This window comes from Camelus dromedarius, chromosome 28, assembly GCF_036321535.1.
Source record: "Camelus dromedarius isolate mCamDro1 chromosome 28, mCamDro1.pat, whole genome shotgun sequence".
In the NCBI taxonomy this organism is placed as follows: Eukaryota; Metazoa; Chordata; class Mammalia; order Artiodactyla; family Camelidae; genus Camelus; species Camelus dromedarius.
The window spans coordinates 25,817,532-25,961,710 of NC_087463.1; the positions used below are offsets into that span (position 1 = coordinate 25,817,532).

General features: G+C 51.1%; 1 protein-coding gene across 4 annotated transcripts; it reads right to left on the reverse strand.

The window, feature by feature from the left end:
• Positions 1–14,956: 14,956 nt before the first annotated feature.
• On the reverse strand, positions 14,957–112,168 carry ZNF516 (zinc finger protein 516). 4 transcript variants are annotated; one of them, XM_064480446.1, is made up of 6 exons: positions 112,132–112,168; positions 67,597–69,513; positions 34,571–36,001; positions 28,823–28,927; positions 27,942–28,009; positions 14,957–19,077 (listed from the first exon to the last, which is right to left on the reverse strand). In XM_064480446.1, the coding sequence occupies exons 2-6, from the start codon at positions 69,341–69,343 to the stop codon at positions 19,018–19,020; spliced, it is 3,411 nt and encodes a 1,136-aa protein (XP_064336516.1). In that variant the 5' UTR covers positions 69,344–69,513; positions 112,132–112,168; the 3' UTR covers positions 14,957–19,017. The 4 variants fall into 4 exon arrangements, with proteins under 4 accessions (XP_064336516.1, XP_064336514.1, XP_064336515.1 ...); XM_064480444.1 differs by lacking the exon at positions 112,132–112,168 and adding an exon at positions 111,530–111,616; XM_064480445.1 differs by lacking the exon at positions 112,132–112,168 and adding an exon at positions 111,122–111,220.
• Between the last annotated feature and the right edge of the window lie 32,011 nt (positions 112,169–144,179).

Here is a 144,179-nt window from a genome sequence, read left to right on the forward strand (position 1 = left end):
GTAAAAAAAATTTCCAACCAAAGCTAGAATGGTCAAGAAATATGACAAATAATGACTCTTCAAGCAGAAGAAATGAGTAGAAATACTAGTGAGGGTGTCCCTTAGATCTAAATCCAAGTCTGAGCCGAGAGATGGAGGGTGTGGAGCTTCGAAGTCTTCCCCCAAGAGCGTCCCATGAGGCAGAATCCATCCCCTGACTCGTTACCCAAGGATGATGGCTTCAGAGGGACACTCCTTCATCCCAACCCACCGCTGTCTCTGCGGACTTCCTGCCTCAGCTTGCCGGGCGTCCCCACCCACTGCTGCTCCTGACAGACGGATACGGATGGTTTGCCTTGGCCCCTGCCCCCATCAAAACCAAAGAAACGCCGTCTCATATACGAGGGCTATTATAGGGAGCACTTTGGTTGAGTAGCAAATTGTCAAAAATTATAAAGCAGCCATTTGCTAAGTCATCGTACCACCAAGCTAATTGCAGGGACTGTTTTATATTATGACACGTTCATGGAACAACACAAGGGTGGCACGTGGACTTGTCAAAACAAATAAACCTTTTTTTTTTTTTTTAACGAAATCTATCGCACAAAGAGCTAAACAAATTACGGGGTAGAGGCAAGTGTCTACGCCACCATCAGCCTTTACTACCTGGAGGAAAATGGCAGAAACTGTCCGGAATTGACTGAAACATGAACTGAGCTCAGGGGAGGTATGAGCGGGAGTGCAGCCCGGACCACTCGCTACTTTGTAACTCACACACCCAGGGTGCCGCCCCGCCGGTCTCACCACTTACACTGCAGGGGGCTCAGTACAGAGGCTCAGAGGAGGTGTCAAGGCCTTGGGCAGCCAAGGAGAAGCGAAAGGAGATACTTCTCAGGTCATGGGACTGGATTCATTCCTGGTCACCAAAAAGCAGAGGGTGGTTGAGCATCCAAATTGCTCCCTTCTTGTTTTTAACCAGAGATGAGAGAACTGGCCCCGAACCAGAATGGCGAATAGATAGGAATTAGGTGGTCAATAAAAACAAAGTTAAGAAGAAGGGGCCTGCTTTAAAAGGAAATGAATGAAGATGTTTAGGGCGCCGAGAAATGGGTCAGGACAGAGGTGAACTGGGCAAGCCCATTGGGACGGTCACTGACAAGTCAATGGTTGTTTCAGATCAGGGTATGTACCCAGGACAGACTGCAGTGGCGCCCAGGTGTGGGTGAGCAAGGGATGCTTATCTTTTATAAGACATTTGGTTCTATTAATTTTTTTTAATAGAAAGTAACTTAGAGGCCCATCAAAACAGAACTGGTTAAGTAAATATTACATCCACAAAACAGATTGCCTTGCAACCACTAAAAAGGGTATTGTAGGAGCAAATTCATCAGCACAGAAGACGCTCATGTAATAGATGAAATCACCAGGTTACAGAACAGCATGTAAAATACACGCATTTTGGAGACCGTACGATATTACGCCCTGTTATATTAGCTAACGTATCATATATAAAAGCTCTTTGGAGTCGCATCGACAAGATGCTAACAGCACTGCTCTCTTCATTGTGGGATTTCAGATAGTTACTTTTTCTTTTTTATTTGTCTTTTTTCTTTAATGGAGATTCCAGGGATTGAACTCAGGACCTTGTGCATGCTAAGCACACGCTCAACCACGACCCGCCTCCTCTTTTTTTTTTTTTTTTTTTTTTTGAGAACCAGTCTTTCCTAATTTTTTTTTAATGAACATGTTTAGTCTAACATTAAAGGGAAACTATTTGGAACTTAAAAGATAAAGTGAAAAGGAAGAAATAGCCAATAATAGGGCATACTAAAAAAATAAGGAAAAGAAAAACCCCACCAGCACGTAGCAGAGGAAGGAGGAGGGTGACACACTACTGCTGCTACAAACAAGCCTCCTTCCTTCAGTCTGTGGTCAGCCTGGTCCATTTATTTCCAAAGTAGGAGACGGACCACCAGTCACAGCCTCTTTCTCTGTTTCAGAATGCAATAGAAAAAAAAAAAAAAAGCAACAACAAAAACCCCGAAAAAACCAGCCTACGGGTGATGGCAGAAGAGACGTGACCTTCTGAGGCACATTCCAAGGTTTTAACAGTCCATCTTCAGCACGCATGATGCTCACCCATTGTTTTTTTTCCCCAGACAATTCATTTAAAAGAAGGTGTTACTAAATCCAAAATCAGGCAAGACCGCCCGGACAATAGTCCTTCCTTAGGCAGGTGACGTATCTTTAAAATAAACACGGTGTGAGATTCAGAAAAGGACACACGCAGAGATCTATCCTGAGACCTTCGCCACCGCGGGATGGGGGAGACGTTTGGGTAAGGATGGAGGCTGGATGCTTCGGCCACCGAGAGACAGCAAAGGGCTCTCCAGCGTCGCTGCACGTGCGGTGGGGAGGTGCCCGGAGATGGTGGCCCCTCTGAGTAGAAAGGCTTCCCCGCTCCTGGAAAAGCCCCCAGGCTGCAGCGGAGGCAGAGCGGAGGTCCGGACCACGTGGGCCCTGGACACAGCCCTGCACGGAGAACGCAGCGGCCAGCGGGCTGTCCCTCGTCACTCCGCCCTCATCAGCCCTGAGGCTGTTCTGATGACCGTCCTCCTTGTGAAAGCTTTTCTGGCATTAACCTCACTTCCCTGTGGAAGCTGAGTGAACTGCAAGCCAGCCGGGCCTCACGTCGCTTTCTCCAGACCCTGTTACTGAAATGCCCACGTCCTTTTTTCCCCTAAATCCTTGGCACGGTTTTGGTGTGGCTGCCAAAACAACCTTCTAAAAGGGCAATTTTTCAGGAGAGACAGGGTGTGGGTGAATGTAACTGACATAGGTTTGCTTCCAGCTCCGCCGGTGGTGAGCCCTCCCCTCGGCCCTGTGTGCGGGGCTGCTGCCCTTCCTGGCTGCTCCCTGCACCACCTGAGTACTCACGCGCGTTCTCCTGCGTGTCAGCCCAGGACCCGCACGACAGCCCTGAAAGAATCAGCCCGGTTTCGCCTGAGCCTGAGATCAGAGTGATTTCCTGCTACAGATGTGACATCAAGTCATTTTCACACGGAGAACAGGGCCGAGCAACTTAGGGCGACACGTGAGGGGCGGGCGTCCTTTCCCTACAAAGCGCAGAGAGGCTGCGGCAGCTCCTTTACTTCGACCCTTCCTTTTGGCTTATGTGGGACTGTGTTCGGGTGAGCGCCTCCCAGGGACACGCTGTCTCTGAACAGCCCCAGATGTCCTCCAGGCGTGCCGTCCACACCACTTTCCAGGCTGCGCTGTTTCCGTCTCTGCCGGTGCAGGACGCCCGGGAGCACACCTGACCTGCGCGGGGGCGGGGCGGGGGGGGGGGCGCGGACAGTAAACAGCGCCAGCCCGGGACGGGGCCGTTTCAGGTGAGGGGGGCAGACAACGTGCCACCTTCTTTATGGAGTCTCGCTTGCTCGCACATCCCCAGGAAACCTGCAGGGCCTACAGTTCATTCCAGAACCCCAGGGACCACGGCATGTTTGAGGTTTCAAGCAGACACGCACAGTAAAGGGGGAAAGAGCGGGAGCCTGAGGGGGGTCCCGGAGTCTCGCTCCAGGTCATGACAAGGGCCCCCCTCCACGGTCCAGGGTTCCAGACTATGAAACAGCGGTAAAAACGCTGTACCGACCCGCCTCCCAGAGGCCTCGACAATCAATGCGGAGGTGGTCTTCAAACCTCTTTTTAAAGAGGAATTAAATAGCTCATGAAGAAGTCTTTTCAACTGTACTGATGTTCGGGTCCGATTTCTCACTTTCCGGCAAGAACAGCTGGTCAAACACTTTGCTTGCAGTCCAGCTACATCCTTTCTCTCTTATTTATTTATTTACGATTTTTTAATGGAGGGACTGGGGATTGAATCCGGGACCTCATGCGTGCTAAGCACGCCCTCTCACACTGAGCTGCACCCCCACTCCCTCATTTCTCTCTTAATAAGGAAAGGAAGAAATGCAGTTAGACCCGTATGATTGTTTCAGTAATTTTTCTTTATTCAGTAACCATTTCTAGAATATGATGACACACCAGCCCTGGGCTGGGGGGTGTGGAGGGGGAGATGGAGGGGCCACTGACACGGCTTTCAGTGAATTGTTCCTCTTCCGGGCGCTCTCAGACCATCTCCTTAATGACGTCTTCCAGAAGACTGCTCAAGCAAACCGGTAACGGGCTGTGTGAATCTACCATCTTATTATTTTTAAAAACTAGAGCGACATTTGTCTATTTCTTGGCACTGCCTCAATTTTCACACTGCCTCTAAGGTCACCGACAGTGCTTTCATCTGCGATTCCCTCCATGTCTTCAGACGGAATTGATCTAGTCCAGTACATTTAAAAGAATTTCAAATAGCCTCCAAACACCGCCACAAATTCTTTCCAACCTCCCCCATCACAGCGTAAGGTATTCGGCACAGAAAGACGGCCCTGACCTTGAGAAGCGCTCTACAACATACCAGCTCATGGTGCCACAATCTAGAACTTATCAGAAAATCATAAACAGGCCTTATCGATGCCACGTAGTTTCTGTTATGGTCACTTATCTATTTGCCTTGCAAATTATTTTAATGAGAAGACATTTCAGTGACATTATAAGCTCATCACTGTAGCTCCTGCAGGGAGGTCTCCATTTTTCTCCCCTGCAGTCTTACATCATAACAACGCTCCCTGGTGGTTCCCTGAAGTGGTAACGCAGTAAAAGAACTAGTCAGAGCATCTCCAATGACAAGGTTCTTCCAAGAGCCCATATAATAATTATGTAACTGATTTAAGTGGCTTCAAAATGTTTTCTATGAATATTGCAAGTTTAAGTTCCAGTTCTCCTAGCAGACATGTCAGAAGCGGCTCCTTACTGCGGTAAATTACAGACCTAGCCGGTGTCCAGCACAGGGCCAGATGGGTACGGCTTCCACCGAGGGGCAGAGGCTTGGAGGGGCAGACGTTCCACGTCTGGTGCTGTGACTGGTGAGCCCTGCACGCTGAGTTGCAGCGCTCCAGCCTCCCTGGAAACCCCACCCTCCCCACCCACAAAGGCGGCCTCTTTCAAAGCACAGCCGCCTCATCGTGGTCCACATTTGCCTTGATCTCACTGCGGCATTGAATTCTCCCCTTCCCAGCAGCTCCAAGTCTGAACCTTAACCAGCTACCCTCCTCCTCCTTCATTTCTGCAGAAGCATTAACACCTAATGATACTTTGACCTCTTTTTCCTTTTTATTTTTTCCTTAAAGAGTGCACTTATTTTCCTGGCTTTAGCCATGAGTGACCAGTCGCACACAAATTTTTGTTTTCAATCTTATCTCTTCCCTAAATCTTAGGTCTATGTTTCCAGCTATTTTATTTTGTTTTAGGACACCATCATTTACATATGAGGATAATGGTAATGGTGAGGATGATGGTGGTGATGGTGGTGGTGATGATGGTGGTGGTGGTAATGGTGGTTGTGATGATGGTGGTCGTGATGATGATGGTGATGATGGTGGTGGTAATGGTGGTTGTAATGGTGGTTGTGATGATGGTGATGATGGTGGTGGTAATGATGGTGATGGTGGTGGTGATGGTGATGGTGGTGGTGATGATGGTGGTGGTAATGGTGCTGGTGGTAATGGCGGTGGTTGTAATGGCAGTGGTGGTAATGGTGGTCGTGATGATGATGGTGATGGTGGTGGTGGTGATGGTGAAAGTGGTGATGATGATGTGCTGGTGGTGACGATGATAGTGGTGATGTGTTGATGGTGATGGTGGCAGTGGTTGCCTGGCGGTGGTATGATACCATCAGAACCTCACTCTTGTCCTAGATATAATCCTTTCTGAAAAGATGGTCATGGAGAAGACAATATGGAGGGAGAGGAAGGATAAACCTACTCTAATAAGCCTGCAGATCCCTGAAAGATAAAGACACTTTAGCTTGGGACACAAACAACAACAAACGCACGCATATATATGTATACGAATGTAAGACACACGATGCTAAGTACCAGGAAGGAAACCAGAGCAGAAAGTGACTGGAGAAAGGAGCACGTCCCATTTCGACAAGACAGTGGGGAAGGTGGTCTGAGAAGGGGCGCTGGAGCTGAGGGTGAGCGGGGGAGGGAAGCAGCCGGGCAGAATGTAGGGAAGGGCGCCCCCAGAAGCCCGAGGGTTTCATCGAGGGGGGAGGACCCCACCACAACGAGCAGCCCCTCCCGGGCGCAGACAGCACCGCAGACGTGTGACTAGAATGTGGAAAGCAAACGTTACAGTGGGCTTTAGCACCATTTCCAAGCGGTGCCCAAAAATATTAGATATGAGTCTATCCCTGGACCAGAAATGGTTCCAGCTTGAGTGAAATGAACTGTATGTATAGGTGGACTCACTGTCCAGCTTTTATCTGGAAAAGTACTTGAATCTGAGGATCTGGAAAGACCTTATAAGTCAATCACCTACATTTGACACGTTAAGCGGTTTTCCAGAATCTTCCAATTGGTTTTAGTAAAGTAGGAAACCCCTTGGTGGTTTGGAGTCATTCCTGACAGACGTATGAGCGGGATCAGGGGAGGGGGCTGTATCCCTCGCCCTTTGCCCCGGGGAAACATGGCATCCAGAGCCCTGGCTACCCACCCTACCCACCCCAGGCTCGGCCCCACCTCCTGACTCCCCTGCCCGGGGCTCTGACCTGTCCTCCAGGCCTTGCACAGCCACACTGCCCTGTCCTCTCTCCACGGGGCTTCCGGCCTCTTCCCTCATCCTATGAGAATGGATGAACTCTGGGCCTGGCCACCCCAGTCCCCCTTCCCTCACTTGGCTCTCCCCTGCTCCCCAGAGAGAGCCCCCGAGCTCAGGGCCAGAGATGCTGTGTGACGTTGAGGACTCACTTTCCATCCCCAGCCCCGTTCCCATGTCCCACGCAGACCACACGGACAGCCGCTGTCTGGTGCTCCTGAAACTCTGAGGATGCAAGGTCCCGGCCCCAGCCCCACCGTTTCAGTCAGCAGCACGCCCCACCCCCCTCCAAGCCCCCTGATATCCCCCAGGGCCCTGCACCTCGGAGGCCCCAGGCCTGGCTCTGCTCTGCTCAGGCCCCGAGAGGCAGGAAGTCCCCACAGCCCGGGTGTGTCCCCCTGCACCTGTCTGTCCTTCCTCCACACTCGGGACCGGGGCCCCCTGCCCGAGCTGCCCCGAGGCCCGAGGACAAGGTCTCTCATTTCCTCACCCCAAACGCTTCCCGGAGGCACCGTAATCCACTCCGCCAACAGCAAACCCAACGGCCTTTGGCAGCGAAAGTGAGGTCCCGCCTGCTCTGCACGACGCGGAGGCGGCCTTCGGGGACCCGCAGGCTCTGCCCCCTCCCTGCCGCCCGGCGGGCTGGGCCCCTCCAGCCCTTGTCCCCCTGCCCTTGGCCTGGATGTGCTGGTCACCCTCTGGCTGAGAGAATGTCCCCCAGAGGCCCTGCCGGCCTCCACAGCCTCTTCTTCACGTCTTGGCCTTTCTCTGTCTGCTGCACTCAGCTCCTGAGATTTGTGTATTTGTCCTCTGACCCTGGGGCGCACCCCAGAACGTAAAAGCCCTCGCGGGACGGCGCCCCGCATCCCGGGCGCCCGGACCCCGCGGGACCCCCACCCAGCAGGCGCTCACGTCTGGAACTGGGAAGGAGCGCCATCGCCGCCCGCCCCTGGCGCCGTCATTCGTCTTCACCTCGGCAGCCCCCTGGCCAGGCGGCGAGTCCAGTGCGGCATGCAGTAGGTGCTCAATACTTGTTTGCTGACGGACATAATGAATGGAGTGAGTGTGAAATCGGGTCGTTTTACATTTAAGTACGACCCCTCTCTGCCATCTAGTGGTGGGAGCGGGCAACTGCACGGGGACAGGCTTTGGAGAAGCAGTCGGGGACCCTGAACCTGGGAGGGTGCATGGGTCCTGGACAGTGGCACGTTCCCCTCCTCGCCTCCATCGTCCCGTCCTGTGGTAGAAGCCCTGACAATCCCTCTGTGGAGCCAAATCTTGCACGTTATTGGGAAAGGTGGGGGAAAAAGGGTGAAACCCCAGCAAAGCAAATGGTGCAAAGGAAAAGAAGTCCCAGTTAAAATGCGCGTTAAGCTCGCGGTGTCCCCCCCACCCCCGACCCCGGGGAAGACGATGCCAATATTCGTGGCTGCGTTTGATGCCCCAGGGGAAAATCTGCTTTGCTCTCGACTTGGCAGGGGTCAGCTCCGCAGAGAGCTTTGCAGGAAGAGAACCAGGGTCCACGTGTCCTTCGGAACCCTGCGCACAGCCGGGGGACGTACACGTGAACCGAGGCGCAGCGAGAGCGAGGAAGCGTGGAGCAGGAACGACCGAGGTGCGCAAGGCGGAACCCGAACGACAGTCACACTTCCGACCCGACGCTGTCACAGTGCAGCGGGACCAGGACGCTCCGTGAGCCCTGCGCGCGCCGGGCTCCCGCGCCGCCTGGCCCTCAGCTTCCCCCGCACACAGCAGGACGGCGGGCGCGTGGTCGCCGCGGGTTTTCCAGCCTCCAGGGCTGTGACGGTCTGACGTGAAGGTGAACTGAAGGCGGAGTCCTCGCCGAAGCCTGCGGGCGACTCCGGGTTGCGCTCGTGCTCCCCGGGGGCTTTCGGGGCCCGCGGGGCAGGAAGGTGGCCCGTGTCCTCCTGCCCGGCAGGCTCCGCACCACCGCCCGGGGCAGCCGTCAGGCGCTGCGCCGAGCGTGTGGGAGGGGGAGCAAAGCCCACGGCTTCCTGCGAATTTCCCCCCAAATAAGAGTGTCTCCTGTCCTCCGCAGCCTGACGTCAAAGGACGCCTGGCGTTTATGAAAACGCCGCTGGCGGATCATCACGGGAAGCGCCCGGCCCCGAGCAGAGTGCGTCCAGGAAACACCCACCCCTCCCACCATAGCAGGGAGCCCCCTGAGCCCCAATTCCCTCTCCCCTGGAACCGTGACTCCACTTTCCCGCCCCAGATAAAGAAAGAACGAAAGCTGTGTCTTTGGAGTTGTCCCCATTGCAGAATGACCAGGAGACACTGGAAGCGGCTCCCTTAACTAACAAGCCCCAGCCAGAGCCGGATCACTTGCCGGGTGAAACGCTTAGAACCCAGTTAACGGCCTCCCTCAACAGGTCTGTCAGGAGCAGGTGGCAGACGGCATCCCAGCAGACGCACCTGAAAGCCGGCTGGAGGACTCTCACCGGATCTGGACCCTGGCTTGTTCGCCTGATTTTATTAAATGATTCCTGCCTGCAGAGAATACAGCTAGCTCTTCTTTAATCACTGTTGGATAAGGCTAATAATTTAAAAAAAAAAAAAACCATTCTATTTCATCACGAGTATGATGAGCTTGTTTTGCAGAAACACAGCATCTCTGCCTACAGACAACTCAGAGCTCAGTGGGAGAAGCAGGGGGTTGGTTTACTTACAGACACTGTGCTCAGTGCCCAGCAGGGATGCCCAAGGCGCTGGGGAATTTAGAGAAGAGGCAGGTGCCCACCTGGGGTCGGGTGGGAGGTGCAGGTAGGGCCAGCAAAGGTTTTTGGGGGTGAGGGGAGAGGTCTCCTTGACTAGAGTCTTGAAGGAAGACAAAGCAGTTAAGCCAGAGCAAGACCCCTTCAGAAATACACTTGTTTGCGGAGTGTGACGATTCGCACGGCATGGGAAGGAAGTCAGCATTTTTCAAAAAATAACAGAAAATTCCGAAGACTCCAATCAAGGGAGTGGAAAGATCTGACATGTAATCCAGAAAACTCCTGTGGCCACAGAAGGGCAGTGCGTTGGAAGGGGTGTCGTCCGAGGCAGAACGACCACTGTGGACATCCCAGGGCTCAAAGGGGACGCGGAGGCGGGAGCGGTGGGTGAGGGGAGGGGCCAGATCCTGACCGTGGAATGGACAGGTGTGTGACTGAGAGAAGGAGAGGGCAGGACGACCTCCTTGTTTGTGGCCTGGATCACTCAACCAGTGGTTGGTTGTGACGCCATTTACTGAGACAGTCTCTGGAGCAAGACGGTGCAGGAAAACGCTCTCCAGGTGGGGTGCTCTCGCGGTGTTTCCCGCAGACCAGTCCAGCGCGCCGGGCGGAGCCTGTGGTCAAGGCTCCCGGAGTGTGAAGCCCACTTACTGCGGAGGGAGGGGACCCCTTGGTCCAGCCTTCTGTGGACATGCAAAGGAGAACGGAAGACCAAGAGACCCAGGGATGGAAAACATGCCAGGAGGGAGGCTGGGGGGGGGGGAGATTCCAGCGAAGGACCAAGGAACATAAGGAATGTGACATTCCTGTTATTGTGGTTTTTAAAACTACGTGACCCAGAGACGCGTACTGAAGCAGTCACTGTTGAAATGTCATGACGTCCAGGAAGCCCTTAAGTTACTCCACGTCAGAACAATCATGACAACAAAGTGAAACAGATCGACAATACTTGGCAAAATGCTGTCACTGTTGAATTTGGATGATGAATATGAGTGAGCGTGTATGTGAGTGTGGTTTTCCATTTTAAAAAGTTAGAATAAAATGTAGACTAGGTCCCACTATATACAACAAAGATAAACAACGCTTCCGCTGTAGAGCACAGGGAGCTATATTCAATGTCTTGCAGTGACTTACAACGAAAAAGAGTGTGAAAGGAATATGTGTGTGTAAACGTATGACTGAAACAGGATGCTGTGCACCAGAAATGGACACGACATTGTCAACTGACTATGCTTTAATAAAAAATAGGAAAAGAAAAAAAGATAGGAACCTTAGAAGAGAGAGAGAAAAATGTAGAATAGAAGGAGAAAATAATCGCAATCTGCAACTCTAAGGTCCTTGACAACCTCACCGTGAGATGGTTCGGTGAAGCAGGCGGTGGTCTTCAAAGCCGGGATGGGGGAATTGATCACGGACTACAGTTTTAGGAAGACTGACGCTAACAGACAGCTAGGATACGATAGGCAGAGAGGGACCGGACGACCGAAGGAAGGGTTTTACTGGCGGTGGTTTCAGGGAGGAGGATGTGTGGAGCACGAAGGGAAAAGTCAACAGAGAAGGAAAGACGGAATCTGGGCAAGACTGGCTAGCAGATGCGCGCACTCGGCATCCGACATCTGGGAGCTCACACGCAGGTCCGCAGAAATCGCAGTCAGTGTCTTTATCTCCGTGTGTGTTAGTTAAGTTACCTGAGGTCAACCAAGAGATGGTTTGATGCCTCTGAAACATGAGCTCAGAAACCCCAAACGCCTTGTTCTGACCTGGCGATGGCCCTCCGCCCACCTCTTGAAGATGAGCCATGGCACCTACACCATCTATCTTGCAGGTGGCTTCGGTGACCCCGGGAGGATGGAGGTCCCAGCGCTTTGGAAAGCAGTACCACATCCCATGAAGATGATCACTCGTCACTGAGCTACATGCAGGCCATCAAAGCAGGACAGAGCGGGGGGCTGGCGAGCCCCACACCCCCGGACACCAGTGGTGTGGCCACAAGTTACTGGCTGTGTCACTGTGGCTGTAGGCTCTGCCACCTTCTCTGATCTTCTAGTTTTTCACCTGCAACATGGAGCTAACTGTGCCTGCTGTGAAGAGTGCCGTGGGGCTTGAAGGAGATAAAACAGAGGAAAACGTCTCCGGCACGAGACTGTTGTCACTGCTGTTCTGGACTGACCCCAAGACTGGCAGGTGTGCCACCTACATCTAGACTAAGACACTTCACAGGACAAAACTGTGTGTCTGTCTTTCTTAACGCAAAGGTCTCACCTTTTCTGTCTCATGTTCAAGCCTCTCCTTGACCACCGACTGCCCACCGCTGGCTTTTCCCTCGTTCTTGAACTTAAGGGTGACAGACGCACACGGTAACTCAGGACGGATGCACAAAACCTACACAAAGCCAGCAGGATGGCTACTTTGTTGAGGCCACTGACACTAACGTCGTGGACCTCTTTGCCTGAAGCCTCACTTTGAGTTAACGTCACTGAGGAGTAATCAGCAGTGATCTCGGCCCCTATCCTCTGTCAGATCTGACAACTCAGAGCACGTTCTGAGTGCACCGGGGGGCAGCTCGCAGAACGCACTTCCTCAGGCTCTTCCTCCCTGAAACTCACGTGTCACTTTTCTCTCTCCTATCAAGATCTTCTCACAGATTATCCAAGTCAACTAAGGTTTGAGATCAGATGCAAATTTTGTTTTAAATCCAAAGTAATTATCCCCATCATTTTATCAAATAAAATTGTTTCCAAAATCTCAGGCAGGTGCCACCCGGCCCTGGTGACACTGGGCATTAGGTTGCTGTTATCAGCTCCTGGACCTCCCCCCACAGGTGGACCCCATCTGCCCTCCATCCACACCCCCAGAGCGTGTGTCCCTCTGACTTAGAACTTGAGTCAGCGTCCACCTTCCTCCTCCACCGGGACAGCACCAAGGGCTGGTTCTGTTTCCTTCTCTTTCTATCCCAGAACCAGGGCTGGATTTACCCGCGGCAGGCACCCGGAATTCGTGAAATGTATTTGTAATGGCAAAAACTTTCTGTGCAATTTCTACAATTTCAGAGACACCTGAAATCTTCTGGTCAGATGAGACTCACGTGTTCATCCGGCTCCAGCTTGCCTCTCGGTGCAAGGACCCAGGTACCAGTTCCCTCCGACGTCAACATCAAGCTTCTGCTCAACCTCTGCAGGGTCAGGGGCTATAAGGTCAAGGGCAGGTCCCTGTACTGCGGAACAGCCTGAGCCCCAGGGCAGGTCACCCTGCCTGGCAAGCCCTCCCCTGACTAGTCGCAGTTCTGTAATGCAAAACATCCAGAAGTTTCGACTTGCTGTTCCTCACAGCAGACCTCCAAATATCCCACGACTGCTCTCCCGTCTCGTGTGACAGTCTCCTTCTCTGAAAGAAACCCCCCCTTTCCATTTCTGTGACCTTGTCCTGGAAATGTTCTAGTCTGTCTTCACCACCCCTTAAATGTAATTCCCGGGACTGAACAGGACGCGAGGAGACTGGTGAGGCACAGAGTCACGTGGGAATGACATTGCCTGTGACCGCAGCACTGCCCCTCTGTGGACAAATCCCAGGACGATGAAAGGCGAGGTCCTGCCTGCTGTTACAAAGTGGGAACTGTTGGCAACCAAGTTAAGGGTTTACTCTGATGCCCTTCTCAGCAGATCTGACGTCCCATTAAGAGCGGACGTGGGATGGGATTCTTATGTCTTCTTTAGTTGAAAAGACAGAGAGCGAGCTAGTGTAGAGCACAGGGAACTACATTCAACACCTTGTAGTAGCTTATAATGAAAAAGAACATGAACAGGTGTGTATCTGCATAACTGAGTCACTATGCTGCCCACCAGGAATTAACACAATGTTGCCAACCGACTAGACTTTGGTGAAACAGAAAAGCCTGAAGTAATGAAATGTAACTTTTGTTTAGACATACTGACTTCTCTAAAAGAGAGAGCGCGCGTTCTCATTGCAATCTTCCCTGCCCTGCATCGCTCCTCTTCCCCAGAGGAGACACATGCTTCCCGCGCCCTGCAGGGCTCCCCGGCCTCGGAGTCGGCGCCGGCTGGTGCGTCAGTCAGTCAGCAGGGAGGAAGTCGGACACCCCGGGAACTCCTCACGCAGGCACAGGCCAGAGCACGTCACCTCTCCTTTCGATAACCGTGCTAATCTCCCGGAGGACACCTCACCTTGTACGGAGGTAAGATCGAGAACGTGGGCAGCACGATCAGAAATGCACCCGGTGTTTCCCAACAGCAAGATAGCGAGGGGGGAACAAAGGCGCCGACGTAAATGGACTGACTCGTGTGTGTGTGTGTGTGTGTGTGTGTGTGTGCACGCGCATGCGCGCGGCGTGGCCATGCCCAGTTCCCGCACCAGCAAGGTGCGTGGCCAGTCACAGACACAGCCAGTGTGGGGTCACCATCCGCTTCCCAGTCACCAAGGAGGACATCGGCACGTGGCAGGACAGCACATGCTCGGTCCTCGGTGACCGATGGGTGGACAGAGAGAAAGGACCGCTGCTCCCCGGAGGAATGCGCACGTTTAGCCGTAGCCCCCCCACACACCCACCCACCAGGACTAGGGAGGGTGTCTCTCTGGGGCTTGAACCTATGACCATCACATGCCCGTCACCTGGAGGGAGCTCCCCATGCCAGGCTGACACACACAGTGCACCACACCAAGGGTGCTATCAGCGTCTCAGAGGCTGGTGCTGTCACCTCCCCACGTCGGGCAGGATCAGCATCCTTCTTGTGCAAACCAGCCGCCCAGGAGGACAGAGGCTCCCAATAAATAAACCTTCCCCTGAGAAGCAAGCCACGATCACGTACGACCCTGCTTCCGCTTCCTGCCAATTGAGACACAATCATATCTTTTTCTTTGTTTGGGGAGGGGGCGTAATTTGGTTAGTTTGTTTGTTTACTTTCTCATGGAGGGACTGGGGACTGAACCCAGGACCTCGTGCACGCTAAGCACGCGCCCTGCGCCTGAGCTGTACCCTCCCCCCTCAGTTATATCCTTTAACTTTGAAACACATTATGGTTTAAAATTAAAATGTTGTTGGTGCCCCTGGGCCCCAAGCCTTGCCTCTGCTGTCCGCGCAGTAAACCACAGCGAATCTCAGCGCCGTCCCTCTGCAGGCTTTGATGCAATTATTTCATCTGATTCAAGATTCTTTTTACGTCCCTTCCTGGATGTCCCGTGTGACTTAACGTCGCAAGGGGAAGAACAGTGTGTGTGTCTGGCGCAGGGAAACGGGAAAGGTGCCGGGGAGGGGGGGGGATATGAGAAACACAAAGTCACCTTAAAAAAAAAAACAGTGTGTCTATCCTGGAGTCCATAAAACATCTGAAAAAGTACTCTGGCCATTTCAGCATCTTTTTCAATGTACTATGTTGTGAATCATCCAAAAACGCTTCTGTTACACAGAGCACTGACACTCGGGTTTGTGTTCAGCCAACAAAAATTTTAAAACCAGAGACCCCGACAGGCTGCCGAAGGACGTAAGCCACCTCCTGAAGCAGGGGACGAAGGTCTTACAAAGCGGAGAACTCCAAGACGTTTTTATTGATTTCAAATTCCAATAGAATGAGTATGTTTTATCTAAATAGTTTTATCACACAACTGAAACACTGAATTATTTTTTCAGAAATAGAGTTAAATACATCAATCTAGTTACAAATTCTAATATAAAGAGTACAAAATATAATGTTATAAATTGTATTTTAAAAAAGAAATACAAATTCTATGGTCTCTCGCATCTTACTGCCTCGAAGCATCGTTAGCAAGTTGAAGAATGAACATTTCCCCACGTGTGGGCCTCACACACACGCGCCACCGGGCACCTAAACTGTCACTCCCAGTCCTGGCCTGTGGTTTTTTCCTCTCCTTTTGCTTAGTGTATAGAATGTTCTGTGATTAGAACTCACTCAAGTTAAAAGCAGTAAAACCACATATGCCGCTTCAGACTCGTGGACGTTTTGCCAGTGGAAAAATGAAGTCAAACAAATGCAGTCCTGGTTCGTGATCCTTGGAACCTCTCGGGGCGGTAATTTGCCTGTTTTACAGATAGAAGATAAGGAAGGAGGATCTGGCCACGAAACCCCAGGGGTGCACAGTCCTGCCGGCAGGCAGAGAACCGCAGTCACTTCCTGTGGCCCAGGAGACAGACACCCATCCCGTGAGCTACACTTGAACTCTGGGCAGGTCCCCTGGGACCTGCCGCATCCCAGGCTACGTCCCAGAGGCGTGCCGAATTATTAGAGCTGTGTGCACACGGGCAGCACTGTGCAGCCTGTGACAGAGGGGCCGAATGTGACCCACAGGGCACAGTCGATGCCCCCTGACCTCACCCAAGGGCCACGTGTAACCCCCAAGCTGGCCCCGGAGGCACTTCAAGAAACGAGTGCCTTCCTTGGTTTAAAAAATAAGTCAGTCAGTGTTGGGGTAATCTCTTCAAGCCTTTAATACTTTCCAAAACCCAAAAGGTAAAATCCACTTGACATGAACACCTGCACTGCGTTGTGCCCCAGGTGAACCCCGCCCAGGGCAACGGCCCGCAGGCCGTCTAGGAACCAGGCAGGAGGGTGACGGGGCCGCTGCCGGCCGCCCAGGAAAGATGCCAAAAGTGGACTTTTCAGAGAACTGAAATGTTCATTCTTCAAGTTAAGGAACACGAGTGAGTGGTAACCTGAGGGACTCCTGTGAGCGCGTCGCTTGTGTTATCTGAGTTCAGCCACGAGGAAGAGGTGCGAGCGGGGGAGGAGGAGCGAGACCAGCAGCAGGAGAAAGTGCGGGAGCCGCGCGGAGGGGCCGCGGGGTGGACAACCAGACCCTTTACTGTCTAAGTGGCGTCTGACGCCAACACTGTAACGTCCTGTTACGAAACGAGGAAACAGCAGATCGGTAGAGGTAGTAGAGAGCGTAACAGTCAGGAGGCGACTCAGGAGAGGCCATGCGGAAGTCGTCACTGGGCGGGGAGAGAGCGGATCAGAACACATTGGCTAAATAAATAAGAAAACACAAATCATATTAAATACGATGGTCGAACTGACACCCACAAACCCATACAACACTGGCGCCCAGGGGAAGACAGGGGCCGGTCGGACCCCGAACGGCCCGTCTCGGAGGGCGCCGTTCCCGGGGGGCCCCGCCCCCGGCTGCTGGATTCAGGGAAAGCCTGGCTCTGCCCCCCGCGCGGCCTACGCAGGTCAGGTGTCCCCGCCGAGTCGGGCTGCTGCCCGGCCAGCCGGACCCCAGGAACACGTCCCCGTGCCCACGGGCCCCCGGGAAGGGGTCTCCCGGGATGACACCTGCACCCCCGCAGGCCAGCGGGCTCCTGCTGCCGCGTCTGAGACGGCAAAAATGCACAGGACTCCTCCGTGTCCCTCTGGGCACAGAATTCCTTTTAATAACTAAAACACAGAGAAACAGACAGACCGAACCACTGGCCCTCGTGCGTTCCCAAACCGTCTCCTTTCACATTCAGCCGAGAAAATAAAAGCCGGAAACCGCAGAAACAGTCACCGTGGGGAGACTCTCAAAATGATCGAACAGACGCCGACAGAACGGCGTTCTGACTTCTAAGGTGAACAGAGGAATGTGTCTCTGCAGCTTTGCTCAAAGCAACCTCACAGGCCAGTAAGTCGCAGCCACTGAGCAGTATCCACCGGACATTCCTAGATACACCGAGACAGCATCGCTCTGGAACACATCTGGCGTCGGAGTACCAGGAAAAAGTAAGTAAAAATTGTATATATACACACGCACGTATATGGATAAGTGCGTGTGTGTGTGTGTGTGTGTGTGTGTAAGCTAGACAGGTACATTGCATTGTTTGCATTTGTTGCAAGGTAACCTGAACAGTCAAGTAATTTAAATTCAGGAACAAGTAAAATCCAGAACCAAATATTAACTAAAAACAACAACAAAACAGTAACAACAATAATAATAATATAATTCAACAAATCATTAGAACAGGAAAACCACACTTTAGGGGGTGTGTGTGTGTGTATTTAAACAAGTCTTTGTATCAGAAGCCCATTTTCTACAAAAACTGCACTAATCTGTTATGGTATTAAGTAAACTGTCCCTCTCACCGGTATTAAAGGTTAGGATAATTTCTGTACATGTAAAATTATTGCTTCTTTGAAAAATATATCTCGCATGCTCGTTTTAATCCACTTCCTGCCTTTACAAAACTTCACAATTAAAAAAAACCTAGTAAAGCTTTTGCAAAAAATTTCACAGAACATCTTCATTCAAGGCAGCAGTAACTTTTTGATAATGCATAAAATCATATGTGCAAAAATCTGAAACTCTCAGAAACATTACCATCACACATAGTGTCACGGTAACAGGAAAAGAAAATATCTCTATCTGTGGAATACAATTTTAACTGCATACACTGCAAGGCTGAAGATCCTTTGTGACGGGCCTTAAGCCACCCCTCCACCACTAAAACTTGCACCTGTGTGACTGACGAAGAGGTATATGAAGCCGCCCCCACCCACGGGCCGGGGGGGCTCCATGCTCTGGGGACAAAGGGACTCGTCCCAGTGGAGGCCCCGGACCAAGACGACAAGACATTAACTTGCTGGGACTGATGGGGGTGGCAGGGAGGGAGGGAGGGAGCACAGGTGGCCCTGGAGCAGCAGGACCCTGGTGACCTGGCCCCCATCTGCTCCAGGATTCTCCTGCCGGGACCAAAGAGGGGGTCCAATGGGGGGCGGAATCAGTGGCTAGATAATTTGTTAAGACGGGCAGTCTTCCGTTGTAAGCAGTTTGCAGAATATAGCCCTGTTACCAAAAGGTCCTGAGAATAAACAAAGAAGCCTGCTTTTCTTAGTGTTCTGCTAGCTCTCTTTTCTGAAACAGAACCGAAGGCTCCCCTGGATGTGTCTCCGCTGCCGGACTCACCGCGCACACTCGGAGGGAGGTGCGGCGCATGGGAAATGCAACCAGCCCCAAGGGGACACGGACGTGGTGGGACCACGGGGCCCTGAGGGTCCCCCCACCCACCCTCTCCATCCAGCCCTCTTCCCCAGCGCCCCAGCGGCCGTCTTCGCGAGTGGGGCGCTCCTCAGCACCCACCGGCCAAGGAGGGGCTGCGCGCGAGGGCGCTGTCAACCTGACCCTCCACTCTGTGTGCTGATGTCACCCCCCGTCCTCTGAGCACTGGTGGCTTCTGTTACAGTGCTAAGCGGCTTCACTCTGTCCCATGCGCACGGGAACCTTTTCCAGTGTCTCAAACTTGTCTTGAACAAGATAGATGCCTTGTGCCCCTACCATGCCTGCCAATACCACTGTTCATTGTAAGAGAACACGGGACTGCAGTGGGTGAGCACGGGTGTGCATACAGACCACCTGCACGTAATTCTAGAGCAGAGCGTCTTCGTTGGGTTTTAAACGTGTGACAAGGACAGGCTCCCCCTCCAGTTTCCGCTCCAGCCCAGCGGCTCTCGGATCCGAGGTGTCTGGTGGGGAGTCCTCCAGGGGTTTCCACGGGGCGGTCAGGGTCGCGGTCGGGAGGCTGCCAGGGCGTCCATGGGGGGTCTGCTGACGCTGCCACAGGGCACGGGTACTTGCAAGTGTGTCTTTAGCTTCCCTTTCTGAGAGGCACTGTCTGGACGGTATCTGCATTAGAATGGTCTCTCCCCTGGGGGGGAAAAGAGAAAAAAAACCAGAAAAGCTCATTTCTGCCTTTGGGTTTCCAAGTGCAGTTTTCCAATTAATTTTCTTAGCAACAACCAAGAACAAAAACAATGACCTTCACAGAGCAACCAAGTCAGGTCGGCAGAGGCCCCTGACTGCTGTAACTCGCTGCACGCAAGCGGGGAGCAGGGCAGGTTTTAGGCGTGCCTTCCCACCTTCCCAAGGCAGCTTCAGAAAGTCACCCTGCTGATCTAGGGGATTATCAGTCTTCTCTGTTTCGCATATAAGAACGGCAAATAACTGTCTGAAGCAGCTCCGGAGAAAAGGTTAAAAAGATGCCAAGATGGGACCAGGCAAGGATTCAAAAAAGCGATGCTCTGTGGCACAAAGCGGGCTCACACGTGAACGACAGTTCCAGAACAGGCTGAACTGGGGGCCGCACAACCGAACAGTGCAGCCCTCACAGAGGTCTGCCAGAGCCCGAGAGCACCCCCACCGACTTCCACGAATAACCACCATGCGGGAAAAACAGAAGGAGTATTCTAAAATCAAGGGAACCGCAAGATTAAAATCAGAACAAACGTGAGCCGGCAGCTTTCAGAGAAGGCTCTCCGATGGCATTTGAAGCATCACTGTTTGAACAATGGAGTTTACCATCTGAGGACAAAACACCAGGGCAAGATTAATCTTACTTAACTGCATTAACCTTCAACTAAAGTCGCGACGAAGGAAAACCAACAGCTTGAAATTAACATGCGCACATGAAACGCAGCGAGCACGAGCACGTCAAATCCTAACTGGTTTCCAGTTCCGCCCGCAGGAACCCTAGGAATAAGTAGGGGGGAGGACTGGTTGACATAATGAATTAAGCGCTTCTCTTTAGTTAATAGTTTCAGAAACGCCTCTTTAATACAAGCGCGGCATTCACGCCGCCCACCAGCCGACACCCGGAGGAAATCAGGAAGACATTCAACACGTTTGACGCGGGGCTGGGGGGCGGGCGCAGTGGTGCCAACAGGCGTTTATTTCAAATGTAGGAAACAGGAACGGAATGAGAGGTGATAAAACTTCCTGAAGTAGATGGTGAATTTCCTGCAGTGAACGGTGAAGGATGTTTTGCATTTCTGCACGGTGACGTCATGCTGTGGAGAGCGTCATCGGCGTCGGGGCTCGTTCCGAACTGGTTCCAGATACAGGAGAGGCAAGAAAACAGCCTTTGTGTTGACGGACAGGGAGCCAGCAGTCACTGCAGCTGTCAGGTGAGCGGCCTTGAAAGTCTCCCGAACGTAACTGTGTGTAGCAAACAGACTTGCTGGGTGGGATTCCACAAATGGGCAAAGCACGTGTATGAACATGTGTGCTGAGTGTCTCTAGATCCCGCACACACGACGCAGACGCCAACCTCAGGGATCCCCCTGGATTCCCCTTCCTTTGGATTGAAAAACACAAACCAGGACTGGGAGGAGGAAAAAGGACCCTTCGAGAGGGCACAGGGTGATGGCCCTCTCCCCACAAAGGACTGAAGTCTCACACTGCAGGCTCAGAAAGTTTGAAGACTATTTATTTCAGAAGGACTGCAAAATCTGGCAAGCTGACTAACTCAGTGGTTAAATTTAGTCCATAAATCTGGAGGGGTAAATGTCTACTTCTTTATAAATGAAGAGGTGTGCTCAAATAGTATCTCATGTTGTTCTCACTCACTGATGCACTGGGACCAACCTCTTACTGCTCAACACTGCAGAACTACAGGGCTTTCAAGAAATGAATGAACCGACAACATAATGCCATTTGCAGCAACATGGATGTTCCTGGAGAATGTCATTCTAAGTGAAGTAAGCCAGAAAGAGAAAGAAAAATACCATATGAGATCGCTTATATGTGGAATCTAAAAAAAAAAGCTTAAATACAGAACAGAAACAGACTCATAGACATAGAATACAAACTTGTGGTTGCCAAGGGGGCAGTGGGCGGGAAGGGATAGACTGGGATTTCAAAATTGTGGAATAGATAAACAAGATTATACCGTACAGCACAGCGAAATATATACAAGATCTTATGGCAGCTCACAGAGAAAAAAATGTGACAATGAACATATGTATGCTCATGTAGAACTGAAAAATTGTGCTCTACACTGGAATTTGACACAACATTGTAAAATGATTACAAATCAATAAAAAATGTTAAAAAAAAAAAAAAGAAATGAATGAAATTCACCTGAGAAATCAGGCACCAGGGAAAGGCAGCTATGGAAGAAGGGAGTCACCGAAATACTTAAATTAAGTGGACGCGTGGTGTTCTGAGCACACAAGTGGTTTTCATTCTCCAACAAAGAAACAGTCGTCAGAGAACGAAGAGCTTTCGGAAAACCTGGCTTACCGTCTCCCCTGCCCTGCAACCTGTGGGCTTCTCGGTGAGGCCGAAAGAAGTACCGTCTTTAAGGCATTTCACGTTTCGGGGATGCACACTGACTTCGGGTGCCTGCCGAGGTCTACTTCTCCGCCTTCTGACTTCACAAGGGAAGGGAAGGCCTGGGCGCTCACGTGTGGGGGTCAGTGACACGCACACACAGACAGCCGCACCCCCGGGACACATGCGAGGCTCGGCCTCCAGAGGGAGGCCACCTGTGGAACGGCTGGTGTGACGCCGCACGCGCCAGGACAGACACGTGACGCCCGCCGACTAGGACCGCCCCAGCAAGCCCTCAGGGCTCACGTTATTACAGGTCATTCTGGATGAATCCCTAGTCAAATTCACGACTTTTCATGTTACGTTCTATGTAATGGAAACAGGGATACTGTGTTTCAAGATTTTGGTTTCAAGAGCATGAAATCGCTGAATTTTGGAATGTGGTCTGTGATACTGAGAATCTCAAAGTGATTCTGAAAACAGCTTACACACATACTCAAATACACCACCCCGGGATTTCTCCATCATCTGCATCAGTCTCTGCAGCTCAAAATGAGACAAATTAGGTCGCCATTTATTTTCTCATTTCCTGTTATTTTGATTAATGGAATTATTTCTGCAGCTGAACTATTTTAAAATAACACTTAGAATAATAAGAAATAAACTATTAATCACAGTCTAAATTTTGGCAAGGAAGCCAAACAAGTCTAAACACCAGATTTCACATTTCAGCACCAAGTCGGTCCGGTCTCTTAAATCCCTAAGCCAGGGGAATGGAGGCGGGGGGTTAATTTTCTTCTGGTTTCAGACATTATTTTATTTTCTAGCATTTAATAACAATGTGATGGAGGGGGGAGAAAAGCACAATTTCTCTACAACACTGAAGAAACCCGCTTATTTCTCTAACATACACAGCATACTGATACCCATCTTTGAGCATGCTGTTTTCAAAAAAATGTTCTTTCTAATGATGAATTTTGGTGATGACTTGAAATGAAACATTCAGGTGCGTGAAATCTGTGACAAAGCCCCTTGAGAACGACATACACATGAATTCCTCCTCTCCCCTGGAATTTTGCTGGGAATATTAGCTCCTCTGATGGTCAGAATTATCTTCCTAATACAGCCAGCAAGCAGTGGGGGGCCTTTACGCCCCAGGGCTGGAAGACGGAGCCCACAGCCAGAGAAACTGAGCTCGTGAAGGGGGTTCCTCACCCCCAGGGCTCAAACCCTTTTACGATAAATGCAAGAGAATGAGATGCCCACAGAGGAGACACCGTGCCCACGGACCACTGGATACCCTACGGTTTAGTCCAGGTCTTCACCATCCAATGACTCAGTGGGCTTTTCCGCTCAACCTACCAGAGGAAGAGTCGATAAAGAAACGGCTGCTCTGGGATCGCCTACCTCAATCACAATCCTGTAACACAGACAGGACTTAACCAGCCTTATGTATAGAAAAGAGACCGCAACCAAAAACACACTGAAAGGAGACACTCTGACTTCTCCTCAAGCAGGTCATTCTTTTTTTTTTAAAAAACAGCTTTATTGGTGTATGGTTCCTGCACAGTAAACTACACATATTTCAGATGTATAGTTTGGTGAATGTTGATAGATGTCTACACCCATGAAACCACCACCACAATCAAGATAGCTAACATTTCCATTACTCCCCAACAGGTGCAACTTCCAAACTCCCAATGTAGCCCTTCCCACTCCCTTGACCCCCTGGTAACCATACGTGTGTTCTCTGTGTCTGTGAGTCTGTTTCTGTTTTGTAGGTAAGTTCATTTGTGTCCTTTTTTTTAGATTTCACATACAAGTAATATCATATGGTATTTTTCTTTCTCTTTCTGGCTTACTTCACTTAGAATGATGATCTACAGGTCCATCCATATTGCTGCAAATGGCATGATTTTATCCTTTTTTATGGCTGAGTAGTATTCCACTCTACAAATACACCACAACCTCTTTATCCAGTCATCTGTCCATGGACACTCAGGTTGTTTCCATGTCTTGGCTGTTGTAAACAGTGCTGCTGTGAACATTGGGGTACGCGTGTCTTTTCGATTGTATTTTTCTCTGGGTATACGCCCGGGAGTGGGATAGCTGGATCATACGGTAAGTCTATTTTTAGTTTTTTGAGGAATTTCCATACTGTTTTCCATAATGGCTACACCAAACTGCATTCCCACCAGCAGTGCAGGAGGGTCCCCTTTTCTCCACACCCTTTCCAGCATTTTTCGTTTGTGGACTTTTGAATGATGGCCATTCTGACTGGTGTGAGGTGATACCTCATTGTCGTTTTGATTTGCATTTCTCTGACAATTAGTGGTGTTAGGTCATTGTGACCTAACTGAATTAAACCCGTTTCCGTGCACGTTCACAGGCCTCATGCCTGCTCAACTGTTCCACTGTGATATGGTATATTATAACGTCAGGATTATCCAACAGAAAATTCAGACATTAATACGGCAAAGTCAGGGCAGCGGCCAGGTGGCTGTGTGTGCCCACCGGCTCGGGGTCTTCTGAACGAGGGCAGCCAGCCAGGGAACGGCGTCTAGGCTGACACCACTGTCCTCAAACCAGCGGCTTTCCCGCCCGTCCTTGAAGGCACAACTAGACAACACCAGAGCGTTGACAAGCACACCACAGGTTCCAACAGGGCGGGAAGATACCGAGGAGGGGACGTGGCCACAACACTGGGTCCCCGAGCTCATCAACCACGAGCAGGTCCACACAGACATATACGTGGGTGTCCTGTGTTTACACACGTGTCCCCACACATACCGAGTCTCCCCCCGTTACTAAGGACAACTCCTCACTCTTAGAATAACTGACCACGGCCCGAATGGGCTCGGGCTCCAGGCTTGGTCCAACCCCCACCTGACTTTCCAGAGCAAGCATGGAAGGCGGTGAGGCTACTGTCATCACTGCACAGGTGAAGAAACCCAGGGAAGTTAACCTGCCGATGCTGAGGTCTAGGTCAGAGCCTTTCTTCTCAGGAACACAGCATCTTAATAATTCGCACCAGTGTCATCTCTCGGAGCAGAACAAGCTGATCTTGACTGAACTTCAATGTTGACAGCTATTAAATATGCATGTGTTCTTCTCCACTTCAAACCTACATATTCACCTGCCAAGAGGCATCTCCAACTTGACTTGAAGGTCACTTGGAACTGGTTTTGTCCAGGTCCTCCAGCCACGTTCCAGGTTCCAGGAACGGCTCCTCCCAAGACCTGGAGCCTTAAGCCAGAACCTGGGGTCCACCAGATTCTTTCCCTCCCTCACACCCTGAATCCAATACCCAAGTTTCGCCTCCTCCTGAACATCCCCACACCCGCCTGCTTGCCCCAGCCCCACCCCAGCTCCAGCCACCTCCAGCTCTCGCCGGGATTACCCCAGGCACCTCCAAAGTGGTGCTCAAGCAGCTGTCCAGGACCCTGCGATCCATCCCGACACAGTCTGACCTGACTCTTACACACACACACACACACACACACACACACACACACCCCAGGCTGGTGACGTCATTGCTGGCTCAGGGTCCCCACTGCCCTTGGGATGAAATTCACACATCTCAGCACCGGCACCGGACACCCAGGTCTCCCAGGCTTGTGTCCTGAGCTTCTGCCCACCTGCCTGGCTCTGCCTCCTCCAGCCTTGAACTTCCTACGGTTCTGCCCATGGAACAGCCTCCTTCCTCTCCGGGACAGGGCGGGGCTCTCTGCAGGGGGCTCTGCCCTCTGCCCCCCAGGCCCCGCCCAAGCGTGGGCTCCAACACAGCGCTGCACCTCTGCCCTGTTTCCTTGCCTAAACCACCCACTGGACCTCAAGAACCAGAAAAGCAAGGAAAATATTTACCTCGTCTCTCAATATCTTGATTATCTCCCCAGTATGACAGAGCCTGGCTCACAGGAGGCGCTCAGAAAAATACTGTTAGTAAGTTCATAAACGATTACTGGGAAAGTGAATTCCCAAATACTATTTCAGTTAGACAACTGAACGTGTGTTAGGTACATCTACAGAAGCCCATAAGCTTTAAGTGTTACATCAAATAATCTCTTCATGAATACCCAGTATTGCATGATTAAAAAAACACCCTTGATCCACAGCATCGAAGGCCCTCACAAAAAGAATGTGATTCAAATATTAACTAGTCAATGTTTTAAAGCACGTTAAACACGGAAAAGCATGTGGCTGCTAAGTAGGAGCCCCACCCCAGACACGAGCAGCCAGAGCCGTGCCGGGAGCCCACGCTGCGGCCTCCGTCTGCGGCAGCGGCTGTGAGCTCGGAGCCCAGCGCGGCCCGCGGGCCGAGCGCGACTCACCGCGACCGCACTGCTGCGGCTCCCGGTTACCCCGGCGGATGCGACTCTGTGGGACCCCTTCGACTCCCAGGTACATTAAAGGAAACAGAATTTCCTTCGAGAACCAGGACGCTCAGGGATTAATCAGCAAAGGCCACTTTCAATTCAGGAACTAAGACAAAAAGCGCTTCCCGAGGCCACAACCTCAAATTTGAACTTCAGCCAACGAGGTGCCATCGCAGCGGCGTGTAATTCAAATTCAGCTCAGTTCTGATGTCGCAGGTCCAACCACTGTCAGGCGACTCCAGGGAAGGACAGCTGGGCCACCGAGGCCCGGCCCCGGGAGCACATGGTGACGAGCCCGCCGTGCGGGGTCACCACGAGCTGAGACCAAGAGCCAGCTGGTAACAAGCATAAAAGAGCAGAACTTGGGTTTCGAGAGGCAGAGACTAAAGTATAAACACAGCTTTTCTCTTCCGGAATCAAGGGCGAGTAGCAACTGCGCTGCACTCCCCACACAGCTGTGAGCAACGCAGGAATCATTTCACACACAGCCTGAGCGACCTGCTTGGTTTCTCCATTAATGTGCAGCAAATGAACTGGTGTGTGTTCCTGAAGACCCTCACCGAGTTCTTCCCAGACCTGCCTGGGGCTTCCTGCCCCGTCAGCCACGCGTCCAGGAAAGCCACGTCCTGGGTGGCTGTGATGGGTGGCCTGTGTCTGCAGGACCACCCTGGACTGATCCCACCTGTAATCTCAGGAAGCAATTCTCCAATTACGGCCCGACCTGGCTGCTGATACGTCCCGCAAACACATCACAGTGACTCCGGCGAAGGGGGTTTATTCCTGTTCAGAAGGAGGGTGCAGCCTATTTGGAGTGGAGGCTACACGTGCTGGGAAATCTTTCCATTCAGCACTCAGTGAGATGTTCTTTCTTTCATACACTGTCACAGCATCATGAGACAACGTCACTCTGTCCTGAGAGGAAGGACTTCATTAAGGGAGAGACGTCACTCACCGAGGCCGGAACACAGGGCGGGGCGTCCTGCCGCGACCTATGAAGAGAAGGCTTTTCACAACAGGGAGAGTCTGAAAACTCGATGAAAAACAAAAACGAAGTCTCTCCGATCAGTTGGTGTCAGTCCCAAGGCCAGCTCAGCCAGGAGCTGGCAGCGGGCTCCGGGCAGAGCCTCTCAACTCTCCCAGAGACGCAGGCTGGCATTTCCGCAGGGACCTCCGTCACCGTCCTTGCCGCCAACAGCCGTGACTCCCACGCCCGTCCAGGCAAGATGTGCTGACGTGGCCCAGCCACCCAGAGGGGACCTGGGGTGTTGACCCCGGCGGCACAGACACCCCTCTTCATTTACGAAGTGGGGAGGCTGCAGGTACAGAACCTCCAGGGCGACCGGTTAGAGAACAAGAACGTTGTGCAGAAAACGCCCATGGAGAATGAGAGGACGGGCGGTGGGGGACAGAAAGGAAGAGGAGCTCTAAATCCACGTGCTCTCAGCCCAGGAGAACAGGGAGACCACCAGGGGGGGCTCCCGACCTCCGAGCAGGACCCTGACTCCAGCATCCCCGGGCCAGGAGCCCGCCCCACGCTGCGGACTGAACGTTTACACTCTAAGGCCCCATGTCCGCGGTGCGCTGTGCGCTATGTCCCTGCACATGGCTGTCCTTAGGCATCAGGGCTGAGCGGCGGTGTGAGTCCTACGGGAATCAAATCAAGAAGAGGGTGCGGCCAGGAGGCACCAAACTCAGCAGGACACTGCCTGCGGAGTAATTCAAAACACCGTTCGGAAGACAGGAGGCAAAACGTAGCTTGTTCTCAAGCAAAATCCCCCGCAAGGCGTCTTGAGTGGAAAAGTATGAATTTCTAGTGTTTAACGTTCCCACCGGTCCCTACCAATTCCCTCGCACCCCGCCAGACCCAGCGCAGTGGCACGGACCGCCTCCATGGAGCCCTTGGCCCGGGCGACCCTCCGTGTTCATCGGTCACCCAGAGACGGTCCCGAAGGACGGGGTTCTCATTCACAGCAACAAGAAGTCACTTCCGCCTCCGGTAAGACACGCCGCGGTGCCTCCATGGCGGCCATCAGGACGCCCTTCTCCCAGCTCCCAAACCCAAACATCCACCCGTCAGGAGACCTACTTGTTTGGGGGTGTCTGCAGAGGTGGCGTGGATGTCAGCACCTCGGAGGCCATTAGACTCAAAGAGCACTGTGGGGACAAGGAGGTGCGTTAGCAGGAGGACCGGGCCACATGCGTCCCTTACAGATGAAGCATTACCCGCCCCTCCTCCCCGCCCCCCCAAAAAAAACCAGCGGGGCTCAGCCTGTGGCCGGAAAACACCCGTTTACCGTGACACTTACTGTAAGAGGCTGGAAAGGCTGCCTGGGGCCAGTGCCCTTTTTAATTCAGAATTCACCACCGAAGAAACCCAGCAGTGACAAGAGTAATTAGCAGGGCGCGTGCAGAGGGACCCTCCTCCTGCATCACTTACCGTCAGGCCCCTGTCACTCTGCATCAGTCCCACTCAGGATGCACCCTTCGCACTTGGGACCAAGTGCCCTCCAGCCCCGCCTCGCCCCGCTGTGTGGCGTCTGCACACACACGTCCACCCGGTCCCGTTTACAGAGAGGCCGAGGGATTCCGCCTCTCAGCCCTGACCGGGCCACGGAGGCCGGCGGTGCCAGGAGGGGAACAGCCCGCGGGCGTCCGGCGGACGGGGCTGGGCTTCCAGCGTGCGCGGGGCCGGCCCGCTCGTCAGCGCGGGCGCGCCTCAGGCGTCTGCTCTCTACAGCAGAAGGCTCGCAGACAGGCTTATCTCAACTAAACCCCACAGCGCTCGGACGCGAAGGAAAAACCATTTCAGGTGCTGGGTGGGAGAGTCTGGAGGATAACCGTAGAAGAGGACGCCTTACCCCTCACCTCGCGGGGCCAGACCTAAGTATGTCACCCACTGACCCCGGGAGATAAAGCGACGTGGGAGAGGCCACACTCCCAGGGCCCCCGGGGTTGGCGGGTGGGTACCTGTGTGAGCCCGCATGTGGGCCCTGAGGTGGCTGGGCTGGTGGAAGGACTTCCCACACTCCACGCAGACGAAGTCTCCCTGGTGGGCCTGTGTCCGGAGCGTCCCTGGTGGCGGTGCAGGTGCGGGGGGTGGGGGGGGAGAGGAAAACATCGTTAGTCTGTCGGCTGGGCAGTGATGGGCGGTGCCTCCAGGCCCCCTGACATCCCCCACACTCAGGACCTCCAGGGAGCACGGATCACAGCGAATTAAATCACGCTCAGTGACGTATCCGCACCAGGAGCTCCTCAGATGTGCGGACGCGGGGCCGCTGGGTGCCTGACATCCGGCCAACGGAGGGGTGCTCGGGACCAGGAAGCAGGGCCAGGCCCAGGCCCTGCCCCGTGGCAATGCCGGTGCTGGACCACATGCAGGGAGCCGAGCATCTGCCCCCTTCACCTGTGCGCATCCCGGGCAGGGCACAGACGGGACACCTGGAAGGAGGCTGGGCTTGGAGCGCTGGCCTCCTGTGCCCTCCTGATTCTAAAAGATGCCCAGCTCTTGTCAGAAAGGGGTGCAGACGATGCTGACTCATCTGCCTTTTCTGTCTGAGGGCACCTCTCTGCAGAAAAGGCTAATTTTTCTTGTAATCGTAGCTCCGAAGAGACTTTCCAGGGTCTGACCTTCCCTGTTAGGCTTCATGGCAATGCAACTCAGTGGAAAAACAAGAACCAAAAATGCCAACTAGAAAAAGTGATGCCTGTAACAACAGATTTTTTAAAATGATGTTCCCTGAGCTGAGCATCGATGTACCTGAAATCTGACCTTCGAGTGTAGAAGGTGAGTGAGGGGATGACCAAGGGTCTTTGCCAAATCAGCCGAAACCAAGTCCTTCTTCCTGCCCTGATTCAGAAGCCGCAGCACGTAAAAAGAACACGCAGTCGCTGCTGCGTTGCAGGTGACGTCTACGCAGGTTACAGCCACAGAAATGTAGGCATTGCAGGGCAGACCTGGTCAGATTTCCCCTTGGACAAGTCAGGACCGTGAGTCTTGGAGAAACAGAAGAACTTGCCCACAAAGTACTCAGCCTCCGCTGCCTCACTCAGGAGCTCGAGACGAACGACAAGACTCCCCCTGTCGCTAGTGGACGCCGCTTACTAACCATGACAAGGGCGCCCAGTCCTCAGTGACGACCTGGACAGTGGCACCCGGCCAGGGGACTCCAAGAGCGGCAGGCTCGTGTGTGGAGACTGTCCGCCGCCTCTTCCTTGGAGTTTGGACCAATTCAGGTGGTGGGGGGAGAACTGAGGAGGGCGTCCCTGGGTGACCCACCGATGGGCCCGAGGGCCGGCCTGGGGTCCTTATGGTCAGACGCAGGCAGTGTGAAGTCACCTTCTGCCAACAGCTAACACACTACTGTCGCTGCCTCCTCTTATCCTGGTCCAGGAAAATCTCAGCTCTAAGAGCACCTCTGTTCCTTTTCTCTGTAAGCACCACCCAGCTGGGCTCCTACGAAGACACCCTCGGATGACTGCTCTGGGCGCCTGGATTTCCCCAAGTATAATCGGGCCGCGTCTAAACGTAGGTTCTAACTGTGCCTCCAGGACTCCCAGTGGTGATGGTGACCACGCGGCCTTTGCACCTAGCATTCACAGCATTCAAAATGAAGCCATGACAGCGCTTTTCTCCTGCGTCATCCTCTTAGCAGCTGATTCCTATCCAAACTAGCAGGAGAAAACACAGCACCTGTAGCCGCTCACGCACTCCTCCCTCCTTGAATGAGGTGTGCACCTGCCAGCGCACACGCGCACACACGCACTGTCTTCCCACACGGATCCCATCACGTCACTTTCTCTCCACTTTCTAAAGACAAGACACTTTTGCCCTTTGTGGTCAATAATGTTATGCCCGAGCTACTGCAAAACTCTGAGCTCATGAGAAAGGTTATAAACTTCATTTGAACGGAAGACCTCCCGGGGAGCAAGCAGCTCTGACACTCCGACCTCGAAAGCAAAGCTGTGGACACAAAGCGGGCTTAAAAAGGAAAGAGAGAGGCCTGGCGGGTCTCCCGGGGGCACCTGCCTGCTTTCCCTCCAAAGCCTGCAGCCTTCACTGAGCTCCACTTCGCTGCAAGATGCCCCTCCGTCTGCAGGGGAAGAAGGAGGCCGAAGGCGCCCACCAGGCCCCACACAAAGGAGGGCAGAGCTCCCGCCACCACGCCACGAATGCGTCCTGGGCACAAGTGATTTTTCAAAAGTCCCAACAAGAAAGACCTTATATATTATCCTACGCAGATTTATCCCGTTCTTTTCTTTTCAACATTTATATCCTAAAATCCATGGTACCCTACGCTACAGGCCGGGCACAAAGTCTGGGAACACCGCCATCAGTTGCTATTTTATTACTATTCTGTCAGCACACCGTTCGTGTGAGATTCACACGTGTTTCCAGGCTTGGGAGCTGCACTGCAGAACGATTACAGAAAATGTAGCTGTTTTCATCTTTAAAGGATTCGGCCTCGAGACCCTAAGGGAAGTGACGATGGCCGTTTCCATGTAGCGTCTTCCCCCGTCTGGCAGAGTTTCCAGACTGCTCATTTCTACCTAAACCTCATTCCGTCCAAACACAGGTGGGGAGAAGCTTTCTGAGAACTCTCTCTCAACCTCAGAAAAACCTGAGGTCTCAGAGGCGACGTTCTCTGTGGAAACACAAGACAGCCCTCGAAGCAGCACAGAATCGCACTCCAGCGCCACAGCAACCGTGTGTCCACGACAGAAGACGTCCTCTTCGTGCACCAGACCCCTGTCTGCGTGCTTCTGCCTCCTCCACCACCGGGGATGGCACATGACACATGGACCCCACAGCCCGCGTGGAGAGGCTGTGACCTTCACCCTGCAGATGACACTCGTGGGGAGAGACACAGGACAACGGGGGACCCGCAAAGTGCGGACAGACTTGCAGAACCGGACAGTCAACAAGGAGCATCTGGAACGGAGACGAATTAGCTCAGGTTCTCGATTCACGGCTCCAAGTCAGCCGCCCACGCCCGCGAGGGGAAATGAGAGTGGAAAACAGGACCTCACAAGCCTGGCCACCGCGCCTTCGGTCACGGGCGGAGAACGCAGGTTTGGGAGGGGCCACAAGCGGGCCTGGCCGCAGCAGCGGGCGCACAGGAGCACCGCGGCTCTGACGGCCTCTCGACGGTCAGACCCGCCACGCCTGCTGGACTTCCCCGCGGCTACGATGCTTGAGAAGTGTCATAAACAGACACTCAGAGGAGAAAGGAACCAGCGAAGGCTGACAAGGCGGGGCGCTGGACCAGGGCAGGGTCCAGGACAGACAGAAGACTCAAAGGACTGTGGACCAGAAGAGCCCTGGGCTGCTCTGAACGGCCCCAAGTCCAGGCCAGGAGCCACATGGAGTCGGGAGAGAGAAGGGGCCAGTGGGGGGGGGGGGGGGCGGGTTTCAAGTCCCTCCTGCAGGGCAGCCGACATAAACCGAGGCATGTCGACCAGGGTTTGCACAGCTGACCTGAGTCCTCCCCTAAGCCAGAGGGCTACGGTTCTCAAACCGCACCGATCACCTGGTGCGTTAAAGCCAAACGTCTGTAGGCACATCCCCTAAGAAACCCAAACCAGAGTGGCCTACCCCTGACACAGTTCAGCGTGCACCTGGGAAGAGGACCCCATCTGGGAAGAACACACATGTTCTGCGGGCGAGTTGGCACTTTTCACACTTAAAAGATAAATATTTAGCCTCTGTTCGAGAAAAATATAAAAGCCCCCGAACTGTTTATTTAAAAAATCTGAAAGAAAAGGAAAACATTTCGGGCTACTTGTACTTTCAATCTTGTCACCTGAAATTCACTGAATCTTAACTTGAAACTCACTTCTGCTTCTCACGGGAGGAAGAAAAGCAACAAGAAAGACCCACCAGGAGCACAAGGGCCTCTCAGGAGCCGGCCTGTCCGCCACTTACTAGGTGCGACAGCTGGTTAGAACCGTGTGATTTGAGCAGGTCACTAGGGTGTAAGGAATTAAGTCGCAAGTCCAGTTTACTAGGTGGAAATCATTAAAACAAAAACCAAAAACAAACCACTGGTGCAGACGCCCCACTCACTCCCCGGGAGGGTGCCGTCTGGGGGCAGCACTGACAGAGGGGGCACCAGAATGCGGCCCCCAAAACTCACCATCATCTTGTGCCTAAATCTCCCCTGCTTTAGGGTCCACCTGGAGCACTGAGCTTGGCGTGAGATCCAAAAAGCCAGCTCATTTTTACGTTTATTCCATCGCAGAGCAAATAATGCGCCTGACTGGAAAACACTGCTGAGAACACGGAGCACTCGCTAAATTTCACAAACATCCGTAACCTTGGAGACGCCGAGCTACGCACGCAGAGGAGCCTTCCATTGCCTACCAAGGGGCCGAGCACCGCAATCAAGCCCCGGGGCGGGGAGGAAGCCTTAACCAGGACACACCTGTGTGCACTGCATCTCGTGAACTCCTCCAGAGAGGCCTCTCCACCACCTCCGGGCAGCCAGGTTCCACTTCCTTCTAGGAATTCTCAACAAGCACTGATCTGAGCCGGAGCCCCCAGGCCTCCAGGGTAAGGACTCCACTGACAAAACCTTAAGACCAAGGAATGCCTGAGTTTTCTCCTAGTGGAAAAAGTCTCCGTTTTTCCCTAAGGGTAGACTGGGACCGAAGCATCCTGGTCACGTGGACATGGCTCCAGGCATGGAGCTAAGCAGGTACCAAGCCACAGGAGAAAACCAGGAGCTCACAGATGCACATCCGTCCACTCGGAACCACAGCCACCGGACATTCGCACGACGGATGGGGGTGCTCCCTGTTTATACAACCTCCCCAGACCCCGAACTACGTCCCCCACGGGTGCTTCCAAGTTCCTGGAATTTGAGAAACCAGATCTCAACTCATCATAAATGGTCACCTACTTTGACAAATGATAGATGCATGATGTGAAGTTCTGTCCAAAAGTGAGGCCCACCCAGGTAATGAACTGAGAGCCGGAGCCCCAGTGGGGGTTTTGGTCTGTGTTGGTTTTTTTTTATAGGAAATACTTGGATTTCCCGGTGTTCAGGATGTTAACTGAGAGCAACCTTCAGTTTACATTCAAGAAAAAGGGCACCATGTCCAGTGCAGGTGTTCAATGCACACAGGGACATTCGCTGACAATTTGTAATTATTATCACTCTTAGGGATCAACACCAAGATATTGGGAGGAAAGGAAGATAATGATTTGAGGTCTAATTTTTTCCAGAATTTGAGCATAAGTTAATTCTCCAAACCTACGGCACACTTATGCTCTGCAAAGGCTCTGCTCACGATGCTGGAGCACTGACGAGCATTTTAAACATCATGTACAAGTGAAAATAAAGCAGTCTCTTCAAACGAACATCCTGCCTTTGGAGACACAAGGCACAGTGAGCACCCACCGACTCCTGGTTTAGCACAGCGAAGTGCGACGCGCCCTGGAGGCCGCCTGCCCGGTGTGGAGGAGATGGAGACAGACCCGGGAGGTGTGCAGGTGACCGCCCCCAGGAGGCCGCGACGCCTCCAACACCAGGCACCTGCTCCCCAGCGGGAGTCCGGGAGGGGGAAGGTGTACACCTGCGTGCAGGGCGGGCGGGCTGCACGCAGACGCAGCGGGCGGGCACACTGGGCCCTTCTAAGCAGAGGCTCCCCGGTGAGGTCCCTGAGGACCTGGTGCCCGCGCTCCCAGGGCGGGTGGGGGGGGCCCGCAGGTCTTACCTCTGTGCTCGAGCGCTGGGCCGCTGGCACCCCAGCCCTGGTAGAGGGCAGCGAAGTCCTTTGGAATGTACGTCTTAAAGACATTGAGGAAGTCCAGGCGCTTCTCGGGGCCCTCGGACGGCGGCTCCGGCTTGATGGTGTGCAGGACGGCCGCGTTCCCTCTGGGGCCCGCTCCGCAGCCAGCCTTGGAGGGGGGTTCTCGGGGAGGTAGAGGGGGGCCCCCGTCGCCCTTCCCTTGTGGCTGACCCTGAGGCTGGGGGCTGAACTTGGCTCTCGGGGGGTCTGGGGCACTGTGCTTACTGGGGGGGCCAAGGCCGGCTCCGGCCGGGGGGGTGAGGTACTTGTCCCCCAGCCTGCTGTTGGCCGGGGGCTGGGAGCCCGCGCGGGTGATGACGGTGGGCGTCGGGGGGGCACTTCTGCTGAAGCCACCGCCGCCCGCCACGGGCCCGGGTCTGGGGCCAGCTTCCGGCTTGCTGGGCTTGGGCGGGGGTAGCTGGGCCGGAGCTCCGGGCAGCTCGGGGCCCAGGCCGGGCTTGGTCTGCCGATGCCCGTCGGGGCCGGGCGCCCAGAGCGCACAGGGGCCCCCGGGGGCAGGGCTCTCCTTGCTCCGAGGCAGGCTGGCGGCTTTCGTGGTCGCGCCCAGGGGCGAGGGGCTGCCTTTGGGCCCCGGCGCCCCGCCCGGCACCTGAGTGCGCGTGAACCGAGAGATGGGCAGAGGCTGGCACTCTTTGCCCCCAAGGGCAGGCGGGGGGCCGGTGCGCCCGCTCCGGGAAAGGAAAACCAAGTTGTTTCTGATGCTTTTGTAACCGTTGGGCTGAATCCACTGGGGGGCCATGGAGTTGCAGCTGACCCTGTGCCAGATTCGCTTGTGCATCCACAGGACCTCGGGGTAGTAGGTCTTGTGGTTGCAGTAAGGACACGGGTGGACGGCCAGGGCGGCCTGCAGGGAGGAGGCCAGCTCCTTACGGCTGGGGTCGTCCCGCGTCGACCGCTCACTCAGGTCCAGCGGGATCAGGTCCGGGGCCGGCGCCCTTCTCCCTCCCCCGGCAGGCTCCTTGTTGTGCAAATCGGACAGTTTCTCTTCCTTCGCGGGGTTGGCCTGGCTCTCGGAGGAGAGCTGTGGGTCTGCTCGTTCCGGAAAAGTCTGATGGGAGCTGGAAGAGAAGCCTGCAGCATGCCTGGGGCCAGGGGCCTCCTGCCTGGGGTGGAACGCTGGCATCTGCAAGTCCCTAGAGAACCGAGGCTGCTCTGGTCTCGTGGAAGCCCCTCTGCTGCCGTTTTCAAGTGCGGACACAGAAGCTGCGATCCCGGCGCGGGGCTCGCCCGCGTCTTTTCCTGATGGGTTATTTCCAAGTGTGAGACTCTGGGCCCCGTTGGTGAGCACAGTCGATGCTACCTCCTCAGAAAAGCAGCAGCGGCGTGGCTTTGCCCCTGGAGGATCAAAACGCAAAACGCCAAGTTACCATTTCTCACCAGGACAGAACAGGAGACGGAGGAGCACCCCCCAACCGCCGAGTGCCTGGCGGGGAGGGACACGCTGGTCTTAGGCCACAGCGCGATCCGGGCCCGGGAGCGGCAGGTTCGGTTAAGGGCAGCCCAAACCTGAGGGCACGATGGCGGTATCTGGGGTGGGGCTTCTTTTTTCAGTTAAATGACTCAGTAGGCTGTACGGGAACGACAGAGCCTCCTGTCCAGCGACAGGTTACTAGTTAACAGAGGGTGACGAGATGCATCAAAAACCAGGAGAGGGTGGAGGCAGAGCTTAGAGGTAGAGCATGTGCTCAGCTCGCGTGAAGTCCTGGGTTCAAAGCCCAGCGCCTCCATTAAAAATACATATAAACGTAAATAAGTAAATCTAATGACCTCCCCCCCCCCAAGAAGGGGGGTATAGAACCTGGAATTAAATTCAAGGGACCGTCTCGTCCTTTGCTTAATTCGGATTCAGGCTCAGTCTGTCAACTTCACTTTTACGTTTTCAGAGTCACGCCTGCAGCTGGGGACCTGGCTCCTTCCGGCGTTAAAGGGACGCAGATGTGTGGGGCCCCATGCCAGACACGATGAGAGGAACGGGCGTGTTGAAGCAGCGGGGCCAGTGTGAGCGGACACTCCGCACCTGCAGGTGCTCCGAGCACGTCTGTCAGAGCCCCCAGACGCGATGCTCCCACAAGAGCCCCGCGAGAACCTGCGCGCCTATGACCAAGACGCTAAGCAAGAAACTGAAGCAGGGAAGTTACCCGCGTCACCGATGGGGGCGGGGCCGTGTTATCAGGGGAAACAGTGACAAAAGCAAAGGCCCCACCGCTGGCCGGCGGCCTCCCAGCTCCGGAGGACCAGTGAGAACGGGGAATGTCAACAGCCTGAGATCAAGAGGGGGCGACAGGAGGGCAGCTGAGGAGCAGGTGCTTCTCCAAACCAGACCCCCTTCCAGCTGAGGCTCTCGGTTAACAGGGCTGGGGAACCCAACTGCCAGCAGCAGGTCAACTCAGGGAGGCCAGGCCCGCCGTCCTGCCCTCGGCCTCCCTCCCCAGCTCCTCCCCACGAGAATCGCACTACAAAGCGCAGCCCTGGATGCCGTCAGGCTTCAGTCAAAGCGGCAGACAGGTGCCCACGCAGCCCCAAGGGGAGGGGCTGCAGGGATGGAGGAACCAGCAGGTGGGCCCAAGGATGCTCAGGACCTGCATCCCCGGGGGAGGTGGGGGAGCAGAGACCGGCTGGGAGGGCACTGCGTTTAGAGTGGCCCTTCACAGGTGGCCCGGCGGCCAGGTGGGACCACCCAGGACAGCGTCGTCCCCTCCCCTCCAGCCTCGACCCCTCGCCCCTGGCAAGGCCGCACTTGAGCTGGGCCCCGACGGCCACTATTCTGACAGACAGACAGACAGACAGACAGACCCCAAAGGCAGGAGGAGGTCAGCCCAGGGCCAGCCACAGGCAAGAAAGGCTCAGCACACAGGGCCGACGTCCAGTGTGGCCAACAGAAAAGGCAAGAGGAGGGGCAGTGGCAGTGGCTGATTCCACGTCCCCCACCCCAGCTCTCTCTCCACTCCCAGCTGGACTGCCCCCCCGAAAAGGCCAGTAAGGGAGCAAGTGTGGTGCTGCTTCCCCAGGGAAGGGCCTGGCAACAAGGTTCGGTGAACCCTCTGCTCTCTGTCCCCGTGGACATGAGGAGACTGGACAGAAAAGGAAAGGAGGTGGGACACAGGATCCAGGACTCCAGCTTCCGGAGGAGGCAGAAGAGCTGACGGGATGCGCTGTCCGTGGATCACGGTCGACAAGCCCCTGGGGTCGGCACCCAGGACGTGCGCTCCAGGTAACACAAGAGGCTCACCTGGGAGGAGGGGGTTGTGGGAAGACCCTGTGGGTCCCAGGGGACAAAAAGGGCACCTTGGGAGGAGGCCGGGAGAGTGAGCATGGACCCTCCATGGCCACTGTCCGTTACGCCTTCCTTCCAGCTGAACTGCGGACAGTTTGGGGAACAAAGACTACATTCCAGGTTTGTGTATTTCAAACCGATCCTTGGAAACCCCTCTGCTCTAACTAAACACGTGAATATATAAGGCACGGCGGGAGTATTTCATGTTATGGAACAAAGTCACTGAAAAGGTGTCCGCATGACACCTTATCAGGTGCTAATGGAGCAAACATTCAACCAGGAGGGCGGGAGTTCCTGCCCTCGTCCCACATTGCCACCATTCATGGGAACGCGCGTCCAACAACCAGTCACGGTCCTGCCTCAGGGCCTATGCACCTGGTGTTCTTCAGAAACACTCTGCTGCTGGGGGCCCCCAAGGCCTCGCACCCCCACGAGGAAGCATATTCCAGACCTCCCTGCATAACAACCCCCCTGCACACCCCTTCCCAGTTACCCAGCGCAGTCCTGCCCTTCCTGGGCCCTGTGCATATGTAATTGTTTCTTCTCTGCCTCCCTCGAAAAGGATCTGAGCTCCAAGAGGGCAAGCCATGTTGTATTCACTTCTTTACTGCCAGCACCTCGTGCATCTGGTCCTCCGTAAATAATCCATGAACATACATTGAATCAATGATCAATGAGTGAGTAAGGCACTTAATGTCCAAGATTAACACGTAAGCAGACAGCACACAACTAACGCACTCCAGAGGGCACGCGGTGCGGCATGAAGTGCGGCGTTCAGCGAGCCGTTCTTAAGGGCCTGCAGAGACCAAAAGTAAAGACTTCATTAAAAAAAAAAAAATGCAAATTTTTCTTAGGGGAGGGCACAGCTCAGAAGTAGAGCGTGCACTCAGCACACACAAGATCCTGGGTTCAATCCCCAGCGCCTCCACTTAAAAAAAAAAAAAAAAAACCTATGCAGAAGTAAAGAGCATGCAGGTGATCTCAGGGGTGAAAGGGGTCCAGAGACACAGAGCAAAGACTCACAGGGTCACCAGCCTAGCGTCACGTGCTGGGTGGGGTCCTAGAAACACAACAAACGCGGCTCATGACCATTTACGGGAGCTGAGGGTGGCCGTCAGGGACCCAGCCTCGGCCTGATGAGTCCTCCCCTATTTACAGTGACCAGAGTCCTGGAGTATTCAGACTTGCCAAGTCCTAAAGTGACCCTACCCACCCTCTGGAATTCCTTGGTCCACGAATGCCATCAGACACCTGCTCTGACTTCTGAAGAAAGGTTTGGCTGGGGCCATATCCTCTGCCTCATTCTAAGGAATAAAGACCTTCTACCATTAAGGCCAAGATGCTGCCAAACTCCCACAGATCTGAAAACTGAACTTTGATTTCATCATGGGCCACACACAGTTCAGGCTGAGTTCTACCAGCATCATCCTCTGGGCCATGAAAAGGCCACTGATAACCAGTCAAACCAGTCCTTAAGGCAAGCTAGTGCACTGACTGCCATCGCAGTCTCTGGGTTTCCTGCAGACTGGGTCTTTAAAAACTAAACAAGATGTCTGTAATGAATGTTTCAATGTGGGCTGAATCTGGAAAAGAAAAATACGATTTTCTTTTTTTATTTCCCAATCAAGACAGGGCGCTCTACAGACACACAGGCACCCGGATGGTGATCTAGGAGACGGAAGACCTGCTCGGACCACAAGGACGTGCATCGCTGTCCCTCAGGAGGACGTCCAAGGGCCACGTCTTTCGTAAGTGACCCTGTCGAGTAATTGCCTGGAGGAGAATCAGAGGCTAAGGGGAAACCTGGCTTGACTTTTCCAAAAACTTGGTTATATTTGAACTGGATGCTCATAAGGTGAAGCATTGAGCCTCACATGTGCAGCAAATTTCTAGAACTTTTCATACCGAACCCCAAATGACTTCAGGTCATGCAATTCTAGAAGACAATCTTGTCTCCAAAGTAGGCTGCACACCAGCCCACGGTCATGTCAAAATGGCCAGACAGAGCGCTTCACAAAGTCAGATCTACCCTGGTTGATACGGAGGACCTGGAGAGGACCACCCGGCTGCCTTCCAGGCCCAGAGACACGCCTCCCTGCTCCCGCGCTTGGCCCCGTGGCGTGTGCAAAGCTGAGATGTAAGGAGAGATGCCTTCTCCTGAGGCCCCTCTCCGGACTCAGAAGGTGATGCGGTCACAACCGGAGTATGAGATGCGATTAGCAGCCGCGGTCTCTTAATTAAAACCCAGACGTAAGATCTGGAGGGCTGACCTCAAACGGCAGCTGGTGCTCTGGGCTGACAGCAAACTGCATGTGCAGGTAACCGGTTCTCCCAACCCTGGCGGCTGCGATTACAAGATCGTCTCCAAGCCCTGCTTGCCATTGCTCTTTATTAAGAACGAAATATCCACCCAGCTAATTCTACATGCAAGTGTATTGGGGGGGGGGATCGGGGAGGGCACGGGGCTGAGTAGATAGAAAATAGCCTCAATTCAAATTATACCAGGGATTCAAGCCTTAGATGGCGTATAATAACCCTCCTCCAAAGACAAAACAGCCCAAGCACTAGAAGCCTTAAGAACTCTCCCAGTTAAGAACCCCTATACTGAAGCAGACTCACAGAAAACAAGCTGATGGTTACCAAAGGGGAAAGGGAGTGGGGAGGGATTAACTAGGAGCCTGGAATTAGCAGATACACATTAATCTGTATAAAACAGATAAACAACAAGTCCTACACTGTGTAGCACAGGGAACTACATTCAATATCCTATAATAAACCATAATGGAAAAAAAATATGGAAAAGAATGTATGCACACACACACATATGGTAACTGAATCACTCTGCTGTCTACCAGAAACTAACGCAACACGGTAAACCAATTACACTTCAAGAAAAAATTTAAAAAGAACTCCTGTATTAAAAGTAACTGCGATTCCAGCAGTTATTGTTAATATTTGTGAGTTCCTAATAACTTTTATAATACGTGTTTACCAGTTACCAAAAATTTATGACAGCAAGAACGTCAGTTTTTAAATAGTGTTTCTCAGAAGATCCTTCTTTGATCATTTTTTTACCTTGTCTGAAAAAGGAACAACTGGGAACAAAAACAGATACACGGCAGAATAAAAAGTAAAATGCTTTGAAAGAAATGAGAGCCATTATGCATCGAGATTTAGTTGGAAGTTACTCAGACAACTGACATGCAAGAAGTTAGTAACAAAGAGAAAAAGATGTATGTGTCTGGGGGCAAGAAGAGTCCCCGGAAAGACGTTCTAGCTCCAAGAATCTCAGAAACACTGATTCTCGATGACACGTGGTGAAGACCTCTCAGTTAGCTTTAAGTGGGTGCAGAAGTGTTATTATCACGGGAGGTCTTGGATGCAATGTAGGAACGACTTAAGAAAAACTTCTAGCTGCAACATCCAGGAGGCTTTTGAATCAACAAATATGATTTAGGAAGCTTTCTGTGCTAGTGAAATGCTGAAAAACACTGCCACGGGCTGGTCTGATCCGGAAGTTCTCCTTCTGGAAGAATCAAGGGGAAAAAACCAAGGAGCAGACACACTTAGTATCTGTCCTGCACAGCGGGGCGCCCGGGACAGCACACAACCACGTGACCTGCTTGAGAGGCCGCGTGAAGGGCGGTCCCAGCAAACGAGGGGGTCACTATGGGTTCCAGGCCCTGGAGCAGCCCCAGCCCCCGAGTGGGAGTCCCGGCTCGGCCCTACTTCACCCTCCACGAAGAGAGCAGCCTTTGTTTCACTGCACACGATGCTTCCCAGTGGCCCGGGGTCCGTCAAGGCCGATTCGGCTCTACGGTCAGAAAAGTCCCTTTAGGAGTGTTTTAAAGCCGCCTCACTCCACATGCAGTGTAAACTAGAACAATCATCATCATAACGTCTCCGTGAGAAGGAAATCGGAACCGGAACAATGTGTGACAACGGAATGATCGTGTCTTAAACGTTCATAAATGAATCAATATTACATTCCCCAAGTCACTGTTGCCGCCTTTTCTGTCTGACTGAGCACAGTATACAAGTTTTCATTTTAAGTAACTAATCTATTAACATAAATAACTTGCAAAACTAACTTATTTGTGTTAATGGAAAATTATGTAAATCTCTTAGCACTTTGGAAGCTGGATTTGGATTTCTAAAGAAAAACAGCTACAAATTATACAGAACTTCTGACTAAACAGATTAACCACGTTCCACAAGGAAAAGCTTAAAGTCTGGGGAATGATTTTTTTTTCCATGAACGTTTCAATTAAAAGAGTACAAAACCAACATTTTAAAGGTTAATTGAATACTTCTTGTTTCCACCCAAGTTTCTAGTTACTAAAAAGGAGTCTTGCCATAAAACGTAATCACATTCAAGAAATCTAGAACTTACTGTTTCCTCATAGATGCAACCATAAAAATGTGTCACTCGAGGAGTATTTTTAAATCAAATTCATGCTGAAGGGAACAGAGTTCAAGTCTATTTTCACAGCTGTTGTACATTTTACACACCCTCCTTCACCCCCAAATCCTAACAGTAAACTGTAAATTGTCTGTTGGGCAAAATGCAAACAAATGTAAAAATAAAAAGAAATCATTTAACAAAGCTTCCCAAACTTGGCTCTAAAGAGTAATGAACATTCCCGTTTTACAAAGGCAAAAAACAAAGTAAGTCAAATGCAATTGTTGAAAAGAAGGTATTTCTATCACTTTCCGATTTTAAAACGTCATTAAGGAAATACAGAGTAAGAACCAGGGCAGGGAAAGCTCAGCACGTAAAACGTTTGTTTTGCAACGTCTTCCAATCTTTTGGCTTCCCCGAGGAACAGGAGGCAGAACCCTAAGGAACGTGCTTCACTTCAGCCACTTTGGTTTCTTCTCTCACAAGATGTGTTTCAGGAGACCAGTAACGGAGTAAGAGAAGAGAAGCAGCCCCGTAAACCCACACCGTCGAAGAAGTACCGCAGACACAAACCAGCGTTCACGTGGGTTAGCAGGTTTTCTAGGGCTAAAACGCAAAGCCCCAGTTCAGTGTGTTTACCAGCAAGTTATAATTATCCTTTATTTAAAAAAAAAAAGAAAAGAAAAGAAAAAAAAGCTGGGGTTATCTATCAGCGCAGTCTTCAGACTGAACAGCGGGCTCGGGCTGACCTGCGGAACAAAGGCCCCGTGGGAGCACGGGGCCCCGGGCTGGAGGAGGGGCCAGGCTGTCCCCGGGGCCGCGGCTTCCGGCGTCGTGTGCGGACACCGCCGCCAGATGGCGCCGCATCACAAGGGAAGAGCCTGCGTCCCGCTCCCGGCCGCGCGTGGTCCCTGATTTCGGGAGGGGGGGGTGGCGCGGGGGCTGCAGACATTTGCTTCAAGCAGCAGGTATCTGCCAGCCAGAGCAACACCCAGACCTGGCCTTAAAACGGCCAGGACAGTCGTGCGTGCGTCTGCATCCGCTCCGTCCGTGCAGACGAAACGTACTCTAAATGATGCAAGCAAGCAGCTCATCAAAAGGTCTTCCGACCTCTTACGTTGCGACATGCCCCTTTGTTCATCAGGGTTTCCAGCGGTTAAAACGCCGGGGGCTTTAAACTAGGAATATACTTGAATTATTTGTCAGAGGTGAACTTAGATGAAATAATGGATTTACAGGCAACAGACTTTGGAGGTTGGATTATAAGCACCTCCAAATGTGCAATTTTTGGAGAGAAACACACAGAAACGGGGGTGCTTCGAAGGGGAAAGGGCCCACGGTGTGTGGGACGTGGTCTCATTATCCATGTTCATCCACACACAGAATTCCGTCCACGTCAAAATCAAAATTCTCGAGTTCCTGGAGTAGCGTCCTAGGCGTCTTCAGATCAGGGGGACTGCCTGTTCCAGGGACCTATTCCTGGGTGTCTGGCAGGATCTGCCAGCTCCGTGCCCACAAAGTTAAAACTTGATCATTTCATGAAGCTAACTATACACAGTAAACATCCCACCCGGCCTCATCCAACATCCCTTCTCCTCTGGTCTCGACTGATGGGCACCACGGACCTCGCACGGAGTTAACCGGGAGCCACGAAGCCGTGACCACGGGGAGGCAACCACAGAGAACGTTAACTGAGTGGCACCAGCCTGTGCGGCCTGGAATCTCACCCACGCCAGAAGCGGGCCCAGTAATCTTGTAGACTTTTATGGTTATAAATGTATAAATGAGAATAAAACAGAGATTTTTCTGTATTGCTCACATGAAGAGTTCAGTCTTAAATAAATTTTAAATCTCAGAGGTTTCGCTCCACCAGAGACACTGTGTGGAAAGAATCTCTTTATATTTTACTTAATAATTTAAGCAAATCTTCCCAAGTCTCATCACGAAGCTGTTTCAGGGACCTCAGACGAGCTGCCCAGGCCCGCTGTAATTATTCTGTTCTTCATTAAAATGTGAGGGAAAAAAAGCACATATACATTTGTTCATGAACTTCTTGATTCCTTAGTTTTCTTTTTCTCTCCTTTTTTTTTTAAATCAAGAGGAAATAACTGTATTCCCCTCTCTTGTATAGCTTTAATTTTTTCTCCTGATTTATAGCTTACCTTCAATTTATCCAGTTTTTTTTTTTTTTTTTTACGTCAAGACAAAGAATTACAAGCCCCACTGGAGCAACATCGCCCGGGAAAGCCCCAGCTACTAACGTTTATTTTCTCAACCCTTTAGTCAGATTTCTGTTTTGAGAGGGCGCTGCCGTGACCGTGTTCCACGGCTTGCTGGCTGCGCAGGAGCTCTGAACCTACGAATTTAAAATGTTTACAGCTAAGTAAAGGGTTTTCTGTCAAATTCTATTAGCTGGACTCAAAAGGAAGGGCCCCCCCAGCCCGGCCCACTGGCCTGGCATCCCGTCTGAGACCTAAGGGGACCCGCGGCTGCAGGCTCGCGGCTGACCAGCCTAAAATAACTCGCCCACCCGCGCGGACGAGACACCCGGGGCAAGGGGGAGGGGCCGGGAAACATCGCTGGTCACACTTGCATTCAGCCCACGACGCCTCTGCCACCGTCCTCCTGACTTCAGGACGCGGTCAGCTCTGAAGCGCGTGCAGGAAGGCGGGTTTCTCCGTGCACCTGCTGAGTGCGCGCCGCCGTTCCTGGACTGCGCGTGTGCGCGTGCCTGGCTGCCTGCACGCGCGGGAGGGGAGGGGCCGCGCCGGGGGGTGGGGACAGCGCTCTCAGGACGTATTTTGAGGACACCAGTCAACGTCGCGGCCCCACGTCTTCTACTTGTTAAAGACATCGCCTTGGTCAATATTAATCAATTTACTCTGTACCCGGAGCCCAGGAGGCTCTGTGATTGCGCTCCCCGATTCCGTGGTGAGCAGAGCACACACGTGGTCCCCACCAAGCTCCTCCCCGGAAGGGAGATCCCCGCTGATCAGCCAGCCAGCCAACCACGTGAACTCGTGGTGATGAGGCCGGCAGCCCGGCCACGTCCCAGAGCCGGAAGGCCCCCCACCTCCCCCGCTCTGCCCGTCCTGCGACCTCCGGGACCTGGGACCTGTGTTGTCCCTCGGCACCCACGTGAGGGGAGGCCCTCGGGACAGGGAACCCAGATCCCCAGGACAGAGTGAGGCCTGGACAATCAGGATGCAGGATGTAAAGTGGGAAGTGATCTGAAAGTCACAACCAGTCCCCACACACGTTCTGCTACCTAAACCCACTTTTTAAGGAAAACAGCCACTGCCTCTGTTTCTTCCCTCTGATCTAAGGAGTCTCTTTACCAGCTGCTGTGTCTCCATCACCCTTAACTGACAACCTCCACTCCTCTGAAAGCCCTGGCAGTTCACACGGGACTGAGGCCCACCGACGGTGGTGGCGGAGCCGAAATAAAGCACCTTCAAAGAGAGAGTGTGTCCGCGTCCCTTACTCGTCTCAGAGCTGCCGAGCCGTCCCCTCGCCACCCTGGAGGTCCCCGGGCCGAACCTGCACCCTCTCCTGTCGGCGTCCGTCCGTCCATCTTGACCCTTCCCGCCTCCTGGGCACAGACACAAGGCCACACGCCATCACAGTCATGTGTGTGCAGAAGCAGGCCAGCCACACACGTGTACACAGGGCACACACAGGCCCCCACATGCACAGGCCCCATGCACACACGGTCTCACACACACAGTTTCCCACAAGGGCCTCGCAGTGTTTGGGTTGGGAGGCTGGCCGGGGTCAGCTAGTGTCCAACCAGATCGTCTCACACGTGACCCCGAGTCCTGAGAATCACTCCTTTCCCATAGCCAGACAATTACAAAGTCCAGAAATCAAAACCCAGCAAAGGCACCGTTCTTTAAAAGGAGAAAACGTGTGCCTCTGTCGGGGTATATTTAAAAGCGGAGCGCAGCAGTCCACACCCTCAAAACTCAGGGCGCCCAAGCTCACGGCCCAGGTGAGCTAAGCCAGCAGGAAACGCAGGGCCCTCTACTCACAGGCCGCTGTCAGTCACGGTTCCTGCAAAACGCTCACCAAGACAAACATGTAACTGCAAAAAATGAAGTGTCTGTTATTCTTAGAATCTGGGAAAAATATACAGTCACACGGCATAGTTCCGCGTCTTCAGAACCACAGGTCCTCCCTCAAGCATCCCCGAGGACCACTGCCGCCCTCTGCTCCACGGTCAAGGCCACCAAGCAGCTGCCTGCGACGCACGCTCCTGAGGCCCCAGGCAGCCCGGGCGCCGGCCCTGGGGCTGAACTTGGGCATCTCCACTCCACCGGGCATCGGGGCTCGGGGTGGGGCTCTCAGCCTTTCACCCCGCTAACTGCTTTCCCAAAGCACCCAGTGGGCACAGGTCGAGTGTGGGGCCTGAACTTGACCGAGACGCAGCTCAGCAGATGCAGTGAGCCAAGGACGGACCACAGAAGCCAGTCGCCCCTCCTCCACCACTGCCAGCTGGGCTGGTGACACCCGTGTGTGGCCTCATCACCGGTCCTACGTGGGACCCCGGCCACTGGCCCTACTGCCCCTCCAGCCCCAACGACCCTGTGATCACCACTGTGGGCACGCACGTGTGTGCCCGGGGGCACGTGCATGAGCTGGCGGTCCCCCATCGTCTGTAGAGTCCGCTAGGCCACGGGAGATGCTACAGCCACCCTCCCGGTCCTGGCAGCAAACGCAGGTGACACATACCCGGTCCCCTGCTTCCTGCGAACATCCCACACATGTGGCTCCGGCGGGCACCGGGTGGGAAGGCCCCTGGAAAGCGCCCGGTGCAAGTGACTGGAGATGAGTACACACACATCTATCTCCAGTGTAAACGCGCACGAGACACAGACACACGCACACTGCCCAGCCGCTGCCGCCCATTATTCCCAGAGTGAATGACACAGAAGTCCCCCGTTTCCTGACTGGGCCCCTCCCCAGGTGCGGACCAAGGCAGCCAAGGTCCTCACACGTGCTGCTTCCGTGCAGGGCAGGGGAGCTGGGGGGTGGGGGCCCGGGGAGGGGGCGGTGCACCTGCAGGGCCACCCCAATGGGACAGGAGGAGGGCCACCACGCCCGGCCTTCATCCACACTCCTTGCCCTGCACGTGTGTGGCCTGGAAGCACCGCCTTGGGCTTCAGGGACTAGAGGGAGTCCATACAGACCCTGCCCTCTGGCCTGGTGACCCGGAAGCTCGGCCCCAGCAAGAAAGTGGCCACAGATTTCAAACTCGTGCTGCTGGGACCGCTGACCGATGGGTTAACGAGGAGACGAAAGAGGAGGACGGGCCGGCAACAGGAAGGGTGCGGTGCTCGTCGGAGAAGGTGGGAGGTCAGCCCGCTGCCAAGATGTGGCCCCGATGACCCAAGTGACAGTGGCACCTTGGTGACTCTTGACGCTTCCACCTCAACACCTTCTGAACACAGTTTCGGGCCATCACGGAGGCCTGAGTCACATTTGCTTCCCTCATGTTCCCGTGAACCCTGGGCTTCTTTCTGAGTCCTCCTTCTCACGGTGTCTTGAAAATTCGAATGAATCCAATGCCGTCCCCCCAGTCCCCATGCAGCCCAACCCTGAGTGTCATCCCACCAATGACACCAGTGGTCGAGCCCAAGGCCGCGCCGGTGGTCCCAGCTGTGCCCTTCCCGGTGGGGCCCCAGGAGGATGTGCCCCTCCTGACAGCAGATCCCACATCTGGGAAGAAGGAACGTGGAAACCCAGGTCCTACGTGAGGAAGAAGAAAGCGTGTCTGAAGGCAGAAACCAAGTGCTGTGCTGTGGAGACGCGACCACAGGGCTCAGCAGACTCAGAAGAACGGCTTTTCTGCCTCTGAAGTGGGCCCCCTCCCCCTCCCCCCTCCCGACCCCAACCACGCCAACCTTGCCAAGACATCTTAAAGCTGTTTCCCAAGTACTTTGGGAAGAATTTCGTAGCTGAAACTTACTACCCCAGGACTTTGAAATTACATAACACACGCCACGTGTTTACATGTGCACACGCACACACACCACGTGTGTCCCTGTGCTAAGCCTGCAGGCAAACACTGACACAGCCCTCGGTTCTGAACTGCCGAGCAGAAATGCACTGAATGTCCTTCTCAGTGAGACCGTGACCTTCTCAACACTAACAAGCCCCAGGTGGCATGTCTCTCTAGTTCCCTGAAGCCCCACAGCCAGTCAAGGTCTCCGTGGATTACAGAACCAGTCAGCCGATGGGCAGGTATCAGGACTAAAGCAACCACAGGACCCGTGTGTTCGATGCAACCAGGTACGAACCAGTCCACTAAGCCCACTTTTTAACACTGAATAAGATACAGTGCAGATTTCTAAAAAATTAAATGAATTGTGTAACGACTGGGATTTCTAATTGCCTAGATTTTTCCTATATTTTCTACTGTTTTTGAGGCATTCTCACATCACTTATTCTATTCTATAACTAAGATTTGATTTTATTCTTTCAAATAATCCTCCCCACACATGCCCCACCCTCTGGCTCCCCTCAGTCTCACCCCACAGAGACTGATTTTATGCTAACAGCAAAAATGCTTTCTTCATCTAACCCACTTCTGGCATGGGTTACACATGACTCGATAAAACCAAAACGGAAACAAACGAGCTTTAAAAAACGGCACAGGCAAGTAATATTAGTGAGCAAGTAAAGTTCTGCACAAAACCCTGTGAACAAAAATGTTCCAACATGATGTTTATGTTTCTGAGAAGAGGGGATATCTGCTTATTTAAGAGGTTTTGTTAAATTTTTCTCAAGTTGATACAATATTGAAACAGCTTATATAACCACCCAAATAGCTCAAGGAATTTTATGAATTGTTTATTTTTTTAAAAAAAATTAAATACCTGAAACAAAAGGTTTTTTGGAGAAACTCTGATGCCACCAAAAGCACATGATCTTCTGCCGTTACTCTGCACAAATTCACTGTAAGACTGCACTTCTAACAGAACGGTGAAGACGTGCGTGTACACAGACACATGTACCCCTAAGCGCTTAGATAAACTGCATCACCCACTACTGCCGGCTCTCGGTGTTACTCCTTGACTGTTCACCATCCCACCTTGGGGAAAAAAAACACCACCCTCTTTATTCTGAAACAAGGCATTTCCCTTTCTTCTCGACTAGTGCCCTAGCATGTACTTAAGTAAGACAAGACGTCCTTGAAAGCATGCTCTTCTGCAAAGCTGGCGTACTGGGGAGACTGCACTATGTCCCCATCCGAGTCTGGCTTTTAATCTTTTTCCAAATGACGTGACACATGGACACACCCACACACACACATTACCACCCCATACACACACCACACATACACACACATCCTAAATGAACTGTCTCCCTGCAGTGGCTCAACCACGTGGTCCAGGATGGAGAGCAACCATCTTGAGCTCTTAGGAGGACCTCTTAGGGAGCAAGGCTGATAAAGAAGTCGGAGGGTGTGACGACTTGAAATGCAATGAAATCTGAATCCGAGCTGACATCTGTCCGCACATGATGATCACTGCACTCTGATGACGGTTACAGCAAACCTGTCTGGGCTCAGGTCCCTAACTCACTGCACCATGCGCCCGTTTCTCTCTTCCTTGTCGCCCCTGGCCCTGCGGGCGGCGGCGTCTCCCCAGCATCGCGCCAGGGCTCTGCTGACGGGGTGGCTGGGGGTCCGAGGCGGCCGGCAGGGGCTCCGTGGAGCTACCAGGAACTACAGGCCTCTGGTTTCACCTGCAGAGAGACACCAGCTGAACGATCCTGTCCTGGAGACAAAGCTGGTTTCAGAGCTTCTTGTGCAAATCCCTCCACAGAGCAAGGCTCGAAAAAGCATCACTCGGACTCGTAAAAGGGATGGTTTTCATCAGTCACTTTGATTCCAGCCCCCCGTGAGCTGTCTGCAAAGGAGTCCGTGTGCTCTCGGCCACCTTCCCCACACCTGGGAGTACCTCACTGACCTACGCTAACGGAGTGAGCTGTTCAGTGACACTCCCTCCGCACCAAACGCTCGGTGACGGGAAGAGAAGGTCAGCCTCCAGCACCGCACACTCAATCACCACATCTTACTGGCAGGGAAGGCAGGCGAGGCTCAGAGAAAAGACAGACGAAACTTTGGGATGAAAACCCAGCACAGAAAGGCATCCTTGGAAAGGGATGAAAGCACCCTAGTTGGAAGATACCCTGGTCCTGCTGGAGGGGGCGGCTCCCCGGGGGCAAGGAGCCCCGGGTGTCGCCCACAGACGGAGAGGATGCGCTGTCTCTCTTCCAGGCAGAGCCGGGAAGCACCCGATTCCAGCTCTGCGCCCCGTGTGCACTGGGCCGGGCACAGCCGGCCAGGGAAGGCGGCACGTGCTCAGACCACGTCAGAGGCCATGGATTTTCCCATCAGTGACCAAAGACAAGATCTGCAAGTTTCCCAAACTTACTGTTTTGGGGTTTGTTTGGTTTTTTTTTTTTTTTTTTTTTTTTTTTGGTCTTCAAAGATTTAATCCTGTTTCAAATCATAAAAATGTAACCCAAGTCCAAAAGCCAGATCAGGAAACTACAGCATAAATGGCACATTCTCTGTCGGCTTCAAGAAACAAGCCGCAGCCCTGAGACTCCTTCCCACTGGACTCCATCCGAAGCATCTCTCAGCAGTAAGCGTGGAGCCCCTTCAATGAGAAGTAACGGCACGCCAAACCTCCGGGCAGCGGAGACCAGGCTCACGGCGCACACACTTCGAAAGTAAAACCCAGAGTGTCTTCATTGTTGGCAAAAAAGTGTTTTTGAAAATATCCATTTCCTTCCATCTGAAATACTGCCTCCTTCCCAAGTTGACTCTAGATAAAAGAACACGCACCTCCTTCAAGTCCCTCCCCCAAATTCATCTCCAGTTACAGCTGTTGTTAATAAGCAAACAAAGAGCGACGAAGGACGAAGGCAGGGTTCTCACACGTGGCCAGCGTTGCCCCCAAGACCTCCATAAACGACCTGGCAAACACGGGGTCAGGACGGGCTGGGACCCGGAGAAATAAACAGATTTTCACAGTGCTTCTCAGCTTGCAGCCATTTGATGGTTGCTGTAAAGTTTTGAAATGAGACTTGGCAAAGGGTTTCCGTGAGATGCCTTTGAACTCTGAATCCTTCCACTCTGTAACAGCTACCCAGTGGTGCATCTGGTCCCTGACTTCAAAGAGCAGGCTGGCCCTGTCCCCGGCAAGGGCAGAGGGCTGGGAGCGCGGCTTCAGCCTTCAATGTTTCACTCCACACTCCCTCGGCTCTTCTGGCATTTTATTAACCCACGAAAACATGGAGACAAATTTTCATCAGGACAACTCCAGGAGTCCCAAGAAACTTTTAAAATCTGAAAACCCTCTGCCTTCACTCAGTCTGAACACATTCACGACTTTTTGTCTTTACCAAGGATATTTGCAAACAATGCATCAATATTTCCAACACATGCTTTGTTAAAATATTTAAATAGGGGCATAATCCAAGGACAAATTTTTTATTACTTTAACCGATCCCCTTAAGTAGCTCTCAATAAAAACCTGTTATCTCAGAATTCACATCTGACATTTCTTTGCTATTTAAAGCCAAGAAGTAATAAAACTTGAAAGGGTTTTTTTTATCCCTTTTTTGATGTAATTAATTATATTAACTTGGTAGCTTTCAATTAGAGAAAATACTGCATTGAACATTTTATTTTCTGGGAAAAAGAAACGTAGAGTCCCTTTTATGGAACTTGATGGAAGTTCCTAAGTCAATATTTACATCATCTCAGCCTCTGAAGAGAAATGATACTTAAATTCTCAAAGGACAGAAGAGTAGCCACCCACTAAACATGGATCCTACAAGTTTGCTAGTTTTCAAGCTGCAAAGGTTTCTCAGCCTAGTGGTCAAAGACAACTGCGAATTTTTATAATTCAATTATAAGCAGTTTGTTGGTAAAATAAATGTGTCAGTAAAACACAGTACTTTTGAATTTCTCTTTCCCAATCCTTTTGGGATCCCCAAAATGTCATTTCACCACTGAGAACAGTATTGTTCATTAACAGTAACTCACTCAGATCACTGCCTGAAATAAACTGGCCTAAAATATGAAAAAACAGGGGGGGAAGAAAAGACTCTGTTCCTTGGGTTAGCCTTACATGTGAAAAAAGAATTAAGGTGGAAACAAAAATTCTTTAGCAATAACTTCATTCAAAATGTAACCAGTTTCTGTTTTCTCTTTGACAACCTGTGACACAGTGCTAAGCAAGAGAAAAGCAATCACTTTAAAATATATAATGAATTTAGAAGTGAAGTCAAAAACTGAACAAACAATGACTGACCCAGTTTGCTAGTAAGTGAAGATAAAAATGCCTTTCTGAAGTTAACCACTGTACCTAGAAATAGATTTTTTGTAAGTTTCTACTGTACAGCACAGGGAACTATATTCAGTATCTTGTAGTAACCTTTAATGAAAAAGAATATGAAAACACATGTATGCACATGCATGACTGGGGCACTGTACTGGACACCAGAAATTGACACATTGTAACTGACTACACTTACAAAAAATACCTTTCTGCTTGATGGAACTATAGAAACAACACAAGGGCGCAGAGAGGGGATCTGGGTGGAACCCGGGCCTGGCTCCCAGGTGGGAAATGAGACACAAGAAGTCCACAATGTGTCGGGGTCCAGGCAGGGCTGGGCCTCCCACAGGGAGCCCATCAGCTGGGAGGGGACACTAAGTCACCGCCGCCCCCACGCCGTCACAGCCCCTGAAAAGCCAGGAATGAGTTACACCTCCGGCCTCTGAGACCCAGGGGGCACCCACTCTCCAGAACAGAACATTAACCTGCACACAAAAGCTCATAATACATTAAGCTTAAAAAAACGGGCCACAGTGGGGGAGGGACAGCTCAGGGGTAGAGCTTAGCACGCACGAGATCCTGGGTTCCATCCGCTGTGCCTCCATTTAAAACTAAATCAACAAACCTAATTATGCGCCCTCCCCAAAAAAATTGGGCCACAGAGCTATCATTTGTCAGCTGAGTGCGAGTGCACGTGGATACACGCTAATATAAGGTACAAGTGTGTCAAGTGTGCACATGGATACACGCTAATGTAAGACACAAGTGTGTCACGCATGCACGTGGATACATTAATGTAAGACACAAGTATGTGCGCACGTGCGTGTGGATACACGCTAATATGACACAAGTGTGTGTGCGTGCACTTGCACAAACAGCACACCCAAAGAGCTGCACAGAAGGCACGGCGGGACCAAAACTCAACCATCGCCGTCTCTAAGGACATTACTTTTTTCCTTTTTCCTCGTCTGCAATTTCTGTAATGATCACATTGCACATAACATAACACGGAAACATCCAACAGAGTAGACATAGCAGAAGTACTAACCACCTCAAAAACATCGTCCTTTTACTTTCATCTACGCCCACAGGCCAAGGAATCTCGAGGCTGCCTGGACCAGAGGGGCGGCCCCAGCCTCCAGGGCCGCGCCCAGCAAAGACCACAGCCCCAGGCAGGTGAGCGCACAGCCCGGTGCCCGGGGACCCAACGCCGCCAGCAGCTCCAGGGGCGATGATGCTCGCTGTTTAGTATTTGTTCAATATCCGTGTTTCTGCTGCTTTTCATTCTGAGGAGTCACTTATTGCTGTTCTCATTTCCTTAAAATCTGGGTTGGGCCGAGCGCTAAGGATGCCTGCTGGACAGGTGCGCTGGGCGGCTTCCCACCTCCACCTGCCTGGAAGCCCTCTGACCTCCCCACCCCAATCCTCATGCTTCCCTCTGACCTCCGACCTCCCCACCCCAATCCTCATGCTTCTCCCTGCATGGATCTTCAAGACATGCAAGGATAATCCATGTCTTCAATTGCCTGGTTGCGTTTTACTTAATGAAAGAAGACAAGGCATCCTCTCCAAACTGCATGCAATTCTACAGCTGAATATTTCATCCTCTTGCCACCTGGAGTCGGCACGGAAACCTGTGCTGTGTGCATCTGAAAGGCTCTGCCTGGGACACTCGGAGATTCCAGGACTCTATCCAGCAGCAAGCAGCCCCTCCAGTGGACGTCAGTGAGAGCAGGATCCCACACCGGGGTTCACATGCGGTCCTTCCAAGGGAAGAGTCCCCAGCAGGAAAGCGCCACCAGCCCTTTTACAGGCTGGAAGGGCAGAAGTTACAGGGTCAAACTCTGGGGACAGAGACGCAGCCCAGCCCTTCCTGAAGGTTTCCCAAAATACTTCCCTAATGTGACCTGGGAGGACCTTGCCTAAAAGACAGGTAGGCAGCAAGACAGGGCAAGACGTCTGTGGGCAGGAGACGCTCACCTCTGAGACGCCTCCGGGTGGAGTCACCGCCTTCCGCTGACTCACAAAGGCCTTCTCTCCAGGTCACGCCAGGTTCCAGAACTTTCCATTTCAATTATAGACCCATCTTTTCAAATGAACTTGAGGTCTCTTTGCATATTCTGTTAGGTCAGAGGGGTGGGAAGAGCCCACGGCTTTTAGGACTGTTCCACCTGCACCACAGAACAGACAACTGAAGCGCCAGTAAGTCTTCAACAGTCCACACCCAGGACACATGATTCCCAAGACAACAGGGTTTGCCAGATGTTTTCACACATATTTATGGAGTATGTTTTTCAACAAAACTAAGCAAGGCTGAATCATACACAGGCAGAGTCAACGCAGAATCAGGAGAAACACATCCAGGAAACACACCACGTCACGACCAGAACCGACTTCCTCATGCTGCTTTGGGGCAGGCGTAGCGAGTCCCGGATCATGATTTACTATTATTTGTGAACATCGCAGGTCACATATCACTCATCACCAAATGCACCTCTGTATCAGGGCAGCCTGGGTCGTGAGTAGGGTCTAAAGGAGTCTTGGTCTCTATTCTGAATGACTTTGAATTAAGATCGGCCCACACATGTGGGGTAAGCTTCAGAGGTGAGTGATGGAGTCTTTCACTGGCACCTGGCTTCTCACCAGATTCTCTGGGACACTTGCCAGTGTCCCACAACATCAGGGCAAAGCTGTGACCACTGTCCCACATCTCAGAACGCTGACACCCGCCACGGGACAGCACCACCCTGGATGACGGCGAAGCTTCGGCACAGACCCTCCACCTACAAAGCCACAGACGGGACACAGCTTCCCGCGCTGAGAGCTGATGTCTGTGCCCAAGAGGCAGCGTATTCCCTGGGATGTGTGTCAGCTACTTTCAAGGTCACGGCCCTTCAGGTACTACTCGAACGTCACATCATCCCGCCTCTGGAAACTCTACAGTATGTTCCCCACGTTAGAAAATGCAAAGGTTCGGGGGGCAGGGGGGCAGCCAAACAAACAGACTAAAGGAGATCTGAGCTTCCTCTTGAATCTGTTTCCACCAGCGACGTTCGGACCCTTGGCAGCAGTCATACACGTTTAAAGTGTCAGCACTTGGACAGGCAGGTATAGCTCAGGGGTAAGTGGATGCCTCGCGTGCACAAGATCCTGGGTTCTATCCCCAGTCCCGCCATTAAATAAATAAACCTAATTACTTCCCCTCCAAAAAAAAATTAAAATTAAAAAAAAAAGCCCATCCTTGGGGTCTTTCCAAAAGTTACTGAAAGAATAAACATCAGCACATTAAACTACGGAAAGAGTGCAATCTCCCCCGAAGGCCCTTTCCTTTTCTTCTTGAGCTCATGACCCTGCCAGCACCCCCAGCGTGAGGTCGCCCGCATCCTGTCTGGCAGCAAACACAGGGCTGCCGCACAGGCCTGAGCTGGCCGACCAGCGGCCCAGGAAACAAGACCAGACATTTCCTGGGTGAACCGAAAGATCCGCCTGCCAGAAGGTCCACGCAGACACACGCCAGGGAGCGCGCAGGACAGCCAGGTAACGGGAATCCAGACAGACGACGTGTCCTTTAGCCTAAGTGTGTCTCAGACATCACAGGGATGCTCATGTTTATGCTAAAAGAAGTAGTCGGTGTTCATCTGAAACCCGAGTTTAACAGGCAGCCTTTAAACCTCTCACGTGTTCTCATCTAAACACATTATTTACATGAGTGGCTTCAAAGGACGCGCTGAGTGAGTTAAGACCCAAAAAAAGGCGTCAACACTGATGCAAACACCAACATCATAGATCAAGAGGAAGATTGCTTTTTATCTATAATCAGTGTCCTTCACTTACTGAGAAGAGCCGAATGTATCCAAGGAAACAGGGAGGTGTGGAGGAGAAGCCACTCTTACCTCCCCGAGACCCAAACCACAGGGCAGGCACTTAACTGATGACCGTCCTCCACCGTGACGGGGCCTCCTGGAGCCTCGGTGACACCAACAGTCCCCCCGTGCAGGCGAGGGCCCACCTGCTGCACCTCATCCCAGAACCTGCTCTGGGCAGGTGGCTGAAATGCTCCCCTCCCCCTGCCCCCAGGCCCGGCTCCAGGCCCTGCTGCTGGGCAGGGCAGAGGGGTGGGGGCCTCAGGAGGAGACAAGGACGGGGCCACAACAACGCGGCCCAGGTGCATCAGTGTCCTGGGATTCTGTCTCTGCCCCAGAGCAGGCACAACATTGTCTGAGACTGGAGGGGCCGCCACACGCACCCACTGCCCCCAACATCGTGCCTGGCTGTGCACGCTGAGCGCCTGGTGTGACCCGATGCCCGGTTTCCTCACTCCCCACTGCCCTCTGACAGAAGAGGGGGGCATGAGGGCTGAGAAGAATGAGGGAAGACGATGGCCAGCTGTGTGGGTGTGGGCGGCACTGGACCACGGATGGCAGGAGGGACACACCAGCCCCCACCCCACCCTGCAGCTGCCCCGAGAGGCTCCCAGGTGCAGTCCTGCTCCGCAGACCTCTACCAGCTTCTACACCATCCCCAATACCAGACCTTTCAACTCAAAGAAAAGGATCTTTATCTCAGGAAGGAAGGAAGGAAGGAAGGAAGAAAAAAACAAGAAATTCTGACCCAGGACGGAAAAGAAATTTGGGTGTTTAAAAGGGATCACAGAATCTGCTGCCCGCCCGGTGCTGTCCAGCCCAAGAGGCCTCCATGTCAGAGATCTGGTCTCCTCCCCAGTAACTTTCAAGCACGCCGCCCTTTTGTAACTGGGGTTTCAAAACAATATCAAGAATTTGTTCGAAGTGGCGAGTGGGCGGTCACCGTGGAAACTGCAGGGGCTCTTTTTCCCGTTGGCATAACACACAGCCTGTCCAGAACCCCGTGTGCAGAGTTTCCGAATTTCCCAAGTCAGCACTCTGCAGTCCCATTCTTCACACCTGAAGCTCACGGACTCTGTAGGTCCCCCCAGGTGGCACGTTTAGCTGCCTTGTCAGGCTGTTAGTGACACTCCTCTATCAGAAATGCCTGTTTTCAACCTCATGGCCCCGCCCTATCCAATTTCACCATTTTTGGAAAAACGGCACCAAATTGTGCTTCCTAAAAACGAAAATGTTCAAGCCACCCCACCACTACGCATTCTGAGTCCAACACCAGAAAAACCTGTATAAATCATATGTCATGAATTCTGCAGACATGCATTTTTAAAAAACCAGTAACATCAGAGGCAAGCTTAAATCAAAGCAATTACGGTGGCTGGAAGTCCGGGTGGAAATCCAACCGTCATTCCAGGCTCAGACGTGATGTTCTCAAACAGTCCAGGCCACTAAGGAACTCCTCAACTGCTGCGTTGTCCCCCGCAGGAACAGCCTGGCTCCACGGCCCCAGAGGGAGTTGTCGGTCCTCAGTGGGTCTCAGGTCTTAGACTCAGGCGCGTGCAGACTTCTCCGTCGAGGGCTAACCCGTCATCAGAGGGCACCGCTGGACTATCACTTTAAATGGCGCATGTCAGTAATGCTGGGTTGTTAAATGGAAAGAGCGATCAGAGTGAGACTGGGGCCCTGCCTATTCATGCCGCGGGAAGTAACCGTTCTGGGGTTTGGAGAAAAAGAGCACGAGTGGTCCTCGGACCTGGCACATCGTTACGGGAACACACCTGGCAGCCAGCCGTCAGCCCGAAAGTCTTGCTCGTCTGTGGAGATACTTCCCTTTGTGAATAAAACAGAAGAGGAGGCGTCCTTTAAGCGGACGTGCCCAGCCTGAGTGCACACACAGGCACAGGTCAGGTTCCAGTCATGCGAGGGTGACCTTCCAATGTTCAATCCAGAGAAGACCATCCCGAGCTTTTTCAGTTCTAGTAAAATACAGGTCTGGAGCCGCAATCTGTTTTAACGTGCGAAGGCTCATGCCAACTGCGTCCACTGACACTGCATCATACCCGTAGACCACAAAGGTTCCTGAAACACCAGCCTCAGAGGAGGTCCAGCACACAGGAAATTAAGAAATACAAAAACAAACAAACCAACTTTCAAATGAAAAATTAGCAACTTGTACCAGAGACACGCGCACAATAAAAATACTTATCAAATAAAACCTACAGGCTTGAAAAAGGAGACTCCCAGCCAACTAAGCGATCCGGTCTCCCTGCGGCGAGCGCACGGACCAAGCGTGCTGCAAACCGAGTAGCAGCCACAGACAGAGCGGGCAGCCCGGCCCGGCCAGGAGCATCACGCACGGCCAGGGGGTGCACCCTGAAAGAAGGGGTCGGGAGGGCTCTCGGCGAGTCTCATTCCGAGGTCACGGGAGGTGACCGTGACCTTCCAACTCGCAGGGGCTTGGGCCACGGCGGGAACAGGAGAGGACTGCCTTTTTTAGCAAAGGCTCCACGGCAGGAGGCAGAGGCACACGGTCTCGGCTTCTTCTGAGCATCTGAGCCCCGAGGACCCCCTCCCCCTGGGAAGGGCAGCCCCCAGGGCTCCAGCACCCCACACGGCCCCCATAGCTGCGCCGGGGTCTGGAGACACAAAGGGTCACAAGTTGGGAGGAACGCACCTGCCCAGCATCCTGAACTCACCAAAAATCGCCCCAAGCACCACAGCTCAAGTACCAATGCTGAGCCCTCCACTGACTGCCCCCCAAGGCCTAACCACCCATCACAGCCCCACAGGCTGGGCCAGGGACCAGCCCGAGTGCACGTGGGGCCATGTGGCCCCTGCTTTCCCGCGGGGTCAGGCGGGTGGGGCGCCACACGCAGAACCCCAGGCCTTGCGCCCAAGCCCTTTCACAGACGCCAGGCACGGGGATCCCGGCAGTGAGGCAGGGACCCATCGCAGCGTCACCAACTCCTGGGACACCCGTCATGAACATGTCCCAGGTCAGAGCTGACCACACAGCACCGTGCTCTCGGCCGCCCAGCATCAGACCCCATGAGCCCGTTTCTGCTTCTCCCCAGTAATGACGGTCCCCCGAAAGGCCCAGGACACAGACGCCCAGTCACGGCACAGACACAAGACATGCGGGGTCGGAAGTCGGGAGAAACTCACCTGCCCAGACCCTGAACTCGCCCCAAATCGCCCGAAACGTAACCAACCCCAGTCCATCTAAACGGCCACGCCATTACTCCACATTAACTTGGCACTTTTACCTGAAAAACTGTGTGCGCACAAGACGCTCACATGAAACACCTCTCGCTGAGCTGCTGCTACTGTCACAGGAGATGTGCCCGCTGGGCAGCGGGCAGAGACAACGAGGCTGGGAACGACTGTGAGCTTCCTGCCTGCTCCGGGGCACGGTCCTCCCGCCGACTACACCGCCCTTCTCCTGGGAGTTCGCTGCAGACCGAGGACGGACCTGACCCACGCCTCCCCGCGAGCCGGCCACTGTTCCGCCAGGATGGATAACCGGGCCCCTGCCCACCAAGAGCACAATTCCAGGAGAGAGGGCTGTGCCCACCACGTACGGCACAAGGCCGACGTCGTGAAACTGCACAGACATGCAAATTCCAGGAACAGAGAGGGTCGAGGCCTGGAAGAGACAGTCTAAGCGGGAGGGTGAGACCAGCCAAGTCGGCAGGAGAGGTTCCAGTCTGCAGTGTGCGCAGCGTCCACATGGCATGCACGGGCGGAGTGGGGAGCTCTGGGGGGGCATTGAGGGTACAGCGGGGGGTGAGGCAGGGATCTTGGTACCCCTACTGCAACCCCCTCCCCGGAAGCCAGACACCAAGGGGTTGCAGAGTCGACGGAAGACACACTGCTAGTTCCTGCGAAGGGAGAACACAATCGCGGCGTGCCAGCTCACGTGTCTTCCACCAGCCATGCGGTCCTTGGGCGATAAACACACCAGAGGGATCTGGGCAAATGACGCTGACCCCCTCGTGCCTTGGCTTCCTCGCTGCTAAAACGGGACAGACTAAACGTCTCTCAGGTCCCTCCCAGCTCCAAAACTCTACGATGCTATCTGGTGTGGAAGAGACAGTGACACAGACCACAAATCAAGCTTCTGAATTTTGCTAACAAATCAAAGTGTCGGCGTGGCACCTGTTTTACAACACGGAGGACACGCATCCCACGTGTGTCTGCCAGAGACAGGAGGAAAGCCAGAGTGTAGTCCCCGGGGCCGGACGTGTTCCACAGAATAATAAATTCACTCTGGAAGGTCAGGGAATGCAGCACTGTGTGCAAGCCAGCTTCAGCATGCATGCCACACGCAGATGATCAATGTCTGAAGAATCAGAAAACAGTAAAACATGCTTAGAAGGCACTGTTCTCATTGTCACTCAGTCTTCCTCAGAGAAGCCAGGAGCACGCCAGGGGACTGCAGTGCCACGTGGACAAGCACCGTGGTGCGCGTGCGTGCGGACGGGAGTGGTTCTGGTTGCTAAGACGCTGCCTGAACCGCAGGGCGTTCTGCGGGCGGCTGTCAAGTGTGGCTGAATATTTTTCTTAAAGAACTTTGCTGCATTTTTATACTGAACAGGAATTTAATATGAGGGTTTTCTTTTTTGTTTTTTATTGAAGTACAATTTATAATGTTCTGTTGGTTTCTGGTGTACAGCACAGTGATTCAGTTATACATGTATATTTTTTCAGACTTTCCATTATAGGTTATTACAAGATATTGAATATAGTTCCCTTTGCTATACAGTAGAACTTTGTCATTTATTTTATCATACACACATTATATATTATAATTATAATTATAATATATAATGTATAATGTACAATTCAATTATAATATATAATGTCTATATTAATATATAAATATGTAATGTATATATTAATCCCAAACTCCTAATCTTGTATCTCCCTCACTCCTTCCCCCCCGTAACCAGTTTGTTTTCTACATCTGTGAGTCTCTTTCTGTTTTGTAAATAAGTTTATTTGTCAGCATGAGGGTTTTCAACTCTCACTTAACTATTCCCAGCTAAGTAAATGCCTCGGTGCTCTGTACAGTACAAGACACTAAGGGTGGTGTCACCTTTGCGTTTGTCTGAAGGACTCTGTTGGCATTTTACGGCCCCTCCTCTGGAATCTGGAACAGACCTGCTCTTGCTAATCCCCGTCTCTCCCGCCCAGAGCTCCCTCTCACCAGGCGCATCCTGGCACTGGGCTCCGGACACTGGCTGGCACGCGGCAGAGAGCAATCCTGCGCTCCACGGTCTGGTCTCCAAGCCACTGCAGGGCCAGGGCACTTCCTGAGCGGCCGATCAACCCACGTGTGGCCGTTTGTTAGGTAACACCCACGATGCCCCTCGGGCTGCCGGAGCAATGAGGAAATGGCGCAGTGAGCAGAAGGGACGTCTCGGAGGAGAGCCGGCCTTCAGCTGTCAGTGAGCCCCACTCTGCAGATTCCTATGTGACAGGGGCCCCACCTGGACGGAGCCCCCCTGGATGAGCACGGCCCCAGCTCGGGCCCGTGGACTGTTCCCAGGTGCGTACACCCCGCCCATCCACAGCGATGGGTGTTCCATCTCTCGCCCTGCATCTCACTTTACTCCTGTTCTCACCTCCTTGGTCCCCAAGCCCCCAACCCCTTTCTTTGTGGCATCATTTTCAGCCTCTTGGTGGGGCCACTGATGACGTCCTGTGTTAAGACAAGTCTCTCCTGGGGAAGGTAGAGCTCAGTGGTGGAACACATGCACAAGGTCCTGGGTTCAATCCCCAGCACCTCCATTAAATAAACCCAATTACCTCCAAACCAAAAAATAGGGGAAAAAATTTTAAAAAGAAAAAAGACAAGTCTCTCCCGATCGCTGAGTCCACTGCGGAGACGGGAACCAGGTGGGGCTGCAAGGAGGTCCCAGCGTGCTGATGAGGACCCTCAGGCCCCGCACGGATCTGGCCAGAAGGACGGCAGGGAGAACGCATCCCACAAGAGCTCCTTCTGCTCGACTCCGAAGTGAGCGCTGAGCGTAAGTCCCAGTAGAGGCCTCCGGTCCCAGCAGGCCTGGTCGCCCCGCGCACACACCCCTGCCGGCCCAGCCCTCCTTCCACACCCTGCCTTGTCAGCCAGTCACCCCACGTCCCGTTACAACAGGAGGACGTGTGGGAACACGCTCCCCCTGAGCCGTTCCGACGGCTGTCCCTGCTCTATCAGAGGAAAGGACGATCGCTTATCCTTCCCGTGGCTGGGTGACCGCAGCCCGAGGGGTGCTCCCCACCCACCTCGCCCGCCAGCGCACAGCCGTGGACAACAGGTCAGTCTCAAAGCATGCGCTCAACTAACATGTTACCATCAAAACACGGAGGGTCCTCTTTCAGTGAGGACAGGAAGACGGGGAGCTCGGATGTGCGGGGCGCCGGCCTGGAGGGGCTGCAAGCAGAGAGCCCTGAGCAAACGGGGGCTTCCTGGAACCAAGCCATTTCCCCCTTCGAGCACCCGCCCCTCCCTGAGCTCTATTTTTTAATTCTAAAAACTGTCTCCTTCCTTCCTGAAACGACATACAACACTACGGTACCTGTTCTGAGAACTTTTTGTTCTATCCCCTTGAACCATATGGTTTGCCACTTCTGTCAGATATAGTCAAATATCTGCAATTTCAAAACTTGGGGTTTTACTATCCATGAAGTTACAGTCAGGATCCAAAGACATACAGGGAGGGCGAGCTCAAGAGACTGTGCGTTTGATGTGACGGAAGAAGTGAGACAGACAAAAAAGAGTCAAAGCCAAGGATATATTGTACAACACAGGGAAACAGAGCCACTATTTCACAGTAGCTTTAAGTGGAGCATAACCTATGAAGACAGTGAGTCACCACGTCGTGCACACGAAACTCACCTACTACTGTACACCAATTATACTTCAATTTGAAAAAACACCTGGGTAGTCGCCTAAGTTTTGGCAGAAACACTGAGCAGATAAAGAGTACGGAAGAGAACGTTCAGAGCAACACTGCACTCAACGGGACGTGGAGACAGCCTCGGCGTCTACCGACAGACGCTGTGGTGTATTTATACAACGGAATACCACACAGCCATAAGGAAGAATGAACTAATGCCATTTGCAGTAACAGGGGTGGACCTGGAGGTTGTCATTCTAAGTGAAGTGAGCCAGACAGAGAAATACCACATGATACCACTCATATGTGGAATCTAAAAAGAAAGGAAAAACCAAACACTAATGAACCCATCTACAAAACAGAAACAGACTCACAGACATAGTAAACAGCCTGTAGTTACCAGGGGGAAAGGAAGCGGAAGGTAGGGGTAAATTAGGAGTTCAAGATTTGCAAATATTAACTACTACATATAGAAACAGATGAAAAACATATTCCTTCTGTAGAGCACAGGGAACTGTATTCAGTACCTTTCAGTAACCTATAATGAAGAATATGAAAACAAATTTATGTAGGTGTATGTATGACTGAAACGTTGTGCTGTACACCAGAAACTGACGCATTGTAACCGAGTACACTTCAAATTAAAAAAAAGGAAAAGAAAAAATTGGGATGAAATCAAAGATTTTATACCATTAAAAAAAAAAAGAGTAAAGAAGAGTTTTGCTTCAGGGGAAGTTCCAACACTGTAAGGCCCCGGGCTTCTCCCAAGGGGCGGCACCACGGCTGACAGCGCCCCCGGGGGCCCCCATCCCGCCGAGGCCGTCCCAGTGCTTGCTGAGCAAGGATCCCGCTCCGGCCCGCTCACCTGTGAGGCGACAGTCGCTTGTCCTCACTGAGGACCTTTGAGTGATCTGACTCTACGTTGTGTTTGAAAAACGTTAATTTTAATTTTTATAAATTTTAATTACAAGCCCTTTCAAAGCTCCCCTTCCCTAACTAAAAGGACTCATCTTTGTGACCTCCGAAAGTGTACTTTCTATCGGAGCCACATCACCCTCTCAGTGAAGATTTACATCTAGCTCGGCAACACATTTTAAATCATTGAATGTTATTCCCAACTTTGCTCCTGGACTATGTTAAGCCAGCAATGAGGGCCCCTGTCTTCGGTGGAAAGAAAGGTAATGTGACAATCAGAGCTTTCCAAATGAGCAGACACACAACAAAGAATGTTTCCTGAGAAAAAGAAGTTTCTTTCAATTAATGTGATGATGCAGCTTATCTCTGCATCCAGAAGCAGCATTCAAATCCATGCACGGCTGCCACATCTGCAGGGAAAGGGGATCTGCGAGAGGGTCATGAAGACCTGAATTCTAACGTCAACTGTGCTACCGAGTAGCAAATTCATTCTTAGGAGAGCTAGTATGACTTTTTTGTCCTTCAATGTCCACATTTCCGCTAATAATTTTAACCAGTCATCCCATCAAGGCTCTATGAGAAGTTAAAGTCATTTAAAGTTTAAAGATCTAAGTAACCTTTTAGTGACAAGAAAGGCGAGTGTTTTTCAAAGCTGAATGCATTTTTTAGCAAAAGAAAAGCTCGCTGCAGATCAAAAGAGAGAAGTCAAAATATCCATTTGCTTTTCCAAAGTGGCTGGTTCCAAGGCCCTGCCAGTTCCTGACAATCAGACTGTTTTGTGAGTATTAAGTCCATGTAACACGTCTCTCGTCCTTCAGGGGCGCCCATGAAGCAGAGATTTAGTGCCAGTCAGGGCCTAAAGGCCTGCTATGATATTAAGTTTGTGTTTTTAGGAGGAAAGAGACTGTCCTTTGGGGTAACAAACAGTGACCCCTGCAGGCCTACAATGCTCTTCAATGCTTTATGCCACTGTCATACCCCAAACGTCTTCTCCTCGTCTCTCAATGAGCCACAATGTTCTGTGGTCAACTTGCTAAACTCACCATCATGTATAATCTTGTTCTGGAATCATCTCAGGTATCACATTTCTCAAAAAAAAAAAAAAAAAAAAGGAGATTACGTAGGGAGAAAACACACAAAATCTCATTAAGAAATAAGTGATAGTCTCAGATTTAATGAACCTGAGAAGAAAAAAAAAGAGTAAATTCCAGTTTACAGTGAATGTCACTTGATCTTGAGATTTGCAGATACTAACTACTATATATAAAATAGATAAATAACAAGTTTCTGCTGTACAGCACAAGGAACTATATTCAATATCTTGTAGTCACCTATAATGAAAAAGAACATGAAAATGAATACACGTATGTGTATGTACGACTGAAATATGATGCTGTGCACCAGAAACTGACACAACATTGTAAACTGACTATATTCAACAACAACAAAAGATGAAGCATTACTGAATTCGTGTATTAGTAACCACTTCATTGCTGTCCTAACAGATGAGGGGTAAGGCCCAAGAGCCTTTCCAATACAGTAAAAATATGTCATCAAAGTAAAAACAATTATTGTCAGCTTAATATTTTATTCAGTGGGCTCCAACAGTATTATCAGACTGTGACCAGTACAATCTATAGTCGACAACATTTTTAAAAAGGAAAACCAAGAATTAATCTTCAAAAATGCCACTCAGGGGTCACAAATGGGTTCTTTCCCCCTGTTTTACGTGACTAGCTGTTGGAAGAATCCCAACAAACTCACAGAATGAGCACAGCATTTTCAGAGAAGAGGAGACTGCCCTGTTTCTTCCTCTGTCACAGGTCAATGACTAAGAAATGAAACGCAAAATAGGAGCTGAGCAGAACGCGCTACTTTTCAACTACCTACAGACACACACGTGTGCAGGTGTGGCATCCGGTGTCCCGCAGGATCAGAGGAACAACCGTTTTCTGCACGAGGAATGACTCCGCGCACATCTGAGGGGAGCAGGTGCTCACACAATACACTGTATAAACCTGTAATAATTAAACTCTGTTCCAAAGAACTGGCTACATCTTTAACAAGGGGTAAATGACATACACGTGTGGGTTTTCCTCACTACAGAACATAGAACGCCCCGCTGCGGTACCTGGGCTTCCTTCATCTCTGATCTTTCAGTAACAGCAACAACCATTAACCAATTTTCAGGGAGAAGAGAAAAACACTCCTGGCTACATGGAGACACACAGGTACAAGGTCGTAAATGAGACATCACCTTCCACTTAAAAGAATTACCCAAAACAAAAAATGAGGAGGAAAATATCAAGATGTTTAAAATTTATTTTTTTTAAAAAAAGGAAAATGATGAAAACAAAGATGGCCACGCATCTTTAAAAATTTACATAGCTGCAATTTGGAAAGTAATCTGGTTCCAATTACCCATCTCTAAGCCCACAGGGTTACTTGCATCCAAGGAGATTAATTATAACTGCACACCAATCTGAAGTTCCTCTTTCACTCAGCTGTCTGGTGGGAGGACACCAGAGGAAAGCGCGTGCACGCCAGCTGTGTGGGAAGGAACTGGGTCCAACAGCAGAGGACGAGAAGGGCACATCGGGAAGCCGGCCCCTCACCTGTCCTTTGCTCAGGAATGACTGATGCCCCAGAGAGACCTCCACCTCAATAACCAAAGGCGTTAATTTGTGCAAACACTATGCGCAATCAGCAAACAGGAGCATGAAGTGGGCCTGTGTCTGCACCCCCAAGTCCAAGCTCCAAGTACACACTGGGTGCAGAACACCCAGGTGCCAGGCTACCTGATCCCAGGACACCTGGGGAATGGTATCCAAGCACAGGGTTACCTGGGTGTGAGGCCTCCTGGTATGGGGTACCAACGCACCGAGACTCCGTGGGTCTGGGAGACAAGGGCGCCAGGCCACCTTGGTGCAGGGCCACCTGAGCCTCAACTGCCTGGGCATGGGTGACCCGGGTGCCAGGACTGCCCGGGCCTGGGCCACCTGACTGCAGTGCTTCTGGGTCTGGACCTGCTGGGCTCAGGGATACCTCGGGAAGGGCCACCCAGGGCAGAGGGCTACCAGGATGCGGGGCAACCCAGGTACGGGGCGACCTGAGTCCTGGCTACCTGCGCATGGGAGACCTGGGCAGGGGCTACCTGGAAACGGGCCACCTGAGGACGGGGCCACCGGAGCCCAGCCTGCCCGCCGGGGCGCATGCGCTCACCTGGTGCGGGGTGGGCCGCGCCCTCCTCTCCGCTCTCGTCGGCCAGGCCGGAGCCCGGGGAGTCGGCGGCGGCGCAGGCCGAGCCGGGGCTGCTGGGCTGCGAGGCCGAGTCGCCCTCGCTGAGCGAGCCGCAGCGGGCGCGGGGCGCGCGGTCCCCGGGGCCGTCCCGCTCGCGGTCGCGGCGCGCGCGGCGGTGCACCCGCGAGTGCAGCACCATCTGGTGGTACGTGCGGAAGATCTTGCCGCACTCGAAGCACTCCGACGACTTGCCGTGGCCCGGGGGCGCGGCGGCGCGGCGGCTGGGGCGCGCGGCCGGCCGGGGCTCCGGGAGCCCGGGCGCGGGGTCCGCGGGCGCGCCCGCCCTCTTGCGCGGGGGGCCCTGCGCGCCGGGCTCGGGCTCGCGCCTGCGCTTCTCCTGGCTCACCAGGACGAACTCGCGCCTCTCCTTGTCGAAGGCCACGTCCCCCGCCAGCGCCTCGTCCCACGCGGCATACTTGAGGTACTCGGCCGGCTCGGCCACCTTGCCCCTGGTGGCCAGCTGCCAGGCCTGGTAGCTGTTGACCGGGTCCAGCTCGGCCACCCGGCGCCCCGCCGGCCCGCGGGCGGGCGCGACGGACGCCGGGCGCAGGTTCAGGCACTGAAGGAAGAGCTGCTGGGAGTCGCCGCCGGGGCCGGGCGCCGCGCCCTCCCCGGCCAGGGCGCGCGGCCGGCCGGCCTCCGCCCTGCGGTGGATGGCGTTGTGCGCGTTCAAGCTGTCCAGGTTTGTAAACAGGTTCCCGCACTTGGTGCAGACTTCGTAGAGGGACAGGCCGGCCACGATCATCTCCTCCTGCACCACGTTGTTGATGGTGGCGATGGGGTCCAGCTCGCTCCTGGGCTTGTTCTTGCTCCCCGCCTTCGGGCCGTGCGCTTTCATGTGGTTCTTCAGGAACCACGGCTCTTTGAACCTCCGGCCGCAGATGTGGCAGCCGTGGTCGAAGGAGCCCCGGTGCTTCTTCATGTGCGCCTTCAGGAACCAGGTCTGGCTGAAGGCCTGGCCGCACACCTCGCAGGGAAACTCGCCCGGGGGCAGCTCGGGCTTGCCGTTCTCCGCGTACGCCTCGCCGCCGGGCACCTGCGCCGTGATGTGGTCCTTCTCGATGTGGCTCAGCAGGGACTCCTCCCGCAGGGTCACGTAGCTGCACAGCCGGCACTTGAAGGGCTTGTGCGCCTGCTGCACGTGCTGCTCCAGGGCCTTCTTTCGCTCGAACCTGCTCTTGCAGAAGGCGCACTGCCCGGCCGCCGCCTGGCCCTGCTCCGCGGCGCCGGGTGCCCCCTCCGCCTCCTTCTTGCTGCTCCGCAGCAGGATCTTGCTGTTGTCCACCTGGGTGGCCCCGTTCAGGATCCGGTTGCAGGCCGAAGTGCTCTTCGTGGGGCTGGTGCAGCCGTCCAGTCCCTCGGACACGCGCGCCTCGCCGGCCTCGGGCTCGTGGCCCTGGATCAGCGTTCCCGTGCGGTGGCTGCGAATGTGGATCTTCAGGTTGCCCTTCTGGGACGCCCGGTGGTCGCAGTAGGGGCACTTGTAGGGCTTCTCCCCCGTGTGCTTGCGCATGTGCTGCGACAGGGAGCTCTGGAACGGGAAGCTCTTGCCGCAGATGCAGCAGCTGTGGCTCAGGGCCTTGTCCCCGTCCGCCTCGGGGCTCCTGCTAGCCTTGCTGGGGCTGGGGCCCCTCCTCAGTTCCATCTCGGCCTCTCGGTTGCGGTCCATCTTGACGCCCGGGGCTCGCCCAGCGGGGGCGACTCTGTCTCTGGGGCCTGCCAGACAGCGTCTTATCTCTCCATGTTCAGGTGAGCCTTTTGCTTCCCAGCTGCTGAGGTGCGCCTGCCCCGAGGACGCACATGTCCTACCTGGAGAGCATGGCAGGCGGCGGCGGGCACCTGAAACACAGAAGACACGGAGACCTTAGGAACCAGGCTTCCCGCATCCACAGGGACCCGGTAACACCCGGCGACAGTGGCCTGCTCCTCCTCAAAAATACCAATCCCTCCAGATTAAAGAAGAGAAGCCCCTGCAAAAGTTTAAACACACACACACAAGCAGCTTTTCTTTCCTTTAAAAGAGCAATAATTAAACAGTTAATTACTGATCATAATTGTGTGCTGCAGCATTAAAATAAATCACTATAAATGGACACTAAAACAATTCTTTAACAAAGATGTCAAAATCTTTAATGAAGGACTGTAGTGAGAGAGCTGGTGGGAGGGAGAAACACAGGCGACAGGACAGGAGAGCCTCTGGGGACAAGGACGGAGGGAGACGGGCCAGGAGAAGGACGGGCCAGGAGGAGGACATAGGGGCACGTGCAGGACAAGTGAGCTGCAAAGGCCGTCAAAGCCGGGAAAGGCGCCCTACAGCGGGTCCGTGTGTCTTGGTTAAGAAACACAGATGATTTAGTGACAGAGAAGCGACCAAGTGCAGGGGCAGAGCCCCGAGGTCCTTGCAGGCCCATGCTGCAGGTCTGCTGCTCCAGGCTCCGGCCACCCCAACGGACACCACTGCCAGGTGAGTGACCACCAGGCCGCGGCCAGAGTGACAACTGGTCTTCACTGTGTCTTAGATAAAAAGCCTGAACTCTTCATCCCACCACCTCCCCCTTCCCGACCTGGTCCTGTCCTTTCTCTCACTCTCCCACACAAGGCACCCAAAACTGGCCGCAGAGCTGAGTCCAAGGCCCAGGGCAGAACACCTTCCCCATCCCGGCAGGTCGTGGGGTCTCCCCACTTCCCCACAGGCGGGATGCCCACACCACCCTTCCAGGGAGGTGGGGCCTGAGCCCAGTGACAGCTGGTGTCACACTGTGGTCACCATCGCTCTCACGGCCATCCCCCCTCTGGAGAACAAGAGGCCGGCTTCGATCTGGGCCACTCCTCCAGACGCCTGGGTGTTTCCCAAACCCTGTGCACATGCCAAGGCCAAATGGACATGGACGCCCAGCGCTGTGCCGAGTGCATGGCGGGCAACCCTCCGTGCTGCAGGGGAGCCCATCTAGACGCCTGCAAACCGCCACGCAGGCCAGAGGCAGCCCGCACTGCAGGCAGCTATCTCAGGAATTTCCATCTGACTCGTGATAAGGGGAATAAAGGAAACTAGCAGCCGACCAGAAGGGACAAGAGGGAGGTATGGCGTCTTTCTGGACAGTGTTTTGCCGGGTCAGAAGGGAGGGGGCACACGCAGGCCCCTGGGGCCCCGTCTGTTTATCCTTCTTATCTCTAAACAGAAATAACTGAGTTAATGATTCTGAGGGTCTCCCTACTGGGGGAGGCTCCAGACTTGCACAGAGAGGCACAGATGGGCAGATTCTTCCTTTTTAAAAAAGCTCTAATACGTAGAAGGGAAGCCACGTTTTTTACAAACTTCCAACCTCATACACACTATACACTCATATTTTAAAAGTTACACGACACAAAGCAGCTGCGCGCTCCTGGCTTTCAGGCAGACAGGGTACACGGCTCGTCGTCTGTTCACGGATGAAAGGTCCTGTCCCCAGAGACCCTTGTTCGCTCTGGGTCATCCAACCTGCCACGTTTTCACCGGAACAGACACAGAGGAGGGGCGGGAGGGGGTGTGACCCAAACACTCCCAGGGGTTCTGAGCGGGTCACACTCTATCGCTCCAGTCATCACGGGGAGGAACCACGCGGCACCGTCGCCGTCCGGGAAAAAAACACACCTCCTGCTCTCTCCGAACGCCTCCTCCCAGAGACCCAGGCAAGAGGCAGAAATCTCATTCAGATCATGTGTTCTCACACCTTTCCAGAAAGCCTCAGGTCAGCCAGTTTCCCGTGCTCAAGAAACCAACTGAGTGGGCAGCAAACTGGAAAGAGGCAGGAAACACAGCTGCACACAGCCAGCCAGCCCTCACTCTACGCGAACGAGTGCAAGAGCCCCTCCCGCGAGGAGAGGGAGAGCGAGCCGTGAGACAGGAGCCTCCCAGGAGAAAAAAGGTAAAAGCCACAGCACCGTGCAGCGGCCTACAACGATGCAGAATATGAAAAGGAATCAGTCTACATGCGTAACTGAATCACTGTGCTGTATGTGCACAGACACCAACACAACGTTGTAAACCGGCTAGACTCCAACAAAAAACCAAACTCCCCCTAAAACTGGATAAACAAGTGAGCTGAACAAGAACACTTCCTTATGGCAATTTAAGCTCATTTATCTTCTAAAGCTGCTTCAGCCCTCGATGGCTGCATATTATTTATGAAGATTTTATAGGACAAATTATTTCCGTGTATCTCCTTCTATTGAGGGCTTATTTCATCCCCTCAAATGTTGACTTTGATATAACATATATAAAAGTATAAATGAAACAGACTGTTGACATTTCACTTAATGACCCAATCTGGGCACAAACATCTTCCATGCTTAAAGAACCATTTGGAACACGTTTACAGAGGGAAAAAAAAATACCAGAAATTGGTGACTCTGAAATAATTTTTGCAGACTGCACTGGACCACTAAGCTGGTTCATAAAGGAGGTTAGATGTCAGAAGTTCTCCAAGTCAAGGGAATCAAACAACCAAAGCCCAGCCACGAAGCAAGATTCATGGAGCACAAATGCTCAGCTGGTCAAGGATCGTAAATGACCACCGACAAGTGCAACTAGAGATAAAATGAATTTTTCAAGTGAGAAGACTTGCTGGAACCATCAGAAGCTCGCTCTGCGGTGTGCTCCTTCCTCCTCTGCTATCCCCTGCAACTTCTGGCCCTCCCGGAGCCAAAGGAAGGCTTCTCTGGGGATGCGCACAGAGTCCCCAGCACTGGGCCATCCAGGTGTGGTGCAGACGGGACCCCAGGAGCCCTGTCTCCCCTTTGCCAGCCATGGGAATCTCCGGAGGTGTCCTTCCCACCGGGGCAGGCCCTCATCTTGTCAGGAAAGGACACCAGGAAGCCGTGTGACACCAACGCCCCTTTCCATCATCTCCTCCGAGGGCCAGCCACCTAGACCCCCCTCCCAGTGCAGAGTAAACAGTCCACAAACAGCAAAACACCGGCCCAGCGGGGCCTTGCTTCTACTACGAGGCCGCATCCGGCCCTGCAGGCCTGAGCCAAGTGCAGGAGGAAGACGTGGGCGCAGCCCCACCCACCGCAGTGGAGGCAGGAGGGCAGCCTCAGGTGGTCCCAGCCACTGCCAGCACCCAGGCCCCCGCGGGTCCAACAGCACGCGCCTGCACTGCCCCCTTCTTCCATGGGGCGGGGGGGCCCCAGAATCCTCTGCACATTTAAAACGGCTGAGCAATGCCGCCTTTGCCGCCAGAGAAAGGCCACACCACACTCTTACATTCCAGCCTTGGTGCTTAAAGTTTCTGATTCCCCGATGCCCCCCACCCCTCAGCCAAAGCCTAGACACTTCCTCTCAAGAGACCCAAACACCAGAGAATATAGTTTTCAATCCTTATTCGAGCTTCCTGTAAAACTAGCTTAAAAGTTTCACCCAGCGCCAGCAGGGCCTGCAACTTACAGGCATCGTCTCAAGGAAGGGCACCGAGGGCACCTGCCCCATGCACTCAGTCCTTGTCTCCCACGTCCCTGCCCTCCCCAGCTTCCGACACGAAGGCCTGCTGTAAATCCCTGCGAGAACGACACGGGATGTCTTTTTAAAGAACCTACAAATATTGTGAGAAGGAAAATACAAAAATGGGAAAACGGAAAAATACTCTCAGGGTCTTAACTATGGAAGCTCAAAGCACTATTATCTTAAGGAAATCGTAACATCAACAGAACCGTGTGTGTGTGTCACAGGGATGTCAGGAACAGTTTGGGGCTACTTTTTAAAACTGACTTATATAATTTTCAAAATAAATGAGTTTCACTTCGAAAAAGTAATTTAATCACAATTATAAAAAATAGGAAAAGGTAAAATGTTTATTAAAGAAAACATAAACCTGTATTCATAACATAAAATGCATAGAACGGTTTAAGGGAGGGCAAAGTATAGAAGTTCTGAAAACAAACTATGCAGCTAAACTTCAGTGATCATGTGAAGGCAAGAATCAGTGACGCACAAGGCCTGAGGAGACACGTGCACCCACGCCGCCCGCCCCGGGAGGTTCTTGTCCCTGTCACCCCCGCACAGACGAAGTGAGTGGACTCTCTCGAGAGCTTACACTCACTGTGTTTAGGATAAATTTAATCTGTGGGTAAATGTTTCGATTAATAAATCACTTGCGTAAGTGATGACCCCCAGAATGTGTCTTGGACCCAACACGAGGCAGGAAAGTCACTTCCAGGCGCATCCCCCGGTGATCCGAGCACCAGGGTGACACCACCTGCCCAACGGTAACTCCTCTCAGAACAAGCCCTGTGGGGCTGGGATCCAGGAGGCCCCGAGGAAGGAAGAGCTCAGTGACCAAGAACCGACGTGCGACTCAGTGCATCCAGGCCCCAAACCCCCTACCATGACGGCTCCCAGGGCATAACCGAGCTAACAAGGGTTTTGTCACAATTCCTGAGAGCCCACTGGGCGCGGGCCACTCAGGGGACCTACAGGATCAGATAACTAAGCAACAGGGCTGGCTTCGAGGGACCCAGAAGTCAGAGAGGCAACAGGCACCACACAGAAAACAGGCGGAGAGGTGGTGGCTGGCCTGGTGCGGGCGGCCGTGCCCCGGGGGAAGCCCAGGCTGGTCCGGGACCAGCGGGATGTGGCTCAGCCAGCCTTGAGAGCGACTCCCGGGTCCCTCCCGCCCACGTCCAGGAGTCCCCCAACCCCGCCACATCCTGTGGGCTGTATTGCCAATTCACACTTTACTCCACACACTCCCCTCACCTCAAACCAAAATCATTTCCCCGAATGCAGAGCCAGGTGGCCTCCCCAAAGCTTCAACCCCTTTTCACACCCTGAAGATGAGACCTGGACTCTCCTTGCGGTCTTATAAGGCCCTGAACCCCAACACTGCCGGGGTTCCTGGGGTCCCAGCCAACGAATGATGACCGTGCACCAGGACGCACGTTTGTTCTCACCTCTGGGCCCCCACGTGCACGGTTCTCACCCACCACCCCCCTTCCTAAGAGGCCTTTCCTGGCCTCACGTGCCCAGGTCAGGCCCACAGTGCCCTCCACCCGCAGCCTGCACAGCCCCGCATGGCCCTGCACGGCTCAGCCCCGTCCCAGGGCAGCCTGGATCTGCCAGTATCCCCACTTCTCTAGTCAGTCACTCCTGGTGACACACCATACATCGTGAAGGCTGGCTCACAAAACACCGAGCTTCCTCCCCGAGAATCCTGCTTCGCGGCACTGTGAGAGGCGGTCTGGACCGCGAGCTGCAAGGTTGAGCCAAACCCAGGTCCTCCACCCACTCAGATCAGCTGTATGACCGTGAGCAAGTGACTTGACTTCTCTGCTCCCCAGTCCATGTCTTCATTTTAAAATGAAAATGATGGTAATGACCACCTGACAGTATTTTTGTGAGGTTTAAATGACGGCACGCAAGGTGCAATGTCCAGCTCCCAGGAAGTGGTCAGTCCACATGAGTGCTATTATTCATTAGTGATTGTCAAATGAATGAATGAAATGTCGGTGCAGCACCCAAGGGGACTGAGTCACGCGCAGTCAGTGACACTCTTTAATCAGTTCAAAAGGACAAACAGTTTGGCAGGCTGCAACAGAAGTGGCTGTAGTCAAGACCTGTGTGTTCGCCGGGCCCTGGCACACTCACAGTCTTCCCACAACAGCTGAGACCGGCCGCGGGGGACACGATCACACCGTTCTAGCGCCAGGCTCCGTGCCGGGTGACCTTTAGTACAGACTGGATATGAGACGATATTTGACAATTGCCGTGACTTTTGTAGGCTGGTCACACAGGAGAATGCTCTCAGTTTGGGGGAGACGTGTGATGAAGCAGTTTAGAGGCGGTTTACCAAAGACGGAGAACAGGCACATACACCAAAACGCGGACAACGGCTACACCCAGGTGGGGGCGTGCAGGCGCTCATCAGTTTCTCTTTCCATTCTTCTGGGTTTTGGATGTTTTTCACAGAAGAAGTTAAAAAAAAACTTCCATTTGCAACTTCAGTAAGTAACACAGTGGAAAGCAGAGATGGTCTGGGACAGGGGATGGCCCTCCCTACTCCCCCCACCTCCCCCTCCCCTACTCCCCCCACCCATCCTGCCCCCACTCCCCTCACCTCCCCCTCCCCTACTCCCACCTCCCCCTCCCCTACTCCCCCCACCCATCCTGCCCCTACTCCCCTCACCTCTCCCTCCCCTACTCCCCCTCCTCTACTCCCCCCACCTCCCCTACTTCCCCCACCCCAGCACTCCCCTCCCCCACCCTCCCCCTCTCCCCCTCTCCCACCCTCCCTCTCCTTGCCTGGCTCCAGGCCACAAGGAAGCTCAGAGGGCTCTAAGGAATGCCATTTGGGGGAAAGTACCTTTTGTGAATTCTAATATTCAAAACTCAAAGAAAGAAAAATCATCTGAATCATGTGAGACTGTCCAAATGAAAGCAGGATTGTGTTTTAAGAGGCTGCTTGCTGACGTTGCCCCAGAGACACTCAGGACCCCACCCCAGGTCCGGTGGGGCACAGCCTTGGTGAGTCAGCCGCCGTCCCAGTGGAAACCATCCATCCCATCGCCTCCCAGGGTCCAAATCCAGCCCCGCTGCCCAGGCTTCTCTTCCCTGGTTTAAACAATCATTCTCTGAGCAGTTAAGGGTGGCGCTGTGGGGGCGGGGGCGGGGGAGATCCTGTATTTTTGCACCGTAAGCATAGCTCTGACTCTACAGGAAGCCGTGCTGTGTTCTGCCCTGTGGAGTAAACTGACTCAAAGCAAAAGCCAGGTGGTGTTGTACGGATTTCCCCCAAAGCCATCAAAGTCAGTTCTAGCAAAACCTCATCCTGAAAAGGGAATCAGAGGGCTGATCTTCAAATAACCTCAAATATTTAGAGTAATTTGCATAAGGAAACAACAGTGTGAGTTTTTTTTTAACGAAGTAGAGTCAGTTTCTGGTGTACAGCATCATGGTTCAGTCATACACATACATAGAGGAACCCCAAAACCGAACCCCTGGGCCCAAGGGAGGTGTGAAGGAGCAGCTGGAAGGGGCGTCTCCTGCGCCAGGTCTGCTGCTTTCCTGTTTCCAGAAGCCAAGCCTGAAGCTTGTGCTGTTCGTCAGGTAAGTCTCTTCCATTTCAGTTCATTAATTAACCACATCACGATGCTAAGAAGTGGCCTGGCTTCCCCGCTGCCACCGCCACCGCCCTGTGGTCTCTCTCTCCCTTAGTCACCTTGGGGGGTGGAGGGGAGAGCTCCCAGGAGGAGGGAGCCAGGCTGAGCCCGCAGAAGGGCCTGCTGTCCCGGGTGAGGGGGGTAACGGGAGAATTGGGGGACCGATATGAGCAATCGGGGGTGGGGGTGGGGGGGTGGGAGATGGCCTCACAGAGAAAACAGCTCCAGGCAGACAGGAGGCTCAGGGTGTTGACAGGGTATTCTGGCTCTAGAAGGCAGGTCAAAAAATTTTAAAAGTCACCTCCGGGGGGCGACTGTGAGGCAGTCCCCCTGGCCGGTGCAGGCGGGGCCCCAGCACACGCCGGGGGCGCAGGCCGTCCGTCTGTCTGCAGCAGCACACTGCCCGCTTGTCCTCCAGCAGACAATGGGCCGGGCTTCCTGGGCACACTGTAGTATTATGAGCCGTGAATTAAAATACACCATTAACCTCCCGCGCCAGCTTATCTCCTGCGGAGACAAAAAGCCTATTCTCGGCACAAACGGGGAGGCATTCCACAACAGCGAGGAGGAGTTCCTCTCCCCACGCGCCACCCTGCCCCAGATTCACAGCCCCAGGCTCAGCGTCCCCAGACCAGGGTCCCGAGTCGCCCATGAAGTGGCGCATTCACTGCGGGGAGAGCAGGGCCGAGAGTGGCAGGGCCTCGAGGCCGCCTGGCTCCAGTCGATCAATAATCCATTATAAGCAAACCCCGTTTCCACTCGAAAAGATGTGCAGCCACGACCAGAATCGCGGCTTTCACGAGCAAGTCCACCCCGCCCCCGCTCGGGGGGGCCACCGCCGGGACCCCAGAGCATCGGAGAGCCCGGGACCCGCAGACCTGGGTCCCAGCAGCCAGAGAGGGATGTGCCCAGGCATTTCCGCCAAAAACGCTCGTTTTAAAGGGAAGCCTCCTCAAAAATGATTTGTTCAGGACACGAGGTGACAAAATTCCACCTTCCTATAAATTATTCCGCCCCAGATAAATCAATGAGAGGGCCACCCTGAGTCCCCAAGTGTCAGTTACTGTCTACATAAGGGTTTTTATGCCAACTCCACCATCATTTGAAAAGCAAGGCTCACCTCAGTTCTGTACCTCTAACCACCGCGTTAAGAGTCACTGCCCCACTGGCAGCAAAATGCAGAGGTGAACTGAATGTCATTCTGCGAGTAGGTTACCTTGGATCAAGTGGTTTACCACAATCTATCAAGAAAGCAACAAGTTCCTGGTTGCTCAGGGATTCCATCTTCACCTCCAGACAGAAGAACGTTTCCGAACAGTAAAGACAGCAGCCGAGAAAGGTGCTGAAGACGGTACATGTCACCACCAGTACGTAAGCTGCCAGGCGTCCTTTTACTAAAATGCAAAGATCTGCAGTCAAACCTGACCTCGCGGGGGAACCAAAACAGCAGGTGAATACACAACATAATGACTGATCACACTCAGGAAAGACCAGGAACAAACAAGGGAGGATGTGGGAACTCTCTCCTCGGTCATTAACAACACCTCCTGAGAAATCCAAAATGGTCACGGAGACTTCAATGAAGAGGTGTCCACGTGAACACAAAGGCGGCGGACTTTTCTTTTTTTATCTGAAGAGGAAAGAAGTGTCCTTTTCCTTGCTTTTTCTTCTGCTGTCCAAAATGAATGCCCTGCTGCTGCTTGTTACGGTTTCCCAAGGCTTGTATTAAGTAGTGACCTTATCAAGCTGCTTGTCCTTAAAAAGTAAATGTCACAAAACCAAGACAAAAAGAAAGGAAAAGACAGACAAGTCAGGAGCGCACTTGCTCTGGGCTCTTCTGCAGACAGGTGTCCTGCCGGAGCCCCTGGCCGGCCACAAAGAGCTGGGGTCTGCGCTAAGTGCAGCTGCGTGGCACGGCAGCTCTGCCGAGAGTTAATGATCTTGTCAACATTTCCATTAAGAGCTGCATTTCCAGAAGCTCAGAGCTGCATCTCCCCCAAACGGGGCGGCTCCACGAAATCTGTCATCACCGAGGGGCTTGCTCAGCACTTTACAAAAACGGAGAAAAATCCCTCGCTCTCCAGGACTGGAACCACAGAAGAACCAGCTTTTAGTTTCACTCTTCACATCCTGCACCAAGATGATTAAAGTCTTTCCCATTAATTCAAAAACACTGAAACCTTGGGGGACGCCGGAGAAAATGAAGACTCTTCAGTTTCTTTTTTAAAAAACAAACACGGAACATCAGGCCTTAGTTAAACTGCAGGGAAAATCCTGTTGGAAAGTGACTTACTGGTTTTCACTCAGCCTAAACTCCAAAGTGTAGAAAATGCCACCAATTTCTTGTTCAATTTTTTTTTTTTAAGAAATTATCTGCACTGGAAACAAAACAGTCATGGGCTCTCAGTACAGAACACTTCCGGGTCTTCCGGATGCACCTTCTTGGAATGTGTATTAGCTGATTATAAGTGCATTTTAACTGAAATTTGCTTCTAGAAATAAGCTGCATTTTATTCCACATAAACCAACAGCAAAGGGCAGTATCTGCTCCCAGCACACTTACACTGACCTGTTTTCCAGTCTCTTTCCTAAAACCAGCGTTTCCCTCCCAGCTAAGAAAACAGATCACAGCGAATACCTGTCCAGCGTTCTCTTTCTTCTGCGCTTTTCTGTGAAAGCACCTGGAAGTCCCCACCACCAAATGAAAGAAAGAGCTGTGCCCCGGCATACAGAGAGGGGTAATTCTGTGCAGTAAGCCATAAAACACTCTGTTAAACATTACCCTCTCAGGTCGTTCTGTTTAGCACAATAGTCAGCCCCCAAAACCCCTTCATTAAGGCCACACAGCAGACAAACACCTCAATGGTCAATTTTACTGAATTCTAAGCAATGGCTTACAAACACTGTCTGTAAGAACACCTTGAATTGAGTACACTTTGGCAGGAGAGCAGAAAGGCATATCATGCAAGGAGTTATTTAAGATCTGTCTGCCCTTGTACCCACACCAATCAATACTGTAAGAGGATCAAAATTATAAAAGGGCAAATCCTCCCCAAATGCTTTACTATGTAACGTGCACATGCATAACCAGTTTAAATTTGCCAGATCCATTACTGCCTACGACTACTGTAACATGACCTAGTTTATCACTAACCCACAAGGCACCTCTGAAAGCAGCTGGATATTCCAGCCTCTTAAGGAGAGCGATCCATCAGAGAATGTTTACAAAGAGCAGTTCTCGACAAGAACACGATGGCACATGGCTCTAGGATTTATCCTGCCTTGCCCGTCTAAAAATACATTTTCAAGCACAGCTAATGACACATCACTGCAAGTTCTAAGTTTTGAAGATAAAAGACCGTCGATGCTTTCCTTACAAGGAACGAAAAAGAAGAAACAAGCAAAATTCCACGTCAAGTCCTCATAATAACGTTATTGTGTGATTGGGCCTCTTAAAGCCCAGGAGCTTCTGCACCTGAAGAGACCATAAAGATCTTGCAGATGAGGACGGGAGAGTTTTTCCTGAGACAGAACAACTTGCCCGGCACCACCCGTGGAGGCCAACTAGCACGTCCAGGTCCGGGCTGCTGCTGCAGAAACACAACCCTCGTGCCCACCAGTGCTGGCTTTCTAACGAGCCCACGACCCGCTCGCCAGCCCGCTGGGTCCTCCCGGGCGGCACCCCGTCCTAGGTCCCAGGACAGGACTTGGCCGTGACGGCTGGCGCCTGCAGCATCTCCGCGCACACGGAGGGCGCCCGGGAATCTTTGCTGAGGGAACCCAGACAGCACTGTCCTTCCCTCCCGGCGCGGGGTCTCTTGCCACCAGGGCGGCACACGTCCTCCACGGACCAGCGAGCGAGGGGCCTGGGGGTCGACTAGCATCCCACTGCGCCCACCGGGCCCCTCCCTCTTACCCACACAGCCCCGATGGCGCCGTAACGGGGGTAAGGACTCTCACCACCCCCTCCAGGATGTACTCAGGCACCAACGCGCGCCTCGTTTGAAAGGCCATCACCAGCCCCGCGACGCACCCGCGGGGACCCTCCCTCCCAGCCCAAAGCAGTGGCCCAACCCTGGGGCTTCAGCGGGGCCTCGGGCAGCAGAACACGAAGCAGACTGGACACGTGCACAGGAGATTTTTCTTGGAGGACAGGGGCTCCCCTACAATTCGGGGATCTCAGGGCAGCGGCAGTTGGTGGAGTCCAAGACTAGGACTGTGGGGGCACGCCGCCCACAGAAGGCCCGGGGAGGAGGCGCCGGACTCAGGAGGCGAAGGCGGGTGGGCAGAGACGTGGGGAGGCGGGTCCTGGCCCCGCGGTCCACCCACCCAAAGACGCAGGCACGCGGAAACCCCAGAACCTCGCCTTTCCGTCCGCGTCAACGAGAGACAAGGAGCGGGCCCACCACTAACGACGTGCACGAGGCCCAGACCCGCCGCGCGCACGTCCGCGCAGGCGCACCGGCCGCCAGCGGGCAGCCAGCCCAGCGGGCAGCAGCCCCGCCCCCCCGCCCCCCGCGGAGGGGCCTGACCACTCGGGAGTCTCAGGGATGTGCTTCCACCCGCCCCGATCATCAGGGCTGCTCTCGGAATACAAAATAGCCTCGGGGCACAAATGGGGCCAGGATCTCAAGGGTGGACCATGCCCCCCAACCCCGAGTCCAAACGGACAGGTGGAACCAGAGGCGACAGTGTGGTAGGTGGCACCTCCTGCTGCCAGCTAGTAACAAAAACTGGGAGAAATCTGTCCCCACTTCCGGTTTGCACTCTTTTTCTAATAAACCCAGCAGCTCATGAAATGCAAGCGAAGGACTTGGCACCCTTACTATTTAGGGCCAGGGAGTCTAGATTCACGCAACCAGGGTCGAGCCGGGGGAGCCCACCCCAGGAGAGAAATCGCTGAAAAAGAGCTGCAGGGAAAATCGGAGCCCCACTTCCCAAACCACAGACTCCGTGTTCCATGACTGTCTTTGTTTACGAGGAATAATTATCTATTCCTTTGTTTTTCTGGAAATAACGGGGAGGGCAGGCATTGATTTTCAGGAGCTCCTGAATTCCTCGGTGATGTTTACAACAACATGGAACAGAGACAGGACCCTTTCCTGCTGGCACACCCGTCACCACCACCAAGGCCCCATATGCAGGGGTACAAGCGTCCCAGCTCCTCTGGCCCCCGGGGCTGCTTCCCGCCTCTCCGGGCCCCGGCCCCTCAAGAACAGGACTGTCTGTCTCCCTTGTGAGTGTGAGCGGACGAGGTCACTTGGGGCCTCCCCACCACTGAGGGGGCCAAAGCGGCGAGCCTCTCACCTGCCTGGGACACACACTGTTTGAGAAGCACTATTTAATGTGCCTTTGGAGGAAATCAGGGGGAGTCATCTATCCCACAGCTCCTGCAGTCATCAGAAATTCACTCTTAGGACAAAGATTTGCAGCCGTACATGTAAAATGAGACAGTGCAGGTCCAGTCCTCAGCCCAGTGCCTGGACCTCGTGGGCCCTCAGCACTTCCTTCTTCCTGTCCCAAATCCAAGATTCGGTGACAGTGGGAATGCTCAAGGTCAAAGTGCATGGAAACCAACTCCAGTCCCCGTCACCACCCAGGACTGGGTTCCGGGGCCTGAGTCCGAGGGCCACATCCCAGGTGTGGTCAGGCTGACGGCCATCGGATACCTGCTATGTGCCCACCTGGGCCAGCTCGGCCACCAGGCGGCGCTCACCCCTGGGCATCCGCACCTGCCGGTCAGGGCGCTGGCTCAGTCCCTGGTGGATGGTGATAGGCATGCCTCGGCTCCATCCTCCTCTGACCCTGGTCCAGTGATTTTCCCCAAATCCAGAGACAAAACATGCAAGTCCTCTCCTTCTACCCTATTTTCCATCATAACACCTTCCAGATTAAAATCGAACTCAGCATTTTCCTTCAGGCATCTCAATTGATTCTCCGAGTGTTTCTGACACAGAAGGGCTTTTCAGGATTCCCCGGCGAGCCTGCCATGGCCACACTGAGCCACCCGATTACTCCCACCCATGGCCACGCCAGGCACCGCATGGCATCCGCCCAGATTTCCATTTTTTCAAACCTGGAGACTCTGTACAAATTCAAATCAAACCATTTCATGACTTGCATCAAAGGACAAGGCACAGGACTCCTGGAGACAGAGGAAGAAGCGTTCCCCCACCACACCTCTCCTGATCAGGAGCTGCAGGCCTGGCATCCTGAAGCCTCTAGAACACTCCTCCAGGTGGAAGCACAGCAGTTGTGACGGCACGAGTCCGCGCGTGTCCCCACGCACAGGGTGCAGAGAAGACGCACAGCCCCACTCCTAACAGACGGCCGACAGCCACAGCCCCTCCCCACGACGACGGGAACAGAAGCATCTCTGAGTCTGGCATTAGCTGACCGCACCACTGCTTCCTGCGCCGAGACGGCTCCTCCTGAAGGGGAAGGGGCAGCTACTGGCATCTCAGAAGCCCTCTACCCAAAAAGACCACCCGGCAGCAGCAAGCTGTGCAAATGTGCGCAGAAAGAGTCTCACATGCAAACTGACCACCTTCAAGCGCGCTCTCCCAGATAATAAAGTGACAGGACGCACCGCGCCCACCCGCGCCGAGCTCTGCAGAGCTGCTCACACAGCTGCCTCCCCGGGGAGAACGCTCCGAGAGCTTCGCTCTAATTCGCGCTATGACCCTTCGGTCCTAATAAAAAGGCGGCCAGAGGGCTTCATACTCAGGTATTCGTGCTCAGTTACCTTTCTACGCACCATCAGACCCCTTTTAACAGGTTTCCAGCTAAGCCAGGAGACGCGGTCCCACGCCAGGGTCAAAGTAACAACCGGTGCTTCGGCGCCCTCACCCCCAGGTCTGCGAGACGGAAGTCCGAGGGACCCAACAGATAGGAGTTCTGCCTGCACCAGACCTGACTTCCCGTGAACGTGGAAATGAAGTAACAAGGCCCCCTCCCCCGCCCCGCAAACGCGATGCTGGTTCTGTGAGGAGGAAGGGCTCCCTGGCCTCTCAGAGTCGAAATGATCGAACATCAGTATGAAGAGAATTACCTTCTTAAGGAAAAGTTTGCTTTTGCTTTCAAGAAATGAAGAAAGTGAAGTCAGTCAGAGAGAGAAAGAGAAATATCGTATGATATCAGGTACATGTGGAACCTAAAAAAAATGGCACAAATGAACTTATTTACAAAAGAGAAACAGACTCACAGACAAACCTGTGTTACCGAAGGGTAAAGGGTGGGGGAGGGATAAATCAGGAGTTCAGGACTTGCAGGCACTAACTACTGTATATAAAATGGATAAACAGCAAGGACGTACTGCAGAGCACAGGGAACTGCATTCAATAGCTTATAATAACCTACAGTGAAAAATATGGAAAAGAATATACACGTCTAACTGCATGACTATGCTGCCCACCAGAAACCAACACAACACTGTCAATCAGCTGGCCTTCAATTTAAAAACAGAAATAAACTGTTGCAAATGCGCAGGGCTTTTCCAGGCTCCGTGGATGTTTTCAGAGTAAATAAAAGCACCCCAAAGGCAGCCACCAGCAAAACCGCGCTGTTAGCAACCGAGGACGGTGGCTGCTGATCCGTGGGAGCGACGGCCGCAGGCGGAGAAGCCTGAACGCGGACAGGGGGGCTCAGCGCCGGGACAGGAGGAGGGGTCCACGTGCCTCGGCTCTAACCCCCCGGGACGCGCCGCGGATGCAGGCTGTTAGCCCGTCGCCAACAGAGCCCCGCTGCCGGGCTGTGCTCGCACGCTGTCCCCATGCACGTGGAGCCGCCCCAGAATCGCCAGGCCGGGGGTGGCTGCTTCCGGGCCGCGGGTCTCCGGGCAGTACCCGCACACCGCCCCCCAGCGTCGTCTATGCCAACAAAGCAGAGCGTCGGGCCGGGGGTCCGACTGGGGTGCACGGCCGCTCTCACCCCGGAAGGGCGCCCCGCAGATGCCCGGCGCGGGCTTGAACCCCAGCAAACGTCCTCTGCCGCCTGCAGGGAAGTGCCTCTGCTGCGTGAGCCGAAGGCCGTGCGCGGAAGTCTGTCTTCTGAACCGCAAATGCACATGGCCTTTCACAGGCGACAGAAGGCAGGCGGGGACCCCGGCAATTCCCCTTTCTTTCCGTGATCACGCAACGGGTCCGCGGCTCCAGGCTCGGGACCGGAACTCACGCACCAGCCCGCAGAACCGCCGCCTCTCCTGCAGGCGCGGAAGCAGGGGTGTGGCTGGGGGCTGGCAAGGCCTCTCCTGCACCCCATGGCTGGTCACTCCACTTGCGAAGAGGCTGAGAAGTTTCCTGTTCTTTCTTCCATTTTAAAGAAATTACTGAGCAGACATATCCTTTCAGATCTGAGATGGACTGTGGACCCCACAGGATGAGGCAGCTGGGCGATGAGAAAGGATGGCGCAGGCCGAGCACCCTCAGGGGTGCAGGGAGGCTCCACCTGCGTGTGAGGACGACGCCCCCTCGTGTACTAAGGGCCACCCCACCTTAGGGACTCTCCCAGGGGCCCTGGACCCCCCAGGACCAGGGCGGGGCGGCCCCAGCAGGACTGGGCTCTCCAAGTGCCCGGAGGTTTTAACTTATCTCACACCGATTCCCTGCTGGACGCCTTGTCTTCGACGTTGGGAGTTTTTAAAAATAAGCACGAACGTTTTCCTGACAGCTTTCGTTGACTGACCCTTTCAGAGTCACGTGTCCTCAGAGACAACGTCCTGCCCCGACTCCGCGGGCAAACAGGAGGAAGAAACAGATTTTACCCTTCAGCTGCGATTCTTTGGTCAAGGAAACGCAAAGGAGAAGGTCTTCTAAAACCTCTGTTTACTGTTTCCCTTGGGCCACAGGAGCCAGTCCACGTCCACGGGAGGCTCTGATGGCGCGATTTCCCGTGACCCGCAGGAGGAAAGCTCCCGACTCGGGCGGACGTGCAGTAGAGGGTTGGGCCTCAGGGCAGCCAGTGCCTTGGCAACCGGCAATTTGCACCTTGATTTGTAGACTCATTAAGCAATAAAAGACAGGGGAAGCAGAGCCGGAAAGGCCGCCAAGTAAAAGACAGGGGAAGCAGAGCCGGAAAGGCCGCCAAGTAAAAGACAGGGGAAGCAGAGCCGGAAAGGCCGCCAAGTAAAAGACAGGGGAAGCAGAGCCGGAAAGGCCGCCAAGCACAAGTGTTAAAAGACTACCCGACCCCCGAAGTGATGTAACGGTGGAGCCTCCCCCTCTGTGGCCTTCCTTCCAAAACCCTCAGCCCAAGAGGAACCAAGCAGAGAAACCCAGACTGAGGCACAAACTACCAGACACCTGACTGGACCTCCTCGGAAGTAACAAGGCAGAGAAAAACAGAGGATCGAGGCACCGCCACAGCCTGGGGGAGGCTGGGGCGCGGGAGCAGCCAGATGCCGCGTGGCATCTCGGCGGGGGCAGAAAGGGACACTCGCGGGGACCGTCGAGCCCAACAGGGTCCCGAGTCCAGTCACCAGTGATGCACCAACGCTGTTCCTACCAGCCTGACAACAGCACTGAAGCTCCTAGATGTCACATCGGGGGAGCCAGGTGAAGGGGGTGCCGGCAACTCTAGAATTATCCCAAACTTCAAAATAAAAACATTGCATTGCATGCTGGGCAGAAAACCATTTAATCACCCGTTAAAATCAAAATGGAACATTTTATTAGAGAGTGTACACTTTTACAAAAGCTGTCTCATTTAAATAAAACGCTGTTTATCTGCAAAAAAATTAATTAAACAAAATTACAGAGAGAATAGAGAGGGACAGCGTATGAGAAGGAGAAGATACAGGCCCCTCAGAGCAAAGGAGGGTATGAGCGCCCCTGGTGTGGCACAGCCAACCACGCTACAGACCTGCCTCCGCGGAGCAGCGTGTGAGACCCCTGCAGCCAGGAGCATCTCACGTCAGAGACACAAAGACTCATGGGTTACAAAGTCCCCTGGCGCCAAGAAGGAGACCAAAGGGGCCAATCCCATGGGCCCCGCAGCAAACATGGGCACTGGGCGGACCAGGCAGGGGCCTTGGCCTGGATTTCCGAGGAGAAACTCAACCCAGAAGCCGGTTCAAGGTTCAAGCCCAGTGGAGGCTCAGAGGCGAGGCCCAGGCATCCAGAAAGTAGAACCTGTCAGAGGCAACCCTGGGTCCCGTGGACCACTGCCTGGAACCTCGGGCAGGGAGGCACCGAGTCTCCTGACACACAATTTAGGCAAAAGCAAACGTCTCCCACAGGCTCTCCCTGCCCAGCCAGATTCTAAGCGCCCCGGGTGCAGAGTGGCCGGTCTTCCTGCGGGGCTGCAGGTGACAACGTGGCTCAGGAGAGCTGTGAAGCCAAGCCCTGGTCCAGGTGTAGCTACTTCTGACTGCAGTCTTGAGAAAGACATGACACATCCGATCGATGGACAGTCTGAACCTCAAAAATCTTTTGCAATGTGCTTGGGCAGCCTCATTTTCAAAGCAGAAGTTTGGTAACTTCCTGCATTTGCAGACATGTTCAAACTGTAAGTACATTCAATTCCTGATCTTTCTGTTACCAGGGAAATGCATCTCCAGGGGTAAGAGAACCAGTGCGTCACAGCCCCTCAAGGCAGCCACGTGAAAAGTAAAAGGTATCAGAGTGCTGCTGACCGTGACTGGTCATTTCTACCTCCCTCTGTCCTGCCGGACAGCCTTCCCAGGAGGAAGTGGAGCCTATTCCAGACCTGTGCCTGGAGAATGAGGCAAGACCTAGAGTAGTTCTGGGATGGCCGTCAACACAGTCCAGCCCACGCCCACCTGCACACAGATGCCTCAGTGCCCCCACGGAGGACCAGGTAGCCTTTCAGACACACAGACGCACCTGGAAGAGAAGGTCTCCTGGAGCAGGTGTGACAAGGTGAGTTGTTCTGATGGACCAGAAAGGTCAAGAAATAGGCAATCTAGTCTCTGCTTCCTGCTTTCACAGAAGTGTGTTCATTTAGCCGAAATCAGAGATACCCAAACTGAGACTAGCAGTGCCCAAAGTTTGTGACGGGGGCAGGCCCACATTCACTTAGTAGGAAAAACCACCACACTGGCTATATATGCAACACAGGCTCTCACTTGAGGGGAATAAATGGAAACGCTGACCCACCCTCCCCTGTTAACGATCTGGTTTGGTCCTCAAAGGGGGGCCTGGGGAACATGACCACATTTACCAGCCCTGCACATTTTATATGTCTCTCCAACCATAAAGGTCTCGAGCCATCAAAGCATAACACTGCTAAAAACAAGGACTGAAAGGGTGCTTCCCGGTCTCCAACCTCCTGTATTGGTTTAAAGACATTTCAAGTTCCTTCTTGAACAGTTTTTCTTTTTGTTTAATGGAGGGACTGGGGATTGAGCCCAGGACCTCGCGCATGCTAAGCACCGCTCTACCACTGGGCTATTAACTATCCCACTTTGAACAGTTTTTCTTAAATGAAGTTACAGTGTTTCCGTGTGTGTAGCTCTGTATGCCTGAATATAAATACCCAGCAAGTCAAGTCAGGGTGTGCTGCTCAGGTCAGGCAGGGTGTGCTCCAGTCCCCTCCACTGGGAGAGGTTGTGCCTCCTCCCGGCAAAACGTAAAACTACTAAACCGTGCAGCACAGTGAGGTCACCAGCCCGAAATGACCCCCAAACTTATTATTATTAAGGATCTGCTGCCCTGTTTTTAGATTACTAAGAAAGCAGCACTCATTACCTCTTTATACATAGCGGGCTTTTTAAAAGTAAGTTTAGCACAGATCTGTGAATGCATGTGTTGTGCAGAGTGGACAGTTACAAGAACGTCCTCATAATTCCAGGTTACATATTTTCCCTTCTGCACTGAAATAACCAGAAACCTGGTAAGAGTTTCCACTACTGCATTTAGGGTAAAAATGCTTTCTTTCAATGTAAGAAGAAATTAAATAAAATTACTGCATTAGGCCAACAGAGGTGATCCACTTTTTAGACAAAAGGGATTTTGGTAACTTTCGTGTCCTGACCAGAAACTCTAACATTTTTAAAAATATAGTTTAATGTTGGGATTAAACAGAGACTTCGTTTTTGAGTTTCGTCTTCTTTTCTTCTCCAGCCCTGGAATCTCAAAGGGTAAACCACACTGTGCTCAAAAAATCAGGCAGAGTTGGCTCATGTTCCTCTCAAGTAAAATTCATTAATTAAAAACCAATGTAGGCCGTGAACTGCACATTTCAAAATTGTTAAAAGGGCAAATTTTACCTTATGTATATTTTACCACAATGAAAAATACAAAACAAAACAAAACAGAACAAAAACACATAGGTTTTAAAGGTTTAAAATCACTAAAAATGCTTTCATATTGTACTCTCTTAAAAATCATAACCCAAAATATAAATGAATAGTATTTACAGGCATCATGTCAATAACGATTGTTCAAAAGACAAGAAATATGTTACTCTAGAAAAAGTATTACCCTGAATGAGAATCAGACCTCCAGATGTCGGAAGTCATCAGTAGAATCCACCAACGGTTTAAAATCTTTTTTCTAGGCGAGGCAGCCAATTTTCATGTGCCGAATTTGGAGCAGCCTATTTGTGAATTTCTCTGTTACAGGTCAGGTTCTCTACTAGGGGTTCCCTGGGCCAGAAACTTACCAACAAAGTTTTCTCTTTTCTCCTCCCTCAATTTTAACTTAGCTCCAGAACAAATCAAAAGTTTGAAGAACACAATTCTAATTCGAGCACAGAAAGCAGAGTTCTATCGAGGGTCTATTTCCATCCAACACAAACATGCTTTAACAGTGACTCCGTTTGCACTAACTGCTTGAGAGCGTCCAAGTTCAGGATACTTCAGATGCAGCATTTAATTGACACTGGTGCTATGACCCTAGGGGCCCTTTTACCAATCGGCTGTGGAGTGCCCCGCTTCTTCCTGACTGGAAATTCCTATTCTGTTTTGTTCCGGTTCATTCTGAGAATTTTAATCCATTTCATTTTTTGGTTACAAATATGCTACAGCCCTCCTTGGCCAAAAGCACTAAAGTTCTGACTTAATTCACATTAAGAACTTCTGATCTATGATTTTATACAAACCCCACATACCTCAAGGCCTACCCTATCCTGGAGAATGTTTCCATAAAGTTCAATAAACTTGATTTTTTTAAGTCCTTTTATACTGTTTTTTCCTTTCTAAGTAATTTTCTTGAAAGAATTTTTGTAAGTTGATTAATTAAAAGACAACTTTCAGAGGTTTTATCCTACCCACACCAAAGACAGGGCCTACAGTAACTCTCACCACTCTGTCAGCCAGAAGAAATCAGAAACAGACAAAAACACTATTGCTGTTAAGAACTTTTAAAGAATCATTTTACAAGTATGCACAATGTACCGTCAGTTCAGAGGCTATGACAGTCATCCAGCCCTCAACCCCCTGGGCTCAGGTGGAAGGCATCCTCTGCCCCCAGTGTCCTGGCAGGAAAGGAGAGAGCGGCCTGCACCCACTCTGCCACCTGGCAAGGGACAGAGGCAAGCTCCACGCAGGGAGCTTTCCTGGGTCCCACCCCCTCCTCTGTAACGGGGTGCGTGGCCTCGGCACTTCTCTGGCCCTCATGTGCCCACGTGTGGAGTGAGGGCTTAGTAACGGGCAGGCTGTAACGCGCCCAATTCGGCGGGGTGGGAGTGCAGGGGAACCAAGAGTTTCTGGGACCTAGGAGACCCAGGCCATCACTGTCAAAATATTCCACGCAGGAGTGGTCAGCCCTCTTCCCAGAACATTCAGTGGCCACCTAGAATTGTATGATCTAACTGGGCACGAGGTCCCGGCCAGCGCAGGTGACACCACCAGTCTCAGGACGCTGGACCACAGGCCCCGTCTCGATGCAGCCTCTCCCGGGCCCGAACAGGAGGCCCAGGCCCCTCACCCCCATGTCCGCGCCGAGCCTCTGGCCTCCTCCTGGACAGGACCACCTGCCTGGTGAGGGCACCGCTGTCCAGCAGCCCCATCGCAGGAACCTGACACCATTCTGCACCTCCCTCCATCTCCCACCCCAGCCAGTACATCTCCACATCCCTGGATGCCACTCTCCAGTGTCACTCTCGGGTCCCTCGAGAAGTTCCAGGTCCTGGGAGAACCATCTCACCACCACTGGTCTGGCCTGAAGCGCCATCCTCCTTAAGTGGTCCCCTATCCAGTCCCCGGCTGGTGAGCCCCCACTGCAGACCACTGAAGGGTCACCCAGAACTCATCCCCTCACCACTGGTGAGAGCCCTCAGAATGCCCGGCTGCCTTTCAGACAGAGACCAGGGCCCTCAAGGTCACTAGCAGAGCTGTGACGATTTGCCCCAATGACCTCTCAGAGCACCTGCCACCCTCACACACACACGCACACGCACACACGCGTGCCCCCACGCACACCTCAAAGCTCTGATCGTTGCCCCCTGCTGGATTCGCCGCCAGCATCCTCTCCGGCTCAGGGAACTAGCTCCCCCAGGACACTTGTCCTCACTGGCACCATCCTTTACAATCCATTCAGAAATGCAATCCAGTCAAACAAAAAATGACTCAAAGAACTCACAGGCAGAAAAAGTAAAAATGAAAAAAACCTGGTAACAACCACTAAACGCGATACCCAAAGACGCGAGTGTAAGTAGAATCAAGTCGAAGTAACTGGTCTATATGGAAACTCGCCATTGCTGCGTTTCTCACAACAGACTACAGGTAACGTAAAGTTCATCAATTAACAATAGCAGACTAAAACGACACCCAAAAAAGGACTTACAGCCCCACGTGGGGAGAGGGGAGAGGTGAGAGGTTGAGAAAGCAGAGGAAGGTAACAAAAGCTCTCATTTCTTCACTCTTCCTCAAGAGGAAGTCCAATTATATTGTGACTGAACTCGATAGATTGAGAAACAGAGGTTTAAGCAAAAGTTATAAATATAACCACTAGGAGAACTGAAAACACTGGACTTTCTACCTACCTTCTGATTTCAAGGATTAAAGGCAAGGAACATAATTCATAGACCAATGATCAGAAAACCAAGTTTTTTTTAAAGGAAGAAAGCAAAAATAACATAATTTTTTTGATTAGGAAAGAAGACCTAATAAATCTGTTACCACAGAAATATAAATGGAATAAACTTATTTATTAAAAGACGCAATGACAGAAGCAAAAACTAAATCCAACTATTTGCCCTACAAAAGGCACCCAAAACCAAGAAACGCAGAAAAGTTGGACACATGGATAAAATATACCAGAAAAAAATGCCAACAAAAACAAAAGTGAAAATAAAAAATCACTAAAAGTTTAAAATATGGTTTGAAAAGGCATTAAATTGCACAAGTCATGCGATAATTGTTAAGAGTAAAATTTAAAAATCACAAAGAATAAAACTGTCCTACAAGTTTAAGTCAAATAACATAAACAAAACACATAAACACCCCCGTGAGTACCTGGGGAGATCAAGCCAAGAGAACTTGGATGTGGGAGAATTAACAAATCTCTCTTAAGCCTGGCAGATTAAAGGGGCAAAAACAATAGTAGGAGACTGGAATTAAGAAGTAGGGCTTGTCTGCTACACAAGTACACAACCCAGTACACGGCAGCCCCCAGGGAGCCCTGCCCAGAGCTGGGCTTGGACAGCCCACAGGTCAGGACAGCGCGGGTCTCCTGAGCTCTGCGGTGCAGTGCAGGACACCCGCAATTAACAAGTGGGAGCAGGACCCCCCGACATGAGGTCAGCCATTGGGAAAACGTTCAGCTCCCCCAACCACTCCCGGGCCAGGAGGAGACCATAGGGCAACCGCAAAACTCCCCCGAAACTCCTCAGTGTCAAAATCTATGGGACACACAGAAAGCTAAAAGTATAACCAGCTGCAGTGGTTAAAAATAAAGAAAATATATACGTGAAACATTCAAATCGAAAAGTAACCAAAAAGAGAATTAAAACCCTTGCATTTGAAAAGGGAATCATAAATCAGGGAGAAAAAAAACAGTAAAACTGTTAAGTAAATCAGTAACTGGCTCTGATAACCCCAATGAATGAGAAAAATGATGAGCTGGCTAATCAAATAATAATAATAACAATGTAATAATGATGACGATGATGGAGGGGCTAGTGGAGATGAGGTCTACCGACTACCAAGAGGAAAGTGAAGAAAATACAATGGTTTTCAAAACTCTACCTTAACAAATGCCATAATGTTGAAAGAAATGACTGATTGTCTAGTAAAATATGAATGTCCACAATTTATCCGGGAATCGACAGATAAAGTAACCCGAGCAATCATCATATCAGAAGTCAAACTGTTACACACGCCATCCCCTCGAGAGCACAAAGATCAGCCACAGCCACACGTCTTTTGAGAAACAGTAACTTAGATGTAGGCTACTTGAATGTTTCTGGAGCCGAAAGAACTTACATGAAGTGAAAGATATAAAAGAGATAAACAAAAAGGTATGTGCAACAAGCAACCGCAACCACAAGCATTTTGTCCTGATAAACAAAATGTTCTTACAAAGCAACAAATCATGAAGAACTCAGTGGAAAAACTGACCGAGTCAATGAACAGGTGGTTCACAGTAGAAATAAAAGAGCCGGCAAACTTCAGACGTACTCAGCATCGCAACGTAGCTTTAAATGTTTAAAGTACAATGAGGAATTTTCCCTATCAAGTTACCCAAGACTGAAAGGCTGATAACACCGAGTGCTGACCAAGAGGAAACCACAGGTCCCTGACTGCTGCGGGGGTGGGGGGGGGCGCGTTTTGACATCCTGTTGGGAAAATCGGCAATATCAATCCTTGAAAATGCCCCCTTTCTGCCAAAAAAATCCCCACAAGTGCACAGAACTGTGTATCGGAGAAGCTCACTGCACACTGGGAACTGGTAGTGACACAAATGCCCCCATGGGCACGAGTACGGAGCGGCTTCCTGGGGCCGACAACCAGCTGGCGAGGCCGGCCGCTCCCACAGAGTGGGCACACTGGGTCCTTGGAAAATCACAGAGCGGGTGTACGAACATCCACACTGCACACATCCCTTCAAAAGAGTCAGCGGTGAGGTTACGTTACGAAGCTGCAGGGAAACTCACACAACAAGGCCCTACTTGAATGTTTAAAGTTTATACACATATGTTAAAAATCTAAGCACATTCATTAAGCTCGTGTATTTAAATGCCCAGTGCTGTCACTGGCGCCCAGAAGGCACTCAGCAAACAGCAGCATGCATAAAACAAAACGGCATCCGTGTTGTGAAATGTCACACACGTTCCTTTTCCTCCAAATGCAGTTTCCTCTTTGGATTGTACATAACTTGATGGCAAAGATGACAGAGTCTCTGCCATCTATGAACTATGCATTTTGTATAATTACCTGAAAAGAAACCATTTAATTGACACAAGGGGAACATCACCCTAAGCATTTGGCTATAATTAAATTGCTCAAATATGTGGTTGAAAATCAATTCATGTATTAACACCATCCCTACCGCCTGTGTCTTAGGACCATTTTGTGAACTTCTCTGCAGCTTTTTTTTTTTTTTTTGCTTTTTTTTTTTTTTAATTAGAGGTGCTGGGGATCGAACCAAGTACCTTACCCATGCTGAGTACAAGCCCTACTACCTGCTATGTAACTCATTTGTGAACATTTCTGAGTACATCTTCCAGGTGAAGTACCATGTCTATCTTCAACCCCTCCCACAAGAGAAACACAGCGTTAGACCTCGGGTACCAGCTGCCCATGTTCACTTCTGGTTTGGTAATTAAAATGCGTAGCTTCATATCAACTTCCTGGGATAGGGACATTCAGATCAACTCGCTGCCCTGCCAGCAAGTGGGACTCTTCAGAAGAAACAAAGTTACAGGAGAAAGGGAGAGGCAGCCCGCTGGGCTTGGCCGCTACAACTCCGCTCAATTAAAAATAGGACAGAGCTCAAATTCGTAGCTCCAACTTCAGACATCTTAAAGCGAATTAAACAAAGCGACTTTTAAATGAACAGGAAAGAAGTTCAGCCCTGAGTGATTAAATGGAAGCCGGCAGTCCTCTGTTTTCCACTAACTTCCAAAAGCAGTCACGGTTTGCCAAAGAAAGGGATGTTTTCATCAGAACCCTTTAATTTATTGTGATGCTGACGTCCCATCTGACTAGCAGATCCTGAGGCAAATGAATACCCATAAATCTCGCATGACTGCACAGAATCCACCTAAGCTCCTAAGCCCCCCCCCCACCCAGATGCACGGCCAGCACGGGGTGACCGGCTCTGGGGCCGTCAATCACTTCCTAGATCAGGGCCTGCTTGTGAAACCTAACTCGTTGAGACGCATGTGAATTTGCAAAACTCCCCAAAGAATTTCAGATCCACACGCTAGGAAAATGGTGCTCCAAACACTGAAAGTTCTCATTTCTCCTTTAAAGAAATATCCCTTTGCCTAAACTAACACACTTGTCCAAGGCACTGTTCTGCTGAGCTGCTGAAACAGAAGAAAGATAAACAGCACTTTTTATCAGAGTTGAACCATGTAGATTTGGACTTTGTTATTCCACCTGAAAGATAGTCGATCTTATTTTAAAAAAAAAAATGTCTGATAAGTTTTCTGAACACGGTACTGTGGTTCCACACTCGAGAGTAAACAGAATCCTAGTCTGTTTCAACACCATTTAATTATCAAAAGCAGCATTTCAGTGACTGACAGGGCAAGACATGGAACTTGACCCTCAGTCTAAATAATAAACTTGCGACCTGCACCTGCATTTACAGGCATGAAGAGCAGGGAAGCCCCAGAATGAGGAAGCAATTTAACTAGGTCTCACCTTGAAAATGTGACAAAACTGAACCACCAAATAGAACAGCCGTCTTGAGACACCTGGGGATAAAGACTAGCTTTGCACGGGCTCTGAAAATGGCAGGTTTTTGTGCCTACCTGTGGCAGGTAATAAGTACACTGACACAACGTGATTCTCCTGCAATTTTACACTTGTAAATGTCCTTCCGCCTGGCTGCCAACCCACCCCAAAGCAGCCTCGCCAGCACTCCCGAAATGGCCTGCTGTGAGGTCCGTGAGGACAGGGCCTCTGTGCCCCTCGCTGTAATTCCCTGCAGCACCAGAACAACATACGAATCATGCTCAAAAACCACAACTGACGTAAGAGAACAAAAATTCATTCCACTGCGTTTAACCCTCATCTCCTCAAAAGAAGCATCCTCTTAAATTTAGGGGGTTCATTTGCTTTGAGTTACTGACTATACTTCCCTCTGAGAAACAGCTTTTCTGAACCATTATTGTTACCCATTTGCAGGGAGGAAATCTTCATTTTTAGTCTTATTATTATATGTAAATGACCTACTTTCAAAAGCCTGATGAAATCCATTGGTTCCAGACCTATTCCAAGAAAAAGGAGCTTCTGCCTTTCCACGGGGCCCTCCGAAGCGAAAACCCCCAACGTCAGCACTTCCACGAGCTCTGATACAAGAGCTCAAAGTGTACTCAGTGCTCGTCCAACAGCTGTATTTCACATCTCCAGGACCTGGGAGTGGACGAGACAGTAACAAGTCCGTCCGTGGAGAATGTGGGGGAGGAGCCGAGCAGACATCATCTCAGAAAAACACTCCAGTTCTCAGCACGGAGGGCGTGCTGCTGGTGCCCGGCCTTTACAGCAACAATGTACAAAGTAATAAATTAACCCTGCCAGCGCTTTTCACTCCAGGTATACCTCAAGCCCTCAAGCAAAGTTAACAGTATCTATATTTTGTAAATCTGCTTTTTCTACTGGGAGGTAAACAAAAACGTGGCCAATTATGATAAAAACAGGTTTAGGGCTTAATACGCTCAGCAGAAACATCTACCTAACTGAATTAGGCCACAACTCTTTTGTCAAATAAACAGAGGATTTTTTTTTTAATGTGCAAAAAATAGTAAGAACCAAATCCGTTTCTAAGCTGGATGTAAAATGTCTATGTTTACATGCTGGCTGTAAAATTACCACTGGATGAGACTGAATAAACTAGAACCACCACGACCTTCCCTCTGCTTTCTGAAGTTCTTGGGTGAGTGGCCTTTCCCTGGAATCCAGCCTGCTTTCCACTCCTCTCTCCCCGATGCACTGCGCCCCGCGCAACCCTGGCCCCGGGGGAAGGCTGGCGTCTCTCCCCATTTCACAGATGAACAAGTCAAGGCACACAGGCTCCACACCGGCCAGCAGTGACCACCACTGGGTGCTGGATGGGAAGCCACACTGCCATCCCTCCCTCCACATGAGTTACTGGATGCTACATCCCAGGTGGGGGCTTGGCTGCAGGGAACCCAGGAAGACACCAAGACAGGACGGCTCGTGGTTCGGAGCGTGCAAGGCCAATCTCCCAGGGCCTCAAGGAGAGGCAGACACTCTTGGGGTCAGGCCCCAGCCTCCCGGCCACCCAGCACACCCTTCAGTGTCCAGTGCCCCACTGCTGCCAACCCTGGCTCCCAGCCTGGATCCTGAGAGTGGTGAGAAAGAACTTTTTTCCCGGCTAGTATTCAATGCAGGTATTTCCAAAGTATCATGTCTCCCCTTAGTACTTGTCTAAAACCAGCTGGACTTAGGGAGTGGAGACTCTGGACTCAACTTCAGTCCTGGGTCAGGGATGACAGTGAAAGGTGCCCATATCTCAAGGCCACACCTGCCCCATCCTCCATGGTAGCCCAATGGGCCGAGGCCAAATCGGGTTGAGCCCTACGTGGAAAACACACGCTAGATCTCAAAGACTTCGTGTGAAACAAAGAGCAAGGGCCATCTCAGTAGTAATTTGTGTGTCATTTTTACATCTTCAAGTAACATTTTGGATGTATCGGGTTAAATGAAACACACTATGAACATTCATTTTACCCATGTCTTTAACCTTGTTTCACAGGCTCACTAGAAGCTCCTAAAATGACAGAAGCATTCTATTTCCCAGGCAACACTGTCCCCAGGGTGAGGGTCAGCATCCCACAGCCCAGGGCCCCAGGGCCAAGTGCAGCCTGCCCAACGCCTGTGCGGCTTGTGAGCTGAGATGGGTTTTTACATTCTTAAGTGCCTGGGAAGAAAAATCAAAGGGAGAATGGTATTTTGTGACTCGTGAAATTCTATGGAAGTCAAGTTTCGTTGTCCACAAATAAAGCTTATTTACTCGCTGGCGTGTTGTCTGTGGCTACTTCTGTAACTGTGACCAGGCAGAGTGGACAGGCTCCCACCGAGACATTTCAGCCCACAAAGCCCAAAATACTTGCTATCCAGCCCTTTAAAGAGCAAGCCTGCCGACCCCGCCCTAGAGGTCTGCCAAGAGAGGCCCCGGTCTCCCGAGCTCAGGCCCCTCTGAGGCTCTGCACAAACTCCCTAAGCCAACCTGGAGAAGAGGCAGCCGAGGCGGGAGGGGAACAGAGGGCCAGAGAGCCCAGGGCAGGCCGGGCCCCCCGACAGCCCCCAGCTGGCTGGACGGCTGGACGCTTCAAATCCTCAGACCACCCTCCAAACTTCTCCCTCCTGATGGATTACTCAAAACCTTCGCTCGGCTTCAGAGTGAGCACGCCATATACAGGCTTGGGCCCGAAAGGCTCAGGTAGCCAGTCCCAGCTCCGGGGACCCTGGACACAGGCTCCCGCTCCTCCTGGGGGGCCCGCCAGTAACTCCCGCCACCCAGAAAGGGCGAGGCGGCCAGGAGGAGGGACACTGGTCTTCCACAGCATTGTCTCCATCTCTCCAGTGACAATTCCAGACGGCTCGGACCAAGACCCAACAAACTCCCTGTGACCTCACCAGCAGGAGGAAGCGCAGAGACCCAAGGTGACCGCCCAGAGGACGGTCTACCCAGAGCACCCAAGGTCCCTAACTGTGAGGGTCTCCGTGTCCTCCGGGGGGAACGGGGCTAAAATGACTTCTTGCCTCGTAACCGTGATGGGTACTAAGCCACACACCCAGAACGGCCGCCTGCGGGCGGGAAGTGAGCCTCCACAGGGCGCCTCCCAGCTGCTTCCCGGGGGGCTGGTTACTCAGGCAAGCGCCGAACCTGGTTCAAGTCTGTAAGAAGCCACTGGTGACAAAAATTAAACTTCTGATACACAGTGGGAAACCATAAAGCTGGGATCACATTGTCACGGTGGTTCAAGTAACAGCTCTCAGTGCAGGACATTGTGTCCTGATGTCCTTGGGCCCCTGGGGTCAGAGCAGCTTCGAGGAACCAGCTTTGGGAAGCACTGCAGATCCGCCTTCAGAGTGCTGAAGACTGTCCACATAAAAACGCGCAGAAAAGGCCCAACACGCAAACCAGCGCGGCAGGTTTGCCTTAGGGCTACGGGCTGAGGAAGGCTCGTCTTCCCCAGGAGAACTGGTGGGCTCTGCCCTTACCACTGACTCGACAAATCAGTGGCCCTGTCTCGCCCTTTGTTTTAGCTGCTGGAAAGCTGAGACTCTCACCGTGGGTCCCAGGATACCCACCGAGAGCACACAACATCTGGGGTGTGCAGTCCTGTCTTCCCCGGTCGTGACTATCATTCCATTTCCTTGTTCCCCACTTTTACTTATGTTTTACTCTATATTTAATGTCTGACCTCAGGTGCACCTCATACCCTTTATGGAATGCAACGAGGTCAAACCAGCAAACTCTTCCTACCAACATACGAGGAATAGAGTTCAAATTTCCAGATTCTCCAACAAGCCTGCAGAAATTCTCACACGAGGGCATTCAGGATGATGTCCATGCACCGATTAAATAAATCTTTGCAACTTTTACTTTCACTGGTCATGACACAGTTTGAGAAACTTCCAGAAAGGCAGCCAGCTCCCTAGGACATGGTTTCAGGTAAATCATGAAAAAGCACTCAGCACTACTATCTTCTTTGGAAAAGGGAAAGCAGATTCTAAATTTGAGTCTCAGTTCACTGATTTCTCCTCTTAACCGCTAGAAGGCTGGCGGTGTCTGCCCACATGGGAGACGTAAAGGAGACAGGTTTTCTAAGTGGCTCATGGGCAATGAAGGAAAATTCACGGCGCCCTGGCCCAGCTCCCAAATTCACCGGAGCAGGCGGAGGGGACGGACCTCCCAGATTCCATACAGTGTCCAGGAGCAGAACAGGACCCGGCCGGCCAGTCCCTGGGGATGCTGTGTGTGGTCACACGTCGGAACTGCCATCAGAGAGGAAAAACGGAAGGGTGGTCACACTGTGCTCAGATTGCTCCTCTCCCTCACTTCTTTCCTCTTCGTTGCCATCTTGTTGCCCTGCACCAGAGATATGTGGAGGGCAAGGTGCCCACCTGGCCCGGTCCCCATCTGGGCCTCCTCCCTGACCCACCCGGTCAGCAGCTCCTACTCAATCCCCAGGCCCTCTGGGCCTCAGCAGCACCTGCCCTATCGCGCTGAGAGCCTCGCAGGACACATGCCCTGCTCTCCACCGGAGCGCGCCCTTCCCCTCTGCTGTGGCTTCAGACAGGATGCCCATGAAAACCTGAGGGTCCATCACAGCCACCAATGGGCTTCAAGCACCCCTTTCCCCGCAATATCACGGTGGCTTTTTTCTTCTAGGACTTCGCCTCTTAGACTTGCTCTCTTATAAAAGTGCCCTTAGGGGGATGTTACCCTTAACCTTAACCTGCACCCTGGCCCCGCGCTGAGCTGGGAGCAGGTGCCAACAGCTGCCAGGTCTTGGGTGACAGGCTCCCCTTTCCCTCCTGGTCTGAGTGCTCTGACACCACAGTCACCTTTCAGGAGGACAGCCCGTCTGGTCCTCACAAGAACAGGACAGCCCCGCCGAGAGATGCAAAAACCTAGTCAATATTTTTTCTTCTCTCTGGAGATCGAGCTAAAGGTCAGAAAGTGAAACTGAAGTGGGGCCCGATACTTCTGCCCCAAGTAGCCCGGCACCTGGTGGGGCCGCGCTCTGCGAAGCTCGCAGAGCCCCGTCGACAGCGCACCTTCTCGGCTCGCTCGTCCCGAAACCGGGCCGCGACCTCACCGGGTTCTGTGCGCTCAGCACGGCGTGCTGGGAAGGGCCTGGTCTGCGCGTCACAAAACCTGGGTCTGAGCCTGCTCCACCGCAGCGGCTGCGGCTGAACCCCTGATGCCCTCCGCATCTCAGCACCTGTGAAATGTCAGGGCTCACCCCCAGACCATCTCTCAGTCACCTGCCGTAACATGCATAACAACTCTCAACATTAACCTTTTTGAACAAGTCCAAATAGGAATCACAGAAACACAAAGAAAAGTAAATAATCACGAACAAAAGTGTTTTTCTTCGCAGCCTTTCTGTGGAATCAATTTAAAACTCCTGACAGACAGGAAAACCACACTCTGGAGCAGGAACCACATTAACCTGCTCAGGCCAGGAAGGTGCAGCTCAGTGAGCAGCCAAATGGTGCCTTTTTGGCCCCAAAGATCTAATGCACTTCCCAGAATGGTCTACTATTTCCATGGACACTGGGAAGGCCTAATTTAATGACTGGCTGAAATGCATCCTCTAAACAGCCCCCCGAACATTTGTACGGGAACAAACATGGATCATAAATCTACTCCCACATGTACATAAAATCCCAAATTCTAAGAGCAGTAACTTTTCTTTTTAACCAGTCCCTACAGACACTTTAAAATGTGTGGCTATTAGGAAAATTAACCTTCCTCTCTAAAGTTCAAATTTTAAGCAGCCCATAATCTTTCATCAACCCAGAAAATAACTGATAAGCCAATCTTCCTGTAAAACCATTAACAGATTCTGCCTTTCTGTCACCAGGGTAATTTACTGAGGCCAATTTTAATCCAACCACTAAACCACTAATCCCATGACTCTACAGAACTGTCCCAAGTTTACGTTGCTAGGGCAAGTGTTTTCACATGAGGAATTCAGTTATTTACTCACAGTTACGCTTTTTAGGTTGGTGTTAGGCCTGAGATCGCCTTCCTGGCCTCCTGTTTTAAAAAGTCAAAAGCGATTTTTGAAATAAGGAAGCCACTGGAGCACGTGGGCTGAGCTGTACTCATCACAACAGCACTAATTCAAATTACACTCGGTGTGACTCAAAGGAACAAATTATCGTCATTGTGCTAATGGTCACACTGAGGACACGGAAAGCTTCGGTGTGATGAATCTGAGTCTGGTGGGACGGTGATGATCAACGTGAAGGATGGTATTTTTTCAAACTGGCACCGAAAATCTTCTCTCCGGGTCACTGACGAGGCCAGTGTGAAGTATGTGTCCCCCAGAGCAGCCCCCACTCACACCGCGCCGAGTCTCTGCACAGCGCCGCCCCCCCCGCCGCGGGCGCCCACCTGTGCTTTACTGGCAAGACTCATCAGTGTGTATAAACTCCTTTACTTCCTTCTTTAAAACAAGAAGAACAGTATGATGAACGCTAATGAGACAAACCCAGCAGGACAGAGTATCCGGAGACACATTCGCCCTGGTGGGCAATGCCACGGCCACACGGGGCCTTAAAAACAGAGGCAGAATCTTCGGTGATGGTCACACCAATACCTTCCTGAGACGTGGCTGTAAGCAGCCACCCTTGTGATGAAATACACGTCTACGCAAAAATTCCTACGCGTGTAAACAAAACAAATTCTAAAGTGAAAACATCACAGTTCTGCCTCCAGATAATTCCAGGGGAGCAATACGAAAGTTTAAACCACAGAATGGGATCACCCTTCTGCTCACTGGTCGATCCATCCACTTAAAAAAAAAAAAACAACTAATTCTTTAAGGGAAAAAGATATGTATCTTTTAGCTATAGGTTAGTCACCAGAACATTCAGGCACTGAACAACGCAAGCCCTTTCTTACAGCCTAAACCTCAGCCTGTTTGCAAACAGCCTGAGTTCGAACCACTCACGTTGGGCTGTTTCCCTGGATTAACACCATCAGCCAACATTTCATTTCAAACTATGCCCCTCAAAAGTGATTTCAGGGAAAAAAAAAAAAAGTGACACCTGCTCATGGCTCTTGAATGTCAGCAGAAGGAGAGGCCACAGAGGACAGAGCTGGTGTCCCCACACAACTCTGCACACGCCCCTCACCAGCCTGACTTTCAAAGAACATTCTGGAATGCTGAAAGGACTCAGTGCCTCACGCTGCCCGGGTCAGCCTGAGCGACGCGGGTTAAACAGTGCCATATGGCAAACACAGACACGTGCACCCTTTTCCGAAACAAAGAGCAAAAATTTGTCCACAACGACCCTTTACTTTTCGTGGAAAAAGTTGAAGAGGAGAGGGCTTTTCAAGGGAGGCCGTTACGCTGGGGAAAAAAGGGCTTTTTAAAAATTCTTGGTGGCTAAGAATAAAATCAGAGTTTCAACAGACAACCTCAATTTTTCAGAATCTCCCTTCAACTATGTTCTGAAAGCTAACACCACATGTTGGCCTACGCTCACCATCCCCTAAATGAGCAAAAAAAACACCAGGACAGCTGCACGGGGAAGGCCGAGCTGACAAGAGCAGTTCCCCGGGGGTCAGGGACAGCGAGAGACACGTCTACCTGTTTCTGAAGGAATAAAACGCCCGATTACTTTCGTCTTGAAAAAAAAGGAAAAAATCTTAGTATCTTGTCACCCTTTCAATACTCCACTGAGGAAGTGTCTGAACGTCACAGTCACAAGTAACGCATTTCTCCTAAAGTAAATTTTCAGAACGTGACGACTCGATTCAATTCCTGACCACAAAACATCAGCAACAAAACAGGAAGAAGACCCAGAAAGGAAATTGCCCGGAAGGAACACACACGTGAGACACGCAGTGAACATACCTCCCCTGATGCAGCTGCCTTTTCGATCTCTTTTTTCTGCACTTGGGGTGGTGCTGTACTCACCCTCTTGCACGTACATTCACATGTTTGGGTTCTAAAAATCACTGCATCTCTAATTACTTGTGCTCTGTAATTTTTAGTAGCATTTGAACTGGAGACTAAAGGCCAGATCCTTTTTGGAAAACTACTTTTAAGGAACGTGGAAAGCCACAAATTGCACTTCTTTACAATTCCAGTGTATGGCGCTGGAAAACCCTTCATTCTGGACGTAAATACGACAGCCAGCTCCAGCTCTGCAAAGAAAAGCTTCAGCTGTTCAAATCACATGTAGCCAGATGCAAGGGATAAAGAACACACGAAACAGACAGTTGCAACTGCTCATTTTTACCAGTCCATCCAAAATATACTCGATATACCTTAGCAGACAGTATAAATTCCAAATGCGAGCCGAGCAGGCACACCACCTGCATATATGTGTCCTTGCGGCTAATTAAGTGACAACCCTAAAATAGTCTTCTCCTGGAGAAAACTAATTTTAAAATAAAAATGCTCTTTAAAGAATTGGATGAGACATTCTGAACGTATAGTGAAAGTTTTTCTTCTTCCCATAAGTTAATTGTATTAATAACTTCTGTATAAAGAAACATTTGATGTGATTCCTTTCTTCAAACGAGCCTGTGACAATTTGCCAATATTTCTTAAAACCGTCAGATATTCAGAGCTCGAAGCCAAGGATGAAGCGCCCCACCATAAATCACTCCCCCTCGCTCTGGTGAGAGAGGTGGGGGGGGTCTCAATTCACTCAGGGCAGAGGTCACCCCTCCATCAAAGAGAAACGGCCTACCTCCCCCACCCAAACTTAGCTGCTCCTGGATCCAGAGAGAACCGAGGCCAAGGCTTGAACCTGAAAAATGCTGTCACTCGTGTGGCCCACAGGCACATTCAAACCCTTAACAGGCTGCTGCCAACATACTGTTAGCTGTTGGATGGAAAAGGGTGGGGGTAACAGTCCCAAGGGGAAGACAGGAGGGAGAGCAGGGCCACAACCCCCGGTGTGACTCATGCCACCACCAAGTTCCAGGCCCAACGCAGAACAAGAGTGGAATCACTGCTGGTACCCGAACTCCAGGGCCAACTGAATGGCGGACAAGGAGGCATACCTGCATTCCACAGCCCAGCTGCTCCATCCTGCTATCTGAGAGCTGGCATCTGCCTTCTGAAAGCTCCATCCTGCTGTCTGTCTCCATACCACGCACGGAGACCTGTTCCAGACACCCCCGATCAGACTCCAGAACAAATCCACACCGACACCGCTATGCACTTGGAAAACACACATCCAAAGGAGACGTGGTCTCCTACCAGCAGAGTAAGAGTCTGGGAGCTAAAGACAGTGGCACAAGTAACTCTCCGTGTTTAGACATGAATAATTCTGGAGGAGGAGTTCAGAGGTGCCCAGCGCTAAGGAGGCCAAGGCTGGGCCGTGTGCTGGGTGCTGGCTCCGTGGTCAGCGTCAGGACAGTGACAGGAGCAAGCAGCACCCCGGAGGGCCAGGGCCGCACAGCCCACAGGCCCACGAGCTTTCTCTGGGACCGCATTCAGGAAGAAGAGAGTTAATTGGACTTTTCCCACAGCCTCCAGAACTTTTGAGGAGGAGGGGTTAGAACAGCAAAGAGATGCATTTTTGAAAGGATTGTGTCAGAGTAATTCCATCCAAGTGCTGAAATGTATAAACATCTCCCGCACGTAAGACGTGTAAGACGTCTGCTCTTGAAGGAATGTTGCCTCTGCGTTCAAATACGTGTAACACAGATATCTAATCAAACACATTCCACCTTCTTAGGCCATTTCTACTACTTCTGCTTAAATTTATGCCTACCACTGAGGAAGCTGAGATGTCTCCAGCTAAATGTGGCCGTCAAACACCAACGAAAAAGTTATCTGTTCCCTGCACAAAAGAGTTGCTCTATTCAGTGAGAAATCCAGTTACATTACAAGCAAAATACCACTTTTAATTATATAATTAACGCCAATGTTGAAAGTGGAATAAAAACCAAAACAGTGTAATGTCTTGAACATTCAAAAAGAGCATACTATAAAAGGAAAGCACACACGTTTGCACAAGCTCCTTCCTGCTGATTGTAGTCACCTTCTATTTCAGTTTCCTATTTCTATGCCATTAAGGTATAATGCAGTTGAAACTCTGAACACAATCTCCCATCAGACTTACAGCCATTCCCGTTCTCTTTAAAAGATTCCTTCTAGTAAATTATGAATAAGACCAATACACAGCCTAAAAAGTGAATAAATAAAAATCCACAACCACCCAATAAGCTGAGTCCTGATTTTTCAAGTACAACCCATGACTAAACCCTGCTGAGACGCCTCGGTCACATTATCACTCTTCCCTGGGCAGGAAGGCTGAGAACCATCTGTTAGCGTTTACCTCACTTAGAGTTATTCTTTAAAGTCTCCTTTTCTTTCTCACATAACTGCTGCTAAACTTAATCTCCACATCAAATGCTCCACCTATAAGACTCCAACATCTTCACGTGGGAGCAAGTAAGGAAAAGGAAGTTAAAGTTTAATTCATGGAAGTGGAGACAAGGTGATTTTAGCACCGACTTGTTTTCAAAAACATCTCTCATTCTATTCACTCCGTGTTGGTCTCTGGGACAATATTTTATGAAGTTAGAAACCTATGACTTCAGAGTCCCAAGAAAACTTTAACTTCTAAATGAGTCAACTTTGAATATCCTTTACAAATAACAATGGCGTTAACACTGAGGATGTCAAGTACTCTCGGGTCATCAGCCACGAACATCAGTTACACATCCAAAAGCTGCAGTTCTTGATCCAGCATGTTTCAGCACACTAAGCCATTGGGAAAGAGGACCCTGACAAACAAAAGCTTTCAGAAATAAAACTAAGCAAAACCCCTGTCTCCTCCCACTGTTGAGTCCTGTACCCACGGAAGGCACTCCTTGGCTACTATGTTTCATTTCAGAGACACTCCCACTTCTCTCGGTTAGCTTTACTGCACACCCCTCGGGGTTATTACTTGTTTTGGAATGTTAATGCACTCTTAATGTTTCAGGCTATTCAAATTAGCAAGTTTAACAAAACCAAGCCATCAGACATAGTGCGTTTGTATCTTAAGACACCAGAATCCCAATTCCACGACCAAAACGCTGGAGTCGGAGCTCAGTTTCTCCCAGGGCCCATTCAGGACAGCTTGGGAGTCGCTCTTGTGAAACTAAGTTTGTCCTTGTTCAGACACCCAACCCTCAGACCCAGGCACCGCCGGCCACCCTCCAATTTTACACAGAGGAGTAAAAGTCTCCGATTCATGAGCAGCAGGGGCATGTGGTATGTTTAATTCTGGCCGGTCTGTGTCAATATAAATAACACAGCTATTTTGACGCCACAATCAAAGAATGCAAGGGAAAGTGAAGGAGGAACAAACAAATGATAAAATGAGCTCTTTTTTGGCGGCAGTAGAAAGTATCCCATCAAATAGCATGCATGCCGAGTTCCTTAAAGTAGCACTTACATTCCTAAACCAAAATACTGCAATCTTATTAATAGGGCGGCACGAAAAATGATCTGGAGACGACCCTGTTAGGAGAACCCCACCCCGGCTTCCCCTCCAGGCAGCCCTTTAATGGCACTTCTCACACAGCCACGGGGTGCGGGGTGGACCTCAATGTTTAATCATCTTTAATCAAGATGGGAGGCCTAAGGGCAGGTTCATGCGGGAAAGGCCTTTCTGTGGCGCGTTTAATTAAGACTTTCGTGACTTGCCGTTAGGTCAGCGCGGTGCGCGGCCCAGGGTCCCGCAGCCCTGCCCTTTGTTACCCCGTGGACCCCGCCACGGGCACCCCGCGGCTGCCAGCCCGAGCCCGGAGCGCACGCTGGCTCCCCACAGCCGACACGCATCAGGTCCCCCCTGCAGGACACAACTCCACGCGCGGCAGCCCCGCACGGGGACGCCCGGGCCCGGCGCCCTCCGGCACCTCGCGCCCAAACCCGCGCGCTGCCCCCGACCCGGGGCCGAATTAGGTATGAACACTTATGTAATCGCCCGGGGGCCACGCCTTTCCCACCGCCCCACCTCCGCCAGGACAAAGTGAAGTTTAAAATAGAAACCAATTACCTGGCCTCCGCCGCGCCTCGGCCCCTGGAGCTCGGTCCGCCCCGCCGCGCACACCCCCGCCCCGGCCCCCACTCCCCGCCCGCGCGCAAACCCCGCCCCAGCCAGAACCCCACTCCCAGACCAGGCCCTCACTCCCGGACCAGGCCCCCCAGTCTCCCGCCCCAGCGCAGCCCCGGGCCCAGCCGGCCCCACCCCCCAGCCCCATCCCCCGCACCCTCCCGTCAGCCCGATCGCTCACTAACTAGACCCCCTCTGGCCTGCACCGACCCCTGCCTTTGTTACGGTGCGAAGTTGGGCCGTGGGTCCCCGTCTCTTTCACTTCTTGGGTTACAGTGCAGGCTTGTGACGTCCGCTCCACATGACGGGGGCGGGGGGCGGGCGTCGGGGGGCGGGGGCGCTGGCCGGGCCCTCCCCCACCTCTCGGCCCAGCCCGCCCCGCCCACGGCCCTCCCCCAGTAAGCCAGGCCGCGAGAGGCCGCCGCCCCCGCCCCCGGGGCGGGCAGGTAAATACCCCCGCCCCCGCTCCGCCCTCCTCCCCCGGCGCCCCGGGCCCAGCGCCGCACCGCAGGGAGAAACAGAAATAGGAATGATTTAATCCAGCGACACCTCCCCCTGTTGCCCATTCCTCAATCCGCGAGCCTACGGTTGGGGGGGGGGGGAGCAGAATCGAGTGGTACTCAGATTTGGGGGGCGGAAATGGCCCGGAGGGAGGCGTGGGGCTGGACACTCCCTTGTAACCGAGTTAGGCTCTTGCAGGGGAAAGACGAAGGTCGCCCGGGGTCGCCTCTGGACCCTCGGGGTGACCTCCGTGCGGCCCTGCAGCCGGACACACCGAGCGTGGACCAGGCCGGAGCGCGGGGTCCCTCCCAGGGGTCTCCTGCCAGGCTCTCGGGGAAGGAGGGTGCTTAACCCGTTCCCTGCAGCATCGCCATCCATCCCGGAGTGAAGCCGCACAACTCCAACACTGAACCGCGGTGCCGCACGGCCAGCCCGGTCCACAGGCTTCCACACACATCACCACCGATATTCCTGGGGAAACTGGTGCCAGACGAAGCCCGGAGGGAACGTGGGGGAGGCCGTGACGCACTCCGCCCCTGAATGTGCCCATTGTGCGGGGGAGCCCGGACCAGCGCTTCGCGTTCATAAGTCGGGTGGGCAGCAGAACTTTCAATGACCACGAGCAGGTAACATTCTAGAATTTGCCAAGGACTTAAGTATCAACTTCCAGTGTTAGAAAATAAAATTTGAAGTTGTAAGGTACATGCTGTCCTTCACTTTTTCTACAGAGTTAACACCAGTTTCACCTATCCTCGATCTCTCCACGCTTAGTGCCTGGCGAGTGGGCTCCAGCACTCGGACCCCAAGTGCGCAGGGCGCGCCTGCCGCGTGGGAACGAGACGGAAGGAACCACACATTTCGATTCCCCAACTGCTGAGAAGCATAATCACGTTACTCCTTTTCTTCCCCTTCTACAGGTTTCTGCTTGAATCCGAAAGCACCTCTTAAGGCCGTTCTTCACAGGACACTCGGGGAAGGAGGGTGGGTCTCCATTTGGACTGCTGCGTGCCCACCTAGCTGCAGACTCAGATAAAAGCGTGTCCACGTCTACAGCTCACAACTGTGCAAATCAGGAGCCTGCGGATGCGCGGGGTTGGTGGGACTTAACTGTGCAGACACATGGGCGCGTGCACGCGCGCGGGCGCGTACACACACCCCAAATTACCTCCGGGATGGAGAAAGCCGCTGCGATTGGCCGGCAGAGCCGTCACTCACACCCAGGGGGCAGGGAGACTCTCCAAGGCTGTTTCCTTTTTTTCCCCTCCTCCCTACCGTTTCATTTATTGGTAAAACAACAGCAGAGCTCTGAAAGTTAGCCATCTGTGCCGAGTTTGCCTTCTTTAACGAGGGGGGCGTCAGACAATATCCATTTAAATATATTTTGTACTTCCACAATGGATGAAAAGGGAAATTAGCAATCCGAGTGGGGGCGGAGAGGGAGCTCTCAGTAAAAAGGAGGGGGGGTCATCCGGGAGGGGTGGACGCGGGGTGAAGAGTTGTTCTCAACACCCAAAAGGGACTTTGACCTTTCACTGATCTCGAAATTAAAAAATATTTTTCACAGGTCAGATGATAACAAACGCGGGTCCCAACTTATGAACTCATTATTTTAACTTTATTATTAAAGCATGCGCCAGCAATCGTGTTTCCTTAAGAAAGAACTGACCTATTTTTGGCTGGAGATAAACAATCATGTTAACAGATGTTAATCTTGTAATCTGTTTTTCCTGTAAGCACTTTACATACCCGGGTTGCAGACCTTAAAAATAACATTTTTTCCAAAAAGACCTGACGTCACAATTCACTCCCTGAAAAATCACTCCCCCTCTCCAGTTTTTTTCCTCCGCAATGATTTCAAAGACATTAAATCTTTTTCACTTTATAAATGCTGATTTGTTCTGCCTCAACTCCCACGGGCTTTTATTTGCATTTCAAATTCCACAGGTTACACCAGTCGCCTTTTCAAAAAATGTAAACCAACAATGAAGCAGCAAATGGCTTTTTGTGCATCTGGATTAAATAAGGCACAGAATGAATATATTTTAAAAGAGGGCTGAGCAAATTGATCTTTGCACACCCGGAGACCAAGTAATTCTTTATCAATAAGCCCAGAGGAATGAGTAAGATACAGACACACAACCCCAAAAGCTCCTGTTCAGATCCTGGTCTGCTGCGGGAGCTTATTAACGCTGATAATAATTGGGGCTGACTTACAGACCCACATTTTTCGGTAAAAGGTTCGTCTCTCTGGTCCCTAATAGCAGGGGTCCACCGGCTCCCCAGACCACCAGGACTGACTGTCACCGCACACCAACCAACGTTCCTCCACGAAACGCTGTTTTAAATACCCAACTCGGCAGGCTTTTAACAAATTTATCCATACAAAGTTTCTTTTAAACTTGACGAGGTGGTTTAATCTGAATACTGATCATAACTCTTTGGTAGGTTAGCGCTCCCTGGAAATGGCAGATTAGGCGCTTTTCCAGCCTCCCTCCCCCAACACACACCCCAAGTGCTCTTTTCTTGTATATACACGCGTATATATCGCGATCAATACCTCCCCCACCTCCACCCCCCGCCACCACGCCAGGCTGGGCTCATCTCCGAGGAGCCCATGCCACCCGGACCCCTCCACCCCTCCTCAGAGTCATTGCGAGAACCCTCTCCCCCACCCCCACCCCTGCCCTAACTTCCCTTCCAGGCTCTCACTTCTTTAATGTTAGGGTCACTTAGGCGCTCCCAGCTGACGGGCACGCAGCCAGGGGGGTGGGGAGGAAAAACAACGCCCCTCCCCGCAAACACGTCCCCGAGGCAGCAGTACTCGGTGCCCACAGGCATCGATCCCATCAGCCGAACCCTTAATAATTGAAGCAGCTCCTCGGGCCCCGCAGCCCCATCACCCACCTTCATTAGCCGGAGCGTTTTACTTTAAAGTAAGGCAATTTGCTCTTTGTCTCTTAATGGATGGAGAGCGCATCCGAGCTCCCCTCCTCCCGCGTCGCCTTTGACGAAGTGTACAAAGCCGGAGCCTCCTCCGCGCTCCCACCCCGGCCCCCACCCCGCCCCTCCACTGCGGTAAAAACCACCTCCCGGGCGCTCGCCTGGCCGCCCGAAGTTGCATCTTCCCTCTCCTGGAATTGCGGAGCGGAGCAACTACCCACAGGGAAAGCCAGCCGCCCTCCCCGCGCCCGGGAGCCCCTCCCCGGCGCCCCCCACCCCCGCGGCGCACGCCGGGTCCCCCACACGTCGAGGCCCGGGCCCCGCGCCCCCCGCCCCCCGCGGGCCCCGCGGCGCCCCCACCCCGGCCCCTACCTTTGAGGGGAGGCGGCGGCCAGGGGAGGAGGACGCGCACGCCCCGCGCCTCTGAAGGTGAAGCCGAGCGCCCGAGGCGCGGAGCCGAGCGCTGCACTAGACCGACCGCGCCAGCTGCGCCCGGGCGCGGGGGACGCGCGAGGGCGCGCAGGGCCCGCCACGCGCCCGACCCCCTCCCCGCGCCGCCCGCGCGCGCCCCAGACGCGCCCGCCCCGCGGGGACCCCGGCGCCTGCCGGGCTAGGGGGGTTGCGCCGCGCGGGGAGAGGACCGGGCCCCCGCGGCCGGGCGCAGGCCGGAGGCTTCCCCCAGCCCCGGAATGGTCTGCCCTGTAGGAAACGCACACGCTCCACTATTGTCTCATCAGCACAAAGTTCTGCCACACTGCGGGGAAAGTCTGGAGGCTCGCGATGACTCAGACACAGATAATTCTTCTCCTAATAGCACTGAATCACGATCCCAGCGGCTCGTTGTCGCCCCTTCCTCCCAAGGACCAGCGCTGCCGCAGATCCAGTTACGGGAAGCTGTTTACGCGCACACACGGCTACACACACATGCACGCATCCCTACGTGCTGGGGATGCATTTTCAGCCGACCCGGGCACCTGAGCGCTAAGCCTCGATCCTGATTTACACGCGAGTATCCTTCCGGGGATCCCGGGCGCGCGTGCATTACAGACCCCCGGGGGCGTGCGTTTCACCCAACTTCCTGATAAATGTGCTCAGGGGTTTTCAGACGCGGAGTATCAGCAGATTAAGTCCAGAATCAAGATGGGGTCCCCCTGGAAAGACTTCACTACAAGGATTCTGCTGTGTGGCAATTTTTTAATGACTGTTGTTTTTTTACTTTTTTCCTTGAAAAGTTCAACTTTAATTTTTGTTTTTTCAAACTCCATTTTTTTCACCCCAACTACTACTCTCTGTGGGCCGTAGTTAGTTGCGCTAAGTTGAGTCTGGGAATAGAAATCCCCATTTGACTCCAGAAAGCTGTAATGGGGGGTGGGGTGGGTGCTGAAGGAGAAGGGGCGGGAGGGGGCAGAGGGGAGGAGGAGGGAGGCTGTGGGAGGGGGAGCCCCCTGAGTTGACGGTGACGTAGACCCAGGGCGCGGTGGCCTGCGGAGGGGTAGCGACATCTTCTCCCACCAGGCTCCAGGCCATGCCGTGCCCTCCTCGCGACAAGCCCGCAGTGAAGGTGGATCCCGTCCAGGACACGGACGCAGCTCTGCTGGAGAGGCAGCGCCACAGTCCAGGCGTTACCTTCCGCGGTGGCATTTCTCCCGGTGCCTACCACTCGCTAGCACGCAAGGCTGCTGCGGCTCTCGGCCCTCTCCAACTTAGGGCATCTACAACAGAAACCACTGCGGACAGGCGCCAAGGGAGGGGCTTGTGCGGGCAAAGCTGGACTCAGCCCTGGGGCCATTCTGCGTGTGTGTTGTGAGTGCAGTGTGTGTGATGGGTGTGCATGTGCGTATGTCTCGAGGAAGGAAGCCGGGAGGAGAGAGACAGGGAGGGACAAGAGGGCTGAGAAGGACCCCTACTCATAAAATGTGATTCATGCTGCGCACTCATTTGGGTAGCAGGCCTGGTAAAGGTCGTTGGCAATTGTTGCTGCTTTCAGCGTGAATGCCTAAGTGGGATGTATTCTGGAACAAGCAAATTAAAGTCGGATTCACGGAAAAGTGTTGCAGTGCCCACCGTTCATTACAATGCAGAGTAAAAACTCACAAAAGTATCCCCCACTGCAACTAATTATATGGATGTAAATGTCATATACAGACATAGTGTCACATATATGTGTACTCACCCCCAAAAGAGCTTAAAACTGCCATACTTGAAATTTTAATGCTTTTTGTAGTATTTCGGGATGGATTTGAGTTCATGGTAAAAATTCTTGGGTCTATTTAAAACTCCGGTCTTGCACTAATAACTTCCATGTGTTGGAAATTGACAAGTTAGATCAACAGTCAGTGAGCAAAACGTCCAAACTCCTCCACGTAAAATTGTGATTTTCAGTACTCGCTTCCCTTCTCTCGTCCACTTATCAGCCGCAGGTAATTTCACTCAGGGCTATGCGGCTTCTAAAACAATATTGTGCTTTTAAAATAATTTCTTTCTTCCATGTTTCTCTACAACGCACGCAGATTCTGAGGCTGTAACTTGAGAGGCGGCAAGAGTTACATCCTGGAAAATGGCAGTTTGAGGGCCAGAAGGGTTTTGTTACTGATGATAGCAGCATTCCTGAGCGGGAATGTGTTTACGTTATTGTTCACTTGTATTTTTAAAAACGATATAAAAACAAAAGATTTGAGCTCTCATATTGTTTAGCATTGTCAAAATTTCAGCTGTTTAAAGTTTTCTAACATTTACAGTTACCATTAAGGATTCAGGACACTGTTTCTACACAAAATATAAATCCCTGAAATCCCCAAGAGAGGTCCTTTTATTTTGAAGCATTTAGGTAAATTACAATATTTGGATGGAGAGAAGTCAGCAATATTAATGGATTGATGGTTGAATGTGTATTTGGCTATTTATAACTTTATAACAGACAATAATTCTGCTTAATGAAATAGATGAAGAGAAAAATGCCTCTTTTCCCTTGTTATTTGTTATAATTAAGGAGTTATTTGTTGAGTATTTGGGACTCTTGTTCCTTCACGCTAAGGAAAATGGCATTTTAATGAAACAGTGTTCAGTGGTTTGTCTGCATAAGTCAAGCGATGGCGCGATTGCTGAATATTTAGATCAGAAAAGTTCTTAAGAGGTTCCATTAAAGAATAGTTACAAGTGAAAAACAAATACATACAAAAAAAAAGAAAAAAAGAACCCCGAAGAGGCCTTGTCTGTCTAAAAGCTGAAAGTGAAACTCTCTGTAGTATGAATTCTAAGACAAGCTAAAAATATGTATTAAATATGCATGTTCAAAAATGTAAGTGCACTACTTAGTAAATATTTAATGTTAAGTCTTTGTGTGAATTTATTAGGATTTTATAAATTATATCTGAAAAAGGAGAAAGATGTTATGCACTTAAGTCTTGGGATAATCTCTCAGAACGAACTTAAATTTACGGATTTCAGAGTGGATTGGGGATAAATTTGATTTAAATGGTCAGTAAATATTCCTAGGTAAAGACTTTTAGGAGAAGTTTCATTGCTGCCTGCCTTTATGATATTTGGAGTAGTAATTTCATGTGTAAGTGAAAATTGGCTATTTATTTCATCACTGCTGGCTTCAAAAATATTACCCCAATCCTAACTTGCTGTTCTTTCCTAAAATCTTTCCTTTTCACAGAACTTGGAGACTCAGAGAATACGCTGTGTTCAGACTATACAGGAAAAACAGCGCATCGGCATGAGTGATTCAGTATGAAATTGAACATATGGTGATCCCCTGCCCTGATGGGAGGCAATGGTGATTATGTTTTAAATAGTCTTTTTAAATGGTTTCAGACTGCTTGAATCTGAAGTCAACCAACAGAATATTTTTACTCTGGGTACAGTAGATGATCTCAATTGTTTCTTAAATTTTAATTCTTTGGAAGGTGATGCATATTGTGGCTGTAAAACAGACACTGCACACTTCTAAACACACACACCATTACCCCTAATGTGATCGACGCCCGGATTCTCCCATGTTTACACCAAGATCACTTCTCCCTGTGCAGCTTTCTCTGGTGCTGTCTTTTGTGTAAATTTGACAATTTTGGTCACTCTGTCTTGAGCTTTCAGCTTTAGTCAGTCATGATGGAAACCTGCATGCTGTTGGAAAGTGACAATTTCTTCATCTCTCCGTGGTGTACAAGTCTGAAGACAGCTTCAACAGCCACACTTGAATTTTTATATGGTTTAATAATCAGCAAAGCATCTCTCCAAGATTTGTGCAAAATATACCCGTGTACATGACACAGAGAATGCCTTCCTCACCTTTCCCTGTGGCAGAAACCTCACCCTTCCCGGGGAATCAGCTCTTTTAACAATCCCTCCTTGTTTTCTGCTCAGAAGAAAACTCCGTAATGACCCATAATCCTATTCTCATGGCAACGCAGGGTTTCCTTCACTGACTGTTGTGCACATGTCTTGGTTGACAACAAAGATACCGGCACTAATAACTTCCCATCACAGAGTTAGTGCAGATTCACAGTTGAGGAAAAAGTATCGAACACATCCTAACAGTTCCAGGCAGTTCCAGATTTTCTCACCATTTGCAGTTTTTGGTAACTACATCAGGACTCCACAGCAGGTAGAGGGCCCTCAAATCTGTTCTTAATTTCAACTAAAGTGGAAGACTTTCAGCCACAGCTGGTGCAGAAGAGTTGATACAGAATTCCACAGATGTGGTTTGTCATGGCTTGAAGAATAAAAGGAAGTTGGCGGTGGAGCAGAATCCATTTATGGAAAGACCAATTCAGGAAGGATCCCCTTTTGAAAGATTTCCCACGTCAGGGAAGAGAGGGCCTGTCTTACCACCTCTTCCCATAGCCCTACGGTATGTTAATTACTTAGCAGCTTGGTTGTGACCTATTAACACCACACGCTGTCGCGACAGCAAAACCACTGACTTTTTCTGCCCCCAAATCCCATTCTGTTTCACCATGCATAACTGATCACATGCGCATGTTTATGCAAACTTTCCTAAGAGAACTGAAAATAAAATAAGGGAACAGCCATGTCTCTTTCGCTCCGGGTCGGCAGATACACTTGTAACGAAACCAGGGAGGGAACAAGTGCTCAGAAGCCTTTGCGTGAGATCTCACTTGGCGCAGCACAGAATGCCGTCTGAAGGAAAGCAGAATTTAGCATTTAGGTGACTCGGTGGTGTTAGAATCAGAACCAGAAGAAAAGAAGTGGTCAGAATATGGGTGGGTAGTTGTCATAATTAAGGAGTCGAGACATTTTGTTGATGAGGAAGGCTGGGTGCAGTTTTTTTGGTGACTTGTTATTGCATTGAAACAGACAAAATTTACCATTTTAACCATTTTCAGGTGTACTATTCAGGGGCGTTCATTCACACTGTTATACAACCGTAACCACCATTCATCTCCAGAACTGGCTTCATCTTTTAAAACTGAAACTGCCCATCAAGCAACTCCCTCTGTCTCCTCCCCCCAGCCCCAGGCCACCACCTCGTCCTTTCTGTGTCTCTGAATTTGACTACCCTAGGGACCCTCATACAGGCGGGGTCTCACAGTATCTGTCCTTCCGTGCAGGTTTGTTTCACCCAGTACAATGTCCTCAAAGCTGTAGATCGATACAATTTTGCCTTCTTTGTAAAAGATGTAGCAGTTACATATGCACCCAGGCAAGAATTTTGCCAAATAAATAGATTAGCAAAGTGACTGTAATCTCAACAAAAACAATTCTCAAGAATTTATCTTCTCTTACAATTATCTCCCACTCAGGCTGTCTTTGCTTATGTTTCCCTCCTTATAATCTTCAGAGGAAATAAGAAAAAAAGTTCCATCTTCTTCCCAAATGGAAACCAGTACAGCCAGTAAATACATGGTGCAAGTTACAAGGCCAAATCTGAGTTAACTACCCTCTGTTTGGCATCTATGTGAAATTTCTTCTATAATTTCTCGAAAAGGAGAGATTGTGGTATGTAACTGACTACATTCTCAACAAGCTTTTTCCCAAACAAAAAAATCCAGTGTTCCTCACTATGATTTAGAAAGAACTGACATTAATCACCTTATCTGCAAAGTGGGAATTGCTCTTAGAGTTATTAGGAACAAGAAAAGTGAAAATGCAAAATCATTTGAAATTGTTTTCATAGTATACTCAGTGGGGAGGGTGTAGCTCAGTGGTAGAGCGCCTGCTTGGCATGCACGAGGTCCTGCGTTAAATCTCCAATACCTCCTCTAAAATAAATAAACCTAATTACCTTCCCCCACCAAAAAAAATAATATATTCATGTGGACAAATGTAAGCTCTTGTTTGAATATGCAGGTCCTGCCTCACCAGATGGTGGCTGATGTGATCAAAATGATAAAATCAGATGTTAATTTAAGATGTTGTTTTAAAACATCTGAAGGCATCGGAAATGTTCTCCCCAATTGTATTAGTACTCTCAGAAGGGGAGGGGGTCATTTCTAGGACCATTCAATTTTCTCACATTGATTTTCAGAATTTTGTTTGTTTTCATAAAATGCTGCTGATGTGGTCAAGCCTACAGAATCTCGGATTCACACCCCAAACCGTGGATGTTTACAAGCTGTTTCCATTCAGCACCTGATCTAGGTGTGCCCGTGGGGGTGGGGTGGGGCACATGGTGGGCGATTCGGCTCCACCCTCTCCAGGCACCCTGCCTGCTCCTGGCACCCCGAGCAGGGAAGGATCAGATTCCCTGGGGCCACAGACCCTCCTGGGATGGAACTTGTCAGCACTTGGCTTCTCTCTGGCAAACTCCAAAGATAAACCAAAACCGGCCCTCAGCCCTCGCCTCCTGTGACCAGGGAGGCCTCCTGACTGTCCTGGCTTTACAGAAACTTCTGGGGTGTGGACAGCAGGGCCTTTGAGTCACATGCAGCATTTGCAGGTCTGGATGCACACTTCCTTCTTTATTTGCTACAGCTGAAGCCCTTTGGCTGCTAGAAAGGCTTTATTTAAAATAAATACAGAAGAGACTCGTAACCCTGTGAGTTACAATAACAATACAATCATCCACTAAGTACTAAACTCTGTTCAAACAAAGTTCAGGGACGGACTGACAAATTGACAAAAGAAGGAAATTCAAAGAGGAGAGGCTGCCACTCAAGCCGGGGTCTCCCTGTTGTGTGGGCAAAGCGGGCCGAGCAGAATGAGCCGAGCGGCTGGTGGCTATTTCTTTTTCCCTCTAGTTTGCCTCCGAGTTTCCACACTCCGGTAAAGTAGGGTATGAGCAAAACTAAAGGAATCCTTAAAATGAAGTCATTTTCTATATGACTCTTTTTTTGCTTTTTTTCAGAAAAGAAATTACGCCATACTTACTGGTGGAAAACCATATTCTGCTTTCCAGCCCTCCCCCACGCCACTCTCCCCCTTTTATTGCCATCAGGCTTGTCCAGTTGTCTCTGGAGCAACTTTTGGGCAAATGGATAACAAAGGTCCACTCTGGAGCTTGTGTTCTTTAGGAAACATTATGAAAATGTGATTTGACTAATAACTTTAATTGTGAAATACATGTCTTTAGAACAATGCAAAACCACCTAATTTTTTTTTAACTATGTTTGTGAAGTGTTCAGCAGATAACTGTTCCACAGTCCCTGACCCTCTCAAAGCCAGGAAATTCCATCTTCTCTTTAAAAGCAATGATGTACCTCAAATTGAAAATTTTGGTGAAACTTTCTTTCAATCACCAACAACAGAAAAGGATTTCCAAAACTAAAGTCTGCTCCAGAAGAACCTGTAACAGTATCATTCCACTGACTAATGTCTTTCTCTTCCCCCCAGTACGTTATTGCACAGTATTGCTTCACCCGCCCTCGCTGCGCAAAATGACGGGCAAGTTAACGGTGCAAATACCCTGCTCGTTGCAGTCTCGCTCTGTCTTGAGGAATCAAACACGGAATAAACACTGCACATCTAGACAGGGGACTGTAAACATTTTGGTTATCTAAGACTCTGAGGGAAAATACAGAAACCAAGTGAAAAACACATTATGTTCAATGAACCCTGCACCACACAGGTATTTCCACACTGTGGTGGGAGTTTCGTATGTGCTGGTTCTGCGTACATTGGAAACAGAGTGATGAAAGCCACACAACCTCTTCTCTCTTCTGCGTGCGGAGATGCCCACTTTCTAACTCAAAGGTAGTGTGTAGAAAACGCCATAGACAGGAAGGTAGGAATGATGAATTACAGATGATTCTTTACAAGTGAAAAAAGATGAGTGCATGAATTGTGAACCATCTCATCTTCCAGGGACCGAGGCACTGTGGTTTCTGTGAGTCTGTCCGTCTCCACGCCAGCTCTGATGAGAATAGACGACCATTACATTCCTTCTGGAACAGTAGCGGGTTTACCCTATGGAGTTGTAATAATTGCACATGCTCCGTTTGTGTAGTTTATTTCGTTTATTGTATTTTAATCCTCCTCACAACAGCAAAGTGAAATGGCTCAAAGTTGTTAGCTCCTCTGAAAGTTTAAAACTCATAGCAAAGTGCTTATGTGTGGCGCAGGCATTTAGAAGCAGAATTGTTTTGAATTCATACAATATTTTGAAGAATTGCGTGTCTAAGAGGATAGTTCTTAAAGTCCATTCGCCCCACGTACTGCAGGAAGGGCTTTCTTCCTGGCTGTGCGGGTGTCAGTCTGCTCCTTCTGTGAAATTTTAAGGCAGAACAATGTCCTTGTTCTAGTCTGTGTAAGGTCTAAGCTCCCTGGTACAGGGACACTGAGAAATTTTAATAAGAATGGTGATTCTTCCTCTCGCCAAGAATTTCTTGCAAAAGGTAGCGGCGATGACTGTGAATTTGGGATAACTCCTGGAGAGACTCAACGCTGCCCGCGTCAGTCGGGTGTATGAGTACGACCTTAGCAGTCTTCACAAAAATGTGTCATGTTAACATTTCAGAGGCTAAAGGAACACAAGGAACTTCTGACTCTAAATGCACGTAGTATCACTAAAACCACATGCAAGTCAGAAAGCCCAAAATGTTCACTGTGACTTCGGTCACGGCACTCAGCGTTCTCACAATGATAATAATTTATTAAACACATAATGTGAGCAGAGATAAAGGCACTCACGCCCTCGACAGATGTATTGAATTCACGTGTGTGATGAGGTGTGGCGCTTGGCTGGGCGTCCCCAGCCGTGAGGACATCTCTGGGGCCGCGAGTTGCTCCCGGGTTTCGGCAGAGACGTCGCACCGGGTCGGAGACTGGTGAGCCCCGGCTCTTGGTTAGAAACCCGTGCGTGTGTTCCCGCAGCTCTCCGGGCTTGGCGCGCTCGTTCTGGTTAAAGCGCGTGCTGCAGACGCCGCTGCTTCCCCGCCTGACAGTCACTCAAGCCCCCCCCCCCCCCCCGCGTCCTGAGCGTGGTCCAGTCTGCGCTGGGCAACGCTGCCGGAAGGCGAGGGCAGCCCCAGCTCCCAAAAACGGGAGCTGAGTTTGGTCTAAGCCAATACAGGGGACCCAGTCCCCCTGCCCGGGTGTGGGTGAGCTAGACCTAGATGTGCGAGGCTGGCCGTGGGCCGCGAGGGGCAGTTTGCTGGGAGCGGGTAGAGGGGCCTCCAGCACAGGGGCTTCTCATTGATAAGAGGAATCGGGGGTGGGGAAACAGTTACCCCACTTGCCCCACGGGGCGGCCACCTGGAGCGGTGGCAGCTTGGGGCTGTGACACCTGAGGTCACCTTCCACCCTGGAACCTGGGGGAGCAGGAAGTCTCTGATTCCACCGAGCTTGGAGCAGACACCCAGCCCTGGACTAAGGGATGAATTTGCCCTTTTGTTTTTGCCATTTGAGTCAGGGGTTTCTGTTTCTCTTAGTTGAAAGCAACCTAAATCTGGTTTCGAACCGGCTGTTTGCCTTGCCAGCCCCTCCCTGGTCTGGAGGCCCAGAGTGGTAGAGAGTGTGCCCGGGGCTGGGGACCACTGGCCGCAGGGGCCACAGGGACCACAGAAGGAAGACGGATTTCACTGAAGGCAGCTGGCAGCCACCAAATCACTTTTAAGAGGAGGACGTGATCAGATATGTTTTAAAGATTGCTCTGACTCCAATGAGGAGAAAGGCTGCGTGGTAGAGTCATTGTTAAGAGGTGTGGGGAGAGGCTGGCCGTGAGACCAGCCTGCCTCAGGGACCCCCGGGAAGGGGAGGGTCTCGGGGGTCAAGGCAGAGGCTTCTCCATCATTGCTGCTCATCTGACGGTGGAAGAAATGTGAGCATGTTGGGTATGACACAAATGGTCAGGAGAAATGAAGACACAAGGACATACATGTGACACCAGGCCTCGGAGACATCACCTTCCTGGCCAGTACGGCCACTAGGCCGGCCACAGCCCACAAACAGGGTGCTGGCTAGTGTGAGTTTAGGGAGTGCCCGCCCACATCAGTGCGGGCTGCCTGCCCTGCTGGGGGTGCCCACTGGACCTTTCCTCAAAAGGCCGGTTCTGAGGCTCTGCAGGTCTTTGCTGTCAGGGCACCTGTCCCCGCCCTGCCTTCCTGTCCTTCCAGGCCCTGGACCCACCCTGATGCTAAAGCTATACACTACGTCTCGCTTTCTATCTGCTGCCTCACTTATGAAAACCCCCTCAAAATGTAGAATTGCAACTTTATGTTTTCCTGTCACTGAGCTTTGGCCAACCTCAGGGCCTGGATTCTTCTTCTGAATCACAGACTAAAGAAAACTGGAAATAAAAAATACATTTTAAAAAGGGTAGAAAAAACAAGGGTGAATAAATAAACCTGGAAAAACCCGAAAAACTATAGTGCTACGTTTAAACATGTTGTTTGTAAAGAATATAACAATAGTGATCTGGAGTGACAATGCCCCCAAACCTCAAGAGCAGAGGAAAGAGAAAAAACACGCTGAGATTTCTGGGTGGAAAAAAGAAAGCTTCAATGTATGTGTTCAAAATGCATGAGTAACAACTAGAAAAGAAACCCGAAGGAGGGAACTTTGTTGAAAACTAACCACAGTAAATAGAAAACACACAGTGTAAAACCAATGAAAACACATTAGGGACAAAAATAAATGAGAAATGAGACTCTGAGACTGAGCTTAAATTCTAGTTCCACACTATTCATGGGAGACAACCCTAAAAAAAGCAAGAAGGTTATGTACAGAAAGATGGACATAAGTGAAGATTAATAAAAGTAAATGAAATGTAATAGAAACAACAGACAGAATAGGATCTGTGATGAAAAGAAATAAAAGGGATCTTTAACCTGGTAACGGCTACAAGAGGATTAGAGTCACGGGCATTTAGACACCTAGCACTGTAGCTTCAGACAAAGCCGGCACCGGTAAGTATCAAGGAAACAGACAAATCACCAGTTACACTGACGACTCAGCACACGCCTAGCAGAATCACAGGGGGCATCGACCAAGATGGCTGAGAGTAACACAGTCAGTAAGGCTGAGCTGATGAAACATGGAATATATACCTAACGAAGAGAGAACTGAGTCTTTCTGCAAATCGGAAACAATCATTGCAAAGGAAAAAGAAAAGCCACAAGGAAGTACAGATAAATTCCAAAGTGCAGAAATCATAAAGGCATTCTTCCGAGCCACAGTGCAAACCACCTAAAATTAACAATACAGAGACAGCCAACCACCTACTAGAAAAAATAATTAAAAATTGAATAGAAATTTAAAATACATTACATAACTGAATAAATTGAAAGATTTTTTTTAAGGAGAAAAACAAACCAGAAATTACTAACTACTTAGGAAAAAAGAGAAACCACAGCTCTACATATGAAAGTCTTAAGTAGGAATACATTTATTATAAACTACATTAACTAAGATTTCAACTCAGGAAGTTGTCCCCCGAAATGAAATAAAATTAATCTAGAGAAAGTAGGAAAAAAAAATCAGTACAAGTCAAGCACAATTTAATGAAATAGATAAAAATAATAATAAATGATTGAATCGAACAATAAAACTAAAAAAGTCGATAACCAGATGAACTTTGCCAAGTCCAGTCAAGAGACAAAAGGAAAATACATATAAACAACCACTAGGAATAAAAGATGTGAAAATATTTTTAATTATAAAGGTATAATGTATTTATGGCCATAAATTTAACAATCCAAAAGAAAAAAATTTTTCTAAAAGTTTTTAAGGAATGTAAGTTTTCAAAACTGACTTAAAGGATAAGTAGCAATCTTAAATGAACAAATAATTACAGAAAAAAATTAAAAATCAAGTTAGATCGCTCTTTAAAAAAGGCATCATATTAAATGGTTTTATGGAGTTGGGTCATTTAAAATGTTTACATTTTTTAATTACAGAAGTAGTACATGCACATCTTAAATAAAATATTCAAACATATGTAAGTATGTATAGCAAAAAGAATTTCTGCCTACCTGCTCCTTTATCCAAAAGTGAATGTCTGGGATTAACCCTGTTAACCACAAACAGGCAAATATACGTGTGTGTGTATATGTATGTATATATATATAAAATTAAAAAATATACATATAATTTACAAAAAAGAAACCTTGCAGCACAGATTGCTCTACACTCGCTTTTTCACTTCAGCCACACATCCTCACATCCTTCCCTGTAAACAGTGAGACAGATACACTGGGCTCAGTGCGCTGCAGGTACCACAGTCCTCCCACCCAAGGGTCTGCCATCCTGCTCCAAGGTCACCTACTGACGAGTGTTCACTTAGTTCTCATGGGTTGCAGGTTCCCCAAGCACCTCACTGAAGTGAAAATACATACTGAACGTCAACCCACAACTTGAGTAACCTTTGCCCCTTCCCGAGCCTGCGGCCTGAGAACTGGAAAGAATGAGGCAGTTTCCTGGAAGGGCACGATGTGGAAAAGAAAGATATCAAACTGCAAAGTGCAGTGACTCGAGGTCACCTGACTCAGACGGCAAGGGCTGTCCAGGCTGCCCGGGGACACCGTGAGCAGCAGAGACGCGGGCTCCAGAAAAGCTAAGGTGAAGCCCAGTTAAGAGAACAGGGAGTTAGGGCCATGTTCGTTTCATTGCTTTTACACTATCCCAGATCCATCATCAGGGACATAAATAGTGTGCGACAACTGTCGTATTGTCCCTGCTTCAGACCCACATTCTCTTCCTCTGACATTTTATTAAAATCATCTAAAAGGCATGCTTCTCTGCTTCCTGTTAAAAATGGCAGGGTCTTCTCAACAAATGGTGGTGGGACAACTGGATATGCACATTCAGAAGAGTAAAGGTGAACCCCTTCCTCGCAGCACACAGCAAAATTAACCCAAAATGGGTCACAGATGTAAATGTAACTGTAAAATGGTAGAACTCTCAGAAGGAAATATGTATTAAATCATCATGATCTTGTGGCTAAGCAGAGCCTTCTTAGAAACGACAACAAATGCAATACAGAGAACAGACACATTAGATCCAATCCAAATGACAAAGGACACTATTAAGAGTGTGAAAAGGTCTCACAGAATGGGAGAGGATATCTGCAAATCATTGTCATCGTATATACCATACGCACAAGGGACCTGCATGTACTGTATGTAAAGAACGCTTCCAACTCAGTAGTTAATACCAATAACCCAATTTAAAAACAGAATAAGAATCTGAGTAGGTATTTCTCCAAAGAAAATATGCAAGTAACCAGTAAACACACACAAAATGCTCAACATTATTAGACATTAGGGAAATGCAAATCAAAATCACAGTGAGGTACCACGTCCTCCCACCAGGGCGGCTAGAATCAAGAGGCAGGTAGTAACAAGTGTGGGCGAGGACGTGGAGAAGCCCTCACAAGCTGCTGGCAGGGATGTAAAACGATGCAGTCACTTTGGAAAACAGCCAGGCAGTTGCTCAAAAGGTTAAACATAGAGTTACCATGTGGCCCAGCAATTGCACTCCTAGGTACAGGCCCAAGAGGAATGAAAACGTACATCCACACACAAACTTATTCACAGAAGCATTAATCATAACGGCCCCAAAGTGGAAACAGCCGAATGTGTGTCCACTGATGAACAGATACACAGTGGTGGTACAAACACACAGTGGAACACGATTCAGCCACAAAAAAGGAATGCAGTAATCATACACACCACAGCACCGGTGATCCCTGAGAACCGTGTGCTGAGTAAAGGCAGCCAGGCACAAAAGGCCATGTACTGTCAGATTCCTCTTACATGAAATGTTCCAAAGGGGCAAACCCATAAAGAAAGAGAGTGGAGGGGTGGTTGCCAGGGGCAGGGGACTTGGAAGAAGACACGGGTACTGTTGGTGGATGTGGGGTGATGGAGCATTGGGGTCCTAGGGAGAGGGGATGGTTGCACAACACTGTGTATGTGCCCAAAGCCATTTGATATACAGTGTGTTGTGTGCTACGTGAATTACAGCTCAATAAAGTTGTTATTTAGAAAAATGGCAGTGTCATCACCAATTACCAGTGGTCTCGGTCTGTTACGCACAAAAGGGGGATTTAATGGCTTGACGGATAAAGCATCTTCCCAGGTGTCGTGTTACTCTACAAGGTGTTGTGTTACTCTACAAGGTGTTTTTGTTCAAGGACCTTCCAGTCCTTTTGGAGAAGGACCCACGTCACAGTGAAGACCAACAGCATGGTATCTGAAGGAAAGAGACGGGAGGAGCGGCCTCTTGCCCTGACTTTACAAGGACTGGCTGTGTGACCTTGGCAAGTCACTTAACTTCTCTGGACCTCAGATAGCTCACTGAAAAATGACAAGGCAGAACTAAATAAATTCTCCAACGTTAGAATTCTGTGATTCTGATTTAAAACGGCATATATAAATATAAACATAGTTATGAAAACAAAACATGTATTTGTTTATATTTTTAATATGAAATAAAATGTGAATCAGCTGTCTTGTATGATGTGTGATTAGTGTTTTACCCTCGTGTGTTCCTCAATCCTTCCTTAACGTGAACATATTTAATTTTATGCTTGAAAAAAAATTTTAAAGAAAGCATTGTATTGCATATGTTAAATGTGATAACTTGATTGCAGTACAGCTCTGTTAAATCTATAAATACAGATGGAAGACGTTTGTAATTTTTCAGTGGTAAGTGAAAATGTTAGAACCCCTGGGTGTTTTTAAAGTTGAAATTCTTCTTTGTTTAAATGCATCCTTGGTTTTCAGAGTGAACATAGCCCTTGGTTCACAGCTTTGATTCTCATACTGTCTGTGCAGGCGCTAACTGAATTTACACAGGCACCGAGAAGAGAGGAGGTCTCTAGTGTACCTTTCCCAAGAAAAGAGAGTAGTCAGAAAAATACTTAATTCCACAGTTTCAGATGCAAACCCAGTTACTTGCAATAGGTCTGCACTAACGACAAGACGGAAGCGGTGGTAAAGTAATGTCTAACAGACACCCAGTCGTGATCCTGGGAAGGGGGTGATTGAACAGCAAAGGCCTCCTTGGAGTTCAGATTTCCAAACCAGGGACTGTGAACCACAGGAGGCACAGGGCACTTTAATGGAAAAGGTTTTCTTTAACTGAAGTATCTTTATTTTAGTGTGTACACTTGGAATGACATTCTTTCTCTGTGAGCTTGAAACAAAAGTCATGTGTTTTAACTTTACGTACAGAAGAGGGAAAAAATGTGTCCAAATAACCAGTGTTTTCCTAACTAAAGACCACAGTAAATTATTTTAAAAATGTATTTTAAGAAGTGAATGAAAATAGAGTTGAAGATCTAAAAATTATTAAACATGGCAAGAGACTTGTTGAATTTGGGGGAGACATCAAACACCTGCTCACTTTTGCCTTCCTGTGTTTGTTTATTATGGTTGAGAAACTGAGCTGGAGGTCATAGTGGACCGCAGAAACACATGAGCCATGGGGCCACAAGTGGCTTTTCCTCTGGCAGGCAAAGAGCCCCTTGCAGCATGAAGAGGCTCCGGATAAACAGGGGTTCCTTGCCCGTTACTGTGGGCAGGTATAGGCAATCACTCGCCTAAAGATGCCCTTGTGTGTGCTAATTACTCCTGCAGCTCAGAACCCCTAGAGGTGGGGTGAGGAAATGAAGAAATGCACGTGTGATGTCAGGCGTGCCAGAGGTTTGCCTTCATTGTCTTTGTTGTTTAAATACCCTGTTGGGTAAGTGTACAGACAGGAGGAGATTTCTACAGGCCTGACCGCACCGTGCCGCTGCGCTCCAGGCAGGCACGCGTGTCCAGCGCTTGGGGACTGCATACATACTTAGTTATTTGAAAATGCTGCAAAGTACTACATTTTCTCTGGGAAAAACATTTTCCGTAGTTCAAACGAGGCTTTGACAGTACGGCAGAAGTACTCCCTAGCTAGTAATTGCCACTTGGGCCTGTAACAGCAGACTTTAATTATTTAGCTTCTGCTTTATTTATGTTTCTTTCAAAACACAAAAATCTTGCCCTCAGCGGCGAGAAGGAGAGAGAAGTACAGAGAATGAGCCGCACAGAATCCACGGTGCATTGTTCCTGCCGGCGCTGCTGGGCTTCTGTGCTGATCGGGGTCTCTGGGCCGACAAGGAGAGAGCCTCTTGGTGCACCCAGCACCGCCGGCTTTCCTGCCCCAACGGCAGCCGGCGTGGGAGTGTTTCCTCTGGGGCTCAGTACCCTCGGCTCGAGAGAATAGTCGAGAAGAACCCCTTCCTCTTTCAGGGTCCAAATCTGAAGAGCTCCCATCAGAGTCTCTCTGTCTATTTCAGTGTCCTCGGTTGCATTCTGAATGTCAGATTTTAGAAGTCTATACGTTTTCCTAAATGGAGGCGTATAAAATACCTCTGGTTTAGAGTCCCAGACAAGTTAAGAAGTACAGAATTTAGCTTCTCAACTCTTGTGTTTACAAGATAAACTGGATGAGATGCAGTGAAATGGCGTTGGGGGCGGGGAGGTTATAGACATTGTTAATTTCATCGACACAGAATTTAAACAGATGCCCCGATTTATCCTATATTAAAGCGTCTTCTGAGCGTCCCAGATGAAAGGCTGGACTGGAGGGGAGGAAGCGGAGAGGAGTTTGAAAGAGCTTTTACGAGTTTCCCTCAGTTTCTGAGCTGGCTCCCCCCACTCCCCGCCTCCTCCTTCCACTGGGTGAGGAGTTAGTTTCCATTTTCTGCGGCTAAAATGCCGTAGCCTCATTACACAGGACGCTTTATCTCTGCAGCCAACGCAGTGTGATGAATAACTGGGTCCCTACTCTAACACAATGGATGTAACTGCGGCTTAAACAAATAACACCTCTTCTTTCATGTTTCTCTTAGAAAGCTCACAAAATTCCGAGGAAACGTAGAAGAAAATAAAATCCAATGTTTGCAGGGTGGGGGGCTTTGGCTCCACTTGCTGTCCTGCGTTCAGGCCGACCATTTGCATTCAGCCCAGAATTAGTTTGTCCACAAGCTTTATTAAGACCTACTACCTTTTTAAAGTCATTTTAAGATCTGAGAAAGATAACAACTGTACATAAAATGGATAAACAACAGGGTCCTCCTATACAGCACAGGGAACTACATTCAGTACCCTGTCATAGCCTAGAACGAAAAAGAATGTGAAAAGGAATATATACACGTGAAACTGACTCACTGTGCTGCACACCAGAAATCAACACAACATTGTAACTGACTATACTTCAGTTAAAAAAAAAAGATTGGAGAAAGAAATCCAAATGTACTATTTCAAAACAAATCAACAGCCACCTAATTTCTGGCCACGGGTTCCCCTGACTCCTTTTCCCTTTTTTGGTGAGAGAGGATGAAGACAGTGATTTTGAAAGCCGTGTGCACCTCCATGAACAGATCACTTAAAATAGCCATTTGTAGGAGACGTAAACTTAATAAGCTTAAGGAGAGCATTGTCCCGCATTTGGATTGCAAGTGGCCCACCCCCTTCAAGCGGCATTAGTGGACCTCAGCTTTAAGAGCTTAATGAAGGGGCTCCTAATGCTCAGTGGGCAGCCTTGTTAGAAACTCCTGTTTGGTCCAAAGACAGCTTTTTTATTTATTTGATTTGCTGATTTCTTAGAATTAGGTCAGCTGCTGCTAGCCGTATTGATTTTACGTTCCAACCCCTTGAAGACATCGTTTGGCTAGCTGTGTTCTAGGCATCCTAGCTGGCTCTCTGTTGCTGGGTTTTCTCAAACATTGAAAAAAACAAACAAAAACAAAACAAATCAATGGTCCTTTGGCCGCTGGAGGCCTTACCTTTATTTCACTTCAACAGTGTGACGCTGTGGACAATCCCTGCAGCGCTGGAGGGTGAGTGTGCACGGAGAGGCGCAGGTGTGTTTACCACTGGGTTTTCATAGGTGTCCTCTTTGCTTACAACTTGTCTGGGATGTGGCCGCCCTAAGTCTTCATGTGTCAACAGACTTACTTCTCGAGTATTCCTTACTGGTCTTCAGGTTTGATACAGAAACACCCCTAGGTCCATTCATGGGCTTTGCAACAGAAAGTCTAGTTTGCCCCTCGAACTGTCAGACTCCTCAGGAAAGGACAGCCCCAGACCTTTGCAGACTTAAAACGCAGGGTTAATGGCCAGCTTTTCATATGCAAGTTAAGCCTTCAGTATCAGAGTATACAGTCTTCCTTTTACTCATCTTACTTTGCTCAAATTCTGGTTGAAGTCTGAAGTGCTGGTTGAGGCTTCACCTCAGTCGATGGGGGTCACATTAGGATGATGCCTCTAACTCGATTTGGGGAGGAGACAGGAAATTAGAAGGGAGACGACTGGGGAAAGTGTCCGACCTGTAGCTCCACGGAAATGCCATCAAGGCTTCAGAGAAGTTAATGATTCACTTCAAAACCTGCAAGGCCCAAATTGCAGCCTGAAAACTCCAGACGTGGACACTCAGCCAGGCCATCTGAAGCCTTCCTCGCTGGGCGCCCAGCATCTGAGCTGGAAGCAGCAGGGGGATCTCTGGCTTCTGGGTCCCAGGAAGAAGAGATGCCTTCCCTTTGTTCCCAGTAAAACTGGAAAAGATGATTTTTTTCCCCTGAAAATCTCAGCATCGTTGCCTGCTCTCTTTAAATACTTAATAACATCCTTTGTCAGTCAATCTTAACAATTATATAATAATTTTCACTCATGGCCACCCCTGAAGAGGTTACTTATCTACACCAAATAATACGGTTAAAAACTACCATATATTTTTGTAACTGGAAAAAGCATTTTTAAACTGTAAGGCCAAAAAGAGCTGTGTTTCTGTTGTCTCTGCCCCAAGAGGGGACATTTATTTTGCAAGAGGTCTTTGCGTTGCCATAAATTTCTCAGCTGATACTTCCCCTGCAAAATAAAATCCGTTTCTTTCTTTTTTTCCCCATAGATTTACTGTTTCATTTATTTATTTTTTATTAAAGTATAATTGATTTGCAATGTTGTCCTTTTCTTTCTGGAAAAAAGATTATTTTTTTCAAGCTGCCTCCTTCCTGCCGTGTTGGTGGGCTGTAGGTTTCTCTGGCTGGATTATTTACTATAATGTGCATGATTGATCCCTAAGGCTGAATTTTTAATTGCGCTCTCGTCCGAGATGCTGTCCTGGGTTTACTGGGCCCCTCCACCCCGGGAAACCAGAGCCCTGGAGGAGGCCTTCCTGAAATGCCCACCGTGGGGCAGGTGCACACACCGCTCACACCGGCCGGACGGCTGCAGCCGCAGCCACGAAACACATGCTGTATCCTGAACACGCCCCGTGTTTGCAACCAGCAAAGTTTTGGGGTCATTCTTTATATCACAGGAAAAGTACGATTAAACTACTGGGAACTTGGGTCGTAACAAACTGCTTCCAAACAGCTCCCAGAGGATTTCTTTTGTTGTTTCAACACCAGCGCCGATTTAAATGGACACCACTGATTTCTAAGGGTCCGAAGACGTATACTGCTAATAGCCTCCAAGAAACATAAGGCACATCTAAGTGAGCCCCACGGAGCCTCTTGTCCAAATAAAGCATGATTCCCAATGCTAAGGTCTGCATTTTTTTTCAGTCGACACTCCTTTTTGGGCCATTGGGATCCACTGCCACAGAGGCTGAGTTTTCGTGGAAGCACATTTTTAAATTAACGTGACATTCAGCAAGAGGGACATGGGATTGGTAGCAGGAAGACACGTGAATTTCAGATGTCATTCTTGGTTTTCACCAGGAAAAATCCTTGGGAAGACTTTGAACAAGACAGCTCTATTTTTAGTGAACATTCAGCCCATGTCCTATGTGTGCTGGGTAGAGGGGCAGGGCAGTTTTGGGGGAGGTGGGGAATAAAAACCAGAGGGTTTTGGCAAAGGAGGGTGGGGTGAGCCGGGGGGCGCACGAAAGGCAGCTGTTTCAGTGTTCTGGAGCCCAAGTCCTCTTGTGCTGAGGTGGAGGCCTTTCCACTCACCGCTTCTGAGCCAAGCGGAGTTGCACTGTGCACAGTGGCAGGTGAGACGTCCTGGTCCCAGACTCAGGGAGGGTTTTCCCCCCATTTGTTTCGAAAGCAAGCAAATTTCTAGAATGTTACGTCTGTGAACACTGATAGGATAGGCCAGCTCCAGGCAGCAACTTAAACATGATGTTACTGGCAGGAACGCAAGTAACTATTTCATAAGGGCCGTAAGGACAGAAACTGGCAATCATTATGGCAGATCCATTTTCTTAACCTATATTCTCATTTTCTGTAATGCGTATGGTACCAAGACAAACCCAGAGCAGAGATGGGGTTTTCTTGGTTGCTAGGCGACAGGTGCAACAGGTGTTTAAACTGTGTAGATGAATGTTTGTCAAATATCAGTCATTCTAACTACCCTTTCCGCATCGCTCTTCCCCCCAAAACCCCCAACCAATGACTACCTTCACTAATATGGGATGTCACCAAGGCCATGGAGACAACGTTCTCCTGAGGTTTCCTTTCATAAACGGACCTCCAGGCACACCACTTTTGTACCATCGAAAGCCCTGAAGTGATTTCAGGGAAGTCGATATTTTAAAGGACTATTTCCTCAGACAAGAACAGGGTTTGACATCTGGGGTGAGGCTGTTGATTGGAACAAACTGAGAGTCTTCACTCTGAAGGGGAAAGACTTGCCTTGCCCAAAAGAGTGAACTAACTATGTAAAATTTAGAAAAGGAATATTAAGTTGACTTTAGCATGGTTTTTTTCACCTCTGTTACCTGGAAACAAGTTCTAAGAGAATTTGAAGTCCCTTTAGTTCTTTACAATGTAAGTGAAAAATGGGCGTAAAAAACCAAATCTTTGGGCAGGAGAAAAACTGCTCTTAAGAAGAACTCTATAATGATATATATAATATAAAAATACAGATACATAGATATAAAAAATAGACATAATACAGATGTAAATAAAATACAGATTTTAAAATATCTTTAATTATATTGAATATATACCAAAAAATACTCGGCAATTGTGAAGACTAACTGGCTGATGAATATTATTTTAAAAAGTCATTGGACCGCCTGGTGTAGGGCACTGGATTCCTTTTTGATGTGAGGTTGCTGGAGATACAAAAATGATAATTTGTACAGAGTTCAATTATACTTTGCAAGAACAGTGACTGAGACGTGTCACAAAAATTGGATGAGGAAGGGAAAGAGAATTTCCCAACTCACCTCATAGTTCCTACGTCAGACTGTGATCAGTTTCTATTTACCAAAGGAACAAATCAATGATTAATCCTTAGACGTTATTACCTATTTTTTGCATTTAGGAAATCTTTATAGGTTAAATCTTTATAGGTTGCCAGTAAAAAAAATCAAATCACTGGCGCTTTTAAATGAATGCGCACGTTTACTCCCCTGTCGGATATTTACGTCTTCCCATTTTTATGTTCCTTCGAGATGGATGAATGAGCCTGCCACCAAAATCAAATACACCATTAAAAGGAAACACCAGTGAAAGAAACAAACACATTGAGAAAAGCAAAGCTGAGAACCCTGCCTGTTGCTCTGATTCCCAGAGGGTTCTCAGGCAGTTCTCTTATTTTGGAAACCATAAAGAAGAAGAAGCTAGTCGTTAATTTGTTAATTCTTGAAAAAAAAAAAATGCCCAAGCGAGAGGCTGTCTCGCAGTGTTGGTGGAGCCCAGTTCTGATTCACCCACACAGGACAATGTGTAGCCTGCAAGCCTGGGGGTTTCTCCCAGGGTCCCCACCGGTGGGCTGTGGGCTGCTGGCTCAATTCCTTGTGCACCAAACCACGGTGATGTGGGATTGAGGACGGTGATATTTTCACAGAAGCAGCTTTCCGCCCTCCACATCTTCACCACTGGCTGCCGTGTCTTCTGCAGAGCAACGTGTGTCCGCTGTGCCTTTAAAGGAACAGCTGCGTCCTCTCCCCGCCAGTGTTTGCACTTTTACCTGTAATCTGATTGCGGGGGAGAAAGGAGAGCCTGGGCACCCCTCCCTGGCACCGGGATCGTTTGTTTAGTTAGTAATTCTACCTAGCCAGGACTTCTCCGTTCGCTGGCTTGCTGGGCTCCAGCCACAGAGCTGCATCTCCATGGCGATGGGAAAACACGATGCTGGAGACACAGAGAGGGCCCAGGAGCCCATGAAATCCTGCCCTGGGCTCCCGGCCTCACGGGAGGGGCTGGGCTAATTTATATGTGGCGTTTAGGGATGTTGGGATTCAGAGATCAAAGAAGGTCAAAAGGGGGCTGTTGGAATGGGAGATATTTATTGTGTTTAATATAAATACAAATGTGCCTGAGAAGAGAAACTGAAACCTTCACAGTCACGCAGATCGTGGTGAGTAAACATAAATACCACGGCTGCAGACGGGCAGCCTGCTGAAGTTAGCCGCCACCTCACAAAGCTGTCTTAGTTTAAACTGGGGTAAATCAAGAGAGTGACCATCCCAACGGAAACTGAAAACACAGATTCGCTGAAAACATTGGTGCAGGTTTCTTCCTCACCTTTAGGTCTGTTCTGTGATACCTCCTGGTTGTCGAGGCCAAGATGACCAAGAGCTCCTCAGAAATTTCTGGTTACACTTCTTAGCATGGTTACACATGCTTTGTGAGAAGAACGTTTATTTTGTACTATCAACTAGCTTTGTGCCCGTTGAACAGCATTAATTTGACTGATTGTGGGCTGGGGGTGTGAGTGCCGCTTGGAAAAAGGAGCTTTGTGCTCGGGGGGCTCCATTAGTGAAACAGTAAATAAGCCTCTCGTCAAACAGCTATGATGGGAGTGACTTCTATTCAGTTAACTCAATTATTAGTGCTAATTGGGGCCAGGTGAAGCATGGATAATTGAAATTCACAGATAATCCAAAAGCCTCTATTTAACCAATAACTTCAAACTTCTTGCCCATCAAACCAATTACCAGGGCACCTAACAAACAGAGAAAATGGATTAAATTGCATTTCACATCCCCCAAGGTGACCACTATGATGTCTTTTTATTGATGAATTCAGAACAAGAGCCAAGGATGGACGCTATTCCAGAAACTAAATGACAGTCCTTCACAATGAAAAAGGAAAAGATTTCACCCCAGAAGTTTGTAAATCAGCTACACAAAACTCGGGATGCTTTTTCTCATGGAGTAATGTTATTTATTCACTGTGGTTGGATTCCAAGGCGGCCCAGAGAGGCCAACGGGTAACCTAATGACACAGGAAATATATTTAGACTTCTAAGTCCCTTAATCAATCCCCTTTGAATCCTAAACCCTTAGCCTCCAACCCCTAAATCTCTCTGAGCCTTAAATCTAAGAGTTTTTTTAAGTTGAAGCAAAATTCACATAACATAAAATTAGCCATTTTAAGGGGAACAGTTCAGTGGCTTCTGGTGCATTCCCTGTGTTGTACCATCATCTCTGCCTGCTTCCTGAGCGTTTTCATTGCCTCCAGAAGAAACCCGTCTGAACCACTCAGTAGCAGTCCCTCCCCGTTCCGCCGTCCCCTGGAAGCCACCGATCTCCTTTCCGTCTCTGTGGACTTCCTGTTGTGGATATTTCATATAAAAGGAATCACACAACATGTGGTCTTTCGTGTCTGGCTTCTTTCAAGAACGTAATCTATTTCAGGTTCATTCATGTTGTATTGGGTGTCAGTACATTATTCCCTTTTATTGTCCAGTAACATTCCATCGTGTGGACGTACCACGTTTCACTGGCCGGTTTGCCAGTGGACGGACGGTGGGCGTTGTCTCTGTCTCGCGGCTGTGTGACGACGGTCGCCGAGACTCCTGCCTGACGCCCTCTGGTCTGGAAGGAACCGGGAAGAGGTGGACTGGATGGAGGGCGAACAGCAGCTTGGGAGGCAGGGCGCCCCGGGACACAGCTTGGGGAGGCTTCTTCAATGTGACCCGGGCTGTGGGACCCCCCGCGCAGGTATCTGGGGCAGGCAGGGCCCCTCCCACGAGAGGTGGTGTCGCCGGGGGATGTTTGTCAAGAAGTGTCAGCAGTGAGGGATAACTCAAGACAGGGACGACCACGGTGGAGGAAGGGGCAGGGGCTGCAGGAAGACCCTTCAGAGAAGAGAAGAGATCCCTGGGGGGGCCGCAGTAAGAGGGATTAATGTCGGGCTGGTCCCTGGCTGAGAGAGGAACTGAACTGACCCAGCGAGAGACGTGGCAGGCATTCTTGGTCTGTTTCCCACTTTTCTGAAAACACAGGTCCCAAAAGAGGTTTCAGTGGCAGCCACCAAAGTCAATACCAAAATCCACCCTGCAGAAAACTGCCTCCCTGCTACAGTGTCCCTGTGCCCATAAAACCCACACCTCAAGGCAACCCCCCACCCCGCCCTGAAGCTCCAATCCCTCTGCATCAGGCCCCTCACCTCATGCCCTCTGCACCTGAATCCTTGTGAGGACGGGAGAGGCTGGCCCACCACTGGGGAGTATTCTAGAACTCCAGGTGCAAGGTCTTTCCCCTCCTTCCATGGTGCCCAGGGGCATTTTTCGGTAACTTCTACATTCCAGCAGGCAGACATCTCAGGACGAGGAAAGGACTTCTTGGGCCCTGTCCCCTCTGACGGCCCTCAGGGGAGGGCCCGGGCAAGTGGGGCCCAGGTGGAACCAGACATCAGCCCTCTAGCAGGGAAGGGGCAGGCCGAGGCCGACGACTGTCACCCAAGCACCATCCTGTTCTGATGTGAGGGACGTCGCTGCTCAGGACCGCTGTGCATGGATTTGCTAAGATAAAGACGCGTCCTCATGAGGCCTGAGAGCACACGCTTGGGACGCTGGCTTAGTGGCTGTTTGCGCTGAGCTTGCTGTGGGCAGCAAGGCGTCGGGGTGCACTTACGTCCTTGGTGCAGGTGCCGGCTTGACCGCTCTCCAGCTGCGGGGCCCTGGGCGAATGACTAAGCCCCCTGCCCCCCAGCATCTCCCTCTGAAAGTGAGGCTGATGTACCCTTGTCACAGCCGTGGAGTGAGGCTTCAGCGAGTTAACGTTTTTAAAGCATTTGGAATCGTGCCCAACACAGAAGAAGTGCAATCTGAAAACTCAACAAAATAAACTCGGCTCAAAAGTATACGAGAAAGCACTCTGAAGAGTGTCGGGGAAAGATGCAATAACTGGCTGTCACGTGAGGAAGTCATTTTTCCTGCCATTTCAGTCTGTTCACCTGTAAACTGGGCATATCAGTGCTGTCACTGACTGTGTGTGCGGTGGGGGGTGTTTGCTTTAAGGAGTGGCCCGTCCGCTGAAGGGGGCACCACGGAGTCGAACAGGGGCACCCCGAGATCGTCTGCTGCCTAAAAACCTAGCAAGGCGAGTAAGCCGACCACAAGAAGAGATGACCCAGACTGCAGGAAAAATCACATTTTATGATGCTGGTAGCGCCGATGTAACTGTTTATTGCTTGTTTGTTTTTCCATTAGGGACTATGTTCAATGCCACTAACAGGCAATGTGAAAGCAGAACAGGACGTGTGTGTCCAGAATGCAGCCCTCTGTGACAGGGAGAGGAAGGTGGCCTCAGATCCCTCCACACCTGCCTTGGGGAGGAGGTGGCTGCAGCCACGGATCCACCAGCTCAGAGCCCTCCCTCCTCTCCGCCGCGTGAGCACGTGCTGTTGGGGCAGAAGGTGGGTGACACCACGTGGCTTCCAGATTCTGTTTCCTCCCACCCCAAAAGGGAGCGACCCAGATGTGCATTCTTTCCGTGGCCAAGTTTTATGGCTGGAGCCACTAAGATTCTCCACCAGCACGAAGAACCCTGCTCCGATCTTAGTGAACCCGTGGGACCCTGTTTGACTGCATTCACGTGTAACACTAAAGACGCAGTATCTCCCAGGACTGTACGAATATCTAACTGGCCATCTTTGGCCTTTGTCCACACAGAAGCACCATTGACATTTCATACAAAGCACCCCAAATGAAGACTTCTCCAGCAACGCTGGTGTCGTCACCGCAGCCGTGGATTTCGGTTTAATGACTGGCTCACCAATGAAGGATTTCTGCTGGGATGCAATCAGTGTGGCACTCTGACTGGCCGTGGACCTGTGGACCTGCCCAGAAGGGTTACTCTATAACGTCCAACAGCGATACCCAACGCCAAAGTTCAAGGACTCACCAAGGACGTGGGGGCCATTATCAACTGAACCAACACTTCCAGGGGGTGGGGACCCTGGAATAAATAAAAATAGTGTCACTCTCGCGGAACCGACCACACAGGAGGGGAGGACACATTAGAACGCAGATGCTGGTCTCCAGGAAGGCGATGACGTCAGGAGAGGGAGGGGTCCAGAGGCGGGGTCGTGTTGTCTGGGAGAGCAGGAGGCGTCCCTGGAGAAAGTGGCCCTGGAGCAGGTCAGGCAGCTTCCGTCCTGATGAGCATAGGTATTCACGCAAGTGGGTCAGTGTCCCAACAGTGAGAGGAAGGCAGGCCGGGGTGGGGGGTGGGGCGGGCCAGAAAGGACTTGTCTCCCCGGCTGCCCGGGCGGCTGGGCAGACGTCTGATGGAAGGCAGGGCTCCGTCAGGCAGGGAGGGAAGAGCCCCAACGTTGGGTTTCTGTCTGTCCTCCCGTCTCTTGCTCTGTCCCAAGACCCTGCCCTCCCGACGGTGTGAGCTCCCTTCCTTAGTCAGTAGGGAGCCAGCGTTCATAACCCGCCAGGCTTCTGAGCACTGCAGTTGCGCCACCCAGGGGATTATTTAGATTCATTCGTACATCTGTAACATCGTTTCATTTCCCCTTTGGATGGGCTGTTTTCAAACTTCAGTCAACCAGCCAAAATTTGAAACATTTTCTGCTTTGTTCTCCTTTTCTGGTCCGCACCTGCCAATCATGAAATCCACTCTGGCCCTGACTCCGTGTGAACTTTTGTGTAACCTCCAGAAATAGCCATCTTTTAGGGTTGCCTTTTTGTAGGCACAAATATTTGAAAAATCAAAAGACGATTATAATAATGCACCACCTCATAAAGGAGTATTTAAAACAAATGCGTTTTCGTGTCTGAGGACAGACTGAGCGTGTGCTAGTGAAATGTTAGTCTTCCGTGGAGAAAATTTAGCCACGATTTTCCCCTTTTCATCTTATCCATTTTCTAGGAATTAGAAAATCATATAGCAAATAATGTAGGAGTCAAAAAGAAATAATAGGGAACAGAGACAATAGTTCCCAAAATACACGGAGCTGATGCTCCCAGGACAGGTGCGAGGACAGACAACCCCGCTTCCCACCGCCTCCTTGCCTTTGTGCTCTGAGCGCCGGGAGAGGAGCTCAGGTTCTGAGTCAGGGAGGGCAGCGTTTTACTTGCAAATGCGGTGGAATGATGACGCCCTCCAAGCATGCAGACCTGGTGGCCCCGGAAAGCCCCCGGCCGTGGGCATCACCGAGTCACCACCCACCGAGTCACCACTGCGGGCCACAGGCCTACGCAGGTGAAGTGCCTCCCAGAATGTGGCTTAAATAGTGTCCTTTTGCAGAACAGTCTTTGTTTTCTCTGAGTTTGGAGCCAGTCTAGCCAGGCTGGAGAGGGCCAGGCAGAAGGTGACACCTACAGCAGAGGACCCGTCGGAGATCAGGTTCCACCGTGAAGCCATTGAGGCGCTATTTGCATGTGATTTGGTCCACAGCTGCCACGGCTGCAGAGAGAACCGAGTCAGAATCGTGTCCCAGTGGGATGCCTTCAGCTTCCCAAAGACCTTGCCAGCCAACCTCTGAGCCCCTGTCTCAGCCTGCGGGGACCTTCTGCCCCGAGGAGCCGTGGTCCTGGGGTCCCCGCCTGTGCAGGGGGGCAGGACGCCCCCCACCGCCCCTGCCAGGCCCACACCTCCTGCTTCATTTTTTTCCAGAGAAACATTTCTGTATTTTATTTTATTTTTTAACTGAAGTATAGTTGGTTTACAGTGTTGTGTTAGTTTCTGGTGTTCAGCATAATTGTTCATTTACACAGATATGTATTCTTTTTCATTATAGGTTATTACCTATATGTGGAATCTAAAAAGACGACACAAATGAACTTATTTACAAAACAGAAACAGACTCACAGACATAGAAAACAAACAGGGTTGCCAAAGGGGAAAGGGCAGGGGGAGGGAGGGATAAATTAGGAGTTCAGGATTTGCAGAAATGAACTGCTACATATAAAAGAGATAAACAACAAGGTCCTGCCGTAGAGCGCAGGGAGCTCTATTCAATACCCGGTGATAGCCTAGGATGAAAAAGAACATATAAATGTAAGTACGTACCACTGGATCACTCCGTGGGAACCTGACACTCACACAATGCTGTAACTGAGCTATATATACTTCGACAAAGAGAAAATAAAAAATAAAACTCTGGTTCAGGATGAAGAGTCAGAAAAGACTGCAGAATCCCATGGTTTTGATGTGTGTGTTTGTTTGCACTGTAACTTGGTGTGGCTCCCCGCTTGGTTTACACACTTCAGCACGTGGGTAAGTCACTGCAGGGCTGGTGGAAACATGATCATCCCCACGATCTGGGGCTCCTTGAGGATTTGTTTCCCAGCAAGTTCCCAGGCCATGCTGATGCTGCTGGCTGTGGGTCACGCTGCGAGAGTCCTGGGTGCAGAGGACAAGCTGCAGCTGAAGCCCGGGGAGGTGAGCACGAGTCACCCCTGAGGCCAGGAGCGGGTGCGTGTGCGGAGCAGGCAGGGGCCCGACTCATGCCCTGACTGAACTCTGAATCTGAAATTCTTTAAAGGACTTAATAGACTTACAACTTCATAGGTTTCTTCTGTATTTAAACTTTGAAGAATGAGACTATATTGCTTGGGAAATGGTAGTTTTAATTATTTTTTTCCACAAACCCATCCAATATTCCTCCATCCAGGAGAGCGATGATACTCTCTTGGCTCAAGCAGCTTCCCTTCTTGCCGTTTCTCAGGGCCACACAGGTGACCTTGCCACGTGCTTCAGAAATTGGAAATGGTGTGCCTGTGCGAACTTGGTTTAGTCTTCAAAAATCAAATAATTATTTTTAAAAAACTGATACAAGAAGTAAAAAAAAAAAAAAAAAAAAGCAGTAAGCCAGTCTGCCATATTTTTACTGCTATGCACAGTTGTTACTCGTCTGTCTGATAATCAGGCAATACAGGGAAACCAAGCAGTATGAGCAGTGGTTTTCTCCTTCACGGAGCCCAAGCAAGGTTGTTTTTGTTTTTTGTTTTTTTTTTAATCAGCACCACTGTTAGCAGTATTGTCTTAGCAACTCGATATTTAATCCCACCATCCCACATTCTTCCAACACTCAGAGCCCAAGGCTGAGGCCGGCTGTGTTTTTCTGAGCTTTCCCAACAAAAGGCGACGTTGAGGGTGTTGATGAAAGATAATCTAGTGAAGGCGGTGATGAGTCCGTTGCACTGGTCACTTCTCCAGCACCGGGCACTGTCCTGGGTCCTTGGGACAAGTTATCTTATTCAGTCCTGATAACCACGCACTGGAAGTAAGACCATCACCCCACTTCATAGATAAAGAAATGGTCACTTGCCCAGTGCCCACTGCTGGGCCAGGAAGAGGGTAGGATCCGATGCTCAGCATCTCTTTATGCCCAGTTAAGAGTCCTCTTCCCCCCAGAGGGGACTCCGCCTTGCAGCGGCCCCCAGCCCTTGGTTGACCATACGGGCGACAGTCTGGTTCTTCTGCCCGAATGCCCGCCACCCTGCCCCCGCTTCACAACCACACGTCCAAGTCTGAGTCATCATTCGAGATCCAGCCAAATGCCCTCTACTTCTTTAAGCCTTTCTGAAGGAGTCCAGAAGATTCGTCCATGTCCAGCCTGGACGGCGCCTGACGTCCGACGGCCGTCCCAGTTGGGCGGTCACAGCATGAGGGAGAGCCGGCTCTGCCCGCTGCTCAGGCGCGCACCCTCAGGGACCCGTGTCTCCTGCACACTGGGACTTTCATTTCTTAAATGACCTTACACAAGGCTTAGCAGGGTAGGAAATTCAGGGAGTAGCGATGAATTTACTATTTCCAGACTCCTCCTTAGAGATCACTGAGAACTCACTCTCCCACCTGGACACACCGTTGACCGCGGGCCCCTGGTACCTTCCCACCCTCCTGGTCGCAGGCGCTCAACGGCCTTTACCTGAGTTTGCTGCCTGGAGGGGAGATGGGAGCGGTGCGTGGCCAGATTCAGCCTACAGGTGTATTTGTTTTCCACAATTTTTTTTTTTTTACAGATTTTTATTAATTGTCAATACTTAAGAACAGGAACTTCTACATACAAATCCTGAGCTCGGCTTCCCTTGAGAAATCAGACAAGGCAGCACCCTGGCCGGGCCTGCACCTCCTTGGACCCACACCAGGTCCTCGTTCCTGCCCGTGGTCCACTGGGCTGCTTCTCTCAGGGACGGTGCCCCAGCCACCCAGAGCTCTGGATCCACAGGATGCAACCTGGAGTGGGCGGCGGGGTGGCCTGGAGTGGGCAGTGGGTCCTGGGTTCAATCCCCAGTCCCTCCATTAAACAAACAAAAACCTAATTACCCCCCCTAAAAAAAAAAAAAAGAATATGGAAAGGGAAAACAATCTTTATTCTATTCATTTTTTTTCAGGTAGAAAATAAAAAGTATGAAAATCAGAGTGGATATGTTTTATGATACATTCTTTTTCTTTTCTCAGTGATCACTTTAGGTCTCTGTGGAATTTTAACAAACCACATTATATCTAGAAACATGTCTTAAAATAGATCCTTATTTTTTAATTGACGTAGAGTTGATTTACAAAAGTTGATCCTTTTAAAAGAGATAATGCTAGGCTGAACCACATGAAACTGCCATTTGTGAAGTCAAAAATGGTCAAAACCCAGCAATTTCGTGTGAGGTAGCTGATTATTTTTCTCTGACCATGTTTTTAGTTGGAGGTTGTATTCCTTTAAAAAAAAAAATGGCACCAAATAAATATGTCCGTGATTGACATGATGTCATAAAAGCAAAGCTGTGGTAATTACTGATGCCTGCGCTAATTTTCAACAGTCAAATTATGCTCCATGGCGTTGCATTTCAGAGCTGAAAAGCACCTAAGAGATCATTAATCTAACACCATTTTTAAGATATGGAAATGTCTCAAAGAGGTTAATCACGCACCCGGGATGGGAACTCGGATTTCCTGATTTCCAATTCAGCCCCTGGCCTCCAGCGAGGTCTCCAGGCATCCGTCCCTGACACGGGGTGTGGAGCCGCCTGCGCCCACAGCCCAGCGCTGGGGCCGATTTACATAAAAAAGATAAGAGAGCGTGGTTCTGTCATAGCATAAATGAGACCGAATTGAAAGCATCAGCTGCTCAGATACTGAACACTTACTGAAAGTCTTTACACTTACACCCCCCAGCTACAGCTGACTCACAGGCACCTGGCTCCTCCTGGTCCCTGGGGGCGGCTACTTGACCTTCGCAGGTCTGCCACCCAGCCCTGCCCACCCCGCCGCCAAACAGAGGAGGAGCTGGGTGAGCAGGCTCCTGGCATAGCACCCCATCCCGCCTTGCTCCTCCTCTGGAAGGCGTGCACTGTGCTGCCCACAGGTAGAGGGGACAAGTGTAAGCCGGACTGTGGGGCGCCCGGGACACTCCCTCCTTAGGAAATGTTCTTTTGTGGAATTAAAATCTGAACAGGACCGCCTAGTTCCTGCATTTGTGGGGGACGTCCCAAATGGGAAGCCCCTGGCCTCCAGGCAAGGACCAGTGTGCGGGGCTGACCCCTTGGCAGTTGGGTGACAAATGTCTTCCTGTAAGAGACACCGGGAAGACACTGGGCTCCCACCGGGCCGGGCTCCCGCAGAACTGCCTGTCACCTAGGGCCATCATCCAGAGTTGGAGAAACCCTGTGTCCTCGGGTTTGGTAATGTTGCGTCTGACAAAATGTGTCTTTTGCAGCACTTGACAAAGAGAACTAGGAAAAGCCGGGGTCCTGGAGCCACTTCCTGAGGCCCGGTATGGGGTCAGAGACTGCTCCTCCCGGTGGTCTGTCCCGCCTCACACGGGGGTGGGGGGGCACAGCGCTGCTCCTGATGCTCTGTCCCGCAGCTCTGAGAACCTCCCAGGGGCACCTGGCTCGTCCTAATGTCACCACAGCTTTTCTCTATGTTCCGGGGGTGCAGGAGCTGCGTCCCCTGTCACTTGAGAGCAGGAAGGACTCACTGAGTCTCCCGTTAGTCCTGGTCAAACACCCCAAAGGAGGTGATGGCTGAGGTCAGGGGTCCCCTCCTTTAAAAAAAACCTCCTTGATGGAAAAGAATAAGAATAAATTTCACAAGTGACTCTTCGCTTGCTTTCTGTGATCACCATCTCAAACAGAAAGACTTCAGAGAAGCAGAGCCCAGGCAGAAAGAGGAACAGTTTCCTTTTGTTTCAAAATGTGTCAAGAACCAGTAACTCAAAGACCTGCTTCAGCTGGAAGCCATCACGAGGCCCCTCCTTACTTTATTCCCCGGCATCTCTTCCGACACTGGACTCTTCCTGCCAAAAGCAAAGGAGGAAGCAGTAGGTAACAGGCACCTGCATCAGCTGATCCGCATCCGGTCGTGTTTCACTGGAGAGAAACAGGGAATCTCCAGGAAGCACCCGCCTCAGGTGGAGAGGCCGGGAAGGCGGGGCCGCCGGTCGGATTGCTCTGTGTTGTTCATTTTTCTAAATAGAGAATCAATTGTGAATTTGATTCTACCC

What these genes read in the sequence shown, in the direction of transcription:
- ZNF516 (XM_064480446.1), bottom strand. Translation starts at nt 69,343, where the DNA reads ATGGACCGCAACCGAGAGGCCGAGATGGAACTGAGGAGGGGCCCCAGC. An exon ending in CCACATGCGGGCTCACACAG is followed by an intron (nt 28,010 to 28,822) that starts GTACCCACCCGC and finishes TTGTCCCCACAG; the next exon opens with TGCTCTTTGAGTCTAATGGC. An exon ending in CTGCAGACACCCCCAAACAA is followed by an intron (nt 19,078 to 27,941) that starts GTAGGTCTCCTG and finishes TTTCCCCCCCAG; the next exon opens with GGGAGAGACCATTCTAATGC.